Genomic DNA, 144,179 nt, shown 5'->3' on the forward strand with positions numbered 1-144,179 from the left:
TATTATTCGTGGCTGTTTTGGGATGGTTTGTGCTTGGGATTTTAGGTTCTGGGTTTGTGCTCCCTCTATTGGTCCCTGGTGTTAGTGTTCCCCTGTCTCGTCAGGTTAATCAGGTCCAGCTGTTTCCCCCACCTGTGTGTGATTTTCCCAGTGTCTCTCTGTGTACTTATAGTGTGTGTTTTCCTCTGCTCCTCGTCGCGTCGTCTGTGTTCATACCCTGTGAAATTCCCTGCGTGCTCTCCCTGCTGTTTCTCACTTCGATGTTCAGGTTTGCTACTCCTTGGCTTAGTTTCTCCCAGTTTAGTTCATCCTTAGTTCTGTTTGCCATCTCCACTTTATGTTTGGTATTGTTAATAAATCACCCTCACGTCTGAATAAGTGCTGCATTTGAGTCCTCCTTTTCACCCTTCACACGGCCGCTGCCCCGGACCGTGACAGTACGACGCGACCACAAGATGGACCCAGCAGCGCTTAATCTGTCCAGGGAGCTACGGGAGACGCTCATCGATGCCACACAGGAGCTGATCGACCTGTGGCTGGAAAGCCCGGGTGGCACGTCCCAGCGCGCAATAGAGAGGCGGCTACAGCGTCTGGTGACCAGTCTCCCATGGCTTCTGGACTCGCTCTGTTCGTGGGAGCGGGAGTTTCTCCTTTTGGACCTTGGACTTCACCCCCCGTCTGCATTTACTTTCGAGCAGCCCGAGGCGGTGAGTGAGCGGGATTGCATTGGCTTCCCCAGATTCCGGGACTTTGTTTTCTGGGGCTATTCAGAGCGGGATGGGAGACTGTACGGGTCGCTTACCCACCTTCGTGGTAACGGATCCTTCCCAAGTGGGCGTGTACAGACCCTCTGGAAAACTGACAGACTGTGTCTCTGCCGCTCCCTCCGAGCCAGGACTTTATCACCATTCTCCGGCTCAGTTCTGTGTCCAGCCACAAGCTTCCAGGTCTTTAGCTCAACCGTTAGCCTCCCTACGGACACAATTACCTGTTCCGCCGCTGCTCCAGTTAGCCACTCAGTCACCACCACCGCTAGCATCGCTTCAACCCATAGTTCAGTTAATGGCTGAGTCACAATAGGCAGGGAGATGAACTGTTTTACAACGGACCTGTTCCTCAAAAGCTGGCAACATTAGAGACTGTTGCTCACCCCGGGGCTTCCCCCAGAGGCTGGGTTACTGCCCTCAGCTTACTCTGGACCCCTGGAGGCCAAGCGGCCAGCTGTGAACTGCACCGGGCTGTCACTGCCTGAGCAGGGTCAGTGCTCTGCGCAGCTGCGGCCCTCCGTACATGCGCCAGAGGCCCACGTGCCTCCTGGTTTTGTTTCACGTGCGCCAGAGGCCCACGTGCCTCCTGGTTTTGTTTCACGTGCGCCAGAGGCCCACGTGCCTCCTGGTTTTGTTTCACGTGTGCCGGGGGCCCCGGTGCCCGCTGGTTCTGCGGCTGTTTTCGCTAGGGGGCCCGAGGAGCCCGTCCAGCCTCCTGCTTCGCCCGCTGGGGGGCCCGAGGAGCCCGTCCAGCCCCATGCCACACCGGCTGCCACGTCGGCTGGGGGGCCCGAGGAGCCCGTCCGGCCTTCTGTGGCTGCTTCTCCACCTGTGGCTGTTTCTCCACCCGTGGCTGCAGCGCCGCCTCCTGCAGTACCACCACCTGCAGCGCTACCACCTGCTACTGCCACGCCTCAGCCTGAGGACGCAGCCTCGCCTGGCCCGGTTTCATCCTCGCCCGGCTTCAGCTTCATCCTCGCCTGGCCCGGCTTCAGCTTCACTCTCGTCTGGTCCAGCCTTCGTGTCTGCATCCTCGTCTGGTCCAGCCTTCGTGCCCGCATCTTCGCCTGCTGCGGCTTCATCATCTTCGCCTGCTGCGGCCCCGGCTTTCGTGCCTTCAGCCTCGCCTGGCCCGGCCTCGTTTGGGTCTGGAGCTAAACGGCCGTTTTCTAGACCGCTGGCTAGGCTACTGGCCGGGCGCCGTCGCCTGACTGGCCGCCGTTGCCTTCCGCACGGCCGGCCCCCGGACCACCATAGCCTGAGCGGCCGCCGTTGCCTTCCGCACGGCCGGCCCCCGGACCGCCATCGCCTGAGCGGCCGCCGTTGCCTTCCGCACGGCCGGCCCCCGGACCCTCTTCGCCTGAGCGTCCGCCGTTGCCTTCCGCACGGCCGGCCCCCGGACCGCCGTTGCCTTCCGCACGGCCGGCCCCCGGACCGCCGTTGCCTTCCGCACGGCCGGCCTCCTGGACCTTTTGCGCGCCTCCACGGCCTTCTTTGTGGCCGGCCTCCTGAACTGTCCCATCCTGGCCTCCTGTGTTATCAGGCCCCAGGCCGGCCTCCTGAACTGTGTTTCGGACTCTGCTCCCCTGTGAGTTTTGTGTACCCCTTTTTTTTTTTTGGGACTCTGGGGCCTCTGTCTTTGGTCATGGCCCGGTCCCTCCGTCCTGGGCCCCCTGCCGCCCGCCCGGATCTGGTGGTGTGTTTCTGTGGCTGTCGGGGGCCAGCCCTTGAGGGGGGGGGGTACTGTCATGGTCCTGCGGCCATGACTCGGTGACTTTGTGTTTATGTTCTTTATTGTTATTACTTTCATTATTATTCGTGGCTGTTTTGGGATGGTTTGGGATTTTAGATACTGGGTTCTGGGTTTGTGCTCCCTCTATTGGTCCGTGGTGTTAGTGTTCCCCTGTCTCATCAGGTTAATCAGGTCCAGCTGTTTCCCCCACCTGTGTGTGATTTCCCAGTGTCTCTCTGTGTACTTATAGTGTGTGTTTTCCTCTGCTCCTCGTCGCGTCGTCTGTGTTCATACCCTGTGAAATTCCCTGCGTGCTCTCCCTGCTGTTTCTCACTTCGATGTTCAGGTTTGCTACTCCTTGGCTTAGTTTCTCCCAGTTTAGTTCATCCTTAGTTCTGTTTGCCATCTCCACTTTATGTTTGGTATTGTTAATAAATCACCCTCACGTCTGAATAAGTGCTGCATTTGAGTCCTCCTTTCCACCCTTCACACGGCCGCTGCCCCGGACCGTGACAGTCATACTGTTGTGATACTGGGGAGAAAAGGGTAAGGTTTGATAGAGTAAACCATTACACACAAAACTTTAAAAACCTAAAGAGTGTGTGAGACTGCTAGCTGTGTAGTTCAGCAATAAACTTATCTACAAATATGTTAGTAAAGAGTGACTTGTACTTCTGTCCCATTAAGCAACAGTTTAACAAATTTCACTGTAAAAGGAAGCTGGATTGAAATAGGACAGTAGTGATGGATTAAGTGCAGGAAACACTAGTATAAGGTGTCTATGGAACAAATCTCCTTCAGCGCTCAAATGACCAAAGTGAGGCCTGCAGGCGTTTCTCTCAGTTGGTTGTGTTCAGGGAAAAAAGCAGCTAAATACACTGAGACTGCGCCACATTGTTAGTGAGTTAACTCTGGATATCTGCAGGTTTGTCAAACTTGGAGTGAACAAAAGCAGAAAAACAGTAAAAGATGCAAACAGTGAAAGTCTGGTTTATTTCATGAACACAATGAAACATTTTACAGTCCACAGAGCAAAGTAGCATACATGATAAATAGATGCACATAACACGGCCGGTGAGAAGTAAAACTCGTCGTCTTACCACATGTTATATTCTGTAAACTTAAAATAACCACAGAAATTAGAGTTTAGTGTTTTAAAGTCATTATTAAAAACATGAGTCAACATTACTGAAGTGACACTTTAACGATGCTTCATATCACAGTCTTTATGATGATAAAACTTGTTCTCTCGTTGGTAGATGTCTGCGCTGACACTTGTCATGAAAATGTCCTGAGCCTGGGTTCAAGCTTCCTCTTCAATTACCTTTGATCATTAATAGGGTCACAAAAGATTTGTCACATTATCCCCATTAACAACATGCTTTTATAGAAATCATTGTGACACAAATATTTCAGATTCTTGTTTCACAACGTGCACAAACTCAAAATCTTTAGTCTCATATTTATAAAGAAACCCAAAGAATACATTTATACCATTGTATGAGCTGCACTTCTTGTAAAAAAACTGATTGGAAATGCGTTTGAGAAAAGCTCCTGCTGTGACCTTCCTTCTGTGAGGACACACACACACACACACACACACACACAGACACACAGAGCGAGAGAGAGAGAGAGAGAGAGAGGTTCAAGGTTCTTTATTTGTCACATGCATAGTTATACAAGTATAACACACAGTGAAATGTAGCCTGACACGCTCCTCGACATGTGCAAAAATTGGGGGGGGGGGGTGTGGAGGAAGAACATTACATACATACATACATACATACATACATACATACACTGGGTGAATGTGCAGTAGTAGCAGCAAGCAGGTGAATTCTGTACATTAATATGAATAGACATCTGACTATTTTACAGGATAGACAATATAAACATATTTAAAATTAAAGGAATTGAAATGTACATTGTGCCTTGGTTTAGAGTGTTTGGAAGAGAGTCCTGTCTCAGTCAATTATAGATGATGTGAGAGGGCGGGTGTGTGTGTTTAGGGCAGGGATGGCTTGGGGATAGAAGCTCCTCTTGAGTCTCTCTGTCCTTGCCCGGAAGATGCGGAACCTTCTACCAGATTGCAGAAGTTGGAACAGGTTGTTGCCAGGATGGGACGGGTCCTTCAGTATCTGCGCTGCTCTAGTCCGGCATCTCCTGGTGTAGGTGTCCTGAAGCGGGGGGAGAGCAATCCTGCAGCAGTGTTCTGCTGTACGGATCACTCTCTGGAGAGCTTTTGGTCCTTCACACAGCTGTTCCCAAACCACGATGTCATGTTCTGTGTGGGGATGCTCTCCACAGCACCTGTATAGAAAATCCTGAGGATCTTTGGAGAGACCCTGAACTTCCTCAGTTGTCGTAGGTGATACAGGCGCTGCCTAGCCTTTTTGGTCTGGACCTGAATGTGGGCAGCCCATGTCAGGTCTGAGGAGATGTGGACACCAAGATACTTGAAGGACTGCACCCTCTCCACTGGAGCTCCATTGATGATAATGGGCTTGTAGTCTCTGTGCTGACCCCTTCTGAAGTCCACCACCAGCTCCTTGGTCTTGCTGACGTTCAGCTGGAGGTGGTTGTCCTGGCACCACGATGCCAGATTCTTCACTTCATCCATGTAGGCCGCCTCATCATTGTTGGAGATGGCACCCAACACCACTGTGTCGTCGTCAGCAAACTTCACAATGGTGTTGGAGCCGTGGGTGGCCACACAGTCTGAAGTGTAGAGGGAGTAGAGCAGTGGCAAGAGGACACATCCCTGAGGTGCTCCTGTGTTGATGGTGATGCTGTTGGAGAAGCACCTGCCCACCCTCACCACCTGAGTTCTGCCAGTGAGGAAGTCTAACACCCATGCACACAGACGGCTGTTAAGTCCCAGATCCCTCAGCTTTGTGAACAGTCTGCAGGGCACTATTGTGTTAAACGCTGAGCTGTAATCAACAAACAGCATTCACACATAGTTACCCTGTTTCTTGTCCACGTGGCTGAGAGTGGTGTGTAGGACGTGGGCGATGGCATCCTCTGTGGATCTGTTGGATCTGTAGGCGAACTGCAGCGGATCTGTGGTGTCTGGGATGGAGGAGGAGATGATGTTCTTCAGCAGCCTCTCAAACACCTTCATTACTACCGAGGTCAGTGCAACTGGCCGGTAATCGTTCAGGGATGAGGGTTTGCTGTTCTTGGGCACAGGGATGATGGTGGATCTTTTGAAGCATGTGGGGACCACAGACTTCGCCAGGGACTCGTTGAAGATGTAAGTGAACACACCTGCTAGCTGGTCAGCACAGCAGCGCAGCAGACGGCCGGTGATGCCGTCTGGCCCCGCCGCTTTCCTTGTGTTCACTCTCCTCAGTGCCGCTCGGACGTCATGCTCGGTGATGCTGGTCACCGGTCTCTCGCTGATGACGTCACTATCCTCGGTAGTCAGGCGGTAGATAGCATTAGCCGCCTGGCTAACCTCGAAACAGGCGTAGAACCGATTCAGGTCGTTGGTGAATGCAGAGTCGGCGTTGATCAGCGCAGTGTCCCTGGCTTTGTAGTCCGTAATGGTGCGTAGTCCGTGCCACATACTCCGTGTGTCGCCCTGGTGGAAGCGGGACTCCACACGTTCCCGGTACCGGCGTTTGGCATCTCTCACCGCGCGCCGCACGCCGTATGAGGCCGCTTTGTAGGTGCTCATATCGCCAGTGGTGAGACCCGTGTTGTAGGAGGCGGTCCTGGCGTTTACTGCAGTGCGGATCGATCTATCCATCCATGGTTTCTGGTTTGGGAATGTGGTGACTCTCGCAGTGGGGATAATCTCCTCCGCTAGCATTTTGACGAAGCATACTGCTACTTCCGTAAACTCGTTGATGTCGACTGCGCATGCTCTGAACATGTCCCAGTCTACGTCGTTGAGTGCGTCCTGTAGCGTAGCTTCTGATTGGGCAGTCCACCGTTTTACCTCCCTCGTGGTTACTTCTTCCCTCCGTATGCTTTGTTTATAATGGGGAATGAGGAAGATGGCGTTGTGGTCAGACTTCCCAAAAGCCGGGTGTGAGACCGCTTTGTAGCCCTGCTTGTATGGCGTGTAGCAGTGATCCAAAATCCGATCCCCTCTCATTGGACACGAGACATGCTGGTAAAAGTTTGGCATGACTTGTCTGAGGTTCGCTTTGTTAAAGTCTCCTGCTACAATGAGGGCTGCGCCCGGGTCCTTGTTTTGAAGCGAGCTCAGCACATCATGTAATTCGGACAAAGCCATACCTGTGTCCGCTTGGGGTGGGATGTAGACCACCGTGGCGATGACTGAGGTGAACTCACAGGGCAGATAGAAAGGGCGGCACTTAATGCTCCGGAACTCCAGATGTGGCGAGCAGCCGCTGGAGAGAGTAGAAATGCTCCTGGCATCACACCACTTTCTGTTTATCATGAAACACACTCCTCCACCTTTGGTTTTGTTCGACTCTGCCGTTCTGTCCGCGCGGAGCACAAAGAATGAATCCGACGGAGTTACGGCCTGGTCCGGCACGGTGGGGGTCAGCCATGTCTCCGTGAAGCACAGAATGTTGCAGTCCCTCATGTCACGTTGGAAGGTGACCCTTGCTCTTAGGTCATCGAGCTTGTTCTCCATGGATTGTACATTGGCCAGTAGGATACTGGGCAGTGGTGCGCGATGCGCCTGCTGTCTCAGTCTGTTCCTAATACCAGCGCGTTTTCCCCGGCGCTTCTTTGTTCTGTGGGGATATCATTACAGTTTTTTTTACAGACGCTAGGACACATTTCTCAATACTTAGGACACTTTTGCAAAACTCCTCACACAGTGAGCACAACAGAAGTCTATGTGGGCTAAACTGAGGATCAGTTATCATTGTTTTGGCACAAAATGCATTCAATGACTACATCTCTCAAATTTCATGAATTATTTTCTCACTCAGAAACAACAACTGCCAAAAATCTTTGTACGTACAGGACATTTTGCATGTGCTTACATACTGTTTTCAAAACTGTTAAACTTATGGCCAAAACAATAACACAATGCAAAACTTAGTTTTTTCTGAATGCTTAAACCCTAACTGTGATTCCTGTAGCACAATCTCTAAAACTATTCAGACTTATAGCAAAACCACTCACTGAGTTTGCAAAACTAAAAGCACAAAAACTGCTTTGCACTCAGTTTGCAATTTTGTAACACACACTTTGCAAAACTGTAGGCACAATTCACTGCACAACACTCAATTACCAAATTTCCAACACACTCCTAGCAAAAGTATACACATGTATGACTATCATTACAGTTTTTTCTGATTGCTTAAGCACATGTTATGTAACTATTGGCTAATTTAGCAAAACTCTACACACAAATAAAACAACCTGTCACCCAATTATCCAAACATTTTAGTTCTCTTGCAAAAGCAAACACAGCTAGATTAACTCTTCACACCTTTGTAAAAATGGTGTTTCCGTATCAAACAGTACACACAAGCCATCATCTACTAAGCACACAATGCGCCAACTGCACACCGATGGTATGAATACAAAACACTTCTGGCTTTTGCTTTCTCTGTGCACAAGGTAGGCTATGTCAGTTTGAGCTCATACTTCTGTCATAGATCCATAAGCATGGAGGTATCCAAACTTCAAGTACTGGTGTTTAGTCAAACACATCAAAACAAACACAAGTGTTTATTTCCAAGTATAGGATTATTTGCAATCGCCATAATGACTATATGGGTTACGTGGTCTGCAGTGAACATGCTTCCTCTGCCCCCTCCTCGTCTTCCTCTTGCTCCTCCTTGTCCTTGTCGTCCTCTTCATCCTACTTCTTCACCTCCACGTCCTCTTCCTCGGCCTCCTCTACTTCTCACTCTTTCTGCTCCCACCATTGTACTCCGCACACACAGCTTACCTGTATTATAGTGCTTAGGCTGATTGCAAAGTGAACGAATTATCTAAGAAAGTTTTCACATGTGAAAGTGTGCCAGACAGTTGGCAAATTAGTGTTAATGATAGCCATACATGTGTATACTTTTGCTAGGAGTGTGTTGGAAATTTGGAAATTGAGTGTTGTGCAGTGAATTGTGCCTACAGTTTTGCAAAGTGTGTGTTACAAAATTGCAAACTGAGTGCAAAGCAGTTTTTGTGCTTTTAGTTTTGCACACTCAGTGAGTGGTTTTGCTATACGTCTGACTAGTTTTAGAAATTGTGCTACAGGAATCACAGTTAGTGTTTAGGCATTCGGTAAAAACTGTAACACTAATTTGCCAACTGTCTGGCATACTTTCACATGTGAAAACTTTTTTAGATAATTAGTTCACTTTGCAATCAGCCTAAGCACTATAATACAGGTAAGCTGTGTGTGCGGAGTACAATGGAGGGAGCAGAAAGAGTGAGAAGTAGAGGAGGCAGAGGAAGAGGACGTGGAGGTGAAGAAGTAGGATGAAGAGGACGACAAGGACAAGGAGGACCAAGAGGAGGACGAGGAGGGGGGAGAGGAGGATGAGGAGGGGGGAGAGGAAGGGTAAGAAGAGTAAGAAATAGAATTACTGATGACATCAGAGCTACAATAGTGGACCATGTAATCAACCGTGGAATGACCCTGAGGGTAGCTGGCCAACGGGTCCAGCCTAACTCGAGCCGCTACACTGTAGCAAGTACCATAAGGACATCTTGAAATGAGAATCGGTTAGTACAGTCACTTCGCACAAAGAGTTGTAGCACTGCCATATGCCAATGAGAAACACACCAACACCATTGATGTAAAAATACTGAAATTGTTACTTTACAGAATTGCTAGATGACCAGATGCTGGGGCAGAGGAAGCATGTTCACTGCAGACCAAGTAACCCATATAGTCATTATGGCGATTGCAAATAATCCTATACTTGGAAATAAACACTTGTGTTTGTTTTGATGTGTTTGAATAAACAGCAGTACTTGAAGTTTGGATCCCTCTATGCTTATGGATCTATGACAGAAGTATGAGCTCAAACTGACATAGCCTACCTTTTGCACAGAGAAAGCAAAAGCCAGATGTGTTTTGTATTCATACCATCAGTGTGCAGTTGGCGCATTGTGTGCTTAGTAGATGATGGCTTGTGTGTACTGTTTGATACGGAAACACCATTTTTACAAAGGTGTGAAGAGTTAATCTAGCTGTGTTTGCTTTTGCAAGAGAACTACAATGTTTTGATTATTGGGTGACAGGTTTTCTTATTTGTGTGAAGAGTTTTGCAAAATTAGCCAATAGTTACAAAAAATGTGCTTAAGCAATCAGAAAAAAAACTGTAACAGTTTTGAAAACAGTATGTAAGCACATGCAAAATGTCCTGTACATACAAAGATTTTTGGCAGTTGTTGTGTCTGAGTGAGAAAATAATTCATGAAATTTGAGAGATGTAGTCATTGAATGCATTTTGTGCCAAAACACTGATAACTGATCCTCAGTTTAGCCCACATAGACTTCTGTTGTGCTCACTGTGTGAGGAGTTTTGCAAACGTGACCTAAGTATTGAGAAATGTGTCCTAGTGTCTGTAAAAAACTAATGATAGCCATACATGTGTATACTTTTGCTAGGAGTGTGTTGGAAATTTGGTAATTGAGTGTTGTGCAGTGAATTGTGCCTACAGTTTTGCAAAGTGTGTGTTACAAAATTGCAAACTGAGTGCAAAGCAGTTTTGTGCTTTTAGTTTTGCAAACTCAGTGAGTGGTTTTGCTATAAGTCTGAATAGTTTTAGAGATTGTGCTACAGGAATCACAGTTAGGGTTTAAGCATTCAGAAAAACTGTAAATCTAAAAATGCAGTTTAACCAGCCACAGCTGATTCTCATTGTAGATGAACATCTACACAGGTGTTACTCCTTCAATTTCATTACAAAAGGAGACAACTGCTGAATAGGTTTGTTTTGTGATGTGAACATGGACCCAGCCAGAAATGGAGAAGTGGCTGAAAGATGAAGAAGAGTGGCTGGGAGGGGGCGAGGAATACGTATGCGTGGTGGAAGAAGAATAAGAGGAAGATCAAGAGCTGTAGTCTCAGATGAGATCAGAGCTACTGTAATTGATCATGTAGTAAATCATGGTCACTCAATGAGAGAGGCTGGTCAGAGAGTGCAGCCAAATCTGCAACGCTCTACAGTGGCATCTATTGTTAGACTTTTTCGGCAAACCAACAGGTAACTTGTATTCTGCAAGGGCATTTGCACATTTCAGAAGTAAATAAGTTTTTGTGTAATTGTTGTTGCATTTCTGCTTAGGACTCAACGGTTACCTCACACAGGAGGGAGAGGACGGATGTTCACTGATGTGCAGGAAACTGCCATTGTTGATATGGTCATCAGAAACAATGGGATAAAACTCACTGAAATTAGACACAGAGTCTTGGCAGACAACGTTACTTTCGCAAATATTCACAGTGTAAGCATAACAACAATTTCTAGTGTCCTGAAAAACATCAGGTCAGGATGAAACAGTTGCACACTGTGCCTTTTGAGAGGAACTCTGAACATGTCAAGCAACTCAGGAACCAGTATGTCCAGGTAAGATCACAATAAAATACAGATCTGTTTTTGAACAAAACCAAACACACAAAGACAATTTTTACAAATTTACTACTGTAACAGCTTATGTTGCCTTGTGGATTTATGTTAGAGAGTCATGGAGATTGAAGGCAGGCAAACACACCACATTTTCATCTTTGAGGATGAGGCAGGTTTCAACTTGGCCAAAGCACGGCGACGAGGGAGGAATGTGATTGGGAAGAGCGCCACAGTGAACATCCCGGGCCAGAGGGGTGCCAACATCACAATGTGCGCAGCAACATCCACTGATGGACTGCTGCTACACAGACCACTGATTGGGCCATACAACACGGAACGGCTCCTTGCGTTCCTGCATGACCTCTATGGAAGGGTTGTGCTAGGTGAGGAAAGGGATGCGGAGAGAAGGAATCAGCCAACATTTATAATTGTATGGGACAATGTGGCATTTCATCACTCCCGTGCAGTCACCGAGTGGTTTGCAGCCCATCCCAGAATGGAGTCTCTTTTCCTCCCACCTTACTCTCCATTCCTCAACCCCATAGAGGAATTCTTTTCCTCATGGTGGTGGAAGGTTTACGACCATCATCCACATGATCAGATGTCCCTCCTGGATGCAATGGATGCTGGATGCCTGGAGATATCAGCAGAAGATTGCCAGGGATGGATCAGGCATGCCAGAAGATTCTTTCCTAGGTGTATTGCCCTAGATGACATAAGATGTGATGTGGATGAGAACCTGTGGCCAAATAGAGAAGACAGAGTAGAATAGCATTACTATTGTATGTGTATCAGTGGATGGTGTGTATACAAATTCTTGTATTTTGGGATTACTTAGTGCAGAAAAATAAAAATACATAAACAAATATTAACGAATTCTGCATGATGTCTGATTCATTCCAGTAACATATATTGAAATTATAAACAGAGATGTGTCCTTGTTTTACACAAGAAAACACTGTGTAATGCTACATGTTGTTAGTGTTTTTTAGGTCATTGTTTTGTGGGTGACAAAGTGTGTTTGTCGGCTGTCAACCTTTGCTAGTGTTCTGGAAGAATGAGTTTATTTGAGACCTGAATGAAGTGTTTTGGTAGTTGTAGTGCATTTTGAAGGTGAAATGAACTGCTTTGCCAAGCTGAAGGTCAGTGAGGAGAATTGTGTGAAGAGTTTTGCAAAAGTGACCTAAGTATTGAGAAATGTGTCCTAGCGGCTATAAAAATAAAATAAATTAAAAAAAACTGTAATACAAAGGATTGGAGTCTGTTTTGGATTTTCACTTGTTGTTGGCTTTAATATGAACAGTCACATAAAATTCATTCAAATTTTTTTTGCCTTTGCTTCAATTAAGAAGTTTCTTTAAATCTACAACAGCTTCCTTTTCAAAAAGTTTACTGACATAGTAAGGTAGTAGCAAGGGAACTCAGTAAGTATGAGCAACAGTAGCTTAGGGACACTTTCTCCAATAAAGAGGATTTCATCATCTGCAGTTCGTAAAAAGTGCCGTATTAAAAACAATTCAGCAGACCCTCAGAGTGCGGATACAAACTGTTTTCAGCTGTAGAGGTAGAGGTACGCTTCATGTACTTATCAACATACAGTTCAGAGGCTTGCATTAGAGAGCATTGGTGCTTGGGCATTGTCAGAGATTTACAGTTAACAGTCAGGTGAATAAACAACAATGAGACACTTGTGTAGGTTAACGTGCTGCACGGGTGAAAAGCTCAGAGCAAATCACACCGAACTGCAGTATTCGTTTATTTTTATAGGTTACATCGTCAATATGCAAATATAATCACATTTCCTGTCACGCAGGTCCTGATGTCTGTCTGCATGCAAGCTGTGTGTGTGTGTGTGTGTGTCACAGAGTATGTGTGTTGCAGGTCAATTTCTAAGAATAATATAATGCAAGTCAACTTCTGCGGATATGTATTTCTGTGCTGGTCTCTTGTCAGTGTCACAGGGTCAGCTTCCTGTTTTAACAGAAAACTGTGTCTGGTGAAATATGTATAACATAACTTTTGAAGCATAAGCAAATAAAACAATAAAAACTCCCTGACAGGCATCTTTTATTTAGCATGGTTATACCATTGTGAATGTAGCTATATAAACATGCTCAAGAGTCTATCATATGTTTGACATGCAACTAAAAATTCGAAAATATGTTTTTAAATCATTAACTTTGCAAATTTAGAGGAATTGTTTTCGGACAACATGTGTGTCACATTTTAAACAGGGTTTGAATGATCAGCACTGACATATATGGAACGCCAGGACTGCCATAATGAATTAATTAAATACACCATTAAATAATTAATTAAATGTGGCAATAATTAATTAAAATTGGAATTAATTAATTAAATAAATAGTTATGACACATGTAATTAATTAATTATTGACACATTTAATTAATTATTTATGTATTTCACATTTTAATTAATTATTGACACATGTAATTAATTAATTATTGACACATTTAATTAATTATTTATGTATTTCACATTTTTAATTAATTATTGACACATTTAATTAATTATTGACACATTTAATTAATTATTTAATGATATATTTATTTATTTCATTTTGGCAGTCCTGACGCCTGGCTCTCATCATGAAATAATTTTATCTGTCAGCCTCACCCATCAAACTCAGGGGGCGGGGTTAACGCTGCCCATGCAGCTTCTCTAACATTTGATTGGTTGCCGTGCAAAGTAAGTCAAAACAGGTCGATCCTAGATAATCGATTGCTTGTGTAGACTTGGGGCAGCCAGTTATCCCAGAATGCAGATCAAATCACAGGCAGCAATGGTGGTGGTGTAGTTTTAAAATACCCCGTTTTTCTGTCACCAGCTACACTTTTAACAGTGTTTTAGCCGCGAATGTCGCGACGTATGTCTGGTCAGGTTGTCAACATAGAACATGTTTGCAAAAGTGCTCAGATGTTTTCAGAGATTTCACTAGCTCTGCTAACAGTTAGCATGCAGAGTGCACCGAGGGGGTTACGTTAACCGGTTTGTTTACATATTCCACTCTCCGTGTTCCACATGTTGCATTCGCAGATTCTCATTTTCACCGAACGATCGTCTCTTTCCGCCTGGTCTTGTGTCTCTGTGCTTCTGTAACATAAAGAACGAGCTGACATTTTTCTCACGAAACCAGCGATCAGCTCAACAGACCCTCAGTTTACCTGCATGCATCCTCCTCCTCATCTGTCAGCTGTTTAACACCTGCTGCTAATTCAAGAAACACGCCTAGTTACCTGGTGATAGTCACAGTTTAACTGGGCAGCCGGTGCTCGATATAACGCAATGTCAGCGCATTTTTCTGCACAAGATAAGTAAATATAGTGTTTTCCCCGAGCGCAGAGCTGCTGGAGCTCGTTTCCTTACAGAGCACTTTATAGGCGAACAGCTTTATCAGCGGCTGATGTCCAATCACCGGCACACAGCTTTCAAACCTCAGCTGAGTTTTAGCTCTCAGTGGTTAAACGCTGGACTTCATTCACTCAGGTTCTGTCTGTCGGGTCACGTTTACTTCGCTGTTTTATTTACAACTGAGCAAATCGGTTTGGCTGAGGTTAAAGTTACGTTTCATAACTGCATAGTTTCACAGACGTTTAATGGTTCACTGGCACGTGTGTTAGACTGAACTATCATCTAAATATCATCTGTTTTTTAATAGTTATTCAACTGTATTCTAAGCACCAGCTGTCTGTTAGAATGTGATTTTTTTTCTCTCTCTGTTGGCAGAGGTATAAAAATGCGCAGGAAAATCTGACATGCATGGCAAACTTCACCGACGATATTTAGGGAGGAATAAACACACATCAAACATAAATGAACCATTTGCCTGTCTCCATAATTGAGAGCATTTTCTCTTCTTATCTCAACACTCTCTCTCTCTCTCTCTCTCTCTCTCTCTCTCTCTCTTTTTTTTTTTCTTTTTTTTTGCTTTTTCGGTCATGTTATGTTTACCTGTCAAAGGCTTGTTACAAACTATGAAACACATTGTGCAGACTTCTGGATGTTAGAAGAAAACTAATACTGCTCATGAATGAGACTAAAGGCAGGAAGGTGTCCTTTAAAACTAAACATGTTAATAGGACCTCCCTGTTTATATCATAGTTTAAGATATAGCACGTGTATTTCAGTAATAGCCTGCTGAGGCCACTATACGTGCTGGCCTCATATCAAATGTGAAGGCAGACTGAGTCTATGTTTGACGTTTTTTATATCTAATCTTCCTTTTCAAACATTTAAACAGCAGCGAGTCTGCAGCTGAGGGAATACAAATTCAAATTGTCGGAACAGGTTTGCTCGTTTCTTGGATTCATTTGGTGATTCATTAAATGTATAACTGTTATTCTAATCTGCTGCTGAGTCTCTTACACTTTTCTTTATGCTGTATATTTTCACGTCTCTGGAATAGTTGGCAGTTAGATAGTCAGCTGGGAAACTTTGTGTTAACTCATGGAGCTGAGGATATCGTGGATATGCTGACCTCGCTGCGTGGTGTACAGAGCGAGGTCAGCATGATTAATATTCACAATAAAAATATTAGCCGAACATCATGAAGTCTGTATGTGTTTCATAGTGTCGAACAACCTTTGTACAGTTAAAGCCAGCAGTTACTACATGACGGAAACACCAACTTTATCTCTTTTATGTGTTTATACACAGGTCACGCTGATTACTGAACAAAAACCCAAAGATCAGATGTTAAACAGATTTATTTGCTCTCTCTCCTCCTTAAACATGTTTTTAATGTTAGTTATAATTCAGAATTGGCGACTGAAACACGTAGGACACATAAGAACATCAGGAAATAAAACATCGATAAATATAACCTCAGTAAAAGAAGTCAGCGGGGGTTACTACAGCTGTGTACCGGGGCCTGCGCTTTGTCGGTGGGATTGCTTGCGAGGCGAGCGGGTCTATCCCACGCTTTGCCGTGAGACTGGGACGACATCTCCGAAATCATCGAAACACTTTTGCAAAGAGGCTGTATCTTGACAAACCGACCAGACACATGAAGATTAAACCACTACATTCTCGGCTAAAAAAATATTAAAACGGTATTTGGTAACACACAAACAGGGTTTTTCAAAGCTCAGTTCTGTTAGCTTCCACATGCCGGTTGTTGTGTGCTAGAAACAATGGCCACCACTGTTCCAGTAAGAGCTGAGGAGAGTCCCAGATGAGGGCTCACTCAGCAGCCGCGGAGCAGAAGCCAGGGGGGGTTGCAGTGACGCGCCCGTGAGCTCCGCCGGCCCCCAGCTGCGCCTGAGTGACCGAGCCCTAGGCCGAGAGGCCGGGGGCACCCCACCTCCAAAGGGGCCCGAGCGAGCCCCAGGCCCCAGGCCCCGACAAGCGGCCGCCAAGGAGTGAGCCGGTGTGTACCCGGACGCCCACCCCCAGACACAAAGAACCACCAACACACCGACACCTGAGGGAGTCCGCCACCGGCAGGGGAAGTGGTGGTGGGTGGAGATAGGCCTCCAAACCTTGGAGGGCCTGAGGTGTCCCCAGAGAGGTGGCGTCTGATACCCAACCTGACATATAGACACAGACATACAGGCACACACAGACACAAACATCCATTCCCACCCTCATGCTCTCATATGCACTCACTCCACACTCAACCAACGTGGAGACAGACATAAAGAGACGCTGTACACACAATCACACTCCCCAAGCGTACTCTACAAACCGGGTCTAGGTACCCTTGCCCCTGGAGGGGGGAATTGCACCCAGACCCAGGTGGTGTTACCCTTTTCCCTGCGGTGGGGAGAGGCAGACCACCCCGACTCCGCAGCAGCAGGGAGGCCCCACACCCCAGACCGCAGTCGGACGGCCAACTCCTCCTACTAGCCCTCCCGCTCCAGCAGGCCGCAGAGAATGGGGGTGGGAGAAGACTCCAAACCTCCCTCCACCCGCTCATTGTAGTGTTGATGCATATGTGTTCTAAGGTGCATTTAAAACCCAGGAGGGCATGGAGCTACCTGCCAAGGAGCAGCAGGTAAGCGCATAGTCCCTCCTGCTAACCCTCAATGACTAAGTGTATTTAAAATTGAGAGGTGGGCAACGACGTCAGGGGTGAGGTATACACCCTGATGGTGATTTGGACTCCGTGATTGTGCCCACCCCCAAGATCCTATATGTATGTGTAATGAGAGTGTGAATAATGTGAATGTCTAAGTTGTGGGATAAAATTGAGGCAGAGGCAGCCAGAAGGGGACAGGGGGGGGGGTAGCCTCCTCTGCACCCTGGTGACATACCCCCACTCCAAGGCCCTGCATGTGTGGGTGGTTGTGGAGGAGCGGGAAGAGGGAGGCAGCTGGAGATGGGGAGGGAAGGAAGGGAGGGGCAGGTAACCCCTCCCTGGGGCCAGCTCCCCCGCTGACCCCAGTAGGCACTCCCACCCTCCGCGACCCGCCAGGGAAGGGGGGCCCAGGCCCATCAGACCGGGGCCCAGTGCAGTAGCGCCCCCCGGCTCCACAGAGCCCTGGACAGTCCACCCAACCCCACCACAGAGAAAACTGCACCCACCCCACCAACCACACATCTTCCAGACTACATAAGACGGTAAACGCCCAGGCTGAGATCTTCCTCCACCTCTCCTGTATCTCCCCCTCCTGCAGAGAGTTCCTGAGAGAAGAAAGCTCCTGCCAGATGTGATCATCCCCCCCACCAGTTGAAGAGCCCCCCAGGCGGCTCGATGCACCGGCGGCACCCTGCTCCAGGGCCGGGCCCCCATGCACCCACCCGCCCACAACCCCGGCAACACACCAACCAGGACCCGAGCCCCCGAGGCCCGGCCCGGGCCCCCGCCCAGAGACGGAGCACCCCCAGAACCTCACGCCCATCCCGGACCCACCCAGGGGCAGCCAGGTTGCCAGGTCAGTAGCCCACGTCCGTCAGCACAGACCCTCCCCTAGCCCCGCTGCACGCAGCCGCGAGGAAACAGTCACCTGAGAGCCAACAGAGCCCTCAACCGGACGTGACCGCTACCCCGGGTTGAGCCCCCCAAGGAAGATGCCTCCGGGGAACCCCCCGACGCCCTAAGCCTGTCCCTACCCCCTCACCAATCACAACAGTGAAGGCGGGACCAAACTATGACCCCCCACCCCCACTAGGTGATGGAGCTGATAAAAGGGGCCCAGAGCAATTGATCTGATGTGGTGGCAGAGGCTGTGTCAAGACTAATGTAATCTAATAGATAATTTCTATATTGGTTAGAATTAAGATTATTTTTATTTTTCCAGTTCATGAGGACTGTTTTCTTGGCTATGCATAGGGCAGTGAAGATCATATGGGCTATATTCTTTTCTGAAGTGACATTATCTAAGCTGCCCAACAAACACACTAAGGGGGAGGTTGGAATGTTACATTTCAGACATTTTGATAAGTCTTCACATATCTCGCGCCAAAACTTTTGCACTGGTGGACAGAACCAAAGAGCGTGGATGTAATTGTCTGGTGTATTGCCTTGACAGTGTGAGCAGTTGTTGGAAGATGTAAAGCCCATCTTGAACATCCGATGACCTGTATAGTGCACTCTATGAAGTATTTTGTATTGTATTAATTGCAGACTGGGATTTTTAATTAATTTAAAAGTTTTTAAGCAAATCTGAGACCAGAAGTTTTGGTCTAGGTTGACTGATAAATCTGCTTCCCACTTTGCAGTAGGAAGGGATATTGATTCATCTAATTTAGAAAGTGTTCTGTATATTTTAGATAATAATTTGGGGGATTTAAGAGTAAGAAAATGTGCCGCACTTAGTGGTGTTTGTAATTCAACTTGACTGAGGTTAAATTTCTTTTTTACTATGGATTTAATTTGTTGATATTCTAAAAACCTTGTCTTGTTGATCCCATATTGTTCAACTAGTCTGTCAAATGGAATAAATTCTGTTCCCTCTAATATATGTTCTAAGTATTTAATTCCTTTACAACTCCATTCTGGGAAATTAATCATATTATTGTTTTGTAATATGTCAGGGTTATTCCAGATAGGTGTACGTTTGCATGGGATTAATGAAGACTCCGTTATTTTTAGAAACTCCCACCATGCTGTTAGAGAAAAGCTGATGTTGATACTTTTAAAGCATTCATGTCTTTTGATGTTTGAGCTAATAAATGGTAGGTCTGAAATCTCTAGATCCTTGCATAGTGCCTGTTCAACATCTAGCCAGGGCTCAACTAAGAAGGTATGTTTTAACCATTCTGAGATGAACTGAAGCCTGTTGGCTAAGAAGTATTGGTGAAAATTAGGCAGATCTAATCCTCCTCTATCCTTGGTTCTTTGTAGCGTTTTTAAGCTAATACGCGGGGGTTTATCTTTCCAAAGGAATTTGGAAATATATGAATCCAGAGATCTGAACCAATCTTGTGATGGTTTGTTAGGGATCATCAAAAATAAGTAATTTATTTTTGGCAAGATCATCATTTTTATAGTGGCGACCCTTCCCATGAGTGATATGGGTAAAGATTTCCATCTAGTCAGATCGCCTTCTACTTTCTTTAGAAGTGGGATGTGGTTTAGTTTAGTTAAGTCTGAAAGCTTAGGAGAGATATTAATACCTAAATATTTAATATTTCCGGATTGCAGTGGGGCAGAGGAAGAATTATGGAAGGAGCAGTTAATGGGGAGAACTGTAGATTTTGGCCAGTTAATTGAATAATCTGAAACTCTTGAAAACCAGTTTATTAAAGTAATTACCTCAGAGAGGTTGGTTTGTGTGTTTTGCAGAAAAAGCAACACATCATCCGCATAGAGACTGATTTTATGTTCTATGTTCTTACATTTTATGCCCTTAATTGTTGTAGCCTGTCTAAATGCTGCTGCTAGAGGTTCGATAAAAATTGCAAAAAGTGAGGGGGAGAGTGGGCATCCCTGTCTGGTGCCCCTCAGGAGACAGAAGCTGGAGGATGTCTGGTCATTTGTTCTGATACGAGCCGTTGGGGAATTGTATAATATTCTTATCCAGTTTATGAAAGAGTTTCCAAAACCAAATTTGTGTAAAGTTGCGAATAAAAATTTCCAATTAACTCTGTCAAATGCTTTTTCTGCATCTAGAGATAATATTATGGCTTCGATGTTTTTATCGTATGAGTAGTCTATTAAATTAAGTAATCTACGAGTGTTTGTTGAGGAGTGCCGACCTTTTATGAAACCAGTTTGGTCAGGGTGAATTAAGAGGGGGGTCATTTTCTCTAATCTCTTTGAGAGAGCTTTGCAGATTATTTTAAGGTCTACATTTAAAAGAGAAATTGGACGATAGCTTGAGGGAAATAAAGGGTCTTTGCCTGGTTTTAGCAGGAGACTAATGTTGGCAGAATTCATATTTGGTGGTAGTCTGCCCTTTTCCTCGATTTCCTGCAACATGCTGTGGAATACTGGTGCCAAAATTGTCCAGAATTCTTTGTAGAATTCTGCAGGGAAGCCGTCTGGACCTGGAGCCTTATTATTGGGCATACTTATCAGGGCTTCCTGGAGTTCACTTGGCGTCAGTGGCGAATCCAATTCCATTGCTTGACTGTCTAGTAATTTTGGAAGAGTTACGTTGTCAAGAAACAGATCAATTTCATTTTTAGATGGGTTTATTTGTGGTGAGTATAAAGTTTCATAGAAATCCCTAAAAATGTTGTTTATTCTTCCAGGATCATATATTGTGTTCCCCGATAAATCTTTAGCAGCACATATAGTTGTTTTTTCTTTATTTATTTTTAGCTGGTTAGCTAGAAATCGACCTGATTTGTTACTGTGTTCAAAATTCTGCAAGCGAAGTCTTTGTATAAGGAACAGTGGCGCGGCTGCCCCTCTGTTGGTCTTCCATGGTCTCTTGTGTTCTGGGGGCCTCTGGATGTCTGGAGTTTTGATCTCCTCCATACCCGCTTCACACCCTGGAGGACGGGGCTGTGGCCCCCCCACACTCCCTAGCAGATCATTACATGGAGAAACCTTTGGAATGCAAGCATGCTGATCCACACAGGTATGCACACATGGGTATTCACAGACGCGGACTAAAGCTTTCTTGGCTGCTGCCTCAAAGCACACTGTGCGCTGTCTATCTTGCGTGCTGCACAATATCGTTTATTACTTAGTAAATACTGATATCTATGACTAGCTAGTTTATTGTGATGGTGCTTTGTTTTCTCTATTATTATGTTGCTCTTTGTTGTTTGCTGTCTCCTCTGTTTGTTTGTTTGTTTGTTTGTTTGTTTTTTCTCCATACAGGTGACCCAGGAGTTTTTTTTTTTTTTTTTTTTTTTGTCTCTCTTCCCCCCCCTTTCTCACCGTCTCTTCTCCCCTTGGGTTTTCTTTCTTTCTCTCCCCCTCTCTCTCTCATTCATTCCCCCTGTCCTATTTATTAAAAAAAAAAAAAAAAAAAAAAATGACAAAGGATGAACTGAAGCTCTGCCATCACGTAATGTCGCATACTGCTGTTTCTGATGTCATTTTAAAAAAAAAAAAAAAAAAAAAAAAAAAAAAAAAAAAAAGAAACAATGGCCACCAGGCCAAAGCAATGGTTTTGACTCGATCAGCGTTAACCCCGCCCCCTGAGTTTGATGGGTGAGGCTGACAGATAAAATTATTTCATGATGAGAGCCAGGCGTCAGGACTGCCAAAATGAAATAAATAAATATATCATTAAATAATTAATTAAATGTGTCAATAATTAATGAAATGTGTCAATAATTAATTAAAATGTGAAATACATAAATAATTAATTAAATGTGTCAATAATTAATTAATTAAATGTGTCAATAATTAATTAAAATGTGAAATACATAAATAATTAATTAAATGTGTCAATAATTAATTAATTACATGTGTCATAACTATTTATTTAATTAATTAATTCCAATTTTAATTAATTATTGCCACATTTAATTAATTATTTAATGGTGTATTTAATTAATTCATTATGGCAGTCCTGGCGTTCCATAGACATACAGACATTTATGCGCTGGGTATAACAGACATGCTTAGCAAGCAGCTGTGTTGCAGTTGACTGGGATGAGCTGTTTGACATCCGTAGCATGTTTCCTGTAGAAAGGCGTTTAGCGCCAACATCACCAGGTGGTTGGTTGCAAGCTTGATGTCGATAATAGTTTCCTCACACAGACCTGATCCTGTAGGATCCTGCACAACTGTGGGGGGGAGGGGGTGGGGGGAGGTGGTGGGGTCTGGATTGGCAACCATGGTGGTGGGGAGTCTGGCGAGTCTGAGAGGTCCCATGCTTGCATGTCTCCCTCTGAAAAATGAGAACAATAAAAAAAAGTACAGCTATATTACTACTGGCTTTCTATCCGGCTTAAAGTTTTTCCACACAGCTGTATGCTTTAATTCCAGAGTGGGTAACTAGATGACTCTGTAAGCTCTTACTGTGAGTAAAATCTCTGCCACACTGATCACATGTACGCTTTAACTGGTGTGTTTTTAAGTTTGAAGTCTGCGTAAAAGACTGACTTTCCCAAGCTTTGAGCGCTGACTTCTCGGTCCACGTTGGTCCTCCAGTGACAGAGATACAAACAGGCAGTCGTGAAATGCAGTCGTGGAACAAACTGAACCTTCGAACGTCCTCAATTAACACTAGTTGTAAACCCCAGGCTGGTGATGTGAAGTTCATGAACAAGTTTGCTCTACAAGCCGATTCTTTGTAGCGAACGAGACAAACTGGCTTCTGCCACAAGGAGATAAATAATCTGCCCTACCGCACCCACTTCAACACCTTCAGCCCCCACCACCTCCACCATGTAAACAGACTCTTTAACATACAGAATCCAACAAAGCAGCTGAACCAGACTCAGTGTCTCCATCATAAACCATACAGTGGATCACAACATGAAGCAGTTTAAGACGACTGTTGCTGTGAACTTTCACTATAGAAAGAAAACTGAACAGAACATCTGAATTCCCTCGATGGGCCTTTCAACAGTTTTAACCAGCTTTCCTTCCTGGCTTTGACTGCAGCTGTGTTTGACACAGGAAGACATTATTACATTCTTCATGATTATACTTTATTCTTTTTGGGGGAGGAGCAGCTTTAAACCTTCTCGTGATTCAAGTCAATCCAACAAATCAATCTGAACGATCACAGGTGAGAAAAACTTCTGTAGACAAAATAAAATAAAACCCAACATTCAATCCACAACATGATTAAAAACATGATTCTCCCAAATCACCAAGAGGTGCACATTAACCACCACAATATATCGTCTTGATGCATTCTCAATCATCCAGGAAAATAAATCTCCAAAAGTTGATTGTGTTCATCTGGACGTAGCGTTTTGTGGGAGAACGTCGTCACTCATCCAGGTGACTTCTTCAGTCTCAGCTGACTGCAGGTTTCAATCTTATAAACAGGACATTTGCATAATGACTGAAACCAGCCCACTGAAGGAACGATGGGCTGGGAGGTCAGTTCCTTAATCTTAATTATGGTCAAAGGAGCTTGCAAAGAAAAGCGTCTGGACTTCTTTAACTGAAGAAGTCCAGACGCTTTTCTTTGCAAGCTCCTTTGACTACGATGACCTGGATGACTGAGAACCTTCGCAGACAATCATAATTATGCAAATTCTCATGACCATTGATCAACAACCACTGACCAAAACCCACTTTGGGTTTGGGTTTTGGTCTTGGCTCCCCGAGAAGCCTGCAGTTAATCCAAAATGCTGCAATACTGACAGGGCTTAGTTGTTGTTCCTAGAGTATTTAAAAGTAGAATGGGAGGCAGAGCCTTGAGTTTTCAGGTCCCTCTTCTGTGGAACCAGTTTCCAGTGGGATTGGTGAGGCAGATACTCTCTACTCTACACTATCTCTACTTTGAAGATTAGGCTTCAAACTTTCCCTTTTACTAAAACATATAGTTAGGGCTGGACCAGGTGACCCTGAATTCTCCCTTATTTATGCTGCAATAGGTGTAGGCTGCTGGGGGATTCCCATGATGTGTTGAGTATTTCTTCCTCAGTCAGCTTTCTCACTCACTATGTGTTAACAGACCTCTCTGCATTCAATCATACTTGTTATTAATCTCTGTCTGTCTTCCACAGCATATCTTTATCCTGTTTTCCTTCTTTCACCCCAACCGTCTGTGGGGTGAAAGAAGAACCTGAACCTGGTTCTGTCGGAGATTTTTTGATTTCTTCCTGTTAAAAGCGAGATTTTCCTTCCCATTGTCACCAAAGGGATTGTTGGGTTTTGTATGTATTATTGCAGGGCAGGGGGTCCACTACCTCCATGATCCAATCTGGAGCCCCTAACCCTAAGGGTACATCTTTCACCATCTTACAATGCTGGGATTGCAGCCATTCCCCAACTCTCTGTGAAGGGTACTCGTTGAATTTGATCAATGGTCATGATTTGCATATTAATGATGAAGAAACTGACCTTACAGCCCATTGTTCATTCCGTGGGCTGTTTTCAGTGTGCAAATGTACTGTTTACTGAGAAGTCACTTGGAACACTGAAAACGCCAAAACGAATCAATTATTTTGGTACAAACAATTGACCACAAAAAAGACTCAATATTCAGGAAAACTCAGAAGTGCTTTAAACTGTGCAGTAAATATTTATGACAAACTCAAAACAATGTAACTTAAAACATACTGCAAAACAGTGCTGGCTCTCATTTCAGTGGGAGAAATTTTCATGGACATGTGCAGCTAGAATTTTACTTTGGAGGAAATGGGGTCAATGAAATTTTTAAGCATGTGCGCAAATGTCCGATGGATGGATGGACCTTTATTAATCCCTCGGCTCGGTTCCTCCGGGAAATTCAGTTTCCAGTAGCACAGCACCGACAGAAGTTGCATGTTACAGATACGCTAAGGGAAATGAGAGTAAGGATATAAGCACACAGCCCCACTCCACTGACGACCTGCTGCTGGCCAACACCCTCAACGACCTTTACTGCTGGTTTGATGAGACGTCAAGCAGCCTTGACACCTCCACCTTCCCCAACAATAGAGACACTTTGGTCCATCATCCCCCCCACCTCCCCACTCCCACCAGCACAGAGCCATCACCACCATCAAAGACTTCACCCACAGGAGCTCCCCCCTCACTCCACAGCTATGAGGATTTCACACCACCTTCTCCCACTACAACCCTTCATATTCATGAAGCAGATGTGAGGAAGCAGTTTAACCCTTTAGACCTACCACAGAACCAAGTCTGCCTGAGCTTATCGTTATATTTTTACATGTTGTAGTGCCATTTCTGGGAGTATTTCAAGTTGCTATACATCAATACAACCATTATATCCCAAATGTTTATTTTTACACAAATTTCTCGTTAAAGAAATTTCAGAGGTTCATCCCTCAAAATTGGAAATGTAAAAAAGTTGCATAAAACAGTTTCCAAATTAATTTTGAGTGTCTTCATAGTTTTATTTTTGAGATACACCAATTTGTATATACTGCAGCCACCAACTTTGAAATTCTCATTTACATGACTTATTTAAACATTCTCGTCTTGAATGCAAAATTCTTAAAAACATATTTTATCCTTTTAAGAGTAAATAAATCTGAAAGCTGTTCCATCCTAAAAGAGTACAACAATGTGTAGTTTAGCTTTTTGAATTTGTCACATGTGTGGAAAAGCATGAGTGAGTCTTTCTTTCTTTCTCTACAGGAACACAGAGAGAGTTATTCCCTGTACTGTAAGGACACATTCAGCATTGTGCAGTAACTCCAGATCAGCCCAGTTAAATGATTACATGGATGTGAGTGTGATCGTCAGAGCAGCACTGATCAGTGTCAGGTTATAATGACCAAGGTGTACACAAACACTAAGTTTGAGTGTGTGCAGTGAGACTTCAGTCAAAGCATTTAACTGAGGTGTGAAAAAATAAGCTGAACTCTACAGCTTGTTGTGGTCCCCTGTGGCTTGACACGCCTTCCATCTGTTCTCCAGCATTTTAAATTACAGTCATAAAATATCTCCACGTTGCTCCTCTTTCTCACTCTCTGCAGTCCAAATGCGTCTTCTGAGCGCATCTGAGTCACGTGACGGCACAGTAACAAATCCCAGCAGGGCAGGAAGAAGGGGGCGGAGCAAAGTGCGTCTGCCGCATAAGAAGAGGTGCTCACACAGACAGAGCTGCTTTTTCATCCACAGCGATTAAAGAAGTAAATCTACAGGAGAGAAACAAACTAACGTATCGATCAACAACCACTACCAACATCTGGATAAATATCTGCATCGATCCGCCCAACCTTGTCTCCTGGATCGTAGCTGAGATCCGCGTGAACCACGTGGGTCTCTGCTCCCTGATCTGTTTCCTGTGTTTGGAAAGAGTTCCAGCTTCATCACGGAGTTTCTCTCGGTTTGTGGGCTCATCTAAAGGTAAGCACCGAGCTAACTTCAACACTTGATTTACTAACCCTGCGCAAATTTGCAGAAATCCCCTGAACCCAACACCTACTAGAATTTCTGACTTTTTTATTTTCTGGTGAAAGTCCCGAGGTGTTAATCACCCCTGCTGAGATTTGTACAGGTCATATGCTCGATTCACATCCTGCTTTTGTTGTGCAAAGCACCCATTGTCTTTGAGGCCTGGCAGATTTCCTTTTGCACACACATACAAACTGTCACGGCTGGCGGAGGGAGCCGTGTGGTGTGGAGGAAAAGGAGGACCCAAGATGCAGCAAACTGATGATATGAGTGACGTTTATTCACAGAGGTGGAACGAAACACCATAGAACGCAGATGAATGCAGAGATACAGAGGAATGCAGAGATACACGGAGGACCGCAGATAACGCAGTGATACATGGATGAACGCAGACGAGCCGACAACAAACACAGACCGACACCCACTATATATACACACACACGGTAATCGGGTGATCGCACACAGGAGGGAAGAACAGCTGATCTGAATACACATAATGACTGGAGGACACAAGCTGAACACAATGACACAGATACAGACCTTCAGAATGGAACAGGAAATCCAGAACACGAGCCTTCAAAGTAAAACAGGAAACACAGACTGATTTACAACACTACACGGGGACATGAACAGAGCACCAAGGACAGACACAGGTAGGGCTGACAATACACCAAACTTCAGGTTAACCCCTAAACAAATCAGAATAAACACAAAACGCTGGGTCAACGACCCAGGACCATGACACAAACGCTGCAAATCTGTGTTTATTTGACAGTGTAAGACAAAAGCAGCAAAAATAAAAACTGTTCCAAGAGTACAGTCTTAAAGGCTCACTATACAAACAATCTGGAGACATAAATATGGACACGTGTATTGAAAAATATTGATATATATATATTAGGGCTGCCACGATTAGTCAACTAGTCACGATTACGTCAACAATCAAAACTAATTTAATAGTCGATACGTCGTTTGAAGCTATTTAAGATCCCAAAAGACGCAGGAATAAGCAGTAGGTTTAAAGATTGTAATAACGGACTGAAACAGAAGATGGCAGCACTGCATGTACAAGGATGCCAGCTGCCATAAAACCCATAAGAAGAAGAAGCAGCTTGCTGTACCTAGCTGTGTCCAAGTTCAGCAACCGCATCTTCCTGTGCCCGCATAAAAAAAAGTGTACATGTATGTATGTATGTATGTGTGTGTATATATGTGTGTGTGTGTGTGTGTGTGTGTGTATATATATATATACACACACACACACACACACACACAAATGCATGTAGATATGTTGAAACGGGTGGGGTAAGGGGGGGTTATTTATCTTCTCGTGACAGAAGCCAGTTTGTCTCGTTCACTACAAAGAATGGACTCTTAGAGCAAACTTGTTCATGAACTTCACATCACTACCAGCCTCGGGTTTACAACTAGTGTTAATGGAGGGAGTTTGAAGGTTCAGTTTGTTTCACGACTGCATTTCACACTGTCCCGATCCTTTTATTTGAGTTCGAGAAAAAACAACCAACACTCCAGAGAAGTCCAGTCAAACAATGATTTATTGATTACACGTACGCGGGAGAGGTCTGCAGCGTCACTCACTTACAGAGGTCTTAACTAGGAAGCACACATCACACTACTTTTGTATATTAAAGTCCAGCGTCACAATACGTAAGCAGACATAATATGCGTCAGTTACAGTTAGAAACAGTTAGACACATTTCCTTTTTTAACTCTCTTGACTTGTATAACACTTCCTCACCGTCTCACACTATAGATGTGTCACAAAACGTCGGCTGCATCCTCCGGAGGCCGCATTTGAAGGCCGATTACGTCACAGCCAGGCGACGAAGGCTGTCCCAATTCGTCGACTCCTTCAAATGCGGCCGACAAATGCGTCCTTCATTTCCCCGAATTTGAAGGATGTGTCGGGTGTGTCCTTCGTGGCCCACCATATCCCAGAATTCATAGCGCGGGACAGCCAAATTTCAGCTGCCAACAATGGCGGCCGCTGCTAAGTTTTAAAATTAGTCTTATTACTCTTATTACTCAACTTTTAACATATTTTCAGGCGAGATTGTAGCTGTGTAAAATACAAATATCTGCTCGGTTTATCAAGACATCGCATATTTGCAAAAATGTGCCAACGTTTTTGGAGACGTCTGTTACCCACCAGCTCGATAGCAAGCCGGGGGTTCAATGGTCACTTCAGCCGGCGAGAGCAGCGGACTCCTGGCTTCATCGTTTTCAGACCCCCGCTTTTTCGCTACTCAAGTTAAACATGATATATAAGTCACTTGGACAACTTAAAAATGTAATTGTTTGCCTTTTTTCATTGTTTTATTTGTTCCAGAGTAAATCGGTTTGGCTGAAATCAAAGTTATTAGATTATTAGAGTAAATAAAACTTTATTAATCCATCGGGTGGGTTCCTCCGGGATTTTCACACAGCTGAATAAACGTTAAACAGAAAACTGATTAAACAGAAGTGTGAGACGGTCGAGAATTTATGCCAGTGTCCTGTTATATTTTAGATAGCAAGGAGCAGACGGCCGAGTTTATTAAACTCCACCAAGACAGCGGTGACGCAAATTTGAAGGCTAGACTATCCCATTTCGCAACCTCGCACTTCCCGCCTTCTCGGTCTTTGAAGGACCCGGCCCACGTAGACCGCGAAGGCCGGGGTCCTCCGAAGGATGCAGCCGACGTTTTGGGACACAGCTTCTGTGTTTCCTGCTTTTTTTTCTCCTGTGACATCCTGTGCTAATCTCACTGAGCAGGCGTACAGGCACTTTGCAGGCCAAATGTCTCTCACCTTTGCCCTAGAAACAAGTCTATTATTTATCTGTGTCTGTAAGTGTGTTTGCATTGACCCTCAAAAGACTGAATGCCAACTCTCATGAGCACATTTGCAATGTGTGTATGAAAATAAGTGTAACTACTTATTTAATAAAAGGTCACAAAATACCACTAATAAAAGGCCGGTTAGAATAATGTATTTCCCACAACTCACTGCCTCTGTTTGTATCTCTGTCACTGCAGGACCAACGTGGATCGAGAAGTCAGCGCTCTCAGGAGCCCGACAAATTCGTTGAAGAAAGAAGTGGAAGAAAAAAATACAACTGTGACAAGTTTGGGAAAGATTTTACTGTGAAAGCTTCCCTAAAAATGCATCAGGTCATCCACACTGGAGAGAGACCGTTCAGCTGTGACGAGTGTGGAAAGTCTTTTACCCAATCTGGACACTTAAAAAGACACCAACTGATCCACACTGGAGAGAGACCGTTCAGCTGTGGAGACTGTGGAAAGTCTTTTACCCACTCTGGAAGCTTAAAAACACACCAACTGATCCACACTGGAGAGAGACCGTTCAGCTGTGGAGACTGTGGAAAGTCTTTTACCCACTCTGGAAACTTAAAAAAACACCAACTGATCCACACTGGAGAGAGACCATTCAGCTGTGATGAGTGTGGAAAGTCTTTTACCCAGTCTGGAAGCTTAAAAACACACCAACTGATCCACGGTGGAGTTAAAGCGTACAGCTGTGAAGAGTGTGGGAAGGATTTTCTTAAGAAGGATTCACTACAAATCCATCAGGTCATCCACACTGGAGAGAGACCGTTCAGCTGTGACTTGTGTGGAAAGTCTTTTTCCTGGAAGAAAGCCCTAAAAAGTCACCATCTCATTCACAGTGGACTTAAAGCGTACAGCTGTGATCAGTGTGGCAGAGCTTTTACTCGCAGTAGCAGCTTACGGAGTCATCTAGTTACCCACTCTGGAATTAAGGCATACAGCTGTGACTTTTGTGGAAAAACTTTCAGCCATGTAGGGTACAGAAATATTCACCTACGCATTCACACCAGACATGATGTGTACTGCTGTGAGCAGTGTGGCAAACAGTTTGCTACAAACAGAAAGTTACGATGTCACATGTTTACCCACTCTGAGGAGAGACCTTATAAATGTGACCTGTGTGAGAAGACTTTTAAATCTCCACATTCTCTGAAAGCACACCAACAGATCCACAGTGGAGAGAGACTGTTCAGCTGTGATGAGTGTGGAAAGTCTTTCACCTTATCTGGAAGCTTAAAAAAACACCAACTGATCCACACTGGAGCGAGACCATTCAGCTGTGATGAGTGTGGAAAGTCTTTTACCCACTCTGGAAACTTAAAAACACACCAACTGATCCACACTGGAGAGAGACCGTTCAGCTGTGACGACTGTGGAAAGTCTTTTACCAAATCTGAAAGCTTAAAAACACACCAACTGATCCACACTGGAGAGAGACCATTCAGCTGTGATGAGTGTGGAAAGTCTTTTACCCAATCTGGAAGCTTAAAAACACACCAACTGATCCACACTGGAGAGAGACCGTTCAGCTGTGATGAGTGTGGAAAGTCTTTTACCCAGTCTGGAAGCTTAAAAACACACCAACTCATCCACACTGGAGAGAGACCGTTCAGCTGTGATGAGTGTGGAAAGTCTTTTACCAAGTCTGGAAGCTTAAAAACACACCAACTGATCCACAGTGGAGAGAAACCATTCAGCTGTGACGAGTGTGGAAAGTCTTTTACCCAACCTGGAAACTTAAAAACACACCAACTCATCCACAGTGGACTTAAAGCGTACAGCTGTGATCAGTGTGGCAGAGCTTTTACTCACAGTAGCAGCTTACGGAGTCATCTAGTTACCCACTCTGGAATTAAGGCATACAGCTGTGACATTTGTGGAAAAACTTTCAGCCGGATAGGGAGGCGAAATACACACCTACGCATTCACACCAGACATGATGTGTACAGTTGTGATCAGTGTGGCAAACCCTTTGCTACAAACAGAGAGTTACGATGTCACATGTTTACCCACTCTGAGGAGAGCCCTTATAAATGTGACCTGTGTGAGAAGACTTTTAAATCTCCACATTCTCTGAGACGACACCAACAGATCCACACCAGAAAGACTCTACAAGTGCAGTTACTGTGAGGTATGTATTTTTATGTTTATCTTGTCAGCCCGACTGTTTGAAACAACTCTGCTCATCAAATTGTGTTAGCATGTTAGCAATTCTACTGCATGGAAAGGCAGCTCTGAATGATTATTCAGACTCTGATCACAGGTTTTTAGGGATAGTGTTTGAGAATTGTATTACTGTTATTGTAGCATTAAACTAGTATTGATTTAATGTTTTTACTCTTATCGTTTTTATAGCACATTAAATTGAGCTGAGTGTGATAATGTAAGCAGTAAAATGTAATTGGACTTTGGCAGAGATGCTCTTTATTTCAGGCGACGTTCAGGATAAAAATGTTGACGGACTGACTTACACTGTCTTTGTGTCTTTGTTTAGAAGCAGAGCAACACAGATGGATCAAGTTCTCAACCCTGTCATCGCTGTGGGAAAGACTTTTGTTGTGACCTTTGTGGAAAAACATGAAGTCATTGAAGGACTCTGAAAATACATCAACGTAGACACACTGGAGACGAAATGAACTACTGTAAACAATGCAGGAGAGGCTTCACCACTTCAAAACACTTCAAACAATATGAACTCATTCACAGTGGGGTTAAAAAGCATGTCTGCGATCAGTGTGGGTCATCCTTCATCAGTGCACGTCAGCTTGAAAAGCATAAACGAATCCACACTTGAGAGAAACCATACAAGTGCAGACACTGTGACAAAACCTTTTCCCAATCATGTGATCATACTAAGCATGAACGCAGACACATGAAAGAGAACTTCATCTGTGAAAGAGTTTGAGTAATCTCAGTTCATACTCCACTCACAAACGATTCCATGTTACAAATAAACTGTTACGTCTTGATTCCCGCTTTTAAGTTAATCTTGTAAACAGTACATTTGCATAACGAATGAAACCGGCCCAATGAGTGAACAATGGGCTGTGAGGTCAGTTTCTTCATCATTAATATGCAAATTCTTATGACCATTGATCAACAACCACTGGTCAATGGCCATGAGTACCATTCACAGAGTAAAAATTTGCATAATGATTATGAAGGAACTGTTTTACTGTTACCAATGTTCAAAAACATTTACTAAATTATCTCCTCTGTGCAAACATCAGCGTGATGCAGGACTGAAATCATTACCATCTCTGGATCACAGTGAATCTGCATACTGGGTCAGTGACCTCCTGACCCAGTATGAACCTTCCAGATCCCTCAGGTCATCTGGATCCGGTCTTTTATCAGTTCCCAGAGTCAGAACCAGACACGGAGAAGCTGCATTCAGCTTTTATGCTCCTTATATCTGGAACAAACTCCCAGAAAGCCTCAGATCAGCTGAAACACTCAGTTTATTTAAATCCAGGTTGAAGACTCACCTGTTCTCAGCTGCATTTGAATAAAGCACCAAATCCACACTTTTAAGCTTAAATTTCAAAACTTACACTAACTACTGATCTTATCTATTTCTGATTTTATCTGTTTTGATTTTATATACTGTTTTGTTTGTTTTGTTTGTTTGTTAAGTGGGTTTAGAGCTCTGGGTAGCTCCCCAACTGGGTCTAGACTGGGTCTAGAGAGTATTTTAAATTCAGGGAATTTAAAATAGAAAGTAGCTCGTCCACAGAAGGACTGGTAGCTCCCCTTACGATAAGGGTTCAGATCGCGCGAACAGGTGTGAAATGTGTGTGTTTACTTAGTTTGTTTGTTTGCTTGTTTTAATCCATTTTAAATCATGCTTTTTATTTGTTTTTGTTTCTAATGTCTCTGTAAAGCACTTTGAATCACCTTGTTGTTGAATTGTGCTATACAAATAAATTTGCCTTGCCTTGCCTTGCCTTGCAGAGACAGAAAGATCCTCTTCTGGTTTCAGGGTCAGACTTAAATCTTTGAGATCAGGCTCCACAGAGTTCAGGTGGAGTCTTCTGTAAAGATCTGATTAGGCACCTATGAAAATGTGCCTCTCGTTACATTTTAAGCTTTCTAAACTGTTCTACTGTAGTGTTTGTGTTGAGTGGTTAGCTTTGTTCCAGCAGTTTGATTAAGAAATCTGTTTCCTGTTATATTTTTATTGAATGCATTGATCCATGTGTTCTGCAGTTTTTTTTTCAGCTTGTTTGTGTAATGAAATCTTGCAACAGTTAAACCAAAATTTTACATGTTAAATAAAGAAATGGTTTACTGACAAAGAGTTTGAGCCGTGATGTCATTTCCTGTATATCAGAGCAACACCTGAAGTGACCAGTGTTTAAAGTCAGAGTCAAATTTTGTGTCAGCTTGACCTTGTGAAAACTGCTTGGCGATGATTCACTATGTTATCTGCTAACTGTTGGGGCGTAGAAGGACGAAACTCCCAGGGTGACCAGTGCCAGGAGCTTCCTGATGCAGAGAGTTGAGTGTGGGGGATATAAAAGAGAAGCTCCTGCATTTCAGTGGAGACTGTTTGTAAGATGGGAAGCTGGCTAAAATGAAAGCCATTTTTATTTTCAGCCATTTTCCATCATGAAGGTGTCATGGAATTTTTCATAAAGTCTGCAAGACTTCCCCTTTCACATCCAAGGCCAGAGCTATTGCTACACTCATATGGAAAACGACTCCATTTACATTTGGGTCTGCGGTCCCCCCTACACTTTGCTTTAGCTATGGAGCCACTAGCCGTTGCAATTAGTAACTGTGAAACCCATCATAACTTTATATGCAGATCATGTGGTACTAACATTGTCAGATGCCAGCCGTTCATTGCCTGCCCTGCTTCACCCCATCGACAAATTTGGGCATCACTAACCCCTCATATGGAAGCGAATAAGAGATGTGAGATGAACAAAATACAAGAAAAACTCATCCAAATGACTTCATTCTCAGTTAATGGCATGTGAAGAACAAACACATACAGTGGTTCCTTTCCTTCTTACTAGGATGGATGCAGAATTATATTATACAGCTGACACCACCTCAGCATTAAATACTGTTATTTTGTATTTTTTCACAGCCCAGTTAAAGGCTTTGGCTGAATTTACACTTCACACATTTTAATATCAAACTTAGTGTTTGTGTACACCTTGGTCATTATAACCTGACACTGATCAGTGCTGCTCTGACGATCACACTCACATCCATGTAATCATTTAACTCGGTGATCTGGGCCCCGTTTCAGGAAGCCGGTTTGGAAAACTCAGAGTGAAAAACGACACTCACGGTTGAGTAACCCCGAACTGTCCAACTCGGAATATTCCGTTTCAGAAAGGCTGATAACAATTAGTTCAGTCAACGCGGAGTTGCTTTAACCCCAAGTGAAGCGCGCGGACGAGGATACATAAAGCCCTGATAAGCGGAGCACAGATTAAGCGAGTCACCATGGAGACGGAGGGAAAGAAGGTGCGGTCAATGTATTTCACAGCGCTTGAGGCCGAAATTCTGATGGCAGCATATGCCGATAACATGCAAATTCCGCGGAAAAAAGTAACACAGCCACAGCTGCAAAAGCATGCATGGCAAAACAAAGCCGACAGAGTCAATGCGTGAGTGTTAATTTAAACATTGATCTAGGGATTTCCACCCATTTAACACGTTATTTTATCATATGTTATTTTATTTGTTATTTTATACATTTTATTTTGTGATGTGATGTGAGCGCAGGTGCAACCCAACAGGCCCCAAACGTTCCTGGCAGCAAGTAAAAATGAAATATAAAAATATAGTCCAAACAGGTAAGGTGTAATTGTATTATGAGCCATAGTGCTTGGTCTGTTTGTCCTATGTAAATCAATTGCAGTTAGAGGCTACATTAATTTTCTTTCTGTAAGCACTTATTGAAATTATCTGAGCACATTACAAGTACATATTTGCTTACTCTGTATGCTCAAATGTGGCCCATTATAGCCAACAGAAAAAAAGCGGAGGCCCGAAAAACAGGTGGGGGTCCTCCACCACCACCACTCACAGAGGCTGAGCAGTTGGCCCTCAGCCAAAACAGTGGGCGCCCTGTGGCCGAAGGCATCTCTGCGGGGACATTCTCTGAGTCAATAACCCCGCAAGACACAAGTGCCTACATAGGGGGTAACTTCAAAATAATACATGATGTGCATACATCCTTTCTTCACAGTCACCTTTGCAGTGCTACTCATTCATTTGATAAACTCTTTACCATAATGAATTATTTTGTAGTGAAGTTATTTTCCTACTGATTTTGCCTTCCCTCAGTCTTGGTTGTCTTTGAGAGCATAATGACAATGAAGTGTAAGGTGATTGGTATGTTTGTTAATTGCCATTTGGTCCCTTGTAAGTTATAAGTGACCTGTATAAACCTCATATTCTATCAGTTGATGGTGATGGTGTACTGCATCTGGTGCAGCCTCCTGTTGAGCCAGACCAACATGCAGTTGTGAGTAATACTCCACAGATTATATGAGTTTACAGTAGAACAGCAATGTTGTCTATTTCTTTACTACAGGAAAATAATGAAGAAACATTGACAGCTGTTACAGAGGAGGAAGCAACAGAGACACTTTATGAGGTTTACATCTTTTAATACTTTGTGTACAGGAAACACAGGCGACCAATAAAGCCAGTTGAACAAAAAATCTGTTTATTCTTCTTTCAACATGTTGAGGTGATGGGTCAAAAGAAATGATTGTGACATATGGTGTCTCTGACTGCGCTTCCATCTTGTATGTCCGTGCGAGGGTCAGGATGTTCATGGTTTGGATCACTGCTGATGTTTGGTTCAGAAGAACAGTGTTCTCCTCTAATTGTGGCAATGTTGTGAAGAATCACACATGCCACAATAATGTCACATGCCCTTTCTGGGGTGACCCTGAGTCTTTGCAGGCACTGGAACCGGGCCTTAAGCATTCCGATAGTCATTTCAATTCTGGCTCTTGTCCTGCAATTAGCCAGATTATATCGCTGCTGTGGGCCCGGTTCAGGGTCAGGGTAAGGGGTAAGCAAATAGGGTAAACATGGATACCCCCTATCACCAAGCAAGTAGCCAGTGAACTCTCCTAAGACAGAAGGGTACACTTCAGTTCAAATGTCCCTGAAGCAATTGGTCTTTATATATTTTAAAGTATTCTCAACTCACCATGTCCAAATTTTGTGCTCAGTGTTCATTCACGGAATATTTGTGAGTCATGGACAGAGCCTGGCCACTTGGCTTCCACATTTGTGATAATGTTGGCAGCATCACATATGATCTTCACAGTGCAGAGAACACAAATTAGCATCCATTACTATAATGAAATAATTTGTTAGTTTGAAATGCTACAGGGAACTATGTACCTGTACATTAATGCTGTGGAAAGACTTCCTGTTCACATAGTCTCCTTCATTTACTGAAGGAGCAATGATTGGAATGTGAGTGCCATCTATACAGCCAATCACGCCTGGGAACCCTGAAAATAAATGTGCAATTTAAGTAGTAGTCCAAGTATCACCACATCATGAATTAAGTTTCGTTCATCCTGATACCTGCAATTTTGTGGCATCCCTCTTTGATAAATCTTGTGGGTCTGTGACCGGGGAACACCACAGACGAGTACAGGAGACGTTTCAGTGCAACTGTAACATTCCTGACTGCCCGACAGACGGTAGCCTTGGAAACGTGCTCAGCGTCACCAATATTATACAGAAAGCTCCCGTTTGCAAGAAACCGAAGTGCAATACAAATAATATGCAATGAACTGAGAGCATGTCCGCGATGTGTCACATGCGTAATATATGGCCTGAGGATGTTATCCAAATAAATTATAGATTGTGCTGAGAAACGGTAACGTTCGCACAGGAAATCATCAGGAAATGATAAAATGTCCAAACGCGCTCTGATCACTCTCTCCCGGCGGAGAGCTCTGCGGAGAATTTGGGCTTCACGATCTACTGGCTCTTCAAGGAAGTGGCACGCCATGTCCGACACTTCCTACTGTCAGGTTTCCGACAAAGAGGCGGAGACAGTCAGGGTTAGTTGTAGTAAACCTGCTAGGGGGCAGGTTAGCTTCACGGAGTGTGTCGTCATAGTGACTCACTCAGGCTGCAGCTGAACTCGCTTTGTGAAACCGAAAACCCAGAGTTTTCGTTAACTCAGGGTATACTTACTCAGTTTTTCCACTAAACCGGCTTCCTGAAACAGGGCCCTGGATTTACTGCACAATGCTGAATGTGTCCTTACAGTACAGGGAATAACTCTCTCTGTGTTCCTGTAGAGAAACTCTGGGTTTGTGTGCTGACGAGCATCACTCACAGTACGACACAAAGACTCACTCATACCTTTCCACACATGTGACAAATTCAAAAAGCTGCTGAAACCTTTAGAACATCATAAACTACACATTGCTGTACTCTTTTAGGATGGAAAAGCTTTCAGATTTATTTAGTCTTAAAAGGTATACGTTGTTTTGCATTTAGGAGAATGTTTAAATAAGTCATACACACAGGAATTACAAAGTCTGAGGCACACCATTAACCTCAAATTTCACTAAACCTAACACTGAAACAATCTTCTGTATGTTGATGTGTGATTGTTATTGCAGTGTCAACTCCTCACGCTGAGTGTTCAGAGGCGAGTCCTCTCATTGTTCCTCAGTAACACAGTTTTCATCAAACAGAGCAGAAATGAACAGACATGAGCGTCTCTTTTCTCGGCTCTGTGTGCACAGCGAGGGACTTCTCTCTGCTGAATTTGTGACAAAGTGTTAGTGTGTTTAGTTTTTCAGTTGGGTTTTATTTCAATCATAACAACAGTCTCCTTCAAGTACTTTACATGGTAAGGTAGACCCTACAACAGGGATCCCCAATCCCCTGACTCTGGTCCAAATCTGGACCCCAAGAGGGTTTTGTCTGGGCAGCCAAACATTTTTTCATTTAGTATGTAGTTGGAGATTTTATTCCTTCCTGTAGTCTTGTTTTCTAATTCAAACGTGCTTTTACCATTAAAGACCCCCCCCCCCCTTTTTTTAAACCCATGTGTATATTTATAGCATCCTCCTTATGCATTTCATGCATGTGTTATTTTCAGACATATGGGGGTTATGTGACCCCCCTCCTCCTCATCAGTAATGATCTAGTCCGGTATTTACTTGGGCGTGAGCCAATTAACCAATACCTACCTATTATATGTCAGCTGACCTATCTATGAAGTTTTGACTGGTTAATTTGAAATTTTTTTCTGTTTCCTGTCTTGTATTTAAGCAATTTTTACAATGTTTTACTATGACCCTGATGAAGGCCACAAGCCGAAACGCGTTGGTCAATTATTCAAGTTGTTCATCTTCCCTCAAGTGTTGCTGGAGTTCCTGCTTTGTGAATTCGTTCATCCTCTCCATGCACCTTGGAAACAGGTGAAGTTGTGCCAGAAAATTTTTGCGGAGATTTTATTCCTGCCATCTGTGGGCAACTCTTGAACAGGCGTGATGCAGCCTGTAAAATAAATAAATAAAAATAAACATTTAAAAAAGTGATAAGCAGATTGAAATATACATGAATGCAGGTGATGATCAGTGCATGGGACCGATGCAGTGAACACAGCGTAGGGTCATGTGTTAGTGGTGGGAACAGTCATACGGTCCAACAGCAGAGGGGAAGAAACTGTTCTTATGGCAAGAGGTTCTGGTGCGAATGGACCGGAGCCTCCTGCCTGAGGGGAGCAGGTCAAACAGACTGTGTCCAGGGTGAGAAAGGTCAGCTGAGATCCGAGCTGCATGCCCCAGTGCCTGGAGGTGTACAGGTCCTGCAGAGATGGGAGTCTGCAGCCAATCACCTTCTCAGCAGAGCGCACAAAACACTGCAGTCTCTGTTTGTAAGAGGTGGCGACTCCAGCGTACCACACGGTGATGGAGGAGGTGAGGATGGACTCGATGATTGCAGTGTAGAATTGCATCATCGTCCGTGTTGGCAGGTTGAATTTCTTCAGCTGCCTCAGGAAGTACATCCTCTGCTGGGCTTTCTTAATGACAGAGGTGATGGTGGGCTCCCACTTCAGATCCGGGTTGATGGTGGTATCCAGGAAGTGGAATGAGTCCACAGTGGTGATGAGGGTGTCAGTCAGGATGATGTGGGGGCTGTGTGCTTCCTGAAGTCCACAATAATTTCCACTGTCATTGTTTAGCACCAGGTTGTTGCGGCTGCACCAGGACACCAGACGTTCAACCTGCTGCTGGTTCAGTCAATTATGTTTGGAGAGTGACAAAACCTGCACCTTCAGAATCTAGCGCCAAAAAAGATGTAAACATAAGAGGCGGACCCGCCGACGCATCAGAATCAGTGAGCTGCCGGCTTTCAGCCCCGGCATCTTTGTTTACGTCTTTGTGCAGAATCCGTGTAACTGCTCTCATTTACTGTTTTAGCTGTTTGGTGGTTGTTGAAATTTTCTGAAGTTTAACCTGAGATTCTGGCGTTTCAGGCAAAATTTATTCATATTTAAAAATCGTTTCAGGATTTTAATGGATCAATATCACGTTATCCAACCTAGAATCGATTTTAATCAATAATCAAAACCCTCCCCCAGTGAAATGCAGTCGTGGAACAAACTGTCATTATTTTTCAACACAGTCTTCTTTGGTGACATCTGCTGGTCAAAATATGAAGCGCAGCTTGAATGGAAAACTATAATGAAGCGCTTCATTATGTTTAATATCATGTGACAGTTCTGTCTGATATCGGGCTGCTGTTGTGGTGCTTTGCACATGTATTTTTTGTGTGATTAAAAAAGTTTTGAAATTTGATGAATAAATAATTTTGATGAATATCCTTATGGTGGTAGACTTCCGCAGGCACAAGCATTCTCCACGGCAACCACTGAACATCCAAGGTATGGACATTGAGGCTGTGGACAGCTACAGGTACCTTGGTGTTCATCTGAACAACAGACTGGACTGGACTCATAACTCAGACGCCCTCTACAGGAAAGGGCAGAGCAGGCTGTACCTGCTGTGGAGACTCAGGTCATTTGGAGTGGAGGGCCCACTCCTGAAGACCTTCTATGACTCTGTGGTGGCCTCTGCTATCTTTTATGGTGTGGTCTGCTGGGGCGGCAGCATCTCTGCTGGGGACAGGAAGAGACTGAACAGGCTGATCTGAAGGGCCAGCTCTGTTCTAGGATGCCCCCTAGACCCAGTGGAGGTGGTGAGTGACAGTGGTGAGTGAGTGGCTAAGCTGTCATCCCTGTTGGACAACATCTCCCACCCCATGCAGGAGACTGTGACAGCACTGAGCAGCTCCTTCAGTGGGAGACTGCGGCACCCACGGTGTGGGACGGAGAGCTTTCGCAGGTCTTTCTTCCCCACTGCTGTCAGACTCCACAACAAAGACTTTAACTGATCAAACACACACATCCACTAATGTGCAATAACACTAATGTGCAATAATCCTTTCTGGCATCGTTGTATTTTTACTCAGTTGTATACAGCATTTGTATTCTATTTTTATCTTATTTTATATTTTATTCTATTTTATTCTACTGTATATAGTATTTTATTCTATTCTATTCTGTACAGTTGTGTACTGTATTTATTCTTATTGTATTCTAATTTTTGCTTCATAACTTTTGCACTGTCCACTTCCTGCTGCGACAAAACAAATTTCCCACGTGTGGGACTAATAAAGGTTATCTTATCTTATCTTATGTAAACATGTGCTATGGTGTGGTCTCCCTTTGCTTGTGACTTCTTGATGTTTGTAAACATAATAGATATAAAATAAAAACATAGCATACAATAAAATACAACACAGTCATATAACAGGTTGGGAGTATGAGAGTTTTAGACGTGACTGATTATTTGGTGAAACTGTGATATTTTCCTCACTGATAGGTTTATAGCTTGAACCCATCCGCTGGAACGTTGAGGACAATATAATTACACAGCAAAGCAAGACACGAGTAGGCAAAGTTCTTCATGTTACTCATGCATGAGGGAGTCCTGCCTGGAGCCAAGTGTCGTTCCACCACTTGACCTCCGTCAGACTCTCAGCCAGGTCCCCCATAGCACTCCTTTTATTGTGGTTACATGAATATGCATAGGGTCATTAACATATAACATCTTACATAGGTATACATGTGAACAAAGAATACTGTGTGTGTGTGTGTGTGTGTGTGTGTGTGTGGTGTTGTCTTCTCCCTCTCCTCCTCCTCCTTCGTTCTGGCCCCTCCCCTTGTCTCTCTCTGCCCCTGCCTTCTCCTTTAGGTCACACCTGCTGCTCATCTGCTCTCGTTACAACCAATTACCCTCAGGGGTGATATAAGCTGGAGTAGAGCAGTGTGGAGGAGGAGGGAGAGGTTTCTGGTGGATTTCCTCTGGGCTGGTCAGAGTGTGCTACTAGCCTAGGTGTGGACCAGCCTTCTGGGTGTGACCAGCCTTCTGGGTGTGACCAGCCTTCTGGGTGTGACCAGCCTTCTGGGTGTGACCAGCCTTCTGGGTGTGACCAGCCTTCTGGGTGTGACCAGCCTTCTGGTGTGTGGCTCTTTGTGAGTAGTGTTTAACTGAGCAGTGATTGCCCATGAGTGACGGCGGCCTTCATTAGTTTGTGTGGCCTGCCTGGATATTGTTTGCTAGCAGCGTTGCTGTCTCTTTCTGTTGAAGCCTTATTGTTGCTTTCTTTGTTGAAGTGGTCATTACCACTTTGGGTTGACCTCCCTGATTTCTCATTAAAGCAGCGGTGCTGTCTCCTTTTGTTGTTGCCATTTGTATGATTATTGAGGTGTTTGCCTACAATAAAGATCTATTTTATGTTAAATACCTCTGCCTAGCGTTCTTTTCATTCCACCTGGATCTAACTGTTACTGTCCCCCACCCTCATCGCCTAGACTTTTAAGTGGGGACGTAACAAAGTGGGGGCTCGTCCCGGAACGGAATGAAAGAAATTGGGTTGATTGCAAGTGTGAACAGGTGTTTGTGTGCTGTGTGAAGGTCATTTGGCTAGCTGCTGCTCTCCCCGGCTAGCACAGGGGAGTGTCTAGCTGAGCATTTGCTCTTCCTTCGGACACTCGTTTTTTGTTTTGCCTTTTTTATTTTCGGAGCAAACCCGGGTGGGGATTAATTCTCTGTTGGGGGTAGGCTTGTCGGTGCCTGTGGCGCTTGATGATTTGCCTTTAAAGTGGCCTCGAGCCTGGTACGCTCCAGAAGCTAGGACAGGCTAGAGTCTGAGGAGGCAGGACTGGGGGGAGTGTGAGTAGGATTTTTCTTTAATGGTTGACTTGACACAACACATTTCTCTTTCGCCTGTGTGTGTAGTTCTATAGTGAAGGCGTTGTGTGTAGCACTTTAGTGATTTGCTTGTGTTTTGCAGGCCGTTTTGAGTTTTCATGGCCACTTTTGATATTGCTGGGTTTACGGCAGAGCCGTCGCTTGCCCTGCTGGATGTTTGTAGGAAGAGGGATCTGCATGAGCTGGCTACATATTACGGGATCAGTGTCTCCACTGGTCTACGCAAAGCCGAGCTGAAAGCCGCTCTGGTGTCCGGGTTGTTGGAGGAGAGGGTGGTTGTACTGCAGGAACCCCTGAGCACACCCGGTCCGGCTGGACCAAGTGTGGCACCTCACGTTCCAGGCCAGGTTGTAGAACCATCAGTGTCTACACCTATGGACCAGGGGTTGCCCGAGGGGGGGCTAGTGACGCTGCTCCGTTTTGATCCACTCTCCATCCAGTCATCTGAGGGTTCTAAGCAGGATGCTAGGCTCAAAATCCGTCTGGCTCGTCTCCAGCTGGAGAAGGAGCAGCGTGAGAGAGAGTTCCAGCTGAAAAGGGAGCTAGAGCTTAGGCGTTTGGACGCGGAACTGGCTAGGGCTAGGGAGGTTGAGCTGATGAAGGTGGAGGCAGAGACGAAGGTCAAGCTGCGACAGCTAGAACTCCAGCAGGCCTCCTCCCCTCCTGTGGTGGCTTCGCTGTCACAGACAGACGTACAGTTTGATGTAGGACGGAATAGTCGTCTGGTCCCTGCATTTCGTGACACTGAGGTGGAGATTTATTTTGAATCGTTTGAGCAGATAGCAACAGCCTTGCGTTGGCCGCGGGATGCGTGGGCCATCCTGCTACAGTGCAAGCTGGTGGGCAAGGCACAGGAAGTTTGTTCCTCGTTGTCCGCTGAATGCAGCTTGGACTACGACAAACTGAAAAGTGCAATCCTGTTGGCCTATGAGCTAGTCCCCGAGGCTTACAGGCAGCGATTTCGGGGGCTGAAAAAGGTGCAGGGTCAATCCTTCCTGGATTTCGCAAGAGAAAAGAGTGTCCTCTTTGATTGGTGGTGTATGGCCTGTAAAGCTGCAGACCTAGCTTCGGTACGGGAATTAATTCTCATTGAGGAGTTCAAAAATTGCGTCACTGAGCGGATGGCGGTATACCTGAACGAGCAGAAGGTCTCTACGTTGCAGCAGACCGCGACCCTGGCTGACGAGTTTGCACTCGTCCATAAAACCAAATTAAATGGCTTCGGGGTTCCCATACGTTTGGATCGAGACCCCGGAGCTACCCAGAAATCGCAAGGAGGAGGGGTGTGTTTGTATATAAATCAGAAATGGTGTAAAAATGTGACCGTTCGTAGACAAGTGTGTCTGCCTGACATTGAGCTCCTCTCTGTGTCTTTGAGGCCGTTTTATCTGCCGAGGGAATTCCCACAGATCAACGTCACCGTCGTTTACTGTACATCCACCCCAAAGCGAATCCTAAGAATGCGACTGACACCATCTCCAATGCGATCCACTCTCTACAATCTCTCTCTCCTGAAGCCCCTAATATTGTTCTTGGGGACTTTAATCGCTGCGACTTGAAGAAAACACTGAGCAGTTTTTATCAGTATGTGCACTGTCCCACTCGCTTCAATAAGACTCTGGATTTATGTTATGGCTCCATAAAAGGTGCGTATACAACTGTGGCTGGCCCCGCCCTCGGATCCTCGGATCACAACACGGTGCATCTTCTGCCAGTCTATAAGACTGTACTGAGAAGAGAGAAAGTGAGGAAACACCGCATAAAGGTTTGGAGTGACGATGCCTCTTTAGCCCTGCAGGGCTGCTTTGACTGTACAGACTGGTCGGTGTTTACCGAATCATGTAGAGACATTAATGAACTCACTGACGTTGTCTGCGGATATATATCCTTTTGTAGAGACATGATTATTCCCTCAAAGGTTGTGAATTCTTTCCCTAATAACAAACCATGGTCCTCTAAAGTTCTTACGAGGCTGATTTACGAAAGGAATAAAGCTTTTACTGAAGGGAATACCTTGAAAGTCAGAGAAATTAGGAAGGAGATTAGATCAGAAATTAAAAAAGCTAAAATAAAATACAAGGATAAGGTAGAGGCGGAGATGGGTAGCAATAACTTAAGGGTGGCTTGGGCTGGCATGAAACACATGACTGGTCACTGTCTCAGTGACTGTAATAAGATAAGTCTCCCTGGTTTTAGTTCAGATTTTCAGTTAGCCAATGAGCTGAACAGATTTTATTCGAGATTTAATGATAACTATATTCCAAGGAATACACTTGATTCCTTAATAGAGAGCACCAGAGGCCCCCCAGTTTTGTTCTTTGATGAAAGAAGGGTGGGAAATCTTTTTAAAATGAGTAAGACTAATAAAAGTCCAGGTCCTGATAATATATGTGGCCAGGTGCTTAGAACATGCGCTGAGCAATTATGTGGTATTTTTTTTTTTTTTTTATCACATCTTTCTTTTATCTCTTCAGCAACAGAAGGTTCCAGAGGTATGGAAAAAATCAATTATTTCTCCAGTTGCTAAGACCACAAAACCTACATCATTAAATGATTTTAGGCCTGTTGCTCTTACATCTTTAGTGATGAAGTCCTTCGAAAAACTTGTCAGGAATGAGATCCTGCAGCAAGTAGAGAAGCTGATAGATCCACTACAATTTGCATACAGGCCTTGTAGAGGTGTTGATGATGCAGTGGTCACTCTGTTGAACTTCCTTTATCGCCATCTTGATGGCGCCAAAGCTCATGCTCGGCTTTTATTTATTGATTTTTCTTCTGCTTTTAATACTATCCAGCCACATCTTTTAGTGGACAAGCTTCTTAACCAATTTAAACTTAATTTTAATCTCGTTGGTTGGATCTTAGACTTCTTAACTGATGGATCACAGTGTGTGAGAATAAACGGCTGTTTTTCCAAACAGCTCAACTCTTCCACTGGCTCACCACAAGGTTGTTGTCTCTCTCCTCTTTTGTATATTTTGTACACTAATGACTGTCGCAGCACACAGGCCAATAGGCATTTCATCAAATACGCAAATGACACAGTCATTGTAAGCCTCCTTCATGGTGAAGAGGATTCCCATGGGCCTGTTGTGGAGGAGTTTGTTTCATGGTGTGATCAGTCCTTCTTAATGATTAACACCTTGAAAACCAAGGACATGGTTATAGATTTCAGGAAGTCATCCCCTCATCCTGCGCTTACAGTGGTAAATGGTGCAGCCATTGAAATGGTGGATAGTTACAAGTACTTGGGGGTTGTTCTTGATAAGACCCTGTCCTTTGAGTCACATCTTGCTGCTACAGTGAAAAAGGCCCAACAAAGACTGTACTTTTTAAGGAGGTTGAGAGGTTTTAATGTTTCATCTGAAATGATGACTCTCTTTTATAAAAGTTTTATTGAATCTGTTTTAACTTTCTGTATCATTGCTTGGTACGGTAGTATGTCCATGGATAATAAGACCAGACTTAACAATCTGGTTAAAGTGGCGGGCAAGATTTCAGGGAGGTCTCAGGTCCAGCTTGTGGACTTTTATAACAGGCAGGTGCTGAGGAAGGCCACCTCTCTCCTGTTGTGTTCAGATCATCCTCTCTTTAACGATTTTCAACTGCTTCCATCAGGTCGTCGTTATAAAATGACTGCAGTGAAGACAAAGCGACACAAATTGTCGTTTGTACCTAGTGCTATTATCTTAATTAACAACACTAAATTGTAAGTGTTGTTGCCATTGCACATTGCACTTTTTTCGATGGAATATCTAGGTTGTTTTATCAGGCTTATATTATATTATAGTATTTTTTTAATGAGTGTACGTGATGTGTTGGTTGTATGTTTGTTGTTTGTTTTGACATACTGCGAATCAATTTCCCATCAGGGACAATAAAGTGACCATTGAGTGTTGTTAAGCATGAGCGACGCGACATACTAGCAAACGCTAGCGGTGCTAGTGGTGAGCAAGACACAAGGAGAGAGGTGCCTGTGCCTCGTCCCAGGTCAGACCAGAAATGTTTCTACTGTTTTAAATCCGGCCATTTAATAGCCGACTGCGAGGCCTACAGGCGGAGACAGCCAGTTTCAACACCACATAAACCAAAAGGGATAGGGCTGATTAAAAACGCTTCTCCTGGTAGCAGACCACTTAGCACTGAAACGCCTGACGAATGTTTTAAACCTTTCATTTTCAAAGGAGCGGTGTCACTCTCTGGTAAGCCTGGAGATGGGCGTACTGTGACCATTCTACGCGACACAGGTGGTTCACAGTCCCTCATACTGGCTAGTGCACTTGCCTTTGATGAAAAGACCGCCAGCGGCACTGATGTTATTGTTAGGGGCGTTGGAATGACTTATGTGCCAGCCCCCCTCCATCAAATTTGGGTGCAGAGTGACCTAGTAAGTGGCATTTTTCCTGTAGCTGTGTGTCCTTGTTTCCCGATTGATGGTGTGGACTTCATAATGGGCAATGACATTGCAGGCGGGAAGGTTTATCCTGCCCCAGTGGTCACAAAGACCCCTGACCCAAGCCCCTTGCCAGATGTTTTAAACCGGCAGCACCCGGATGTATTTCCCGTAGGTGTTCTTACCCGGTCACAGGCCCATCGGCAGGGAGAAGTGGTTGACTTGTCAGGGTCAGTGGTCGGCTCTATGCTGGGGATGGATGTGATGCCCTCTGAGGAGGGGGAGGTGGGTCCTGATGCCAAGGAACTCGCTCAAGAAGTGGCTGAGCCTGCTCCTGAACCCGCAGCCCCCCCTCTCCTCACACGGGAGGCCATTATTATCGCTCAGAAAGCAGACCCATCGTTAACCAAATGTTTTGCTGCCGTGATGAGAGTGATCATCTGACAGGAGACAGGAAGCAGACATTTGTTGTATGTGATGGATTGCTAATGCGCAGGTGGACTTCAAAGCCAGGGGAGGACTGGAGTGTAGTCCAACAGATAGTGGTCCTGGCTAGTTTGCGTCAGCACGTGCTACAATTAGCCCATGACCATTCATGGTCAGGACATTTGTGGATAACTAAAACATATGACCGTATTCTGCAGCACTTCTTCTGGCCGGCGATGAAGGCAGATGTTGCGAAGTATTGTAATACTTGTCATACGTGTCAACTGGTGGGCAAACCAAATCAAACTGTGCCCCCCGCCCCACTATGTCCAATACCTGCTGTTGGTGAGCCATTCGAGCATGTTTTGGTCGATTGTGTTGGTCCGTTGCCAAGAACACGAGCAGGCAATCAGTTTTTGTTGACCATAATGTGTTTGTCCACGCGGTTCCCTGAAGCAATTCCTCTGCGGAGGGTCACCACTGCAAACATCACTAAGGCGCTAATCAAGTTTTTCACCACCTTTGTTCTTCCAAAAACAGTGCAAACAGACCAGGGAACTAATTTCTTATCTCGAGCATTTAAACAGACTTTAGCTTCCCTGGGCATCTCTCATTCTGTGTCTAGTGCTTATCACCCAGAGTCGCAGGGTGCACTTGAGCGTTGGCACCAAACACTTAAGGCCATGCTAAAAAAGTACTGCCATGACATGGGCAGAAGCTGGGATGAGGGTGTCCCCTTTGTACTGTTCGCAATACGCAATGTTAAGCAGGAGTCCTTAGGGTTCAGCCCAGCTACACTTGTGTTTGGCCGCGAGGTGCGGGGCCCGCTAAAGATGTTGAAAGAGAGGTTCCTTAGTGGGGGTGTTCCAAAAACTAACGTGGCAGATTTTGTGAAGACATGTAAGGATTGTTGGCAACGTGCTACCTCATTAGCGAAAGAGGCCCTGTGTACTGCCCAGGCATGCATGAAGACGTGGCATGACAGAAAGGCTGTGAAAAGGCATTTTCAGGCTGGGGACAAGGTTTTAGTGTTGCTACCGGTGCCTGGTTCTGCTCTTACGGCCCGTTTTGCGGGACCGTACGTCATAGTGAGGAAAGTGTCTGAGACGGATTATGTTCTCAGTACCCCAGAGCGCAGGAGGAAAACACGCCTGTGCCACATCAACATGTTAAAACCCTACCATGATAGGGAAACCCATGAGACTGTTGCCAGTGTGGCAACCTCCAGCTCTGTCTCTGCCACCGTGCTGAGTGTAGAGGCCAGTGCTGACGACGGTCTGCATATACTTTCTGAGGGACAACAGTGTAGACGGTTGGCGAATTCAGCTTACTTAGCCGAAGTAACGGCCCACTTGTCTCATCTGTCCCCTTCACAATGCGAAGATGTGCTTAATCTACTGCACTCCTACCCCTTTCTCTTTGGTGATGTGCCCTCGCGTACTAATGTTTGTGAACATGATATCGATGTTGGGGACGCAACCCCAATCAAACGGCACGCGTACCGCTGCCCTATGGGAAAGCGCGAGGTGATGAGGAAGGAGGTCAGTTATCTAGCAGAGAATGGTTTGGTGAGACAGAGTCACAGCCCTTGGAGCTCTCCATGTTTACTTACGCCCCAATCTGGTGGCTGATGCACTCTCACGCAGTGCATAGTGATGAGTTTCTTCTGTGTTTTGTGTAGTGTGGATATAGGGTGGGGGGAATGTTACATCCTGGGAGGCTGTGGGAGTGTGTGGGCGTGGTGTTGTCTTCTCCCTCTCCTCCTCCTCCTTCGTTCTGGCCACTCCCCTTGTCTCTCTCTGCCCCTGCCTTCTCCTTTAGGTCACACCTGCTGCTCATCTGCTCTCGTTACAACCAATTACCCTCAGGGGTGATATAAGCTGGAGTAGAGCAGTGTGGAGGAGGAGGGAGAGGTTTCTGGTGGATTTCCTCTGGGCTGGTCAGAGTGTGCTACTAGCCTAGGTGTGGAACAGCCTGCTGCGTGTGACCAGCCTTCTGGTGTGTGGCTCTTTGAGTAGTGTTTAACTGAGCAGTGATTGCCCATGAGTGACGGCGGCCTTCATTAGTTTGTGTGGCCTGCCTGGATATTGTTTGCTAGCAGCGTTGCTGTCTCTTTCTGTTGAAGCCTTATTGTTGCTTTCTTTGTTGAAGTGGTCATTACCACTTTGGGTTGACCTCCCTGATTTCTCATTAAAGCAGCGGTGCTGTCTCCTTTTGTTGTTGCCATTTGTATGATTATTGAGGTGTTTGCCTACAATAAAGATCTATTTTATGTTAAATACCTCTGCCTGGCGTTCTTTTCATTCCACCTGGATCTAACTGTTACTGTCCCCCACCCTCATCGCCTAGACTTTTAAGTGGGGACGTAACACCACGTCAACGCGATAAAGCGGGCTAACCCGTGTTAGGATTTACTCGGTGTTAAAGCATTATTTGTGGCTTAAACGTGTTAATGCCGACATCGCGACTAACGCGATTAACAATTAAACCAGCGCAGTCTGAGTCAAAATCCCTGATGTTGCTGTTAGCTAATTTTGGGCAATTTGTCCAATGTCTGTCCATTCTGCTGACAGCCCTAAAATAAAAGCAAGGGGTATAAGTGTATTTAGTCGTGTATTTATTTATATGCCTGAAGAAAAAACTTCTTACAGTTTTGATGCCCAAGCTTTCTCAGTACTTGTATCACTCTCTGCAGTCGCCATTACAGAAATGTCACATGTCGTCATTTTGAGTACTAGGCCTTTAACATTTTAAAAGAAGGCATAAATTAGGACTATGAATAAGTCAGCTGTGTTTATGCTGTAAACTACACTACTGCTAGTTCTGCTGCTACTGATGATGATGACAATGATGACGATAATCGTAATACTGTATATGCTTTGGTAATACAGCCAATCAAAACGTACAGGAGAACATGCGAAGGAGACGCATTCCTCCACGGGAGGATGCAGTCTGTCATGTTTCTGCTGGAAGGGACAAACTGGGACTTGATATCCACTACATAAATGCCTTCAAAGGTAAGTTGGTCTTTAGTTTGGATTAGATTTGGAGTTTGTCACTTTGTCTTTTGTCACTCACTTGGTATGCCTATGCAATTCAGGTCGGGGCATTTTCACGACTGTTCCATTCCAAAAAGGAGACTTCCTTTTGGAATACAGAGGTAAACTCATAACAAAAGAAGAATGTGAGCGGAGACACAGAGTTTATCATGACAGCCTGAAGGTGTTCATGTTTGAATTCAAGTTAGATGGAAAACTCTGGTGGTGCGTATTATATCAGTGTAGTTTGATTAAGATTAAATTACACATTGCTTTTGATTTATGAAAAAAAAGCTTCCTAACAAAAACTAGTTAAGCTAATACTTTTTTGCCTAACCCCACAGTGTGGATGTATCTCAAGAAGATGGGTCATTAGGCAGACTTGTCAACGACAACCACATCAGTCCAAGTGCTAAGATGAAAATATTAAATATCAATGGAAAGCCCCATCTATGCTTATTTGCAAGCAGAGACATAAGTCCAGGCGAAGAAATAGACTATAATTATGGTGACTCGGATTGGCTCTGGAGATGCAAGGTATTTCTACAATTGTACTTTTTGGAACTGATAAATTGCATACCGTAAGCCATTTTTACATTTGTACCTACTCAAATTGGCTTAATGTGACTTAGGGCATCTAGTTTTTCACTGAAATTGAGTATCACCTACTGTGCCTGGGGTCCCTATAGCAATGCAGCCGAGCATCCAGCGATATAAATGCCACAGCAAGCATGGACGTCAAGGTGACAAAATCCCTGCTGCTCAGTCTATACTTTAGTGTTCAATTCAGGGATCACGCTGTTAATTTTGGTCGCTATTTCAAACATTTCAGAGTTTCAAAAATGATGGCTTGGATTTTCACGAAGGAGGCGCACTCATAACTTATCGAGTGACACCATTGACCAGCCACCTGGTGGCATTCAGTCTGTCTATGTCAAATTTTCTGATCACTTTGGATCACTTGGAACCTTGGTGCAGTAGTTACTGAAAAACTACATGGTACTATAACCTACTGGAAAAACAGGGGTAGGTACTAATGGAAAACAGGCAATTGTGATGGCTGCCACATCAAAGCCCTCTAAAAGCACTAAAAAAATATCAGCAGGTATGCAGAAATAAAAAAATGGCTTTCGGTTTCTAAATTTTAACAGTGATTGATGTTTAATGTGATTCTACACAGCAAAATCTCCAGTGTTAAATTAACACTGGAGAGTGTCTATAAGGGTCCACACCTCTGAGTGTTAAATACAACACTGTTGAGTGTTAAATTAACACTTTTGACAGTGTTATATGTTTAAAAGTAACCTAGTCCGTTTTGAAGATTAACAATGGCTAACACTGCACAGTGCTGATTTTCTAACACTGGAAAATAACTCAAAATGTTAGAAATATTCCAGTGTTAGAAAATCAGCACTGCTGACTAGGTTACTTTTAAACATTTAACACTGTCAAAAGTGTTAATTTAACACTCAACAGTGTTGTGTGGACCCATATAGACACTCTCTAGTGTTAATTTAACACTGGAGATTTTGCTGTGTAGCCTCTTTAGTTAGATTCATTTTAAATTTTGGCCCTCGAAGATAAATGGGCCCTAGTGACAGTTCGTTGCTGCTACAGGTGATTGTTTTACTCCTTTAGCAATGGCTTAAAAAATAAAGAAATCACACTGACTATTTGTCTCTTAATCATAGGGCCTTAAATTCTCTATACATGACAGTGAATATTTTAAAGACATTAGCTTGAAACTTATCTTTCTCATACAGTTTATTTAATGTTTCAAAAGCCTCTTCAAAAATGCACTGTATTTTCATTTTCTATCTGTTACACACGAAGACTGAGACCAGCCAGATTCAGAAGACTGTGAGCTGCCTAAAGCCGCAACCAAACAGCTTTCCAAACAATGATCTGGACCTGAAACATCCAGAGCCTGAAAGGGTAAATATAATCCAGTGTACCACTTAATGAACTAATAATTTAATCTATCATCATTCTTTATGGATGCTGTGTGTGTGTGTTTGGCAGTCACCTGGGTGTGATGTGATTTACATGGACCGTGGCTTGTAGGTCCTTTTCATTGTTTCAAAGTGCAAGTCTGTATAACATCTGAGTGTGTGTGTGTGTGTGTGTGTTAACCACCCAAATGTGACTTAGGAGGACCACACTGTTATTGGGGGACTCCGTCAAAGTTTGCTTCATGGTGACATCACTCTGGTTTTAGGAGGGGTCTTCTCGTATTTCTTGACAGTTTGACCTACAGCATGTAGAACTGACTGCATGTGCTTTGTTTCTATGTTGAAATTTTTTGAAACTCAGGCTTGAACATTAAGATAGTACTATACAACTTCTTAACTTGTTTTAGGCACTTTTTACTGCTGTAGTGCATGGGTTCTCTCTGGCTGTGTACTCTGGCTTCTTCCCACAGTCCAAAGATGTAGCTTATGGGGTTAGGTTAACTGGTGATTCAAAACTGCCCTTTGGTGTGAATGCAAATGCTTGTCCTTCCATGTTAGACTGGTGATCTGTCCAGGTTGTACTGCCCTATGGTAGCTGGTATAGGCCCCAAACCTGCTACCCCACAATCCTGATAAGGATAAGTGGAAGAGGATGGATGATTGCAAAGGAATCAGTTGTTAATTATTGTAGCCAGTATTTTTTTGAGTGGAAAGCCCCCCCCCCCCACACACACACACACATGCAAATTAAAAACAGAAGCACAGGCCTGCCCAGTACAGTTGCAAGAAGAGCACTTGGTCTAATCTTTGTGCCATCTTTTCTTTGTTGCAGGATCTTGATGAAGAAATGCCTCAGCAAGGCTCAGAAGCCATGCATTCTTCTTCAGTGCAAGATTTTGAAGAGGTAACATTGACCTAGGACAGATTTTAATGAATGTTTCTCATGCACGATGTGTACCTTACGCTATTTGCCGATAGTGAAATGGTTTATTCATCCTCTTGAGTGATGCATTTTTAGTAACTGTCAGATTACTGTTCTTTTGTCTTCATTTTCTATCTGTTACACACGAAGACTGAGACCAGCCAGATTCAGAAGACTGTGAGCTGCCTAAAGCCGCAGCCAAACAGCTTTCCAAACAATGATCTGGACCTGAAACATCCAGAGCCTGAAAGGGTAAATATAATCCAGTGTACCACTTAATGAACTAATAATTTAATCTATCATCATTCTTTATGGATGCTGTGTGTGTGTGTGTTTGGCAGTCACCTGGGTGTGATGTGATTTACATGGACGAAGTTTATTAGTTGATATCTGCAACTGAATTGAAAACACCTCACCTTTCCAACTGTCCAAAACAAATAAATGTTGCAATATTTTGCTAACAGTTTCACAATCATCGTCTGGTGTGCACAACAATATCATCTTTGGACAAGTGCATTCAGTGTGTGGGACCGGTTTCCTCCCTCAAGTGGCTTGGCTATAAGTGCAAAGGTGAGACATTTAGTGAATAGGTACAGTGTATAGTAAAAAGCATTAATAGAGTTCAACAAGTTAAGACTAGCTGAAATGAACACTGCTCCCTTTTTAATTAATGGGTGGTCACGTCTAATTAAAGAAATGTAGTATTACCTCATTGGTGCAGGACCTTGTAAAAATGGTATACTTGGGATTGTCCTCAATTCCCCATTCCATAACATAAACTGCTCAAAATAATAAAGGGAACACTTAAACAATGCGATGTTACTCCAAGTCAGTCACACTCCTTTGAAATCAAACTGTTCACTTAGGAAGTAACACTGACAACCAGTTTCACATGCTGTTTTGCAAATAGAGTAGACAACAAGTGGAAATTATAGTCAATTCACCATAATAAAGGACTGGTTCTGCAGGTGGTGATCACAGACCACTTCTCAGCACCTATGCTTTCTGGCTGATGTTATGGTCACTTTTGAATGGTGGCGGTGATTTCATTTTAGTGGTAGCATGAGACGGTCTACAACCCACACAAGTGGCTCAGGTAGTGCAGCTCATCTAGCGTAGCACATCAATGTGAGCTGTGGCAAGAAGGTTTGCTGTGTCTGTTAGTGTAGTGTCCAGAGCATGGAGGTGCTACCTGGATGTGGAGTAGGCCATAAGAGGACAACAATCCAGCAGCAGGACCGCTACCTCCACCTTTGTGCAAGGAGGAACAAGAGGAGCCCTGCAAAATGACCTCAAACAGGCCACAAATGGTCAGAAACTGACTTCATGAGGGTGGCTTGAGGGTCCAGCGTCCACAGGTGGGGATTGAGCTTGCAGCCCAACACCATGCAGGATGCTTGGCATTTGCCAGAAAACACAAAGTTTGGCAACTTCGGCACGGGCACCCTATGCTCCTCACAGCTGAAAGGAGGTTCAAACTGAGCACGTGACAGTCTGGAGATGTCGTCGTGGGGAACGTTCTGCTGCCTGCAACATCCTCCAGCATGATCATATTGGCAGTGGGTCAGTAATGGTGAGGGGTGGCATTTCTGTACCTGCCAGAGAGCCTGACTGTCATTGGGTAACAAGATGAGGTCCTCGGACCCTTTGTGAGACCACATGCTGGTGCGTTTGGCCCTGGGGTCCACCTAATGCGAGACGACACTGGACCTCATGTGGCTGGAGTATGTCAGCAGTTCCTCCATGACAAAGGCATTGATGCTATGGACTGGCCCGCCTGTTCCCCAGACCTGAATCCAATTGAGCACATCTGGGACATCATGTCTCACTCCATCCACCACAAACTGTCCAGGGGTTGGCAGATGCTTTAGTCCAGGTCTTGGAGGAGATCCTTCAGGAGACCATCCGCCACCTCATCCCGAGCATGCCCAGGCATTGTAGGGAAGTCATACAGGCATCTGGAGGCCACACACATTCAACTACACACTTTCATGCCATTCAACTACCTAAAGAACAAAGTATTTAATAAGAATAATTCCTTCATTCACATCTGGGATGTCCTTTTTTTTTGGGGGGGGGGGGGGATTAGCAGTGTATGTGTAGTCATTAAAATATCCTTAAGTGTGAACAGTTTGGGGTTTTTTTTTTCAGCATCTGACATTACTGCAATGCTTTGACAAAAAACTACTTCACTTAAATAGAACTGCAAAGCTAAATTAAGTCTATCAAAATGTGTTTCAGTTTGTTTAGGGGTCTGGCACAAATCTTGCCTTGCAAAATTGGCAAATCAGAATTGCCACCAGTCAACACAGGTGTGTATCCCATTCATATTTGGCTTGACTTTGTTTTTCAGTTTATTTTTTTACCTGTCTAAAGTATTGATCAATTAAAATAACTTTTGTTCTTACATTCCAGAAAGAAGAAATTTCTGAATATTCAGGGGAGGATGGATTGCCACATTCAGTTCTGGATCAAATATCAAGCGATGATGATGGCAACCACAGCATATCAAAAGAAGAATATGTGCCAGATTCAGAGTCATATGATGAAGATTCAGATGACGACATCTCATTATTGCCAAGCACATCAAAAGGTCTGCTATGCCAAAATGACATCTCCAGAGCGCATGAACAATCAGATTCAACGAATTTAATCCACAACTTGACAAAGGACAAGCCACAAGATAAAAGTGAGCTTTGCAAAACTGAATCAGAAAAAATGACTTTAAGTAAAAGAAATTACTGCTATTTTTGTGGCAAACCACAAGCTAAAATTTCCCGCCACCTGAAAACACACAAAACGGCTCCTGATGTTGTGCATGCATTTTCCCTGCCTAGAGACTCAAACGAGCGTAAAAGTCTGTTAGAGAAATTGAGAAATAAGGGAAATTTTAAGCATAATGCTGCAGTTTTGCATGGTGGAGTGGGACCACTGAAAGTGAAGAGAAGACCCAAGATTAAAGCAGTAGAGGGAAAGTTCGCTCATTGCTTTTATTGTCAAGGGATGTATGTTCGCAAGGATCTTTGGAGACATGTCCGCAGATGTCCGAACAAACGAAAAGATGACACGGATAAAGAACCTGGAAGAACCAAAGTACTCGGCCTGGCTTTAACTCTGGAGTCTCAGTGTTATCCGCAGGTGTCAAGTGGAGTCTGGAAGGTTCTTGCTGTTATGAAACAAGATGAGATTGCCTCAGCTGTGCGAAATGACTTTACTGTTATTCAGTTTGCCCAGTCCCTCTACAATAAACATGGACAAGACCCTACAAAGTATGATTATATACGACAGAAGCTTCGTGAAGCGGGACGTTTGTTGTTGTGTCTGCGCACAGAATTCTCAGTGCATAACATGGAAGAAGCTATTAAGCCTGCTAATTTCCAGAGAGTTGTGCAAGCAGTAAAGAAAGTTTCAGGTTTTGATGAAGAGACACTGTGATACAAAACTCCAAGCCTTGCGCTGAAACTGGGACATACACTGCATAAAATGTCTGACATTATCCATAATCGTGCCCTCATGACAGAGGATGAAGCCCTAATCAAGTCCACTGATGCGTTCAAGAAGTTGTATGTCTCCAAATGGTCCGAGATGGTGTCTCACCGTGCCTTGAACACATTGAGTGAGGCAAAGTTTAACAAGCCATCAACATTGCCCTTTACAGAAGATGTTCGGATTCTCCATCACTACCTTCAAAAATCTGCAGAAAGTGCCTTTTGCAGCTTGGAGAACGAAGCCACAGCTTAGAATTATGCCCAACTTGCACAAGTTACACTCTCACAAATCATTGTGTTCAACCGAAGACGTTCTGGAGAGGTTTCAAAGATGCGCCTCAAAAGTTTTCTTGAAAGAGACAAAACAGCACTCCACACAGATGTTGCCATGGGGCTCTCAGAAATGGAACAGAGACTCTGTAACTATTTCTGTAGAATAGAAATAATGGGAAAAAGGGACAGAAATGTTCCAGTTCTGCTAACACCAAGCATGCTGGATGCTCTGTCACTACTGGTTAGTAGGAGGCCTGACTGTGGTATTTGTGCCACTAATATCTACCTCTTTGCAAGACCCCGTTCAATGAGTCATTACAGAGGAATGGACTCCTTGCGTGTTCATGCACACCAGTGTGGAGCAAAGCAGCCTGAGTATCTAAGATCGACACAGCTCAGAAAACATGTTGACACACTCTCACAAGTCCTTAATTTGAAAAACAACGAACTTGATCAGGTTGCAGATTTCCTGGGTCATAATATACGCGTTCACTGCGAATTCTACAGATTACCAGTTCCCACAACACAGCTGGCCAAGATTTCCAAACTGCTTTTAACACTGGAAAAAGGACATCTTTCCCAGATCCAGGGGAAATCACTGGATGAGCTCAAAATAGAAGGTTTGTATTGAAAGGAGCAAATATTAGGGCAGTAGTTGAATATTATGCTTTATCAACAGAATTAAAACCTAAAAGCACAGACCATTCTGTTAAATGTCCATGATTTAAGGTTCTTGAAGTCTATTGTTTCATCACTTTGCAACATATGGCAAACTGCAGAGTGGTGGCAAAAAGTCACTTGGATGAGTGACAAAATGTTTCTCCCACTGAAAATGCTACGTCCAGATTAACAGAATCAACGTTTTGGGATTTACTTACCTGGATGATTGAGCATGCATCAAGAGACTTTTATTCAACTTTTTATTCAGTCTTTTATTCACAGCGGAACACTAAATGTCTCATTTTAGAAATTTGATAAATTTTCAAAGAGAATTTTTGCTCGTTTTGATATTGATGGTAGCAACACATTTCAGAAGTTAGTACAGGGTAGCATCCATTCTTTTAGCAAGCAAATGTTTTTTGTTTTTTTTGTTTGGTTTTTTGTTTGTTTTAACTACTACTACTTTATATATCTTCCAGAGAAAAATGCTGCTCAATCCCACAATTCCCGAAGAGCTCCCAAAAACATGTGGTCCAAGGCTGAGGTTGCTGCAGTGATGAGGCATTTTAAAGACCACATAAACGAAGGGAAACTAGCCACCAAAAATGAATGCAGTCATTGCAAATTGGTAGAAGATCCGGTGTTGGCAGGAAGAACAGTTCAAAACATAAGAGATTTCTTAAGAAACAGAGGATTAACTGCAAAAAGGCAGGAAAAAAATGAACTAAAATAACTGTTTAGCCAGATGTGGTTTTACATCTTGGTCAGATTGCCAATTGTTGTTAACACTGATGTTCTGTTTAAAGAAAAAAAAAGTTCTTGTTAATTACAGAAGTAGTTTGTATTTCATAATTTTTACATTTAATTTATTTAGGTTTTTTTTTTTGACAGGTTATATTTAAAATAAAAAATTATAAATGCATATTTTCTCCCCTTAATATTTACCTTTAAACTATTAAAATTCATTTTAAATGTTTTTAATTTTTCTGTTTTCTATATTTTTATATTTCTGTGGGAAGCGTGGGCATTTTTGTCCATAGATTTCTTTTTTTTATTTATGGTTAAAATTAATGTTCAGATCCAAGAACACTAATAAAATGATGTTCCAGTAATCCTGTGTCCTGTCAGATGTGTATTCATGGTAATGATGAGCTATTTAAATATTACATCATTGTCCCTTTAAAGACCCAATATTGGTTTTTTTGGACCTCATAAAACACATTGTTGTCAAGTGGACAATGTCTCCAGAAAACACAATAGAGTCTGGTTGATGTATATCAGTGTATCTAGACTTCTATAGGGAGTGTATGAGGTCTGAAGTGACCCAAATTTTTTTCAGATTTTTTCGAACACTTTAACCTCGCTCCCTTGGCTCTAAGTCCTTTGAAAAGGGTAGTCCACTTAAACCACCACCGGGCGGATTGACGTAGGATAGTCCCTCCATACCACATAGACCCGTGTGTGTGTGTGTGTGTGTGTATGTGTGTGTGTGTGTGATTTGTGTGAGGTCAAGATGTGACCCTGTGAAGACTCCCCAAAGGCTGGTGCCAGGAGTCTAGGGCTCCATCTGAACAAAAGGCTCTTATACTTAAAGAAATATACGTGTGTTTGCTAAACCATATATCAGCAAGAGAAGATACGACCTCTCCTAGGAGGTGTGTGATCTTATGCTACAGAGACTTGTTACAGGATGAGACATTCTTTCAATCTACAAATGATTATATACTTCTAAGCATATATGAGTAAATATTTCTAAGCATAAATGGCAATGAACAATACAAAACCTAACACTCACCTCCTGTGTTGAGCTCATTGTTTCCTCTGTAGTGACTCAGCTGAGTCCAGATGGCTGAAAATGTTCCTCTGCTCTTCTCCTCCTGTTGATCAGCTGGGACACAAAACAGATCTTTGTTACCTCCACACTGCACCGAAGAGTCAAAGTGTCTCATATGGTCATCTGACAACACAAAGTACAAATTTCACTCTGATTGGTTGTAGAAATCTTGTGAGACGTGTTGTGCTGCAAAGTGAGGAAACTCTCTCACTCACTTATACTTCAGGAGGAACTTTGTGACATTGGCTCTAATATTCTAAGCAGCCCTTTACTATGACAGGGCCAGAAAGTCCTATTTGAAGGTTTGGGAGAAGGACCATGTTAAAGGTGGATTGGGGTTTATACACTTTGTTGTGATACAGGTAAGGCTGTAAGAGCCTGAGAAGGTGTCCTGAGTGAACCTCTAAAACCAGGTTTCAGCTAACGACTCTGCTTCAGTCTGGAAAACAGCAACTACAAGTTTAAAGACTCCATCAACAATTCACACCCAGCAACAGCCTGAACAGCTCCTCCTGTGGTTTCCACAAACAGGGACAGACCTGTTACTCCCCCACCCCACACTTTCAACTCCTTCAGCCCCCCACCATTCATAATAACAGGGGCCCATACCTGATCACCACTTCACAAGTCTCTCCAGCCCCCATGATGCCTCTCTCCAAACTCCACCATCCCCCAAAGTTTGATTCTGTTCATCTGGACGTTTTCAGTGGGAGAAATGTTCATCACTCATCCAGGTGACTTCTTCAGTCTCAGCTGACTCCAACCTTATAAACACTACATTTATATAATGACTGAAACTAGCACCACTGAAGGAACAATGGGCTGGGAGGTCAGTTCCTTCATCATTAATATGCAAATTCTCATGACCATTGATCAACAACCAGCTATTTGACAAATGCTGTGATTGCAGCCATTCCCCAAACTGTTCGTGAAAGGTACTGATGGTCATTGATCAATGAGCTTTTATCAGTGAAAAGACTTTTCTGCTCCAACTTCTCCCAGCATGCTGAGCTAATGATTAGTTGGTGTTTTTCTCCAAACACTCTCTCACTCTTCTCTCAACGTGTTCACAATAAACTGTGAACAGACACCGAGGAGAGCAGCAGAAGACCTCATTCATACGGTGTACATTTTAGGACATCGTCAGGTCTCAAGAAAAAATTTGTCAGGTATCAGACAAAAAAACTGTCAGGTCTCAGTTCTCAAGAAAAAAGTTGTGTTACACTCAAAACATGAAGAAGGAACTGATGAAAGTGCAAGAAGAACTTGCAGAAGAGAAAATTGAGGTGAAGGCATTCAAGAAAGACATGACTGGCTCTGTGGTGACCAAGAAAGACTGCAAAGACGCACTTAAAGAAATACGAAAGCACAAAAAGGAAGCTAAAGAGCTCCTCAAACACAAAGTGAAACTGGCCAAACAGCAGCTGAAAGAAAAATTTAAAGATGCCGAGGAGCAGCTCAACAAAACCTTAAAAGAACTGAAGGCAAAAGAAAAGCAAGCCGAGGACAGGAGGGGATTCTGGAGCAGACTGCTGAGAAAGAACTGACCCAGCAGCATCTCGATAGTTTCTTCCTCCTCTCTCCACCTTTCTTTCTCCCCATCCTTCTTCTTGGGATGGTTGTTTGTTTTTTAAAAACTCTAAATACATGTACTGAAATACACAAATAAAATTGCCATTACTTGACCTCATGTTGCCTGCTTCTTTTCTTGTGTGTCTGTGGATGTAAAACAGTAACACACTTTCTGCTCTGTGTCTTTAATTTTAAATAAATGCAATATGTTTTCATTTTAAAATGCAGTGCAAAAAACTTCTGCTCTAAATCTTTTTTTTAGCAAAAAGCTTTTTTTTGCCTGTTGTGGAAGTTTTCCATTAAATAAAGCCTGCAGACGAGCGGTGAGCGGTAGCTAACATTCTTTAATCAAACACACAAAGAACAGACAACCAAGCTTGATGAAAATTCAAATTCAAATTTTATTTGTCACGTACACAGTCATACACAGTACGATATGCAGTGAAATGCTTAGACAACTGCTCGTGACCTAAAGAAAACAAAAAAGGAAAAGGCTATGAATAAGATAGGAAATAAATATGAAAAATTAAAAAGGGTAAATTTAACCAGGAAGGAATAAAATATAAATTAAGGTTAAAAATGAAATAACTGTACAACACAAATTAGAATGAAGGGTAAATTTAACTCGGAGAATAAGATAAAATATATAAATTAAAGTTGAAAATAAAATAACTGTACAACAAAATACACAATATAGAACTATATAAGAATGTATGAAGAAATATAAATAAATATATACACAATAACAGCAGCGTGATTTAAGTGATGAAGTGAAAACAAAGTCAAGAATGTCCAGTGTGTGTGTAAGAACTATATGTGTGGGTCAGTACTGTGTGGTGGTGTGATTGAGAGACCGTATCGCCTGCGGGAAGAAGCTCCTCCTCAGTCTCTCTGTGTTGGTCTTCAGGGAGCGGAATCGCTTTCCTGACCTCAACAGAGAGAACAGTCTGTTGTTGGGATGGCTGAGGTCCTTCACCATCTTCCTGGCCTTGGTCCAGCACCGCCTGCTGTAGATTGAGTGCAGGTCAGGGAGCTCGGAGCGGATGGTGCGCTCAGCTGATCGCACAACCCTCTGTAGAGCTCGTCTGTCCTGCATGGTGCTGTTCCCGAACCAGGTTAAGATGTTTCCCGTCAGGATGCTCTCTATGGTGCACGAGTAAAAGTTCCTGAGCACCTTGGAGGGCAGTTGGAAGTCTCTCAAGCGTCTGAGGTGGTAGAGACGCTGACGGGCCTTTTTCACCACGGTGTTGATGTGACAGGACCATGACAGGTCCTGCGTGATGTGAACTCCGAGGTATTTGAAGCTGTCCACTCTCTCCACTGGGCACTCGTTGATGACGGGGGTCTGGTAGTTCCTCTCCTGCTTAGTGCTGAAGTCCACTATCAGCTCCTTTGTCTTACTGACGTTTAGAAGGAGGTTGTTCCTCTGGCACCAGTTTTCCAGATTCCTAATCTCCTTCAGGTAGGCCCTCTCGTCGTTATCAGAGATCAGGCCCACCACGACGGTGTCATCAGCAAACTTGATGATGGTGGTGGAGCTGGTAGTGGCCACGCAGTCATATGTGTACAGAGAGTACAGCAGGGGGCTCAGAACACACCCCTGGGGGGCTCCAGTGCTGAGAGTGGTGGAGGCTGAGACATGTCTGCCCATCCTTACTGCCTGTGGTCTGCCAGTTAGGAAGTTGGAGATCCACTGACACATAGATGAGCTGAGTCCCAGATGCTCCAGCTTGGTGGTGAGTGTGGAGGGAATTATGGTGTTAAATGCAGAGCTGTAGTCTATGAAGAGCATTTTAACATAATTCCCCCTTCTAGTGTCCAAGTGAGTGAGTGATGTGTGGAGGAGATGAGAGATGGCATCGTCTGTGGAACGATTTGGACGGTAAGCGAACTGTAGTGGGTCCAGTGTGTCTGGTAGTGAAGAAATGATGAAGTCTCTGACCAGGCGTTCAAAGCACTTCATCACTACTGAGGTGAGGGCTACAGGGCGATAGTCATTGAGAGAAGCAGGGTGGGGTTTCTTCGGGACAGGGACAATGATGGACTCTTTGAAGCATGTGGGGATCACCGACTGAGATAAAGAGATGTTGAATATCTCAGTGAACACAGGAGCTAGCTGGTATGCGCAGTCTCTTAGGATACGACCTGGGATGCCGTCTGGCCCTGCTGCTTTCCTGGTGTTCACTCTCTTGAAGGCTCTCCTTACTTCATGCTCGGAGATGACGAGCACGTTTCCGGTGCTGGCAGTATCTTCCTGTCTGCAGCCGTTAGCGCCGCTAGCATTAGCATCGTTGGAGTCCTTAGCTGCAGCCTCGAAGCGAGCATAGAAAGTGTTCAGCTCGTCTGCCAGAGTCACGGCCACGTTCGTCATACCGGTTGTTGGTGCTTTATAGTCCGTTATTGTCCTTAGTCCCCGCCACAGGCTCCTAGAGTCACTCTGTTGGAGTTGTGACTCTAGTTTCCTGCTTCGCCTCTTTCACCGCCCTCAGCACGTTATATGACGCGGCTTTGTACGGGTCCATGTCCCCCGTCGTGAGTCCCGTGTTGTAGGCAGCGGTGCGGGATCTCAGAGCGTCGCGGATGGTTTTATCCACCCACGGCTTCTGGTTGGGAAACGTTGTGATAGTCTTTGTCTCCACGGTATCATCCACTAGTTTCCCGATGAATCCCACAACCGCTTCCGTAAACACGTTGACATCATCATCGGAGCTGTTTCTGAACATGCCCCAGTCTGCGTCATCGAGTGCGTCCTGTAACGCGGCCACCAATTGATCCGTCCAGCGCGCGACCTTCCTCTGAACCGGAACTTCCTGTTTCAGCCTTTGTTTGTATTTTGGGATGAGGAAGATGGCGGCGTGATCAGATTTGCCAAAAGGAGGGCGGGATTGTGCCTTGTAGCCGTCCTTGACCGCAGTGTAGCAGTGGTCCAGTGTCCTTTCACCTCTGGTGGGGCAGGTGATGTGTTGATAAAAGTTCGGCGCTGCGCGTTTGAGGTTGGCGCTATTATAGTCCCCCGTCACAATAAGCGCAGCGTCCCGGTGTTGTGTCTGGTGCTGTGTGAGTGCCTCATGCAGCTCGCATAAGGTGGTGACCGTGTCCGCTTGTGGTGGAATATAAATGGCACTTACAATGACCGATGTAAATTCCCGAAGTAGATAAAAAGGACGACACATGATGGACAGTAGTTCCAGATTTGGTGTGCAGGAGCGTGTGAGAGGAACAACGTTCACACTGTTGCACCAGTTGTTGTTCACCATTAAACACACGCCGCCTCCCCTTGACTTCCCCGAGTCCCGTGTCCTGTCCATACGGTGAACCGAGAAGAACTCGGCCGGCTGGATGGCGTGGTCCGGCACCGCTGGGTTCAGCCATGTTTCTGTGAAGCAGAGGAGATTGCAGTCCCGAATGTCTCTCTGGAACTTTATCCTGGCCCTGAGGTCGTCAAGCTTGTTCTCCAGTGACTGGACGTTGGCGAGCAGGATGCTAGGCAGAGGTGTGCGGTGTGCACGAGCTCTCAGCCTGTTCCTGACGCCGGCTCGCTTCCCTCTAGGCCGCCGCCGCTTTCCTTTGTTCTCCCTCAAGATCTCACTCGGCCAGCTCGGATCCGGAGTTAAAAACTTCGAATTGTGAGTACATTGTATACCAATAGAAACAAGAGTGTCACTGTCATACCTAATGTACCCAGTGGTGATGATTTTGCCGATTTAGAAATGCTGAAAACTAACTTAAAAAACAAAGACAAAGAAAAAGTGGTCGGAACAGTCATGACGGCAGCCGACCTCACCGGTGCCATCTTTTCAGATCTTTTCAGAAGTCCCTGCATGACCGCGGGACAGACAGTCAGCAGAGTCTCCCTGAGCCTAGCATGGCTCTCAGTTAAATACCTTCTCCAGGAACAAAAGGCAGTACACAGCTGTTTCACAATTTAAGGTTAACACTAACTCCGCCATGGACGGTCCCAAGCCCGGCTGTGAAAGGAGGGTGGTCGCCCTGCCAAGGCGACCAGAACCGATTAATTGGGGAAACTTGGCTTGAAACCAATGGAATCTCAACGATCAGCTTTATCAACCAATGCTACCGCATCCGGGGCAGCCGATGCGCCAGCGCTGGGGACCCAGGGCACTGGTGGGACTACTGGCCATCAATTCCATCGTCTCACGCCCAAGACGCCGATCAACATTGCAGCATGAAATGTCAGAACTGGTCACCATGTTGGGCAGAAGGAGATCATCGCCCGTGAACTTTCAAAACTCAACGTCTCGATAACGGCCCTATCGGAACTTCGGCTGACTGGAACTGGTACTGTCTCCGTCGAAGTGCCGGCCATGGACAAAAAGATGATGTTGTATTACTCGGGCGGCGACAAAAGAGAAGCCGGAGTCAGCTTCATGGTACACCATCGGTTCTCTGTGAGCGTCGTGGCCTTCCAACCTATATCTGACCGTATCGCTGTCCTAACTGTCAACGGTACAATCAAGCTACATATCATCGCGGTCTATGCAGCGACCGAAATGAACTCCGACGCAACTAAAGATGATTTCTATGATTGCCTGCAAGACGTCATGGACTCCCTACCTCAAACCGGCATGATCATGATCGCCGGCGACATAAACGCCCACATCGGAGAAGGCCGCACTGGCTGGGAATCGACGATGGGAAAGTTCAGCCATGCAAAAATGAACGACAATGGGCTACGATTGCTGTCATTCGCCGCCACCAACAAACTGGTCCTCGGGAACACGCTATTCCAACACTCGCTCAAGCACCGTCTGACATGGCGCAACCCAAGAGGAAACGACTTAGCGCTACTCGACTATGTGCTCAACACCCAGTTCCGATCATCCTTGCAAGATGTCCGGGCGATGCGCGGACCCGACTGCGGCTCTGATCACTATCTTGTCCAAGCCAGAGTGCGCCTGAAGCTCCAACGAGCGAAGAGGCCGACACCCAAGCCGCCCAGGCTGGGCTGGCATCACCTCAACAACAATGACCGCCGTCAAGAATTCCAGATCGCATTATCGAACCACTTCGCCCTACTCCCCCTGAGCGACGATGCCAACAAAGAAGAGCAAACAATATCGAAAGCCATCTTGGACTGCGCCAAGCCGCTGTGCCCACCCGCCCAGCGTCGCACACAACCGTGGATCTCGGACGAGTGCCTTGACTTGGTCTTTGAACGCAAGAAGGCCAAGCTAACCAACTTTGAAAAGTATCATCGGCTAAACCGTGAGGTGAAGTCAAACTCGCAATACATTCGCTAAAGAACAACAAGGCCGCTGGCCCTGATCATGTGGCAGCAGAAGCCCTCAAAGCTGGAGGAGAAGTCCTCGTCATACGTCTACACTCATTATTCAAACTGATCTGGACATCAAATGTGATACCAGCAAATTGGAAGAAGGCGGCTGTCATTCCTATCCTAAAGAAAGGCGACAACCGAGAATGTAAAAACTACCGCGGCATCAGCTTACTGTCCATCGTCGGCAAGGTCCTTATGAAAACAATTCAATCACGCCTTCAAAAGCACTGTGAGATGACCAGCCGGGAAGAACAGGCCGGGTTCTGACCCGGACGAGGCTGCAGCAACCCAATCTTCACCCTACGTCGACTCATGGAGGAACGGATCAGATGCGGACGTCGAACAGTCATCATCTTCATTGATTTCAAGTCTGCGTTTGATTGCATCGACCGGCCAGCCTTGTGGAGGGCTTTGGCAGCCGAACACATACCCGTGAAGATCATCGAGCTACTACAAACCGCCTACGATGGCTCGACCAGCCAGGTACGTATTCATGACGAAGTGTCCGATGAATTCCCCATCATGACAGGGGTCCGGCAGGGCGATGTGGTGTCACCGCTGTTGTTCAACATCGTCATCGATGTGATAATGCGCAAAGCATTCGAGGGCCGCCACAGAGTCCAAGCCTCGACCGATCGATTTATCACCGATCTAATGTTCGCTGACGATAGCGCCATTTTTGCCGAAGATGACACCGAGGCAACTCACATCCTCTATGACATCGCCCGGCACTCCAAACTGTACGGTCTCAATGTTAACGCCGAGAAGACCAAAGTCCTGACTCTGCGCTGGTGCGTCTGGAAGAAGAAGAACATCTCATTAGCGACAAAGATCCGCCTTTACCGAACCCTGATCCTGCTCATTCTATGATAGGTTTGTAGCTTGAACCCATCCGCTGGAACGTTGAAGACAATATAATTACACTGCAAAGCAAGACACAAGTAGGCAAGCTTCTTCATGTTTCTCGTGCACGGGAGAGAACCGGACAGTCGCTTGACTCCAGTTGGTCTCGTCCGTTCTCCCGTACCACTGTTCTTTTATTGAGGTTACATGAATATGCATAAGTTCATTAACATATGACGTCTACATACACACAAAGAGTACCTTGCCTGTGTGTGTGTGTGTGTGTGTGTGTGTGTGTGTGTGTGTGTGTGTGTGTGTGTGTGTGTGTGGACTGCTGATCAAAGGGTCAAACATCCTTGGTCAGGAAGAGGGTAGACTAGACCCCCCCGGTAAGGAAGTCCAGCAGGTCATCTAAACAGAAAAGCACTTAGACTAGAACAGACGCAACTACGTTAATCCTACCATAAAACAATAAAACACGGTATGACCTCTCATGCTCCCAAAGTGCTGTCCAATACACACAAAGTTTGCAGACTATCAAGGATCAAAACCTCTACCAATCTACAACTAATTACAAAACTCTAAGCATATATAAGTAAATATTTCTAAGCATAAATGACAATCAACAATACAAATCTAACATTCTACTTTACAGTGCAGGGACGTGGACAATGCTCAAACACGACCCGAGCAAGCTCAAAGCTTTCCAAATGCGTTGCCTTAGATGCATGCTCGGCGTTTCCCTTCGCGACCGTCATTCGAATGACACCATCCTCACCAGCTGCGGCAGCCAACCGACGATCGGCGACCTAATCCAGCGCCGTCGACTCCGTTGGTTTGGCCACATTTGTCAAATGGACCCGAGCCGCTACCCCCATGGCCTACTCTGGTTGACCCGCCCCACCGATTGGAGGGTGCATCGAAATGCACCAAAGAAGACAAGGATGAAACAAATCCAGGATGATTTGAAGGCTCTTCGACTTGACCTCGAGCAGGCAAGAACCATCGCCTTAGATCAAAAAGCGTGGAAGATAATCGTTGGTCAAGCAAAAGAACCTGCGGCACCTACAGCAGCGTACTGGTTGCGCGGCAGACCACCGCCGGTGGTCGCCCGCTAAGGACAAGAAGAAGGTTCACACTCCCTTGCTACCCCCCAGAGTCCACAAAGAGACAAAAGACTCTTCCTGTGGAGCTGTCTGCTTCCCCCAACTTCCTTACTAGACCCCCACCATTTGTCTTACTGTATGAGTGTGAGACATGTTAAAATCCAGTGGCACCAAGGTATCATACAATAAAATAATGTGATTAATACATAAGTAAAAGAAATCCCTATACATGCCCCTTCCTGATTTCTTATGTTTTAACATGTTTGTTACACTTACATGTTTCCAATTTCAAATGTTAACACAGATGTTCAGAGTAAATACAGATTGTAGTTTTTTAAATGATTTCATTTAGTTTGGGGAAACAGCTCCAACTTTACCTCATGTAGAAAAAGTCATTTCCTTCTAAAACTAATAAGTGGTTTTGTCATGTAGCAAGAACTGCAATCAAGCATTTGCAATAACTAATAAACAAAAGCACTTGGGACAATTGTGTTGGTGATAGCTTTTGTTATAATATCAATAATATTTATATGAATATGGGATACTGTTACATGTTTGCATAGACTTTTGTGAAATATGGAGACACTCCTGGCATTATATGAGCAAAGTGAGACTCATTTTTTAGGGTTGGTGGAGATGAGTGTGAAGATCCAAACAATCCCTGTCAGTGATGGAGAAGCTTTGATGAAAATATTTGGTAAAAAGTTCACCAGCATGAAGGAAATGAAGTTTCAAACTTTCCTTAGGAGGAGCCCAGCACGCCTGCTTAAAGAAAAGTGAGTGTGGCAATGTGGATGCTTGCAGCGACTGCTGTATAGAGGCCATCCTGCTACACATGAAACACATCAGAGTCATAATTGTTATTTTAGTCACGTGTTTGTTTATTATCCTTATTGTTTTATCTGGGACTGTTTGCAGACATCTCAGAGAGAGGAGACACCAGCATCTGAACAGAGACTCAAACCAGCAACCCGCAGCTCCCTGCTTGGCTGCTCCAGTTTTCTCCTCACTCATGTTGCCCACCAGTGATTTCTAGCTGCCCACCCACACAGCAGGCTAGAATATGCGCTGAGCCTCAGCACCCAATACTTGGACATGTTTTCTTTATTAAACAATGAACCAGACCCCAAAAAGTAAACAGCTGTTATTGCTAGGCAACGGGAGCAGCATTTGGTGATGCAGCACCTGACATTCCCGACCATGTGGGCGGAGCATGCATGGAATGGAATGTTTAGTAGAACTGTGCAACACAAGCACTTAGTTACAGCATGTTTCATTGTATCCAGACACAGCTAGAGACACATCTACAGCAGCATCTCTGTGCAGGACAAACGACAGTTGACGAAGAAACATCGAAAACTTCACTTCACTCCTCTACAATACGTTGGCTCCTTTGTTTAAAAGGCCAAATTGAATCGAGGGAGAACGAGAAGAGGATCGGCGAGTGATTCACCATACAATACAGTACAGCTGATTAACCTGCAAGAAGAATTTCAAATGATACAGGCTGAAAATGTCAAATTAAAAGAAGAGGCAGAAGAATCAAGAGGAGAAGCTAAAAATTTACAGTTTGAAACTGAAGTTTCAGCCTCCCTGGGAAAGTCTATGCCAGGGTGCTGGAAAGGAGAGTTCGTCCGCTAGTCGAACCTCGGATACAGGAGGAACAATGCGGTTTTCGTCTTGGTCGCGGAACACTGGACCAGCTCTTTATCCTCTCGAGGATACTTGAGGGTGCATTGGAGTTTGCCCAACCAGTCTACATGTGTTTTGTGGACTTGGAGAAGGCATTCGACCGTGTCCCTCGGGGTGTCCTGTGGGAGGTGTGGGGTGTCTGGCCCATTCGATCCCTATACAACCGTTGCAAGAGCTTGTTTCGCATTGCCGGCAATAAGTCTGACTCATTCCCGGTGGGTGATGGGCTTCGCCAGGGATGCCCTTTGTCTCCGGTTCTGTTCATAATTTTTATGGATAGGATTTCTAGGTGCAGCCGAGTAGCAGAGGGCTTTCGCTTTGGTGGCCTCAGAATCTCATCTCTGATTTTTGCGGATGATGTGGTTCTGTTGGCTTCATCGGGTGAGGGCCTCCAGCTCGCACTGGAACGGTTCGCAGCCGAGTGTGAAGCAGCAGGAATGAGGATCAGCACCTCCAAATCTGAGGCCATGGTTCCCAGCCGGAAAAGGGTGGAGTGCCCACTCCGGGTCGGGGATGAGTTCCTGCCCCAAGTGGAGGAGTTCAAGTATCTCGGGGTCTTGTTCGCGAGTGATGGGAGAAGGGAGCCGGAGATCGACGGACGGATTGGGGCTGCAGCTGCAGTAATGCGGACGCTGCACCGGTCCGTCGTGGTGAAGAGGGAGCTGAGTGTAAAAGCGAAGCTCTCAATTTACCGGTCGATCTACGTCCCTACCCTCACCTATGGCCACAAGCTGTGGGTAGTGACCGAAAGAACGAGATCGCGGATACAAGCGGCAGAAATGAGCTTCCTCCGAAGGGTGGCTGGCCTCTCCCTTAGAGATAGGGTGAGAAGTTCGGCCATCCGGGAGGGGCTCAGAGTAGAGCACCTGCTGCTCCACATCAAAAGGAGCCAGCTGAGGTGGTTCGGGCATCTGACAAGGATGCCCCCTGGGCGCCTCCTGGGTGAGGTGTTCCAGGCATGTCCCACCGGGAGGAGGCCCCGGGGCAGACCCAGGACACGCTGGAGAGATTATATCTCTCAGCTGGCCTGGGAACGCCTGGTATTCCCCCGGATAAGCTGGAGGAGGTGGCTGGGGAGAGGGAGGTCTGGGCCTCTTTGCTTAGGCTGCTGCCCCCGCGACCTGGCCTCGGATAAAGCGGATGAAGATGGATGGATGGATGGATGAAACTGAAGTAGTATTCCAGGAATTACTGCATGTGGGTCTCAAACTTAAAGGAGAGAAAATGGGAAAACAACAGTGTCATGATTCGAATTTGAGGAAGAGACAAACGACTGCATGGTCCTCAGTAGATGTCAAAATAGTGGTTTTTTTATTATACATATGTACATATGGGGAAGGTGAGCATCACAAGCCTTTTAGAGCTGATCTCCCCCGAACAACCCTATCACAAGGCTTTTATTGCAATGATGACGTCAAGACACATGATAAGTATCAGTCAGTTCTCAGAACTCAGGAAGTTCCCCTTATATGGCCTCCAGATGTTTCCACTCAGTCCAGCACTCAGAGAAAACCAGGGTGTGTGGTGTGTATATCTATTCGTGTCGATTGTGAGTGTGTGTGTGTGTCAAACAGGGAGCATGTCCTGAGACGCCCTCACAGTTCTCCATAAGTGTGTTTGTGAACGTGCGTGTTTTACATAACTACGTGCATGTTGTTATTCGCCTGAATATGTCCAAGTGACTGGAACAGGCCCTGCTGGACCCACCAGATCGAGAGGTGTAAATACACTAATGGACAACAGCTTAAGCAGATAGAAAGAATAATACAGACCAACAATAGACTGAATTAAAGTGATGATAATCTATATACATTAATATCTTGCTCAGATTAACAAGGACATAATTAAACCTGGAATGCAGGATTCTTCTATAACCATAAATGATAAACCATAAGTGATGCAAAAGCAATAATACTAAGTGTGAATAACACCACAGAGACACTGAAATAATATTCCACCTGATAATCCCTCCTCTTGGCCTTGAAAAAGGCCAACATTCTCCAGGTGTGTCTCATCAATATACCTATAAGAGTAACAAAAGGAAACATGGCAGACATAAACACCCTTCCATTGCCCAAAAACAGACGTCATCCAATCCTCCAGCGCCGTGTTCACACCTGAATGTACATGCATTGTTAAAGTGTTTTTCATCACGTCCGTCGCAAATTCAAGACGTGTAAATATTTCGTTTAGGCGTGGATCGACGTGTTTACGTACGTTTGTCAATTTGCGGATATAAACCTGATAAGGTGGTGCAGTTACCTGTGTCCACAGCCTCTCTAGTTAATTTCAAAATGCACTGATAACCCCAGTCATCCTCTGGATACAGAGCCGCAGGCTCAGTAAACAGACGAGGCCTGAGAATAGCACAAGCAACACAATCATCTACTTGCTCTCCCTTAGCAATTTGAGCCATCCCATCCGGCGACTCAATCAATTTGGACTCTCGAGCGGGTAGACCTCTGCGTCTGGGCAATTCACCCGTCTGTCAAAAAACAAACAAACATGTAATAACACTCATACATGTCAACACCCCCTTTATTTTCCAATTTCCCCACAACCCAGCTGTCCTTTTAGCTTCAGACTCGAGTTTCAGCCTGTCACGCTTCAGGCCTCCTTGCCACCTCCTCTTGGAGTGAAGAAACGCCCTCAGATTCTTCTTTCTTCAACTCGCCCAGGTGGACTACTGAGTGAGCCAGCCACGTTGCAGAGGATTATCCTGCCTCTGTTTACCACCCGTGTTGTGACTTGGAATGCGCCTTTCCCTGAGCTCCCCTCTGCTCATTCACCTTGAGACCACTGGAAGCAGAGCTATTACTTCCGGAGCTTGGCACGCTCCCTCCATCCTTCCGGTTTTCACGTTCCAATGCTGCTGAAGGTTTGAGGCAGAGCAGGTTACTCCTCTCCATCCCCTGGAAGCTCAGTAGCACAGCTCTCGGTGCCATTTCCGCTCACGTCTCATCCACGCACTCCTCGAGACCTCATTGTTCTGGTGTCTACTCCTTTCTCTGCAAGAGACAGAAGCCAACCCATCTCCCTCGCTGGCTCTCCTAACCTAATGTTGTTGACTTTATGTATTCCAATCCTATGCTATGCCTATGTGTGTAAGAGTGCATGCATTTAACCCTCTGCACTTGAAGTCAATACCTCCAATATATCAATCCGATCCGTTGTCGGATGAAGCTTTTGACCTTGAGAGACTAAGTGCCAGCTCCTTATAAGCACATTTGCAGTGTGTGTGTATAAAAGTGAACAACAGACATCAAAACAAATTGGGCATTCTTAATTCTAACTTCCATTTAAATGTAGTACTCAGTTTCTGATCATCTAATTATGCTTCTCACTGGTTCTCTAAATTGTCTAGAAACCTTTAATTTTGCCATACCTAAATTATTAAAACACAAACGAAATCATAGACCCTTTATATAGCTTGTTGCCTTTATGAGCACAATTCTATAATGAGCAACAACCTGCAATCTGTACCAAAAATCTTCATGGTTACCCCTGCAATTAAAGATCAGATGCATTTTATATCCGTTTTAATTCTTCCTTATCTAAAACCTCCTCAGTTTCAGGTTAGTTTTGATTAGTCTCAATTAATAGTTCTAGTTGTATTTGCAATCTCCCCACTGAAAACTGCACAAGAACATTACACATCCCCTCTAAAACACTCTCCCGCCAACCTGTAACCCTGTGTAAAAAACATTAGTCAGCAGTTACATGTTAAGCTCCTTTAACTCCCAATTCACCTAAAAAGCAAATCTGTTAAATCAAACAGCTTATTTACAACCACCTGTACATCATAGAGTAATAAAAGATTCAGCACAACAGACAAGTATCATGTTCAGGTTTTCTCCGATCATTAAATCACTATTATTGCCGCAATTTGTTTTATTCACACTTGGGCAATGTTACTCCACTTGTTTATCACTAAGAGCCCCCTAATGGCCAGTTAGTGAGCTCTACGTCAAACTGTCCCCAAATTTGTTATTTGTTATTATTACTTGTTTTATTATTATTCTTTGTTTTCATGTCACTTGTCGGTTTTCTACTGCACCCTCCTCACGCGTCCTTACCAAAGCAAAGCAAACATTAGCAGCACACTGACCGCAGTCAGCCATCCACATTCCAGAGGTGCTATAAAAAGAAAACATTAAGAACTGTAACGCTGTAGAGAAGAAAATGTAAATGCTAACACTGCGCAGTTACCTCTGTAAGCAACACACGACACAAAAATGGCAATTAAAAGTTCACTCATCCTCGAATATTTTGTCATCCTTCTACTCCTGTAAAAAGAAACACACATAAATTCATCCACCCTCTTGTTCTATCTAGGTGGAGGTTAACCTTGAGTCGTAGTCAAGTCTTGTCATCCTTTACCAGTCAGTCCGTTTGTTTTTATTTCCAGTCTTTCATCCATTCATTCATTCATTCTTTTCTTTGCTGATAGTGGAAACCATCGCCGCATTTAGATTTCCGCCCTCAGCAAGATGACATCATCTCAAAAAGAAAAACAAGAACTTGAGATCGGATTACCTCGCTGAATCCTTTTTTAGGCAGGGACTCTCATTTCTAATTGTCCCCATAAGTGTTTCCTCCAGAGCCAATTTCAATGCGGAGAAACTCACTTACAACAATCTTCTCGCCGACGTGTAATGCTTGTAATTTCCGATGTGCAGATCTGCTTAAAGAAAAGATTCAGAAACAAAAATCAGTGCACTGTTCAAAATATAGAACAAAATAAAATGAAAGATAACAAAAACAAAAATGCAGACGCCCGGGTCTTAGGACTTGTCACTGAATATTCCTCCTATCAATAAAAAGCCAAACCTAAACCTACACAGAGTCAAATCAACACCACCTCAACCTTTTCATATTCATAAACCTAGATATTTTGCGTTCGTGAAACAAAATTGAACCGTTTCCATATTAAGTAATTTGAGCTCTTGAAATGTTTTAGTTCTCTTAATTCTGCCAGTTTATCTCAACACTTATTCAATAACTTTTATTCAACTGCTACTTGGTCACTCAAATCTTACCTGTTCAAATTGCCTAGGGTTCACCAAAGTCTAGATCCCAGTTATCATGAAACTTGAACGGGTCTACAATGATTTACTTACAATAATATAGAATCATCACTCAACCTAGCTCTACTACTGGCACTGCGTGACTTTTCTCACACTGGAAACCAGAATTTAGTACATATCTTTAATACCTCAGGCAATCGTGGTCAAAGGCTGCCCCCCCCTTTCTCTTCTTCTTTGTCCGTGTGTTCCTCCTTTTATTAAATCTCCATCACAATGATGTGGCGCTCTGAAATAAGACTCACACTGTTAATTCATCTTTTTCACTCTGCACCACTGCTCAGGCTGTTTTCTTTTCTTCTTTTTTAGTGTACAGCAAACAATTAAGTTGAGGCCTTAAGCCCCAGATATCTCACACAGGCATCGTTTTCATACCCAAACCGCTCCTGAGTCTGCTCCCCAGACCACACAAATGCCCTCTGGGCTTATTATTGTAGCAGATTCTGTATTTGAATTTGTTGTGTGCAGCATTAAGCCTTTGTCAGTAAAGCATTCTTCATTGCAGCAGCTGGAGCATTGTGTGTCACTTCTTAGTGAATTTAATCAACATTTTGATTTTGGTGCATGGGTGTGTATCAGTTTTCACTCACTCAACGAGTGCATAAGTGTTCATGTGTGTGTTTCTCTTCATTCTAAGTTGGCGCATGCAGAAGTGTGTGTTTGTGTGTTGGTGTATGTTTGTGTTCATCACCTTCCTGTTCTGTTGTTTAGGTAAACCAGCGGCCTGAAGCCTGCCCTGGGGTCCTGCCCTCCTCTTTGGGTCTGTTTGCATCCGTTGTTGCAGCTGCCTGCATCTTCTCCTTGTAACTTGACCCTTTTGCTTCTGTAGCTCCTTCAGGGCTTGCTCCTGCTGTTGGAGCTTTGCGTCAGGTCTGGCGACCTCCTGCTCTAGCAAGCTTCCGCCTGATTTCAAGTCCTGTACGTGAAACTCCAAGTCTGACTGATGAGTTCAATTAGCAGCCAGCTCCTCCGGAGCCATGCTCAATTTCTGTTCTGATGCCTTGAGCTCTTACTGAGGGCAAAAACCTCAGAGTCTTTTCCTTCCACGTCAGATTGGAGTCTATTGATGTTGTCCTTACTTTGGTCCACGGCCTTCTGCAGCTCTGCTGTTCGGCTCTTCTCAGAGGTCAGCATTCTTTTGCTCACCCTCCCTTTTCCTCCGGGCTTAATGCGCGTCTCGTCACAGCTCTGTCAGCTGAAGCTTTAGCATTCTCCGCTGCATGAGATTGCTTTCTGCAGCACTGTTGACATCCTCAAGTTGTTGTTGTGAGTCCAGCTGCTGTGGCCTTCAGGGGTCAAAGGGTCAAAGATGGTAGCGGAGAGGGCAACGATGGTAGAGGGGAGGGTAGGAGTCCAGGTCAGCTTCGGCTTTCAGAAAAAACAAAAACAAAACAACCACAGGCGAACAGGAAAATGATGTTGTGTTGTAAAACAATGATGATGTTGGCTGTGTTATCCAGAGAGGGGAGAAACAACGGGGCCTCCTCACCCCCCCTTTTTGTTTTTTCTCACCATATAATCAACTCATAACCCCCCAAGTTGGCAGGACAACACAGGTACGTGTTAAAATTCTTACAATCATGCCTAAAAACCTAAAAAGGAATTTTCTGTCATTCAGTAATCATTTGTCTTAAGCAATCAACAAAAACATATCACAATTTGACTCCTTTAACCACTAAATTTGTCATGTCATCACTGGATGGTCAGACCAGTGTCTTTTCTTTCGAAGTTAAGCTGTTGTCCTGCAACCCAGAGAGTTAATTTGTCAGTAGTGGATAAACTATATCATTTAAAAACAGGTGTATGTTAAGTGTCGCTACTTTAACCTTGCTTGTACGTGCACATGTATGTAAGCTGTTTCTTCATTGCATGTGTGGGTGCGTCTGTATGTGGGTTAATTTAACTTTTTCTCAAACGAGGCATTTCTCTAACACGCACCTGTGTCTGTTCCACACACTTCTCATACCTTTATCTGGTTGTGTGTGGTTTTATTTGTTTCAGTCATTTACCAGGAACATCTTTTCCTTTTCTCCATGTCTTCCGCCAGAGGTTAACACTGGTGAGATCCAGGAACACAGCACCAGGAGCAGTTCAGCGAGAAAAACTTGCCTAAAACTTCATTCTCTCTTTTTCCCGGGTGGGGTGGGGACAACTCTGGTGTCCAGCCGTGAATTTTTGAGCCAAAGCTTGGCTTGTCTCCTGCTGCCATACTCAGGTTTCCAGGTTAAGAAAAAACCACCTGTATGAAGACACTAAACATACATTTAGTATTTGTATAAACATAACTGCCTATATTATTGAACTGAACCAAGGGTCAGTTGAAGACCTTATAAATCCTGCTTCATTTCCTTTTTTTTTTTTTTTTTTTTTTTTGGCCTGTCCCGTTTGGCTCTTTTGCCATCAGAATTGTTGTCTAAAGGCAAAGAAAGATGCCCAACGGATTTACTTTACCAAACTGACCATCCCAGCCTTGCCGTAATGGTCCATTTGATTCACCTTTTATTGTTTATTTTATTTTCACTTACTGAATACGGGACAGACTTGACTGGGGGAAAGAAGGGGAGAAAGAAAGAGGGAAAGAGAAACAGCTGAGAAGAGGGACGGGGGAGAAGGGCAAAAGACAAAAACCAACAGAATGGGCAGAGAAAAAAAATGCATATATCAATCACCTGGATGCTGAGAAAGAAAAAAGAAAGCAAGCAGAAGAGAACAAGAGTAATAGAATAAACAACATCACAATGATATATGGGAATATGACAGTAAATACTAAATGTTAAACATTATTGTGCAGCACATAAGATCAACAGAACACAGTGTGCTTTGAGGTAGGAGCCAAAAAGGGTGTAGTTTGTGGGTGTGATCACCCGTGTGTACACCTGTGAGCATGGACGCGCTTGTTTTTTGTTTTTTAAAAGGTTCCTTCATGTAATAATCTGCTAGAGGGTGTGGGGGGGCCACAGCCCCGTCCTCCAGGGCGTGAAGCAGGTGTGGAGGAGATCAAAACTCCAGACATCCAGAGGCCCCCAGAACACAAGAGACCAAGGAAGACCAACAGAGGGGCAGCTGCGCCACTGTCCCGGAAAGAGCTGAGGAGAGTCCCAGATGAGGGCTCACTCAGCAGCCGCGGAGCAGAAGCCAGGGGGAGTTGCAGTGACGCGCCCGTGAGCTCCGCCGGCAGCCAGCTGCGCCTGAGTGACCGAGCCCCAGGCCGAGAGGCTGGGGGCACCCCACCTCCGAAGTGGCCCGAGCGAGCCCCAGGCTCCAGGCCCCGATAAGCGGCCGCCAAGGAGTGAGCCGGTGTGTACCTGGACGCCCATCCCCGGACACAAAGAACCACCAACGCACCGATGTCTGAGGGGGTCCGCCACTGGCAGGGGAAGTGGTGGTAGGGGGAGATAGGCCTCCAAACCTTGGAGGGCCTGAGATGTCCCCAGAGAGGTGGCGCCTGACACCCAACCTGACATATAGACACAGACATACAGGCACACACAGATACAAACATCCATTCCCACCCTCATGCTCTCATATGCACTTACTCCACACTCAACCAACGTGGAGACAGACATAAAGAGACGTTGTACACACGATCACACTCCCCAAGCGTACTCTACAAACCGGGTCTAGGTGCCCCCGCCCCTGGAGGGGGGAACTGCACCCAGACCCAGGTGGTGTTTCCCTTTTCCCTGCGGTGGGGGGAGGCAGACCGCCCCGACTCCGCAGCAGCAGGAAGGCTCCACACTCCAGACCGCAGTCGGACGGCCAACTCCTCCTCCTAGTCCTAGCCCCCCTGCTCCAGCAGGTCGCAGAGAACGGGGGTGAGAGAAGACTCCGAACCTCCCTCCACCCGCTCATTGTAATGTTGATGCATGTGTGTTCTAAGGTGCATTTAAAACCCAGGAGGGCTTGGAGCTACCTGCCAGAGAGCAGCAGGTAAGCGCATGGTCCCTCCTGCTAGCCCTCAATGTCTACGTGTATTTAAAATTGAGAGGTGGGCAACGATGCCAGGGGTGGGGTGTACACCCTGATGGTACTTTGGACTCCGTGTATCGTGCCCACCCCCAAGATCCTATATGTATGTGTAATGAGAGTGTGAGTAATGTGAATGTCTAAGTTGTGGGATAAAATTGAGGCAGAGGCAGCCAGAAGGGGACAGAGGGGGGGGGGGGGGGTAGCCTCCTCTGCACCCTGGTGACATACCCCTACTCCAAGGCCCTGCATGTGTGGGTGGTTGTGGTGGAGCCGGAAGAGGGAGGCAGCTGGAGATGGGGAGGGAAGGAAGGGAGGGGCAAGTGACCCCTCCCTGGGGCCAGCTCCCCCGCTGACCCCAGTAGGCACCCCCATACTCCGCGACCCGCCAGGGAAAGGGGGCCCAGGCCCATCCAGAACGGGCCCAGTGCAGCAGCGCCGCCCGGCCCCACAGAGCCCGGGACAGTCCACCCAACCCCACCACAGAGAAAACTGCACCCACCCCACCATCCACTCATCTTCCAGACTACATAAGACAATAAACACCCAGGCTGAGATCTTCCTCCACCTCTCCTGTATCTCCCCCTCCTGCAGAGGCAGCTCCTGAGGAGAGGAAAGCTCCTGCAAGATGTGACAATCTCCCCCACCAGTTGAAGAGCCCCCCAGGTGGCTCGACGCACCGGCGGCACCCTGCTCCAGGGCTGGGCCCCCATGCACCCACCCGCCCACAACCCCGGCAACACACCAACCAGGACCCAAGCCCCCGAGGCCCGGTCCGGGTCCCAGCCCAGAGACGGAGCGCCCCCAGAACCTCACGCCCATCCCGGACCCACCCAGGGGCAGCCAGGCTACCAGGTCAGTAACCCACGTCCGTCAGCACAGACCCTCCCCTAGCCCCGCTGCACGCAGCCGCGAGGAAACAGTCACCAGAGAGCCAACAGAGCCCCTAACCGGACATGACCGCTACCCCGGGTTGAGCCCCCCAAGGAAGATGCCTCCGGGGAACCCCCCGACGCCCTAAGCCTGTCCCTACCCCCACACCAATCACAACAGTGAAGGCGGGACCAAACTATGACCCCCCACCCCCACTAGGTGATGGAGCTGATCAAAGGAGCCCAGAGCAATTGATCTGATGTGGTGGCAGAGGCTGTATCAAGACTAATGTAATCTAATAGATAATTTCTATATTGGTTAGAATTAAGATTATTTTTATTTTTCCAGTTCATGAGGACTGTTTTCTTGGCTATGCATAGGGCAGTGAAAACCATATGGGCGATATTCTTTTCTGAAGTGACATTATCTAAGCTGCCCAACAAACACACTAGGGGAAGTTGGAATGTTACATTTCAGACACTTCGATAAGTCTTCACATATCTCGCGCCAAAACTTCTGAACTGGTGGACAGAACCAAAGAGCGTGGATATAATTGTCCGGTGAATTGGTTTGGCAGTGTGAGCAGTTGTTGGTAGACGTAAAGCCCATCTTGAACATCCGATGACCTGTATAGTGCACTCTATGTAATATTTTGTATTGAATTAATTGAAGACTGGGATTTCTAATTAGATGAAAGGTTTTTAAGCAAATCTGAGACCAGAAGTTTAGGTCTAAGTTAACTGATAAATCCGCTTCCCATTTTGCAATAGGAAGTGATATTGATTCATCTGTTTTAGAAAGCATTCTGTATATTTTGGATAGTAATTTGTGGGGTTTAAGAGTAAGAAATTGAACCACACTTGGTGGTGTTTGTAGTTCAACTTGACCCGGTTTAAATTTCTTTTTTACTATGGATTTAATTTGTTGATATTCTAAAAATCTTTTCTTGTTGATCCCATATTGTGTAACTAGTCCGTCAAATGAAATAAATTCTGTTCCTTCTAGTATATGTTCTAAATATTTGATTCCTTTATCACTCCAATCTGAAAAGTTTATCATATTATTGTTTTGTAATATGTCAGGGTTGTTCCAGATAGGTGTACGTTTGCATGGGATTAATGAAGACGCCGTCAATTTTAGAAACTCCCACCATGCTGTCAGAGAAGAGCTGATGTTGATGCTTTTAAAGCATTCATGTCGTTGGATGTTTGAGCTGATAAATGGTAGGTCTGAGATCTCTAGATCCTGCTTCATTTCCCGTATTTATCACTCACTCCTACTCTTGAGGAGGGTTGATTTAACTCTTTACTAACTTTAAACCCCACAAGTAAAAATTTTATATGTTCTTGACTGCAAACACAAAAACTGCTTGATGTTGTTACTAATTATTTTCCTCCACAACACTCCAAATCATGTTTTCTCTTGTGTCCAGCAGGGGAAGAAGGTGACCTCCACTATCACTGCTCCCCTTCTTGGAGACAATTTCTCACTCACAAACTCCTATGCATCAATTCAAACATGGGAAGCCAGCAAAAATTCACACTCATACACCTACAGCAAAGCTTTAACATAACAATAATCCAACTCCTCCCTCAAACGGGAGAAATCACCCAACCAACTCCCTTCTATATACAACGTCAAACAAAGATAAACCACAGACATTTCTACACTTCTGTGTCTTCCACACTGCACAACAGGCAGAAAATCACCGATTAATCACAGTCTATTCAATTTATACTTAACATCACAACAAGAGAAAAACCTGCTCTTTTCACAGCTCTCACACCTAAAGTCACCAACTCCAAAACCACAGAAACCAATCAATATAGTCAAAACTCTTACACACAGCCTCTGAAATAATAAAAATCACCAAACACTCGGTTACTCTTTTCACCCGCTCTTTCTCACTCCCTTCTTCCTCATTCTTTCCCCATGCACGCTCGCTCCCGCGGACCCACTCGGCCCCCACCTTTTTTCTCTCACAGACAGAGAGAGAGACCCTTTTCCTTTTTTCTCCAGCACACATACACACACAGAATCCCTTCTGAGAGAAAGAGGGAGAGAAAAGAAAAGAGTTTGTAGAGAGGAAGTTCCAGGTTTAACAGGATGACAGTCTATAGAACTAATTTACACTTTAATTACACACCCACGTAATTTATATTCTATTTACACACGGGCCCGTATAAACGTAAGAAAACACCGTATGCCAGAACAGCTTATCTTCTTTATTTCTCTCTATTTCTATACCGGTATTCCTGACTTTTAGACCAATTTAAAAGCTCTAAGCCCAGGCCGCGCCTTGCTGGTCAATACCCCGCGTCGGGAACGCCCTCGCCGGCCGCGGTCAGATTTCTAAACACTAATTAATTTATACCTGCTCCCCGTCAGGAAACCAGGAGCTCCACCAGCCACGTGACATATCACAGATCACGCTTTTGGCTTTACTTAAAGTTCACAAGTCCCTGACGTTAACAGGGGCAGGCGAGTCTGACTCTGTCAATCAATCAATGCAGTATAAGGCAATCACCCATAGATTGCCTAGCCTGTTAACGAGGCGTCCCAAGTGCCCCACGGAAGGCCAACTCCGGGCTAAAACCTAACCACGCGTCCGCGATTAGGGGTCAGTGCCACCTGCTGAACGAAAACTGCATTCCTAGGGGCCGCGCCCCCGTCCTAAACAAATTTACTCTATATATTATAAGCATCACTGCGAGGTCTCCGCCCCCAGTTTAATTACCTGACGCCCGAAACCGCGTTTCTGCTGATCAATAAAACCAAATTCCCTACACTACCGATTTACTGTCTGGCATTAAACACTTTAAACCGTATTGTCTTAAACATATATAACCTCTTAGCTCAAAATTCACCCCCAAAATAAACAGCAATAAATTTAGACAGAGCAATATTCAATATTCCCTGTTTTTAACACTAATTACCAAGATCACCACGGACAGAACAGAAGCTCCACTGAGTGAACATTTAATTTATCTTAATTTCCAATTTAGCACCTTTGGACGTTAACAGGCGGTGCTTACCTCTCCTATTCCGGGGCCCATCACTCAGTCGACCTCCTGGCTGTCCGTCTGACACCACTAGAACGTCAGCCAAGCTCCATTAGTTTCCTCCTCAAACCGGTTTCGGCACCAAAAATGTCATGATTCGAATTTGAGGAAGAGACAAACGACTGCATGGTCCTCAGTAGATGTCAAAATAGTGGTTTTTTATTATACATATGTACATATGGGGAAGATGAGCATCACAAGCCTTTTAGAGCTGATCTCCCCCGAACAACCCTATCACAAGGCTTTTATTGCAATGATGACGTCAAGACACATGATAAGTATCAGTCAGTTCTCAGAACTCAGGAAGTTCCCCTTATATGGCCTCCAGATGTTTCCACTCAGTCCAGCACTCAGAGAAAACCAGGGTGTGTGGTGTGTATATCTATTCGTGTCGATTGTGAGTGTGTGTGTGTGTCAAACAGGGAGCATGTCCTGAGACGCCCTCACAGTTCTCCATAAGTGTGTTTGTGAACGTGCGTGTTTTACATAACTACGTGCATGTTGTTATTCGCCTGAATATGTCCAAGTGACTGGAACAGGCCCTGCTGGACCCACCAGATCGAGAGGTGTAAATACACTAATGGACAACAGCTTAAGCAGATAGAAAGAATAATACAGACCAACAATAGACTGAATTAAAGTGATGATAATCTATATACATTAATATCTTGCTCAGATTAACAAGGATATAATTAAACCTGGAATGCAGGATTCTTCTATAACCATAAATGATAAATGATAAACCATAAGTGATGCAAAAGCAATAATACTAAGTGTGAATAATACCACAGAGACACTGAAATAATATTCCACCTGATAACAGGCAGAAAACGAGAATGAAAACATGAAGAAAGAACTGTTGGAAGCTCAAAAAGCATTGGAGGAAGAGAAAAGCACAGCACAAGAAGCCAAAAATAAATATCAAACTGCAAAGAAGGAGGCAGAAAATGCGATGCAGGAATTACAGGAGGTGCAGGAAGCTTTTGAAGAGGAAAAAAAGAAAATGCAGTTGGCAACACAAGAAGCTGCAAATGTAATGGCTGAAGCTGAAATACTAAGGAAGAAATTACTGCATGTAAAGCAACAACTTGAAGAGGAGAAAAAACGTAAACACGAGGCAGTAAATGAGATTGAAAATTTGAAGAAAGAATTGTTGGAAGCTCAAAAAGTGTTGGAGGAAGAGAAAATTAAAATACAGGGAGCAAAGAAAGAAATGGAAGATACAAAGAGTTACACTCAAAACATGAAGAAGGAACTGATGAAAGTGCAAGAAGAACTTGCAGAAGAGAAAATTGAGGTGAAGGTATTGAAGAAAGAAATGACGGTGACCAAGAAAGGCTGCAAAGACGCACTGAAAGAAATACGCAAGCACAAAAAGGAAGCTAAAGAGCTCCTCAAACACAAAGGGAAACTGGCCAAACAGCAGCTGAAAGAAAAATTTAAAGATGCTGAGGAGCAGCTCAACAAAACCCTAAAAGAACTGAAGGTAAAAGAAGAGCAAGCCGAGGACAGGAGGGGATTCTGGAGCAGACTGCTGAGAAAGAAGTGACCCAACAGCATCGAGTTTGAGGACATCAATAGTTTCTTCCTCCTCTCTCCACCTTTCTTTCTCCCCATCCTTCTTCTTGGGACGTTTGTTTGTTTTTTAAAAACTCTAATCTAAATACATGTACTGAAATACACAAATAAAATTGCCATTACTTGACCTCATGTTGCCTGCTTCTTTTCTTGTGTGTCTGTGGATGTAAAACAGTAACACACTTCCTGCTCTGTGTCTTTAATTGTAAATAAATGCAATGTTTTCATTTTAAGATGCAGTGCAAAAATCTTCTGCTCTAAATCTTTTTTTTTTAGCAAAAAGCTTTTTTTTTGCCTGTTGTGGAAGTTTTGCATTTAAATAAAGCCTGCAGACGAGCGGTGAGCGGTAGCTAACATTCTTTAATCAAACACACAAAGAACAGACAACCAAGCTTGATGAAGTCCCTGCATGACCGCGGGACAGACGGTCAGCAGAGTCTCCCTGAGCCTAGCATGGCTCTCAGTTAAATACCTTCTCCAGGAACAAAAGGCAGTACACACAGGGCTGGACTGGGACAAAAAATCGGCCCGGGCATTTTGACTAGAGACCGGCCCACCAAAAATGTGACATCATTCAGGGGTAAAACCGCAAAGGATTCTGGGAACTTGTGGCAAGAGGTACTAGCGCATGCAGGCTTTCAATTGAGCTCAGTTACACAGTGATAAAACAACACGTTCTCACTCCCAACTCGGCCAACGTGTGACGCATGGTCAGGCTCCCTCTGCTTTACTTATGGACGCGCAGGGTACCCCCCTCGCGTCGGGAATTGACGTGAAGGGTCCTCCGATTGAAGAGATTGCCGCGGAAGTGCCTGTTGTCGGTATATTTAGACATTTTCCAAATCACATTGTAGTGACGTATACAGAACACAATAAATTATATAATGTAAGCAACTACCTGAGAAACAGCAGATACAGCAGATATATTAATTATAGGCTATTACTTTTGTATCGTTTATTGCATTTATGGAGGGAGTGGTGTATGCTGGGTAATGGCACAGCTAGCGACTGGGTGACTTTATTCACCCGCTTCGGCTGTTATTAGTCCATACAATGGGCGTTATTAGCACAAATCAGTCCCATAGATATAGGCCATCTCCTGCTAGATTGTTCAGAAGGTTGTTCTCATCCATCCAGATGGAGGATCACTAACAGGAGCGTGGAAGACTCCAGAATCCACTCTGGCTGGAATCCGGTGGATATGCAGTGTGTACAGGTAAGACCATTTAAACGGACAGCATTTATAGAATGACTATTAAAAGTCAGCTAGTGTCAATAATGTGGTTATCTTAGTAATACACAGAGTGCTAATATAACAGCTTTAAGATGCATTTGTAGATATTATTACGTGTTTTACCGTCTTTATGGTGCTAGCTTAAAGTTACGGTGTAAACGCTAGCTTATATTACTGGTGTCAAGCCAGCCTCCAATTCGAGACTTGCAGTCAAGCCAGCCTCCAGTTTGTTTTACGTTCCCTGTGTATTCAAAGTATTACGGGAATGGATGTGGAAACCGGATTTCAAAATAAAAGCCAACTTCGAGTGAATTAACAGATGTTTTTTTTTGTTTTTTTTTTCTTTTCTACTTTCTTTTCTTTCTATTTTTACTGCACTTTACATACGTCAACATGTCAAATTGTTTGCAATCTATCTAAAAAGAAACCAATTCAAAGCACGGGCATGGAGGACTTCCTGGAAAGTTAGCTGGGAATTTTTTGGCTTCAATTTCACACATATTTGAAGTGCTTTGAGGAAGTTGTGCATTTACTGTCTTTTAAGTAACTCACTCTTGGGATCCACTTGAATGTATGCTAGTTTCTTTCCTAATTAAATCATGTGAATGTCACCTTGTGGCTTGGTATTCTCAGCAAAACCATGAAGGTAGGTGTTGTGGAAAGGACAGAGAGGAGCAGCATTATAAACAGTAGGTGCTGTAATAGGTGGTGTTTGGCAGGTGAGTCAGTGGCTCCTAATATAGAGCCAAGTAGTAGTTGTGGGTGTTAAGTGTTGGAGGTGTGACTGGACTTTTTTTTTATTTCTTTTTTTTTTTTGCCTGTCCCGTTTGGCTCTTTTGCCATCAGAATTGTCTAAAGGCAAAGAAAGATGCCCAACGGATTTACTTTACCAAATTGACCATCCCAGCCTTGCCGTAATGGTCCATTTGATTCACCTTTTATTGTTTATTTTATTTTCACTTGCTGAAAACGGGACAGACTTGACTGGGGGAAAGAAGGGGAGAAAGAAAGAGGGAAAGAGAAACAGCTGAGAAGAGGGACGGGGAGAAGGGCAAAAAAAAAACCAACAGAATGAGCAGAAAGAAAAAAAAATGCATCTAATTAACAATTAACAGATATGTTAAGAACATAATAACATATAATTTAGGCTTTTTTATTTTATTTTACAAACTCTGTAATCTATATGACACAGCCTTGTACCCTAATTGTGCCCTGTCACTATCAAGGCCATCTTATTTTGGATTTCAAAGTAAAAGCCCTGTGAATCTTCATTTTTGAACTACTCTTTCAATGACTTCATAATGCTCTTAAAAGCAGAAGTCGTATTTCCAAATACTATTTGAACTTTGTATCAACACTTTCCAACCGCAGTCTTTTTCACAGTAATACCATATCAATATCAAGTCAGTCTGGTTTTGCCTTTCATAGTAATGGCCCTTTGAAATTGCCGATATTTGACTTGCTCTAAAATGAAAAATTCTTGTTTCCACAGGGTAATTCCACTTTAGATCAACAGTATACAACCCCACAGTGATACCATATCAATATCAAGTCATTCTGATTTTTCTTTCAAAAATAAAAGCCCTTTCAAATTGTCCATAATTGACCTAACTTTCAGTGATTTCAAAATGCTCTAAAATGGAAAATTCCTGTTTCCACAGGGTAATTCCACCTTAGATCAACAGTATACAGCCCCACGGTGATACCATATCAATATCAAGTCATTCTGATTTTGCTTTCAAAAATAAAAGCCCTTTCAAATTGTCCATAATTGACCTAACTTTCAGTGATTTCAAAATGCTCTAAAATGGAAAATTCCTGTTTCCACAGGGTAATTCCACCTTAGATCAACAGTATACAGCCCCACAGTGATACCATATCAATATCAAGTCATTCTGATTATGCCTTCCAAAATAAAAGACTTTTCAAATTGTCCATAATTGACCTACCTTTCAGTGATTTCGAAATGCTCCAAAATGGAAGATTCCTGTTTCCACAGGGTAATTCCACCTTAGATCAACAGTATACAGCCCCACAGTGATACCATATCAATATCAAGTCATTCTGATTTTGCTTTCAAAAATAAAAGCCCTTTCAAATTGTCCATAATTTACCTACCTTTCAGTGATTTCAAAATGCTCTAAAATGAAAAATTCCTGTTTCCACAGGGTAATTACACTTTAGACCAACAGTATACAGCCCCACAGTGATACCATATAAATATCAAGTCATTCTGATTTTATTTATTAAAATTTACTGAAGTGGATTTCTTGTCATTACATATTAATGACACAATCTTTTCTTTGTATTTGTAATGTTATGAAATATAACTATTTTCATAAAAGTAGCATAGGTAAATCTGTTTATCTTGGAAAACAAAACCCAGAAAACAGCTCAATACAAGGAGAGTAAATTGTAAATTCCAAAAGGTGCAGTCATGATAACATTAAAGGTGCTTTAAAGGTAAATGAAAACATCAGGGAAATGTGAATGAAATATGTATGAAAACATTTCACCGTATTATGTTGCTCAAATTATCACTTTGGTGGAGACAACAGAGTACGTCTTCAAATATTTTGACACAAGCATCCAATAAGTCTGTGGTTTAACAGCACAGGAGACAATTCCACGCTTCTTCCTTTGCTTTTTTAAAGTCATTGTTGGTCATGTCAAGGCACTGTTCATGGTACCATCTTTGACAGGCGTCACATTGTATCTATTTAAAATTAAACAGACAAAGCAAAAAAAAAAAAACCCATTTATACTCAAAGACTTTTACACATTTTTGAGAAATTCAAATACCCTCCAACTCACCCAGTTCATCATTGAAGGTCCTGATCCATGTGGCTTGGTCAGCGAACACATGGCACAGTTGCTGTTAGTGTCAAAAACTAAAATACAGGATCAAAACACATTAGATAGACATTTTTAATTGAAGGCCAATTCATGCATATGTTAAACTGTGTACTTAAAAATTTCTATCGATTAGACCACAGCATAAAGTGCCATTGTGCACTATAATAATACTACTAACAGAATAATACATTTCAATCTACACACACGCACATATATGTATATATACATTCAAATACATATATATACACACACACATTTTCTCTCTTATTCACCCCCAAACCAACCTGATGCTTGTAGTATCTCCACAGCCATCAATTTTCTTTACTCTGCCATTTTCTCTTTTGATGTTTTAAATTTCATGACGGGAAAATCTGGAAATACTTTCATCACTGCCCGTGCCATCTACCGAGAAATACTCAAAATTTTAATTGTGAAAAAAAAACACAATTCTGCTCAATATAAAATTTCTGATGTTTATAATCTTGCATAAACAGTATGAAAAACAAAGAGCAATAAATAGATTTAAGTCTTTATGAACACCAGGTAACTTCTAACACTCAGTTGTTGAAATGGACATCGTGGATGAATAACTATGTGATATACCTTGTAAACATAGAGAACAAAATGGACAGGGTTAAAAATAACACTCCACTCTACAGTAAGGGCCAGAGCCATGTATATTCTTTTAAGCTGATGAATAACTGAAATAGGGAACATCTCTAGTTACTAGTTATTAGATATAGTCTGCTTCCAATGTGTGGGCAGCTGACTTCTTTTAACATCTGTTGGGCAATACTCAGTACATTCTATAAAAATGTTGTGGAGAGTCGCAACCTGTGTTATGCTAGTGCCACAGAGACTCAATAAAGTGAGTCCACAGGGTGGCCCTACAGTCTCGTAAGGTTCTGTCAGAGATGTGGATGTTTTCCAAGTTAACCACAATGCTGGACAATACATACCACCTGCATCATGATGTGCTAGCCATTCACCAGAGGGTGCTCAGTGAGAGAATGAGATTACTGATAATGCACCATTATGACACAGGAAATAATTGCTTACGGTGACTTGCTCTCTTTAAAGTATAAGTACTATCTGCAATCGCTGTGCAGCCTTAATATTTGCAAATCCTAAAAAGAGTATGTCACAAAATCTGCATGACTTAGGGCACCAAAGTATTAACCATATACTTAATTTGTGCAGTATACTGTGAAATTTAGAATTAAGATGTATTCATATCTATTACAGCTACTGTTATGGATGTGGATATTCTTCTGACCATGGCATGATGGCATGGCAAACAAGTAAGAAATTATATACAAATGTATATTATCATCACTTACCATCACCACTAATACTCCACAGCTGAAGCCATCCTTCAGCACTGGATGGGTCAAGACACCTCCCTTCCATTTAATGTCGACCCATTCTGTTTTTGCGTGGCGGGTTCTCCTCATTTTTAAGTAATCACTGCACATTATTACAAAGCAGAATACAATTTGGTATATGTCATATTTCCTAATTTTAAAAAAAAAAGATATTTTACAGAATTAAAGAGAATTTTATTTATTTTTTATTTATTTATCTTTTGGCCTGTCTCGTTTGGCTCTTTTGCCATCAGAATTATTGTCTTAATAATTTGTTCACCTGATAATTTTTATTTAACCGTACTGATTTATTTTGCAAATGAGACCTGGCCAAGAGGATGCCAACAGAGAAACACGCATTGTGGGGCCAGGTACAAAAAGCTTCTACAAAAATGCAGTTGTAGTAAACTAACTTGTAAAGCCTATTTGCATATAACAAAATGTGTTGAAGCCTAAGTATCTGAATTTACGTGCAGCGAGTTTAGAGTCTTCCTCCTCTGATGAACTTGGGGCAGGATCAAGGAGATAAACAGTGTGATTCACTGCATTGATGAACTGTAGCAAAGATAAATCATTAAAACAATATTAATATATCGTCATTAAAAAAATACACAGGCTTTAAAGTTATAATCTTGTTGCTTACCAGAAACTTCCAGTGTACATTTTTAATGTTAACAAACGTGACAATGGCCTGCTACTGATCGAAGTTTACCTGTCAGAAAACATTTATGTATTTCTTACAGTTTGTGGAATTCTATTAGCATTCAATCAGTAATTCTTTCTAAATGTATTTGAACATAATTATATGGACATTGGACAGTCATCTTACGTTCCGCAAGCTTTGGCGAGAAAGCTGTGTCCGATCACCAAAGAAAATCAAGCCCGCTGTGTAATGGTTCATAATGTAGATCCCCTTTTGCTCCTTTTTTGCCAGACAATGAAAAAGCCTTTCAATTACGTACGTAAAGAATTTTCATAAACACAAAGCTATGTAATTTATATAATTTAAATTGTGTTAATGATAAATAATTACATGATAATGTCCTTTTAATTGAATTACATTACACAGTCGAATTATTGTGGTTATGAGTGCTTAAATTAATCATTGATATACCTCGCCTGTTAGCCACAGGTGTGGTCGAAGGGTTCGCAAATCACTGTGGCGTATAATTATGGACGTACCATGGTTTGTTGAGGGAAGCACAGAAACCACAACCTCTGTGTCTCTTTTCTTCCACAAAGACAGGACCTCCTCATTAAAGAAAAACACACTTAACATACGATCTTACCAGCTATTGAACATGATTTTGTTATTTCTAACAAAGGTTTATGGACTGTTATTAACAATATGTCTTTGGAAAATTAATTCAAAATGTATCACTCCAAGTCTTGAATGGTAAATGAACTGGTTCTTATAAAGCGCTTTTCTACTCTTCTGAGCACTCAAAGCGATTTACACAACTGTGCATTCACCCAAGCAGATTTTTCTAAGTGTGTTCTAAGTAACATTCACACACAATCAATGGATGCACTGGAGAGCAATTTATGGTTAGTATCTTGGATTTTTGGTATGCAGACTAGGAGAAGCCAGTAATCAAACCAGCAACCTTCAAATCAGTAGATGACCTGCTCTACCACCTGAGCTACAGCCACCCTTGAGCACTGGTAACTATATAAACTCAAAGCTGTAATGGCAACACTTGCAAAGTTAATTTTCCCATACTCTAACTATGTTCCCGAATGCTTTTTCCCATTCAGTTTCTACTGAGGAAAAAATATTTATTTATTTAGTTATTCCCAAAATTTACCAAATAATCACTGCATTCATTTTGAATTTTGGTGCCTCCCACTTAAGTTAAGGTTACAACTAGTCAACCAAAATCCTGGATATTCACATCGAATGAGTTGAACATGAATATCAACATGTAAATAAATAAGATTTGCCCTTCATACACGTGTCCATGACTGATTACTGTGTCATGGAAAGGATCTTCTATGGAAAAAGAAGGCATTACTATTACTTTGATGAATCCTTTATGTTAGCAGTTGTCAATCCTACCTGGAATTCTGGAGTTTCCAAGGTAACATCCTCAACTCTACCAGTCTGCACAGGGGAACTCGGGGCCATAGAGGAAGCAACCTATATAAATATTGTGTACAAGAAATACAAAAAATGTTATGCAAGATATTGGTCTTTATATATGAACGATAAATTTGCGCAACATTTTATACCATCTTTGAAGATCTCCTGAAAGGAAATGGCTTGCGTAGTACTGTTACATATCTCCCCTTCTTTTTTTTGGCGACGTCTTCGTCCACTCTAAATTTCTGAACCAAAAATATGAGTCATTGAACATTGTTTAGGAATTACAAGTGAAATGCTGTGACAACATTTTCCTTAATTTACAATAAACCAAAACACACAAAAATGTCCAGTAAGACACACAGGTGCAACCAAGCTATAACATCACAATGTGGGGCACCTCAATATCCCACCACATCAAGAAGACTTTTTTTTAATGTTCCATTTTGAAACGGCAAAGCATTGATGGACATCAGCCAGTCATTTTGCAAACCTTTCTTTGAAGCATTCTTTTTGAGTCTTCGTACTCCTTCAGCAGCGCTGTGTGACTGATTTGATACTGGACAACAAAGTCATCCAGCCTGGTGAGCCTTCCCGAATGTAGACGGATATGTTTCAGATCCCACTGGCTCTTCTCCATTATCCCCTGCGTTTTATTATTCTCAGTAATATTCTGAAAAATCAAATTAAGAAATCATTAAATGTGATTTTTTTTTAAAGATACACATTGTTGTTGTGTGCAATGTTGTATGATCTGCAATACAGATGACTCCTCTGGACCCGCCGTTTCTCAATCACACCACACAAATATGTATATATACTAAAAATCATGTGTCTTACTTGTCTCTTGATCTTTCTTAATAATAATAATAATAATGGATACTTTATTGATCCCCATGGGGAAATTACTTGTTTTTCTCTGCATTTGACCCATTCACTCAGTGAAGCAGTGGGCAGCCCACTAAGCAGGCGCCCGGGGAGCAGTGTGTAGGGACGGTACCTTGCTCAGGGGTACCTCAGGGTAGCCGTTAAGTGGATTCGAACCGCCGACCTTCCGATCATGGGGCGACCACTTTACCTACTGAGCTATCCCTGCCCCCAAAGCATTGTATTTGTTGTGGTACTGCTCATACATTTTCCCAGTGCCATGTCTTCCAAGGTCACCTTTGGATTTTGAAGATTAGAATAATATTGATGTGTGTAATTTCATTTTATAAACTAATTACTTGTCTACTTTAAAATGGCTTACCTAACATTATTGCAGACCATAATCCAGAAAAAGGAAGAAGATATTTGCTAATGTGCTCCATGAGCCCCTTGCTGTAGTAAGGGTTTGCCTCACCATCCATCTCCAATGATGTGTTGGAAATGAGCTTCTTAAAATGTCTCCCCAAGAGGTTGTTTCCCTTGACTCCCTAGCCAACAGACAAAACAGAATAATTATGTGATTTGAACATTGTGTGCACTCATCTTTCATATCTATAATCTAAAAACCCAACATTATGTTGTATAAAACATTTAAAATTACTTGTGACTTGTGATTATTATGCTATTCCAAAGTATTTAAAAAGATATATAAGAGGCAAAAGTTTAGCCTTTAGTTTTAATAAAAATTGACTTCAGTTTACCTTCAGGTCCTCATCAGCTTTTGAGTTTCTGTCATTGCCATCAACATCAACATTGGCTTTCTGCATCAACAACTGAAGGTTGTGAAAATGTTTTTCGACATTCTCACCACTACACGGACTCCCAAAAACAACTGCAGCACTTTGAACCATGTCAGTGAGGTCTTTTAAGGAAGTTGCAGTAGTGAAGACTCCAAAAGTGTGCATTGCAAGATGGTAGTTCTTTGGTGCACTGCAGTTAAAGAAAAAATTGTCTTTAAGTGTTTCCAAAACAGTAATAATGTTTTCCCAAATTGAAAAATGAAATGCCATGTCACATGTCACAATAAAAAAACAAACAAGTGAATACCGTATTAAAAGGACTACACTTACTACTTTTTACAGATCTCCTTGGCATTCTTCATAACATGACTAAGGCATCTGTGAAGAATTGGAACCTCGAAGTCTTCCTTGTTTCCTTTCCCCGAAGCGATGTTATAATAATCATTTATTGTGTCTATCCTAATGCATAGATCCATCACACATAAGCATTAAAGGTGAACGCATGGCTTTGCGCCCAAAGGCCTGTTAAGGTTCAAAAATTGAGGAAGGAGAGTACAAACCACCCATGGTCCAGAAGCTCTTGGTCAAACACTGATTTTAATGACTACACACGTGTGGGAAGACACTCTGTGCGCAGACAGCAAGTGGTCTTCGACTTCCTCAAAGCATACACAGATTTTATACCGTCAGGGCTTGATTTACTGACGCCCCTTCATGCGTCACAGACAGGATATATACATACGTCAATATCAAAACCACAACGACTTTTGACACAATTTAAAAGAACAATTGTCTTCTATCTTCATAACAGGTGCTTCCTGTCACTGCCGGATGCTCGCTTGTCATCTTGACACCTCAGCAGCAGTTCTGCTACAAACTGCTCTTTTTGCAACCCCAAGCAAAACATAATTAAACTTCCCCTATAAATGATTCTCTCTAACTGAGTGTGTGTGTGTCTGTGTGCTAACCACAATTGCACCCTGTTTCACCTCGCCGACTAGCTCCTGACCTCTAGACAGAAGCCACTCTGTAATAACCGAACTGAAACTATAGATATGTGTCATCTACTAAATAAATGTTTTAATCAAGAACCCCTACTAAAAGCTTAATACAAGAATATGAACATATAAAAGATATTAAAATGAACTGTTGTGTAAGCATGTATTGCAATTCCTTCTATGTTCTAGTTTTCCCTCAGCATGGATCATCTAGACACTCTCACTAGTGAAGCTTTGGACCCTTAATGAACCTGAACATCAACTCAAATAAGCACAGATATGCATTGTGTATAAAATAGTTATAACTGCACCTGGAATACAAAGTTAACATTATCATAAACATCTTAAGGCCATCTTAAAGCTATCTGTTACATTGTTAAAGCAATGATCGTCTTAGCCTGCTGCTCAAAATAACCTAAGACTGGTTTCACTTCTGCAAACTCTCTGCAAGCCTGTTTCCTGTCAGCCTGTGACTTAGTCTTTCTGAAAGACACACACTGTTCAACCTCTGAATCCAATATAAACTACAGATTATATTATTAATGCAATGGTGATGATGATTATTCTTTAACAATAGCAGTAAAATAATTTCCCTGCTCCACACTCCCTCTCTCGACCTCTGGAACACCAGAGGTCGCAATACATTGTGTCCTGGCTCAGCAAATCAGACAACCTCATGTCATCTAATTGGTCCAGTAATAAACACCAGCTCCCCTTCGAGAACACTCCATGTGTAAGCTTAGGTTTTCTCGGTCCCTCTCTGGTGGTTCATCAGGCCTCGGACCTCCCTGTGGTCGTCGAGATCTTCTGCAAAGGAAACAAAACACCTTTTCCTGCACCTCCCTAACTTATCCTATTTGGGACTCTTTAATCAAAAGCCTGATCCTAATTATCTTCTTAACTTATTGACTTGTATTTATATATTCTTCAACGTTACTCATCACTTTGAAACTCTTAAAGCGCTGCTTTCACGTCCGGTTGCTTGCTCTATTTTCCCTTATCTGATCATCAACATCCTGTACACACAAACTGTCGCTGCTGCAAGTGCCCCCACTCTAATCTTAAGTCACCTTTTTAACAAGAAAATCATTATAAGCGCCTATTCTACTAAAAGCTCCAAAAGAAAACAACCACTTTAATCAATTAAGTTTAAGCATATAAGCAATTACTCCTGTATACATTTCATCATAGCTAAATGCTGCCTAGAAACAACTCCTGTGTGTTAACACTAACTTCACTTTAACCTCACATTTCCTATGTTATAACCCGTTTTTGGTATAGCCTTTTTATTTCATTTGCTCCTTTTAATGTAACAATACCTTCCAATTCTAGTTTATCAGACTTAACCAAAATATATGCTTTCCTTCCTCTTTGGTCCTTCTTTAAGTTCAGTTAAAAGCTAAATGAATTTGAGGCCTTTTGCCTGGAATCAATACTGTTATGTGTGTTTCTGTGTAATATCTGTGTCTGTAAGTGTGTGCAATCCTTCAATAACTCATATCAAAAAATGCAATATGTATAAAAATCATTTCTATTTATAAGCTCTCCCCTTTATCAAAAGAAATCAAACCTGTTCTCCTCCTTCAACCCTCACTAATTTTTCCCCCTAAGATTTATTCACAGCTTTGAAAAACCGGCATTGTATCTTCTAAACAGGATTTAATCCTTTAACCTTAACATAAAAATAACAGTTTCAGTCTTACCATATCCAAATGACCAAAAACCCCAAAAAGTCCTAAAATAATCCTAAATTATTAAACTCTAAATTCCCCCTTTTATTTTTGACACATTTCATGTGTCAAAAATACTATACATCCACAATACTATACAAAACTTAAAATGCTCAGTTTTCCCCACTCATGCTCCAATCTATGTCATACAAATAAACTTAACACAGAACAATTATCAGTCATGTGTTTCTACAATTAATGGTAACTGAGTTATATCAAAAAATGTTTCCCCTTTAACATTTGGCATTCTCCCAACAATATACTATAATCCCATAATCTAACCCCAGTCAACAAAACAGAAATTTTCTCTGGTAAAAGCCAATTGTTTGTCCACATTTATTCATCCTCACCTTCATCCAGTCACACACATTCACTCACATGCAGTCACACCATATATTTGCTAATAGTGGAGCTTCAGATCAGATTCTCCACCCTCAGCAAAATGAGCTCATTTTTATTTTCCATAGGAAAATATTTCTTTATGCTTTTGGACTGGATTGACTTGCTACAATCATTTTTACAGGGATTTAGACCTGTTCACAGGTAGCTTTCTCCTTAGCCAGTTGTAATCTGGAAAGCCCCCCTTACATTTGCTCTTCCCGAAAATTTTCAGCGCCATTATTCACTGTTGCAGTCCTGCTTAAAACAAAAATGAGAAAAAATAGAGCTGATTATTAGCTCACAAAACACAAAACAAAATCGCCTGACAGGTTTTCTTTAAGTGCACTGTTACAAAATAATGGGCCCCTCAAACATGTCCATGTTTCCAAAACCCCTCTATTAAAAACAAAAACAACCCAAACCTAACTGACAAAATCAACCCATCACCCCAACAACCTTAAACACACAAGTTTTGCCACCACATAATGTCACCTCCTCAATACACCGAAAGTCTCGTTAAAACCACACAATTTGCACACAAAAATCACCCCCTTTATGCACTTCAACATACTTGGATTCAACATAAAACATAACCCCCCTTACAACAACATATCACTAAACTATAAATTTCCTACCCCAATCTGCACTTCTCTTCTCTGCTATGCTTCCTCTTCTGAAAGCCTCAGTCACACACACACACACACACACACACACAGGAAGTTCCTTCGTCACCACTCACTCCAGCTAATTTGCATACTGAGTCATATCTCAATGAGTTGCTGTAACAACAGAAACATATGTATAAACATTACCACCTTATTAAATTATTTTATTTCTTTCTACAGTGATCACTGGTTTTGATCACTCAGTACGAGAGAGCACTCCTAAGTCACTCTTTTAAAACTACTTTAATCACTTTTTTCACAACTCCCTTTGTCATATGGCTTCTTCTATTCCTCAATCACAAACTCAAATGTATTTTATTAACCATTCACACCATTCCACCACTCATACAAGTAGCAAGCTGATCTTCATTGCGTATCTTTGTGTTCTAAGCCAGGTTTAATCAGTGTCTATACATGAATCATCATGGGCTTGTCTTGTCTTTATAAGGTTAATGCATTTTCTGTTTGTGTATGTGAATTTGCATATGTTGCTTTTGCAGTATGTCAGACTCCTTCATAATTCTCCACTTAAGCCGTCAGTTTCTTTCCCAAATTTACTAACCCAAATTTTGATTTCCCACCTTGAATAACAGCATTCCTTGTCCTCAGCCAGAAGTTAGGGCTCCACTTGCCACTTACCCCCTCTGCCTCAGCCCAGCGGCTTTACCCGTGAGGTCCCGTCTTCTTCACTTCATCTCACCAGTGAGTCTGAGGTCACAGGAGGCCGAGTAATCGTGACTGTGCCTGCCTTAGGTTGTCCCAGGGTTTCGAGGTGGGATCTTACCCGTCATGGGCTATCCAGCCTTCCATACTCGCCTGATACGGGGGCCAAGTGGGCAGGGGTGCTATGAGCATAGGGAACACACTGGCTCTGGAAATTAAAGGAGTATAAGCTGCTTCCTTCATTGCATCTTATATTAAACTATCTCACTTCTGATTCTTTCCTCGAATAATTTCACATATGACACTTTGTGTATGTGTGTTTTCTATTCATTAATGTAATTGTCAGTTATTTTCTCTCTTCATTTTACCTTCTTTTGTTTGTTTGTGACGTTCTACTTTAGTTCTACTAAACCTTGATGTAAAAACAATACTCCCTTATTTCACGCACACACTCTGCATTTTGCCTACGCACACACTTCTCTCTCAGACTTCCTCTGTTCACACACCGCCTTGCACTCACTCTACTATCAACTTTCATAGTGTTATTATTATTTAGTATTTTGTACACCTCACACCCAATCCCTCAAAGCCTCCTACTCACAGCATTCACCCTTAAACTGTGACAGGAGTTCAGGAATATACTCAAAATACGCTTTCCTAAGAGTATTTTAGACATGCTTGTCATAATCAGAAAGAGCAAGTCAACAACAAACACACGAAAAATTGAAACCTCCATTAATTCTCACCGCGCACACAAGAAATTGAAAAAATAAAACACACCAGCAACTATTGCTGGAAAGAAGTTGCTACTTAAAGTAATATGTTAATCTTAAGTATATACAATGCGCTCAATATGTTTATATATCTACATCCAAACTCAGTCAATTACTATACATCCACTACGGCAACTCAAAACTTTATTTATAGTCCTCTAATAAACATAAATGGCATTTTAAACACACTCAACAATGTTTGCAGCAGTATTTGTAAAACCAACTGTGGCTTAAACAGTTCACTGCTTACTCATTTGCCTTTTCACTCACACACACACAGTCTAAAAATAGCTCCAGCCTTGCCTCAGACTCCTTTCACTTTATATTACAAAGACGTCTTATATTTACAACTACTGCCAGATCTGTCAGCTTTAGCGCCTACACAATTTCGACAAATTTAAGTTAACGGTCCCACCGAAAAAGTCCAACTTTTTTGTAATCAATTAACCAGTATCTGTCCAACAGTTTCTGGCCTCATCTCTAAAGTCCCTAACTCAATTTAAAAGCGTCAACCAACCCAAACTTTGCCTGAAGCTCTATTTTTTGGCGTTTCCCAGCCAAGGCTTACCCCGAAGTGTTAAGTTAAAGTTACACGCCCGAAGTCCAACTTCTGCTAACCAAAAAAGCGCAGATTACCGTTCCAAACGGTAGAGTGGTCCAACCACTAGCTATTTTGGAGGTTCCCAAGTTCTCCCCGGTTGCCAACCGTACTAACCCTATTCGCCGATAGGTCAGGGCCAAGCGTCCTTGGCCGGGAGGGAGCATTACCTCCGAGAACTGCACTTCCTACCAGTCCAACTGGCGTTCTTGAGTAATTTATAATACTTTGGAACAACAGTAAAACACCCAACAAAGTGTAAGACTGAAGCAGGTCCAACCTTATAACCAAAAAATAACCAAATTCCCTAACATACTAAAATCATTGAGCAGTCCAACTGCTTTCCACGGTCCAACCGTATTAAATCCTTTTAGCGGTCCAACCGCATTCAATCATTACCAGCAGTCCAACTGCTTTTTACGGTCCAACCGTATTAAATCATTTCCAGCAGTCCAACTGCTTTTAAATCCTCAGTACTGTAATGAGATTCTCATCAAAATCAAAGCAGACATTTACCGGCAACTTTTACTGAATAGACATTTAATTTTATCATCCAATTCAGCACACTTCGGATAAAATCAACAGGCCTGTGCCTACCTCTTTTTAAAGGCGCCTGTCCCCTCAGTTTGGTTGCCGGGTCACGCCTGCCTGTCTGACCACAACGGACCACCGAATTTCACCGTTTACACCTCCAATCCTCCCTCCTCAATTACCGGACGAAGCCCCCAAATGTTAAGGTTCAAAAATTGAGGAAGGAGAGTACAAACCACCCATGGTCCAGAAGCTCTTGGTCAAACAATGATTTTAATGACTACACACGTGTGGGAAGACACTCTGTGCGCAGACAGCAAGTGGTCTTCGACTTCCTCAAAGCATACACAGATTTTATACCGTCAGGTCTTGATTTACTGACGCCCCTTCATGCGTCACAGACAGGATATATACATACGTCAATATCAAAACCACAACGACTTTTGACACAATTTAAAAGAACAATTGTCTTCTATCTTCATAACAGGTGCTTCCTGTCACTGCCGGATGCTCGCTTGTCATCTTGACACCTCAGCAGCAGTTCTGCTACAAACTGCTCTTTTTGCAACCCCAAGCAAAACATAATTAAACTTCCCCTATAAATGATTCTCTCTAACTGAGTGTGTGTGTGTCTGTGTGCTAACCACAATTGCACCCTGTTTCACCTCGCCGACTAGCTCCTGACCTCTAGACAGAGAGACAGAAGCCACTCTGTAATAACCGAACTGAAACTATAGATATGTGTCATCTACTAAATAAATGTTTTAATCAAGAACCCCTACTAAAAGCTTAATACAAGAATATGAACATATAAAAGATATTAAAATGAACTGTTGTGTAAGCATGTATTGCAATTCCTTCTATGTTCTAGTTTTCCCTCAGCATGGATCATCTAGACACTCTCACTAGTGAAGCTTTGGACCCTTAATGAACCTGAACATCAACTCAAATAAGCACAGATATGCATTGTGTATAAAATAGTTATAACTGCACCTGGAATACAAAGTTAACATTATCATAAACATCTTAAGGCCATCTTAAAGCTATCTGTTACATTGTTAAAGCAATGATCGTCTTAGCCTGCTGCTCAAAATAACCTAAGACTGGTTTCACTTCTGCAAACTCTCTGCAAGCCTGTTTCCTGTCAGCCTGTGACTTAGTCTTTCTGAAAGACACACACTGTTCAACCTCTGAATCCAATATAAACTACAGATTATATTATTAATGCAATGGTGATGATGATTATTCTTTAACAATAGCAGTAAAATAATTTCCCTGCTCCACAGGCCCTTGCAACATCAGTCAGAAATGCTTCCAAAAAATATGTAACTGAGGCAGTGGTATGGTCACATGTTAAATATGTAGCCACTGGTAGGGGAGAGGATGTTTTCCGTGGATTTCTTACTACAAGTTCGTAAACATAGAAAGGAGGCGAACCCTTTCTTTTTTTCATGATACTTCCTGTAGCATCCAAATAAAGTATGTCCTCCCTGTCACGATCCTGGGTCTTAGGACCCAGTGTTTTGCGTTTTAGTTCATTTTGATGTTTATAGTATGTTTAGCTCATTAGGCCTCCTATGTTGATTTGCTTATTAGTTCCCCCTTGTGTTTCAACCCATGTTAAGTCTCCCCTGCCCTTCATGTCTCTCTGTGCCCCCTCTGTTCTGTTTATGGTGTGTCTTTGCATGTTTGAGTTTCTTGTTTTCTGTCACCCTGCATTGTGCATTATGTTCTCATGGTTGGTCTTTTGTTACTCCCTCTAGTCTAGTCTCTTGTGTTCAAAGCTGAGTATTTCCCTCTGTGTATTTTGGTTCTTAGACCTCTGCCTTATGGTTTGTCTCTGTTTCTTAGTTGCTGTCTCCACTGTGTCTAGTTCGCGTCTCTGTGTGATACTTCCTGTTTTACTTTGAAGGTCCATGCCTCATGTGAGTGTTTCTAGTTTTGCGTCTCTGTCTCGTCCAGTCCTGATTTCTCCCAGCTGTGCCCTCCTTCTGTGTCTCATTCCCTCGTTATCCCTCTGTGTATTTAAGCCCTGTGTTTCTCTTTGTCAGTGTCGTAGTCTCCATCATAGCTGTGTGATTTTTCCCTGTGCTTTAGTTTTCCCAGTTTAGTTTATTTTGTATTGTTTTTCGTGTCCCACGCCAGCAATAAAGCTGTGTTTTTTGAGTTTACCTTTTGTCTCTGTGAGTTTGCGTTTGGGTCCTCTCCTGCCTGCACACAGCCGTACTGTGACACTCCCGACAGCGGCTCTGGAAAATCTCAATGCTCCTGGAAGACCATAAAAAAAAAAACACCTTTTGGATGTAACATCACTTTCTGCAATACATCCTCTGGGTTGTTCTTCTTGTTTGCCACCATTAACTGGAGACTCATAATCTCATTATGATGAAGACGACTTTTCTTTCGGATTTCCAAGGCTATGTTTCTCAACACTTGAGGAGTTGGAACTTCATCTCTACACCCCGATTGCACAACATCATCATCCATTTTGCTCATTGTTTCCAGATACATGGCTCTAGGTAATTGCTTTTCCAATTCATGGCCAATTTTATCTCTCTTATGAGCTCTTACAGGTGTTACGAACTTGTATGTCCGTGTGTTTGTTTGTGCAGGTGCTGTGTTTTTTGTCTATGTTAATTTAGCTGTGCCAGGGCCCTGTTCCGATTGGTGCGTGGACTTACTGCCCCGGCGTGATTGGATCCAGCTGGAGGACCCGCCCAATAAAAGGAGGCTGGAGCGCTACAGTGGGAGAGGTCCTCGCATTTCACCTCATCACCCAGCAGTAGTCCTGTGGTAGCCGCTGGCTGCAGTATACGCTTGAAAGTTGTGGAAGTGGAGTGGGTAGGGGTGAGCTGCCATTTCTTTTGATCACCCGTTTTCTCCTGTTTTGAGTTAGTTAAGGAGGTCAGACTCTGTCTTTATTTTTGACTTTGTTTTGGTAAGGTCAGGGGTGCGGGATTTGTGTAGGTTTGTTTTGTTTATTGTTTTGGCCTTGGCTCACCCTGAAGTGTTGACACTCCCGTTTTGGTTCTCTTTATTCACCTTGTAAATAAATCACTTCACATCTAACGGATTGGTTTCGTGTGACTGCTTGGGTCTTGGGGAGGGAAGCGAGTGCCTCGCTCATGTTATGGCCTGGCCCTAGACGGGTCGTAACACAGGTCTTCTTCTTAGTTCATACTGGTTGTGCACACACTCGAGACCTTGAAAATTGACTTTTGCCTTTAGATCGTCTTCATTATCTACAGTGACAGTGACAGTGACTGGACAATCCTCAAAACTGCAGTAACCCAGACACCAGAAGAAAGGGCCCTTTCTTACTGAGTCCAAAGCCTTGACTCTGTGCCTTTTGAAGGCAAAGGAACAATATGGAAACACTGTCCGTATTCCGTCTGAAATCAGATTTGTCCACTGTAGTCCCTTGTATCCTCTTTGGGATCTCTTATTTTTTATATTAGTCCATTCTTTCCTTTTCAGGAAAAAAAAATTTGTTGCAAGTGGGACCCTGATTCTTATGAATCCATCATCAGATGAGTTGCTGTTAGGCTAAAAAAGAGGAAAAATTTATTTTGTGAGAAAACATTTTGTCCATGTTACATAACTACCGTAATATCAGTAAATATACTTGAAATACTTGTGTATTTTAAGTATATTAACAACCAGTGTTTCTAATGTCAGAATATATAGCAAAAATTCATGTTGAGAAGTGTCATGAAATATAAATTTCATTCTATGTTACAACATTTGATAAAATTCTTTATTTAATTGTATATTGTGTTTTTAAAAATATTTTTTATGTAATATAAAGTGGTCATTTAAACAATGATCCTAGTGCCAATCATAACTTATGTGAAAGCATTTTTAATGACTGACCTGCTCAGGAGACAGCTGTCCATCCTCCTGCAAGGAGATGTCCGGTGACAGAGAAGCGGCAGCTGATAGTTCTTCTGGTTGCTATTACATGAGTTGAGAGGTGTAACTTTAGTGTAATTACATGGAAGTGTTAAGAAGACATTATGATAGTACAGACAGACTGACCTGCGCAGGAGACAGCTGTCCATCCTCCTGCGAGGAGATGTCCGGTGACAGAGAAGCGGCAGCTGATAGTTCTTCCTGTTGAAAATGACATTACCCGTAACAATATTAATTTGAGGGATAATTTCAACAGTAACACATTGACTAAAATTTGGTATACCAACATATTTGATATCAAACACATAGAATTTTATTTATGGAACCTGCTCTGGTGGCTTTTGTCCATTATCTGAATCCCCTTTGACTGGTATAGACAAGTTCTGTAGAGAACAGGCATACATTTTTAATAAATTTGATTTTAACTAAATAATTTAATACAATATATATTTTTTAAAAATAAGTGAAAAGAACTAACCTGACGAAATGCATCACAAATTCTGTAGCGGTTATTTTGATTATTCTGAATACCAAGTGTCAGGCAAACTTGACCCCAGGGGCCTTCTTTATGAAGTGCATGGTCCTCCAGTTGGATGCCATGTTTTTTCAGCTGTTCCACAGTTTCAATAATTTCATTGATTGTAATCGTTTTATTTTTGTTCTAAAACAGAAGATATAGCATTTTCAGTTTTATTTTTCGTGGAAAATGTATATGAAAGAAAAGAAGAAAAAAATACATACCCCAAATAAGCAGAAGCGGTAGACTCTAAGTGTAAAAAAAGAAATCATTACATTGTCATTTATATCATTGAAATCATAACATTTTATAAAGAATATGTATAATATTCTCAATGAATTGAGAACAATTTTAAATCGGTGCCACTAATTACAAAACTATCAACTTTGTTTCTATTCAAGTACTATTTGAACATGTTTTTGTGAAATGCAATGCCCCTGAAGAAAATGTGCAGCACTTGATGTTAAAAAGCCATTGCCTGTTAGCAACAGATGTGCCTGTTATAGAACACGTGTTAATTAATTTCTGCCGTATGCTACAACTTTGCCTGAGTCCTGTGCGCAAATCTTTTTTTGTTTTTGCTCATAGCGAAGCCTGTTATCGAAAAAAACCCCAGTAATAATATGGTGCAGGGCTCTAGAGTGCGACCAATTTGGTCGCAAATGCGACCAAATTTTTCAGTGGTGCGACTAAAAATAAATATTTGGTCGCACAGGTGCGACCAACTGTTCCGGTAACGAAAAAAAAAAATCTCTGCAACTCTCCGTGTGGTCAACAACAGACACACATTATGCCCCTATCGTGGACTAAACCAATCAGAGATAGTCAGGGGCGGGACTTCTCTGATTGGCCGTGGTCCAGTTGAAAGTGCAGGTGGAAGAGAGAGGTGAGTAGCTTGAATAAAGCGATATCAATTCATTAACGGATTCCACACAAAGACCTAAACACGGAGCGGACCTGACACATCAGAATCAGCTTCGTCTTTCTCGTCTTTCTCACCCGACGGCCCGAACACGGACACGCTGTCGGAGCTTAGCGATTCTTCGGGTCCGCGCTGTGTTTACGTCTTTTTGCGCTGATTCTGAGCTGCAGGTTTTGTCTCTCTCCAACCAAAATTCACCGAGCCTGCAGCAAAAGAAGCAGCAAACTGCGCTTCACATTTGATCAATGTCGTCATGAATTCCCTCTGACGTTTGCTGTTTTGCTTCCACCACGATAAAAATCACACTTCCTGCACAGCTCTCTCTCTCTCTGTACTCCAGGAACAGTTTCCCGTCTCAAATCTGTTTTCTGCATTATTCATTCGCTTATTACCCACCAGTCTAGCGTTGTTTACAGCGCTTTTTCTTTTTTCACTTAAATGACCTCGGACAAGAAAGCCTAATTTCTGCTGTTCAATACTGAAGAAATGTAAATTTCTTAAAATTATGCAAAATTGCAGAATATTTTTAAGGTTATCTGCTATAAAAAGCCAGACCAGGAAAATCTCCTTCATGTTTTCCTGTGTTTTATTCTCAGTTACTTTCACACAAAGGCATCTGCTGTGATTTTCACAATTCTGATGAAGTCTCATGTGTATCAGTACTGATAAATGATCAGAATTATAATATTTCTGACTGTCTGAGGCTAAATTGAATCAAATCAGGACTTTGAGAACCGGAATTGAATGGATTATAGAAATCAGTGATGATACTCAGCCCTAGTGAGCAGCCTAGGCCTGAGAGAAGTGGATGTAGCTGTGGGTAATAAGAAAAGATGAAAAGAACTATTGATAACTTTTTTGTTAAGTTAAGGCCTGATCTGTCTGAAATTCATAGCCAGTGCTCTGACACGGTGCCATCAATATTTGAATGCTGAAAAAGCACAGTGTATCCAGAAAACACATTATATGCTGCAATAAATGCACTGCCCAAGTGTCCCCTCTCCCCACGGCCTTTCAGCAGCAGACAGCAGCAAACAGGTCGTCAGAGGAGGCCAAGATGATGATTAAGTTTAACATTTTCTACAATATTGACAAAGCACTTTAAGCACAAGTTTGTTAGTTAATAATTTAGAAATTAATATTGTCTGTATGGACTCCCCCCCCCAAAGAAAGTGCACATGTAAAACTGCGGTGTTAAGCGATGCGGTTGAAAAATTTGAGTGCGCCTAACTTTTGTGCCGGTACGCCTAAATTTTTAAAGTTAGGCGTACCGGTGCGCCCATGTCAAAAAGTTAGTCTAGAGCCCTGTGGTGAAATAAATGTAATTTTAAGTGTTACACATAAGAAAAATGACATTTTTACAATCAGAAATAAACTAGCTAATATCTTAGGCTAGGCTACAAGTAGGGATGGGTATCGTTTAGGTTTTATCCGATACCGGTGCCAAATCGGTACTTTTGAAACGGTGCCGGTGCTCAAACGGTGCTCAAACCGGTGCTTAAAGAATGGAGAACACAAAATTGGTCCAAAAACCTCTCATGTTCAGCTGTTTCCCTCTTTTTCTTTGGTCATTTTAGCCTTTTTGGCCAGGGTGAAGGGAGTATCTGCCATCAAACAAGAAGACAGCCGCATGTAACTACGACGGTGTTTGCTAGTTCACCTTACATGCATTAATGTAATAACGTGCATCATCATCCTTTGCTACACTGGCAGGGCTAGGGGCCAGGACTCTCCTCTTCGGGTTTTTGGGGATGTTGCTAAATCCGGGTCTGATAACAGGCACCACACCCGCAGTAGATGTGCACGGTGTGAGGTCTCGCAGCCAGACTTTTGACCGCTTCGTCTTGGGCATTTTTAATCTGTAGCTCTGCTCTAAAAGAACGTACGTACCTGGACCCGCCTACTGTCCTCGGGAACATAAAATGATTGGCTAGAAGTGTATCACAGCTCAGGAAAAAAAAGCACCGAAATGTGCGCTGCTTTTCGGTCTGGTTACTACCGTTTATGTCAGAACTGGCACCGGACACCGGTACCCATCCCTAGCTACAAGACTTGATTACTCAGTTACATGTAATTGGAGATGAACTACTTTGTTAGCAAATTTTAAAAGTTAATATTTAAAGTTTATACTTAAAAAACGAACTCACCCCTTCTCCTTCTTCGGCATTTTTTCTGCACAAGACTTTTATGTTCAAAATGACATGTTTTCACCTCTAGTTTTTGGAATGTCGACAGAGTCAGACACTCAAAGCTCGCATGTCCAGTAGTGGGTGGTATAGGCTCTCCAACAGATTTTGTTTTTTTCAAGTGGACAATTATGGCTTTGCAATATTGCTCCACTTGATTAAAATTTTAAAATATCTCTATTTATTCAATCGTTTTATTGTAAAATTTAAATTTGCAGTTATTATCAAAGGAATACACATAAGTGGTTGATAGGAAATATTAAGACTTAGACAAGAGACGTTCAAAAGATGGGAAAAAACAGAGGGGATGTGGGACGGTGACACAAGACAGTAAATTCCATTGGATACCTACTGGAAGAAAAAAACAGAAAAGAAAACAAGCAAAAATATAACACAGTACACAACAGCAAGTATCACATCCACAACCTAGATAAGTATAAGTAACAGTAGATAATAAATATTGGTGTCAGCACGGCCCCTGCCAAGAAACATTACCATCTACATTGTTGAAATCTCCCAATTCTTTGAATCTTTGGGCTGAAGGAAGGACAATACTTGGTGTATTTATGCTCAATCATTTATTTCCATACAATTCAACACTTAAGAGCATAAGGACCATCATGATGGGGAGACATGCCTGAAGAGGGTCACAGCAGTCTCAAAATGGTGACGGATTACACAGCCTTTTATAGCTCCTAGCGGCCCCCGCCTAGTCGTAAAAGCCTAAACATCACATTCTTTCTCTGTTACAGCGCCTAAGTTATGACCTCGGCAGTTGTTTCTCTGCTTTCTGTAAGGTGGGGGTATGGAATGTAGTTTATCTCTTCTGCCCTAGACTCAGAGTCTCCTCTCTCTTCATGATTCAGCAATAAAACATGTCAAGAATCACAGTGTGAGACATTCACAGCAGATCACGGATACAGAGTGATGCACACTTATCTAATAAACTAATAAGTGAATATGTTCTTTTAACTCAAAAGTATAATAACAACTAAACTACATACACAGCACCATCTAAATTAAAGGATAATAAGTGTCCTACAGCAGTTAACATAATTCAACTACTTTGACTACATATATAAGGTAACATATAATAACAGAATAATCTAATAACATGTATTTAAAATTGAGACGTGGGCACCGGCAACTTAGGAGAGGTTGAATACACAGACCATCCCTTGGACGGCATTCAGCATGCCCAGCACAAGTGATGTTGATGTATAGATTGTGGAATAAAATTGAGGTACAGGTGGTCGGAAGGGGACACAGCAGGAATGTCTCACACCCACCTCAGTGAAACAACTGTACGCCAAAGCCCTGCATGTGTGGCGGTGTGATGGAGTGGGGATGAGGAGGGGAGGGAAGTGAAGGCAAAGTACTCTCTCGTGGGGCCAAGTCCCCCGCTGACCCAAGTAGGCACCCCTGGAAGCCACAAAGGCCCATCCGGACGGGGGCCTACATTAGCACCACCACCAAGCCCCACGGAGCCTTGGGTGGTGGGCGCACATCGTAACCCACCACAGAGGAAAATACACTCAACAAAAATATAAACGCAACACCTTTGTTACTGCTCCCATTCCCCATGGGATGGACGTAGAGACCTAAAATTCATTCCAGATACACAATATAACCATCCCTCCCAAACAGTGGTCACAAATCAGTCCAAATGTGTGGTAGTGGGCACATCTGCCATATTGAGATAATCCATCCCACCTCACAGGTGTGCCACATCAGGATGCTGATCTGACATCATGAGTAGTGCACAGGTGTACCCCAGACTGCCCACAACAAAAGGCCACCCTGGAATGTGCAGTTTTTTGCGCTATTGGGGGTCTGGGGACCCAGAACCGGTCAGTATCTGGTGTGACCACCATTTGCCTCATGCAGTGCAACACATCGTCGCATGCAGTCTATCAGATTGTCAATTGTGGCCTGTGGAATGTTGGTCCACTCCACTTCAATGGCTGTGCGAGGTTGTTGGATATTCGTGGGAACTGGTACACGCTGTCGTATACGCCGGTCAAGCACATCCCGAACATGCTCAATGGGTGACATGTCCGGTGAGTATGCTGGCCATGCAAGAACTGGGACATTCTCAGCTGCCATCTGCCCTGAACAATGTGAACCATGATTCATCCGTGAAGCGCACACCTCTCCAACGTGCCAGACGCCATCGAATGTGAGCATTTGCCCACACAAGTCTGTTACGGCGATGAGCTGGAGTTAGGTCAAGACCCCGATGAGGACGACGGGCATGCAGTTGAGCGTCCCTGAGACGGTTTCTGACAGTTTGTGCAGAAATTGTTTGGTTGTGCAAACCAATTGTTCCAGCAGCTGTCTGGGTGGCTGGTCTCAGACGATCTTGGAGGTGAACCTGCTGGATGTGGAGGTCCTGGGCTGGTGTGGTTACACGAGGTCTGCGGTTGTGAGGCCGGTTGGATGTGCTGCCATATTCTCTGAAACGCCTGTGGAGACGGCTTATGGTTGAGAAATGAACATTCAATGCACGGGCGACAGATCTGGTTGACATTCCTGCTGTCAGCATGCCAATTGCACGCTCCCTCATTGCTTGTGGCATCTGTGGCATTTTGCTGTGAGACAAAACTGCACATTCCAGGGTGGCCTTTTGTTGTGGGCAGTCTGAGGTACACCTGTGCACTACTCATGATGTCAGATCAGCATCCTGATGTGGCACACCTGTGAGGTGGGATGGATTATCTCAATATAGCAGATGTGCCCACTACCACACATTTGGACTGATTTGTGACCACTGTTTGGGAGGGATGGTTATATTGTGTATCTGGAATGAATTTTAGGTCTCTACGTCCATCCCATGGGGAATGGGAGCAGTAACAAAGGTGTTGCGTTTATATTTTTGTTGAGTGTACATCCACCCAAACATTCAATAATCTCTCTGACTGCATAAGACAAAAGACACCACGGCTGAGTTTATTGTCCACCTCTGTACTAATTTTAAAGTTAACTATTGTCTTTTTTTTGTGGGTTTTAAATGTGGTGAATACTTGACAAACAAAGTAAAAAGAAAAAACCAAAAAGACAATTATAAATTAAAGGGCCTTGGAGATGTCATTCAAACTAACACCACTGCACATCAAAACATAAATGTGAGTAACAGAAAGAATAAAAAAAACATTTCAGAATAATTCTAAAGTAGAATCACCCTGTGGAAACAGGAATTTTCCATTTTAGAGCATTTTGAAATCACTGAAAGTTAGGTCAATTATGGACAATTTGAAAGGGCTTTTATTTTTGAAAGCAAAATCAGAATGACTTGATATTGATATGGTATCACTGTGGGGTTGTATACTGTTGATCTAACGTGGAATTACCCTGTGGAACCAGGAATTTTCCATTTTAGAGCATTTTGAAATCACTGAAAGGTAGGTCAATTATGGACAATTTGAAAGGGCTTTTATTTTTGAAAGCAAAATCAGAATTACTTGATATTGATATGGTATCACTGTGGGGTTGTATACTGTTGATCTAAAGTGGAATTACCCTGTGGAACCAGGAATTTTCCATTTTAGAGCATTTTGAAATCACTGAAAGTTAGGTCAATTATGGACAATTTGAAAGGGCTTTTATTTTTGAAAGCAAAATCAGAATGACTTGATATTGATATGGTATCACTGTGGGGTTGTATACTGTTGATCTAAAGTAGAATTACCCTGTGGAAACAGGAATTTTTCATTTTAGAGCATTTTGAATCGTTAGAAGATTAAGTCAAATATCGGCAATTTCAAAGGGCCATTACTATGAAAGGCAAAACCAGACTGACTTGATATTGATATGGTATTACTGTGAAAAAGACTGCGGTTGGAAAGTGTTGATACAAAGTTCAAATAGTATTTGGAAATACGACTTTTGCTTTTAAGAGCATTATGAAGTCATTGAAAGAGTAGTTCAAAAATGAAGATTCACAGGGCTTTTACTTTGAAATCCAAAATAAGATGGCCTTGATAGTGACAGGGCACAATTAGGGTACAAGGCTGTGTCATATAGATTGTTCATTAGAGTTTGTAAAATAAAATAAAAAAGCCTAAATTATATGTTATTATGTTCTTAACATACCTGTTAATTGTTAATTAGATGAATTTTTTTTCTTTCTGCTCATTCTGTTGGTTTTTGTTTTTTTGCCCTTCTCCCCGTCCCTCTTCTCAGCTGTTTCTCTTTCCCTCTTTCTTTCTCCCCTTCTTTCCCCCAGTCAAGTCTGTCCCGTATTCAGCAAGTAAAAATAAAATAAACAATAAAAGGTGAATCAAATGGACCATTACGGCAAGGCTGGGATGGTCAATTTGGTAAAGTAAATCCGTTGGGCATCTTTCTTTGCCTTTAGACAATTCTGATGGCAAAAGAGCCAAATGGGACAGGCAAAAAAAAAAAAAAAAAAAAAAAAAAAAAAAAAAAGTCCAGTCACACCTCCAACACTTAACACCCACAACTACTACTTGGCTCTATATTAGGAGCCACTGACTCACCTGCCAAACACCACCTATTACAGCACCTACTGTTTATAATGCTGCTCCTCTCTGTCCTTTCCACAACACCTACCTTCATGGTTTTGCTGAGAATACCAAGCCACAAGGTGACATTCACATGATTTAATTAGGAAAGAAACTAGCATACATTCAAGCGGATCCCAAGAGTGAGTTACTTAAAAGACAGTAAATGCACAACTTCCTCAAAGCACTTCAAATATGTGTGAAATTGAAGCCAAAAAATTCCCAGCTAACTTTCCAGGAAGTCCTCCATGCCCGTGCTTTGAATTGGTTTCTTTTTAGATAGATTGCAAACAATTTGACATGTTGACGTATGTAAAGTGCAGTAAAAATAGAAAGAAAAGAAAGTAGAAAAGAAAAAAAAAACAAAAAAAAACATCTGTTAATTCACTCGAAGTTGGCTTTTATTTTGAAATCCGGTTTCCACATCCATTCCCGTAATACTTTGAATACACAGGGAACGTAAAACAAACTGGAGGCTGGCTTGACTGCAAGTCTCGAATTGGAGGCTGGCTTGATACCAGTAATATAAGCTAGCGTTTACACCGTAACTTTAAGCTAGCACCATAAAGACGGTAAAACACGTAATAATATCTACAAATGCATCTTAAAGCTGTTATATTAGCACTCTGTGTATTACTGAGATAACCACATTATTGACACTAGCTGACTTTTAATAGTCATTCTATAAATGCTGTCCGTTTAAATGGTCTTACCTGTACACACTGCATATCCACCAGATTCCAGCCAGAGTGGATTCTGGAGTCTTCCACGCTCCTGTTAGTGATCCTCCATCTGGATGGATGAGAACAACCTTCTGAACAATCTAGCAGGAGATGGCCTATATCTATGGGACTGATTTGTGCTAATAACGCCCATTGTATGGACTAATAACAGCCGAAGCGGGTGAATAAAGTCACCCAGTCGCTAGCTGTGCCATTACCCAGCATACACCACTCCCTCCATAAATGCAATAAACGATACAAAAGTAATAGCCTATAATTAATATATCTGCTGTATCTGCTGTTTCTCAGGTAGTTGCTTACATTATATAATTTATTGTGTTCTGTATACGTCACTACAATGTGATTTGGAAAATGTCTAAATATACCGACAACAGGCACTTCCGCAGCAATCTCTTCAATCGGAGGACCCTTCACGTCAATTCCCGACGCAAGGGGGGTACCCTGCACGTCCATAAGTAAAGCAGAGGGAGCCTGACCATGCGTCACACGTTTGACGAGTTGGGAGTGAGAACGTGTTGGATAAAAAGAAACACAAAAAATGGCAAGAAGCTGTTGTATTATTAACTGCAATAGCCGGTGTTGTGCCAAAAAGTGATTGTCTGCCAAAAACTGATTTCCGGTATTTGCCAAAAACTGATTGCTGGTATTTAAATTGCTATAAGTAACTTGTTGGGCTATAATATGTGAAACATATGTCAAATGCATCCCTCATGGATGACATAAAGTCATATTGAGCTATAAACAACATTAGTGTAACAAGGTAGAAGCCGCAATCAGTCTTTGGCAGTGACTTTTATATAACCGTTATTTATGCCGTTAAAAAAATCTAATTAACATTAAAAATGTCTTTTGTAATAAGTAGTTGGACAGCAGAAATGGCTCAAATATTACAATAGTTCTGTAAAAATATTTAAAGTGGGGATAAAGGACCGGATTGGTTATAATGTAAGTACAATAACACAGAGTTGTAAAGATACTTGAAAAAACATAATTTTTTAAATTCCATATATAGTCCCTTTGTAAACGCTGTTCACTAAAGTCTATTTACCAACACACGTAAAGATATTACACATAAAAAATACAAGCAAACATTGGAAATCAGTTTTTGGCAGGCAATCACTTTTTGGCACAACACCTGTTGCATGAGAGCCACGGGAAGCCGACAGGTAAAGAGATCGGTTGTTATCGGATTACGTCGTGGAAGAGAAATTTTTTAAGCCATGTTTCCGAAGTAACAAAGAGGCGACGGATTGCCTGGATATACCAAATATAACGTCCCAGAACACTCCAGCTCACAGGTTAGTCTGCTCCAAGCATTTACACGAAGGTCAGTGTTTTTTAGTAGTTAATACGTCATTTTCATAACATAATTGGTGATATAGGTTACAAGCAAGTCTGGCGCTGAACAGAAATTGTCGCGCTATGCTCCTTTGTTTATTGTGCATAAATAGTGAATTGTCCTGACACAATATTGCGTTTCGCTTCTGTTATTATGGTACACTGACAAAAACATATACTTTTATTCACAGGATAAAACAGGTTTTTTGTATCACTAATTGCCCAGTACGATTACAGCATACAGTATTATTGTCACTGCTACATTTCTGTAATGCGAACCAGAAATTATTTCCACTACTAATTAATTACCGTTGAGCTCAAAGGTCCTATTAATAAACGGTTAACGAATGTGTATTTATGAAGACGATTTGTGAGACTGGTAAACTTACCTTTGTTCGTACGATGGTCTTTCGATCTGCACGGTGCATTTCAAGGTCCTGCACCCATCCGTTGGCAAACTGTACCTGGGCTTGTTGCAGTGACCTGAAGTTACTAAACTTCATGAGTGTATGCACTCACTCCAAGAACCGTATAATTATAAATCTGAGCGTGGTGAAAGTTGGGCAGCACGCTAACGTCTTTTGTCCACTCTGTGTGCTCGTAAGGGTCTAACCCTTTCACTCCTTTGGTTTTTCCTCGTATCTTTTCTTTGCCTTTTCGTCGAGTCTGTCTTTGTACGGACCGGCATTGTTCTCCTTCGTTTTGTACATTCCTTTTTTGGGGGGCAAAGAAAAACCAAGAAGGTATTGGAACCGGAGAATGAACGTTTTGCGGTGCTGCAAATGCTTGCATTTGATGCGGTACTTGGATTGTTTTGCCACGAGTTCCCGGCATGCAATGCGCAAAAGTCACGTGGTCTGTCAATTGCTATAGGAAAAACCATAAAGCCTTTGCATGAAAACAACTGCTTTGGTGTACACTGCCTTGTTGGTATATATGTATCAATCTAATAAACTTAAACCTGTCATGGTTCTGGGTCAGTTTGACCCAGTATTTTGAGTTATGCTTTTGGTGTGTTTTGCATTTTGGATTCTTTTCTTATTATGATGATAATGATGATTATGACTCTATGTTTCGGTTATTCTTGTTTAGGGATTAGCTCGTAGGTTTTTGTGTTCTCATGTTTATTGCAGGTTTAGTTCAGTGTCTAGTCTATCTCTCTGTGTCGTGTCTGCGTGTTTGTTTAGTGGTGTCTTGTTTCCTGTTTTACTCTGAAGGCTCATGTTCCCGTCTTATGTCAGTGTTTCTAGCTTTGTTCCTTCTGTCTTATCAGGTCTTATTCCTCCCAGCTGTGTTCCCCTTCTGTCTCTAATTTCTTGATGACTGCCTCAGTGTATTTAAGCCCAGTGTGTCTTTGTGTCAGTGTCAGATCGTCTGTTATCCTCACCTCGTATTTTCCCTTATTGTGACACTGTGTTCATAGCCTGCTTAGTTACTCTGTGTTTATAGTTTTTTCCATAGTTCCTTCACAGAGTGCCTTAGCCTTCTTAGTTTACACAGTGTTCTCTGTCTTCTTAGTTTTCCCAGTTTCAGTGTCCCCTAGTGTTTTTGTTATGCCTGCAGCCACAATAAAGGCTTGCCTTATTTTGGAAACCTAGTTCTGTCTCCACCGTGTCTGCTCTTGGGTCTACCTCATTCCTCACGCCGGCGCGCCCCGCCGTGACAAAACCTACACCATTCTCCCTATTCTGGATTTTAAACAGTACATAGCGGAAACAAAAAGACTGCTTGGTAGAGTTAACCTCCTGAACTATCTACAACACATGGTGGAAACCTGAAATTAAGACCAAGAACACAAGAGGTGAGACATGATCATTAATTAATATTAAAATTAATAAATGACAGATTTAGGGATATTTTCACAAAGTATTTATTTACCAAAACAATACAAAACAGCATGGTAGCACAATATATTTTTTAACACAGCAACCTGTGTGAAAGGTGAGAAAGAAGAATAAGAATAACACTTAATTGAGTTTTTGATGGCATTTTACACACAGTACTAATACAGTATCTAGAAAATATGGGAAAATACTGGCATCATATTCAGTACTTACTTCTGTGTTCCAACTACAGGGGGATCACACTCCTCAGCCTCCCTGGGAAAGTCTATGCCAGGGTGCTGGAAAGGAGAGTTCGTCCGTTAGTCGAACCTCGGACACAGGAGGAACAATGCGGTTTTCGTCCTGGTCGCGGAACACTGGACCAGCTCTTTATCCTCTCCAGGATACTTGAGGGTGCATGGGAGTTTGCCCAACCAGTCTACATGTGTTTTGTGGACTTGGAGAAGGCATTCGACCGTGTCCCTCGGGGTGTCCTGTGGGAGGTGTTGCGGGAATATGGGGTGTCTGGCCCATTGCTACAGGCCATTCGATCCCTATATAACCGTTGCAAGAGCTTGGTTTGCATTGCCGGCAATAAGTCGGACTCGTTCCCGGTGGGTGATGGGCTCCGCCAGGGCTGCCCTTTGTCTCCGGTTCTGTTCATAATTTTTATGGACAGGATTTCTAGGCGCAGCCAAGTGGCGGAGGGCTTTCGCTTTGGTGGCCTCAGAATCTCATCTCTGATTTTTGCAGATGATGTGGTTCTGTTGGCTTCATCGGGTGAGGGCCTCCAGCTCGCACTGGAACGGTTCGCAGCCGAGTGTCAAGCAGCGGGAATGAGGATCAGCACCTCCAAATCTGAGGCCATGGTTCTCAGCCGGAAAAGGGTGGAGTGCCCACTCCGGGTCGGGGATGAGTTCCTGCCCCAAGTGGAGGAGTTCAAGTGTCATGATCCAAGCAGCCAGGAACACACAGGCACAAATGTAATCTTCAAAAAATGGGTTTTATTATACCCCCAAAAAGGACAAGATGATTACAAAAATTCAAGATATCAACAATAAAGTTTTTAAGAACCAAGTGGGCCCGTAAAAGAGGTTAACATAACATAACGCTACTCAAAAGTCACTTAACAAAAACATAACTCAACAAACTGACCTGCTCAAATGAGAAACAGCTGCAGTTATATAGCAAATGAATAAACCATTATATACACCAAAGGTGAAAACTAAAGAGATAACAGCCAACCATCATTCAAGAAGAACCCCATTCCCCCTGCATGATCACAATAGATGGTTCAGTCCACTTTATTGGCTTCTGCATTTAAACCAGCTCCACCCTCAGCCTCCTCTTTCAGCCAAACCAGGAAGGACTGGAGCGGAAGTCAGGTAACTCAGAAAGAGCAGAAATATAATCAATATAACATATACCTATATAAAATAACAAACAATGCAAAGCAAAGTTTATGCCACCATTTGGGCTATAGCTAGTGCTGTCATGCATTACAGGTAACTCAAAATATCAAATTAGTTAACTTATGATCACAGAAGCTTTAGAGCATAACGTAAACATAATACAAAAGACCACATGAATATTACCTAAGTATCTCAGTTGTGTGGTTGCATGCATCCATCACATCAAGTATCTCGGGGTCTTGTTCTCGAGTGATGGGAGAAGGGAGCCGGAGATCGACAGACGGATTGGGGCTGCAGCTGCAGTAATGCGGACGCTGCACCGGTCCGTCGTGGTGAAGAGGGAGCTGAGTGTAAAAGCGAAGCTCTCAATTTACCGGTCGATCTACGTCCCTACCCTCACCTATGGCCACGAGCTGTGGGTAGTGACCGAAAGAAGGAGATCGCGGATACAAGCGGCAGAAATGAGCTTCCTCCGAAGGGTGGCTGGCCTCTCCCTTAGAGATAGGGTGAGGAGTTCGGCCATCCGGGAGGGGCTCAGAGTAGAGCAGCTGTTGCTCCACATCGAAAGGAGCCAGCTGAGGTGGTTCGGGCATCTGACAAGGATGCCCCCTGGGCGCCTCCTGGGTGAGGTGTTCCAGGCATGTCCCACCGGGAGGAGGCCCCGAGGCAGACCCAGAACACGCTGGAGAGATTATATCTCTCGGCTGGCCTGGGAACGCCTTGGTATTCCCCCGGATAAGCTGGAGGAGGTGGCTGGGGAGAGGGAGGTCTGGGCCTCTTTGCTTAGGCTGCTGCCCCCGCGACCCGGCCCCGGACAAAGCGGATGAAGATGGATGGATGGATGGACTTCTGAAGAAATTATATGGGACCCTGAAAAAGAGGACACAAGTGAAAGGACAAAGAACTGTGAATGGCAATTGATGGACTTGCTCAGATGATCACAGTACTGGCATCTTTATTCCACAAAGGAATTAGAGGAATCATATACACTAGTACTTACGTTGATGAACTTAAAAAGTTGAAAGGTCTCGAACCTCTTAAACAAACAAACAAACAAACAAACAAACAAACAAACAAACAATGTATGATCAGACCCTGACAAACAGGACAGAAAGGAATAAAGATTAGATGAATATTAAAATCTATAAAGGACAGATTATGATTGAATTGTATCACCAAAGACTATTCACTCATCAATAAAAGGTCACCTACAACACTTCCACAGCAGCAACACTGAACATATCTTAAGACATGGAAACCTTTAAGAAGTGAAAGGACAGACAGTGAAGGTTGAGAAAGAATTGTACTTAATAGATTTTTTCAGAGGATGACAGCACTGGTATGCTTACTCTAGAAAAATGGTTGAATCATATTCCATATAGTACTTACTTAAAATGAACACACTTCAGTCCTCCTAAAATGACTGACAGCATCTGAAATGAAACAATGACAGATTAAGACTGTAAGAATATATGTTTATAAATGCCTAATACTCCAATCTCATATTTATTCTATCTATTAAGATGGACAAATTCTAAGCATTTACCAATCACTTGACTTGTTTGAAGTGAAGGTAGATACTAAACGTATTCATTTAGGCAATAACAATAAAGCTGAATTTAATATTAACAATAGATAATTAGGAATGTTTTGCTCATTTTTATTTCACCTCACCAGGTTACAAAAGGAGCTTTCTCAGCAGGTCACTCTTCTCAGCTACCCTGTCAATGACCATGTCAGAGTCCAATGACATGAGAATGTCCTTTTCAGTGGCCATCAGCATAAACATCTCCAGCTTGTTTGCAGGCAGGCTGCTTCGGAGTCTGCTTTTAATGAACTTGAGTGTAGAGAATGTTCTTTCACAGGCAACCTGAGTGAGGGAGAGGGTCAGCAGGTACTTGTATGCCAGCCCAAGGAGACGATAGGCATCAGACAGCATGTTGAACCGCCTGAGTATTTGATAGCAGCACAGTGGGCAATTTTTGCAAGAACCACAGCTTTTGGTCACAATTTCACTTTCTTCGTCCCATTCTTCAGATCTGTCCTTTGCTGTTCTGGTCGTGTACTCATCTACATGTGATGTCTTAAGCCTTTCCCACTGTTCAGCAAAACGTTTGTGTTCTGACTGAAGGTTATTAACTGTAGCCCTGCTGTCAAATTTAAGTAGACAGGCGCTGAGGTTCTGAAATGCATTACTTGGAAGAGAAACTGTTCTGACCTGGCTAAACTTCCTGGGGTCCAACCATGCCAAATCGGCAAGAAGAGGGCCATGTATAACAAATCGTATGTGGATTGCTTAAATAACTGTGTCCAGGATGATGTTGTGCAGTTTCACCTCATATGATTTCTCTGCATTGATTTGCAACTCATCTTCAGGCATCTCTCCGGCCATGCCTTTTCTCTTTTTGGCTCTCTTTTTAGGTAGTTCAGCCTCCACTTCCATGTCTGTATTGTTCTCCCTCTCCTCTAGTTTTTGATTTGTCTGTTTCACAAATGTGTCTGCAGCTGTCTTCACAGTTGGAAAGTTCCTGGCGATACTTTTGAGGCCATCTTGTGTGGCAGTCACCATATGATGGGCAGAGAGAATGTCCATCCCCTTTGACTGGAGGTACTTCGACAGAGGAGTTGTTTGCTCAAACACTCTAAGAAATATCTGTCCTGTTAACACAGTTTCATGCTTCAAGAGACACTCTTTAAAGCCTCGTGCTTTGGCACGAACAGCTGGCTTTTCTTTTTCCCTCTTTTCAATGGCTTCCATCGTCAGCACTACATCAACGAAGAGGCCATCATCTGGTTTTCCAAAATATCCAAAGATTTTTTGGAGGGCATCATGCTTGGCCCACCACCGTGTCTCACCCATTGGACTGAGGCATCTGTGTCTTGTCTTTTCGGTTTGTTTCTCCCACAGATTAACCCATCTCTAAAATGATGACAGAGGTCATCATTTTAGTGATGACCTCTGTGACAGAGGTCATCATTTTAGTGGGGGAACTTGCACAATCGGTGGCTGACTAAATACTTTTTTGCCCCACTGTATATGAGTGCCTATGTATAAATACACAAACAATACACACATGCTTTCAATTGTGTAATTTAAGTGATGTAGGTAGCTCTGCTTTGGAAGTTCAGTTCATGCTAGAAATGTGTTTTGGAGTTTGTACGTGTTTTGTCTCTAGGGGCCACCGCATATATTTATATATAAACATATATAAATAAAACCACCTTTTTTTTTTTACATTAGTAATTACTTTTGTGCATAATTTTATATTGTTGTTAATAATAAATTAATTAAAGCAACAAAACAACCTGAAGAGCCGGTTCGGAGCCGAAAGAGCCGGCTCTTTTTAGTGAGCCGAACCGAAAGAGCCGGATCTCTAAAAAGAGCCGGAAATCCCATCACTACACCAGACTCACCAGCTGGTTTGACGCTGCTGCCTGCAGGGACCCTCCTACATTCTCAGATCCCGACTCCTGTACTTCCAGAGAAGGTGGATATTTATGTGCTTTTATCGTCATCTTCCAACTTAAGCAAGAAACCCTGAAGAAAATTGACGACACGCATCTCTCAGTGTCTTCTGATTGGGGTTTCCTTACTGAAGGGAGGTAACAAGGCAAACACAAGGAAGTCTGCATCCACCTGGAAAAAAGAAACACATCAAATAATTATACAAAATGCTTTTATGATAAAAGTAACAATGCACATAACCAAAGTTGCTGATGCAGTAATCTTTGCACACTGCAAATTTGTGTCTATGGCTTATTGCATATCTACAAAAAGTGGGGTTCTTTCGTCCACAAGAAACAGATACCATAACTAAAAATATATATATTTTTAGAACGAGTGTGAGCCTCTTTTACAACTTTACTTACATCCTTTGTAAGAGCTGCTGGCACATCTGGTGAGGGGGTGCCCACACCTCATCTAAACCACAGAGCTTTAGTCCCTCTCCTACTTGGTTGAGTATAGCGATTGACAGACCACGTGACTTTTGCGCATTGCATGCTGGGAACTCGTGGCAAAACAATCCAAGCGCCGCATCAAATGTAAGCATTTGCAGCACCACAAAATGTTCATTCTCCGGTTCCAATACCTTCTTGGTTTTTCTTTGCTCCCCAAAAAAGGTAGGTACAAAACGAAGGAGAACAATGTCGGTCCGTACAAAGACAGACTCGACGAAAAGGCAAAGAAAAGATACGAGAAAAAAAAAAAATCAAAGGAGTGAAAGGGTTAGACCCTTACGAGCACACAGAGTGGACAAAAGACGTTAGCGTGCTGCCCAACTTTCACCACGCTCAGATTTATAATTATACGGTTCTTGGAGTGAGTGCATAATATTATATGCTGTAATTGTACAGGGCAATTAGTGATACAAAAATCTGTCATATATCCTGTGAATAAAAGTATATGTTTTTGTCAATGTACCATGGTAATAACAGAAGCGAAACGCAATATTGTGTCAGGACAATTCACAATTTATGCCAAGCCTAATATTTACTGTACATTCTGTCCTCACAAACACGTTTTTCTGCACTGACTGTTTCAGGTAAATCACTCCATGCACCTCAAACAGAAGCCTCTTCAGCAATCTAATGGGGATGTTGAAAGTGCACATTGCACATGCATGGGAAGTGTGGCAGAGAAGTGTGTGCATGTGGCGGCTCTCCTTTACAAAGTTGACACAACTGTGCGTCTACGAGGGAATATCACGCCAACAGATGTCCAAGCTTACTGGATAATGCCCTCCAACATCAAGAGAGGGCAAGGAGTACCTGGACACACAATTGACTACACCACCAGTGCAGCAAGAAAAAGGGCACTCGACCAATCCTTCAGTGCTGGACAAAGTGACTGTTCTCCAAATCCCAAAATCCGGACTCGCACTGGTGGCAGTTCGCTACAAGTGCGTACACTGGCCGATTTAAAGCCTCTCACAGATCTCATGCATGTCAGCTATCTGTCCTTCTGCAGCACTGCGATCGTCTGAAGCACTGTGTTGTTGTCTCAAAGGCAGAGGCACTGGAAGAGAAAACCAGGGAGCAGCACAAATGTGACCTTTGGCACACAGCACGAGCAGGAAGAATCACTGCGTCAAACATACATGCAGTTGTGTCCACCTCCATTGCCACTCCTGCATTGTCAACTGTTAAGAAAGTGTGCTACCCACAAAAACTGTCACATCAGCTCTCCGACCACGAACCGCAACAATTCAAGTGGGGAAGAGACAGTGAAAACACAGCACGAGAGTGGTACACAGGTGCGGCATAGAGAACTTAAAGTGGATAAGTGTGGTTTCATAATCAACCCCTCATTCCCAGAATTGGGTGCCACCCCTGATGCGCTCGTAAAATGTGAATGTTGTGGTAAAGGATGTGTGGAAATTAAGTGCCCGTATAAACACCGCAACAACAACCTCCTGCAGGCCTGTGAAGATGACAGGATCAGCCGCACCAGTGGATCCAGTGTGATGCCACTAATAGACATGGAATTCATACCCGAATTCATTCTGAATTAAGAGGTCACACCACATATTTTCGACAGACATTTTAGTAATGACTACACATACTTTATGATTGTTTTGGTTTTTTTCTGTAGTTGGGTGGCGCTGTCATTTGGTGTTCGCTCTCTCTGCAGTTGAGTGTCACTTCCTGTTTCTTGTTCCAACACACAGTGGTGTTTCTGTGTAGCTTATCTGCATAGCAATTTAATGAAAAAGTTGTACATATCTTCTTATGTCATAGTGTAATCTTCACTTGCACACTCTGTGTACTCACACGCTAATTTATAACCAAAGTATTAACTCACCGTGTCTTTACTGTCTCACTAGCTTAGTTTAGCTAATCTCGTAGCCGACTCGCTAGCCGTATGGCCTCTTCCCCTGTCCCCCGGTGTTTGCTTGGGGCGGTGGCGTGTGAGGCTGTGTAGCTGTCGCGCTAGCTTCCGCTTCTTCGTCAGACATCTTATTGTTGTAGAGCAACTCAAACTGGTACTTTCAAAATCCCCGCTAGTGACGCGCGAATCATGAACGAATCGTTCAATACTCGAGAATCACTTTACCGACTCATGATTCACAAGCCCAACTGACTCACTGACTCATCCCTGTTGCTGTTAGCAGCAATGATCTAGCTTATAATTAAAATTGTGGAGAAAAACACAACATCCAGTATCGTAACAAAAAAAAAAAAAAATTCTGCTCTGAACTGGAAGAAAAAACCCTGAGTAGAAGCTCACATCAAGAAAATAGCTCCTCGGTTCACAGTAGCATCGCTCTGCTAACATGCTAACAGCACATTTGAGCTACTCAGCCCCTCCCTCCTGTGCTGAATCATAGAGCGAACGAATCACTCAGGACTCACTAACCCCCTCCCTCCTGTGCTGATTTGTAAGCGTGTGCGAATCACTCAGGACTCGCTCACCCCCTCCCTCCTGTGCTGAATCATAGAACGAACGAATCACTCACTCGCTCGCTCACCCCCTCCCTCCTGGCTCACAGCTTCTTCTTCTTCTTGGTTGGCAACCAATGTTAAGGCGCATTACCGCCCCCTGGCTCACAGCTCAGTGGACATTTAGATGAGAAAATGTATATTTAACACATTTAAGGAAAATACTAATAAAATAAATAAATAAAAATATATTAAAATAAAATTTTGATAGAAAATTGCTTAATTTTATAAATGTTTTTGCTCTTTTTTTTCTCTATAAAATAGTTGTTTTCTTTTAGAATCATTCATCTTAGCAGTAGGATTTACATGAAAAGAGAAACAAATTAAGTTTGAGTGAAAATGTAAATTTTTTGCACACTCTGGTCGACTGACTCAGTGAATCAAATGACTCAAAAAACCCGATTCACTTTGGTGAGTGACTCTTTAAAACTCGATTCAGTAAAAAGAATCAAATTTACCATCACTAATCCCCACGAACTATTTCTCTCTTTAGCTGCCGCTTCACCCGACGTTCACTTCGTGTTAAACCTTTCACAATAAAACTTATTACGCCACACGACTAGCTATACTAATGTAACCAGTTAACATTCTCAATAAGCTAACTAGCCAGACTAATCATTTTGATATATTGAAGTTGCCTGTCAAGATATCCTTATGCTTTGCTTATGATATCCTGTCAGGATTTCATAAGCCCATAACTTCACGCCACATGGCTCCACCTTGTGGAATAACAGGACCATTACAATTAATAGGAAGTCATTATTCATTAAAGAGTCGAATGGAAAAAAAAAAAAAAAAAAAAGATCTTTATAACAGATTTACTTTACTGTCCAGTTTAATATTCAGTGTTCCCGTAGAGAATATAATAAAGTTTTTAATGCAATCCCTTTATCTCTGTTGAGTTTGATACAAAATCATTTAAATCACTCTAAAGGACAAACCAGTTTACCCTCTTTACAGTTAAATAAGATTCATTAAACTAAAGTGTGGTTATAAAATCATAAATAAAATGTTTGAAAATATATTTTACAGTTTTAACAATAACACAATATAAAAATGGAGTAATATTAAAATAACAAACAAATAAACACATTTTTGAAACCTATCCTATCCCCCCCCCCCCCCCCCAAAGTTAAAGAAATGTCATTTAAAATAATCAATGGATATTACCCAGCAGCAGAAAGGCTTAAAGAAAGGTTTGGGTTTGAGGTGGACCCATTTTGTTTACAAGAAGAAGAAAGTATTGACCAGGTGTTTTTTTCCTTTTCAGTAATGACTAGCTTCCTGCAGGATTTGGTAAACTGGATGAGCGTAAGAATAGTTGGGATGACCCCACTGACTCTAAGGAACTTGTCATGCTTTACAACGTTCTAATAATTATGGGCAAATAGCACATCCATAAGTGTAAATGGCTTGAGGAACCATCTTTTTCCTCATCTTTAGAACTACTGAATGCTTCATGTAAAGATGCTGCTTTGTTATGTGAAAATGTGACCCAGTTTCTATCCTTTTATGAATGTGTTTTGTTTTTTTTGTACCAAGCAAGCCTCATGTATGTTAAAGTGTTGCCAGAAAAGAAAATGAAAAAAGGCATTAGAATGGCCTTCACATATTTATATTGTAAATGGGTTTTTTTTCTCCAGATGTTATTGCACCAATGTTATCTCCCATTGAGAGTCTTTACATTTGTGCAAAGACTACATTTAAAAAATAAATAAATAACAAAAAATAAATAAAAAAAACTAGCCAGACTAACCTGGCTTCATGCTAGCTTCCATCTATCCATACAGACAATTTCTTTAACTTATCCAATCCCAGCTACCACAGGGCGTTCCTGTTGATCAGTCTTCCACTCATTTTACTCACTCAATCACTGTTTTCATTCAGCTACTACTCTTGCTGTCCTGGAGAAACTCTTAGGAATCTTAAATACTTTCACTTAGGAGAGTAGGTGTAACAGGTCATCCTTGTGCTCATTCCAAACGTGTTCCTATCCAACAAAGGCTTTATTTTAAATTACTTGATCTCAACAAGTAAGAAAATTTGTCTCCTCAACATAGACACGGGTCAGAAATTGTAATTTCAGTCTTTTTTTCCAGAGAAATGCTCCTTCACCTATAGATGTTTTGAGCTCCATCAAAATAGTGACTTTTAGGCAATCTCATGTTATCTTCCTGTGTTGTCTCTTGCCACCTGTAGGGGCGCTACTTTAGGAAACACTCATGTTTAAGAACAAGAAGGAACCTTTGCTTGTTATTAGTCTCCACCAGATGGCGCTGATAGAACGTCATCAGTTGTGGTCAATACAGAAATAAATTAAATCGTGAACAAATATATAAACAAATAAAACAATAAAACGTGTCACAAAGTAGGTTAAGCTTCAAGTGTTTTAGCCGACTAAAAAAAAAAAAAAAGCAAAGTAAACTTTTACAAATTTATCAGTTGCTTCTCAACATGTCAGCAGGTCTGTGTTCAGGACTGAAAAGTGAATAAATAACGATTTTTTAATTAACTACCCATCATCTCAAATAAATAAAATAAGTTTTTCTCTTAAATAAACCTGCATAGGGGATATAAGCTGTTACTGTTTATTTGCTATGCTTACAGCTGCACTGACAACAGTCTAAATGTTCTACTTTACTTGGTAAGTCAAGTAATTTCTAACATTTAATGATTTACTTAAAATAAATGTCAGAGTGGAAATAAAATGTTGGAACCATTGTCTCCACCTTGTGAGTAAAGTACATTTCAGTCCTGCTCCATCTAAACGCTTTTAAAGAACCAATTATTATAAAGTTGGACCCTCATCAGACATCTCTGCAGCTTTGTTCATAAAAACTGTGGAAATATTTCTGTAGGATATACAGTATAGCTTTATTTTTACCGTTAAACAGCATAAGTTACAGTGTATAAACACACAGATCAGGTGTGACACTGCAAAGCTGATCAAAGGTTATGTTTGATTGCTGCCTGGTTATGTCAGACCAGTGAGAATCAGTGACTCCATCATAATGAACTGCTTTTCTCTAATATGCAGTTTAATAGAGCTGAGGCTAAATGTCAATGTTGGTCTGAAAATGGAAGCAAATATTTAAAATGCAAAATAAATTCATGCTTAAAAATCTGGTTATAATTGTTTCAGGAAAACAGCTTCAGCACAACAAGAGTGTTCACAAACCAACAGAAGCAAATCAACTCATTTACTTCACTTCAGAGACAGACTGTGATACTCAAAGAAACAAATTCAAAAGGTAGAATCTGTTTTGATTTGCTGAAACACTGAGAACGAAATCTAAATAAACTAAAACCTGATTATGAAACATCAGAAGATCCAGAAACCGTTCAAAATATAAGATCCAGCAGCAGCTGATTAAAGTTAAAGATGACAAAGGAACATTTTTAATCCAATCAGGTGTAGCTACACTGATATGTGATTGAAATGAATATGCTGCTTTTTCTGTTTAAACAGGTTTAACCTGCTGATGTGATTCAGTTTCAGAACTTTAGAGTTAATTTCTTTGAACCGACATGTTACTATAAAATGTGGTTTGACTTAAAACGCTGATAATCAGGATATCTGACATGTTTTCTTTGTAAAGTCGGGGATTGTTGATGTGATACAAGTTCACAAGCAGCCAGTGTGTTTGAGGCACGGACCAAAAAATCAGCCACGCGAGAAACAAACTACAGTTTAAAAAGCGAGTCGTTTATTTAGGCTGATGAAAAACAGAAAAGCAAGGAGAGTCGAAACAAGTTGAAAGTAAACTGGGAAACAACAAGAGAGTAGAAGATGAAACTATGAAGTAAACCAAACAAGGATCTGAACAGTAAGAGCAAAAACTCTGTGACGTGGAAACAAACAGACGTAAGAGACAGAGGACTTAAACACACAAGAGGGTAACGAGGGAAGTGGAAACACCTGGGGAGACACAGCTGACACAAATGAACATGATGGTGCCACAGGGCAAAAATAAAACTAAGCTCACTGAACATAGAAACACAAGACTTTCACAATAAAACAGGAAACATGGGGAGACGTAGACGTGACAAGCTTGACAACATGAAACACGCAGACAGGAAACACATGACAGATTGACACAGAAGACAAGAAACGACATTTAAACCAGGAATCATACAAGAAACAAAACTAGAATGAAACTCAACTAAATCCAAAATAATAATAGCAACACAAGAACTGAGCATATTTTCACATAATATGAAATGAAAAATACAAAGTGAACTCAAAATGCTGGGTCCCAGAGTCCTGACGATGGAAAAGCTGCTGTGGTTTTATCACGAGTCTCATAAAATACTGAAACAAAGTAAAAACCAAATAATGGAATCAGAAAGTTTGATTAATGATTTCCCTTCACAACAAACCAGCTCAGTTGCTGCTGTCCCATCATATCATCACACACACACACACACACACACACACACACACACACACACACACACACACAGTTAAAATAATCACTTTACTGTGAAATCTCAGTGTGACAGACTTTGGAATCAGAGGTTTTGCGTTTCCAGTATAAACTATGGGAAGAGTTTCTCAGTGAAAGTGTCGCTGTGAGTGTAGAGTCATGTCCTCAGAGGTCATGGAAGGACGCCTCCACCTGTCACAGCTGGACTCTGGCCCTCTGGAGACTCTTCTTCACCGTCACAGTCTGACCATCAGCTTTGCAAACATGATCGACTGTTTCCAAAGTCGTGTCTTGTACACTCTCAGAGCCCTGTATGCTTGCAGAGACCACTACAGTAGGGAAACATGCAAATGAATATCCAAACCATTGTAATTTAGGTTTATTTATGTCTTACAGCATCCCAACTCTGTAGCTAACTTAATAACTTTAGCTAAAGTGAATAGTTAGTCTAATTCATTAAGTGCAGCATTACTGGATCACCCCTGTTTGAAATGATATGATATACGACTGTCAGTGAAACAGCAAACTTTGTGAAAAAAACCCAACACTTCACATTCTCTAAATGTTTGGCCACAGCTGTAGATGACACTATCAGTGCTCGTTCACTCTTGTCAATAATTACATTTCTGTGGAGGATCCAAGATGGCAGAGTGACTAGCAACCTTACTACAGGGGTCCAAACGTTTTTGGTTTTCTTTTGTCCTGAAACTGTGAAATTATAAAAAGCAATAACAGTTTTTTGTGCACGTCAACCAACTACGGAAGAACTAACAGGACACCAACTCTACCATAATTATTCCATATTTGTTTTTGATAACTGTCCTGTGAGTATGTGCATCCGCTTCAAGGAAGGCTTCTCTGAAAAGATCTCCAAGGAGACCCATTTGGCAGAGGCAGACTCAAAGTTGTGTAAAACACAGTGGGGTGAATCTGTTTTCTTTAGTAATGGTACGTCTCAGCTGGAGTGAGGATTTTATTTAATAGGTTTCCAGGAAATGTCATAGACTGTGAAAGTGATTCTGATGGTCACTGGCTGATGGTAGTGTCAGAGATTAATGGTTCTAACTACATTTTGTTGTGCGTGTATGGTTATACTAATAGAGCTCAGAACAAGAAACTTTTAACCTTCCTCTGTGAAAACGGGAGCAATGGAAGATAAGCTAATTTTGTTGACAAGGTTATTGTGGGAGGGGACTGTAGCTCCCGATCCCGCTTTAGACAGTTTTCCATCTAGGACTTCATGTCTCAGTTTTGATGAAAGTATTCTTAATTTGGTCAACAGTCAGTCTGTGTGATTATTGGAGGCTGAATAATCCTTTTGTGTCTCTGTATACTTGGTTTCATTCATCTAACAATGGTTCCAGAATTGGTTACTGGTTAATCTCTGACAGTTTGATCAACGACATCTCCAAGTGGGAAATCTTAGCTTCCTCCCTAACTGATCACTGTTTGATTTCCTTGTCCATCTCATTAACCAAGGTGGAACATCCTTATTTGGAAATTTAACAACAGCCTTCTGTATAATGACAACTTCTGCCTTGAAGTGAGAAATCTAATGGCCCAAATCGACAAATTAGATGTCACATGTGAGCAAATGGGAATGGTTTAAATTCCAAGTTGAACAGATGGCAATTCAAATGAGCAAATCCACTGCTAAAGAGAAAGGACAGGAGCAACAAACCATTGAGAGAATTAACAGGTTATGCTGCAAACAGGATTTATCACTGGACAAACAAATACATCTAAACAAGTTTCAAACTCAAGTGGGCAAACTGTTCTTAGAGAAAGCTAATGGCGCCTATGTTCGTTCAAGAGCCTGATGGGTTGAAGAGGGTGAGAAAAACTCTTCCTGCTTCTTTAATTTAGAGAAACACAGACAAGCAAAAACGAAGATTCAATCACTGAATATCAAAGGGGTCTGACTGAGGACTAAGACAAAGTAAATGAGGAAATAGTTCAATTTTACAGTAACATTTACAAGTCAAACTATTCAGCAGAGAATGTGTTTCTGGAAAGTCTTAGAGCCGGGGTGTCGAATTCAAGGCCTCAAGGGCCGTGTCCTGCAGGTTTTAGATCTCACCCTGGGTCAACACACCTGAATCACATGATTAGTTCATTACCAGGCCTCTGGAGAACTTCAAGACATGTTGAGGAGATAAATTAGCCATTTAAATCAGCTGTGTTGGATCAAGGACACATTTAAACCTGCAGGACCCCGGCCCTCAAGGCCTGGAGTTTGACACCTGTGTCTTAGAGGCTTTATTGGAACATTGGACAAAGGTGTGAAGGATCGTATGGAGGGTAAACTTGTAATTGAACAAATGCCCAGGGGTAAATCACCAGGAATTGATGGGCTAACGGTGTATTTACTATTTACATACTTAGAATGTATCTCATCAGCGAAACAAGGTCTCATCAGTTTAATCCCAAAACCCAACAAAGACAAACTTCTTTTGGATATTTGGAGACCCATAACCCTGTGCAATGATTATAAATTATTGGCTCACGTTTATGCGAACTGTTTAAATGAATGTTTAACACACTTAGATGACGAGTGTCAGTCGGCTTTTATAAAAAGAAGAGAGACACACAGTGACATTAGATTGATTTTTATGAATGTGAATTTTTATCTAGACCCCCCTCCCCCCCTTATATCCTTGCTGTTATTTTTGTTGTAATTTTATCCTGTACGAGAGTTCATTTTGTATTGTATTGTATTCTTGATGGTAATGGTTAATTGCTAATAACAATAAAAAAAAAATTCCATTTCTAAACTAGTGCAGTTGCAGGTAAACTATATCTAATATTCTATCTAAATGACTGCTTTGTCTTTGAAACGGTGAAGAGCCTGAGGCCGGTGACGGGCCAGTTCTACTCTAAGTACATCCTTACGGTGGCTCACAGGACAAGGCCACATTCCTGTCCTGCCAGAAGAGAAACTTCAGTCTTCATGCAGTTCAACCACACCTGTCATATTGTGTTCATGCTGTCTGGAGTAAACAAAGAACTAAAGCAGACACGTGTTACTTCATCTTTTATCTTTATTATTCTTATTTTACATGTTTCATTGTTAGGCATTAGGTTTATTTGTAGTAGTCCTTGCCAACTTCTCTCCCTCCTCCATGTTACTGTGTCAGCATCTATTTAGGATTGGGAATGCAACAGAAAGTAAGGAAATCCAAAGTACCATTAAAACCAAGAGAGGATCTTATATAGCAGAAGAAGGGATTATTAAAAATAATTCAAAAGAAATGATGCTATACATGATTTAGGAACCCTAGAGAGCACTTTGCAAAATAACACATTTTGCACACTTAATTTCACCCTCTGATGGGCCAAGCTACGACTGTCAGGGATGGTGATGTAGGCACAGAGCATGTAAGAGTGTGGTCAAATGAATGTCTCCAAAACTAGATGAAGGCACAAGGAGATCAATGCAAGGCGTAGAGATTCACCAGCTTCAGTCTTCAGTGGACATTTCATTTCTGGCACAAATATACCTGTAAAAGTTTTTAGATTTAGGAGGTTTTTGGTGACAAAACAAAGATATACAATTTCAATTTGATAATATTTAAAATATAATGAAATAAAACAAGCTACAATGCTGGCAATATGCTTGTTTGTTGTGCAGCAGTGTCCAGTATGTTGGCTGATATACTTTTTTGCATTTGAAAATAAAAGTTGGATTTTAATTCCATTACAGGAAGTGATGTTAATTCTTTTTGAATCATACTTAATGTTTATATTAAGTGTTGTACGAGAAATATAAGAAACATAATGTGATTGAGTTGCATTTCTTTTTTTCTTTTTTTTTTTTTATTAATTTAGTAGCACCTGATGTTTAGCAGGTAAACAGTTAGTATTGTGCACTGAGAAAAACCTGCCCCTCTCTTCTTTTGAATATACACTGCTCCAAAAAAATAAAGGGAACAGTATAACAACACAACGTAACTATGAGTCAATCACACTTCTGTGAAATCAAACTGTCCACTTAGGAAGCAACACTGGCTGACAGTTTCACCTGCTGTTGTGCAAATTGAATCGACAACAGATGGAAATTAGCGAGACATCTCCAATAATAAAGGAGTGGTTCAGCAGCTGGTCACCACAGATCACTTCCCAGGATCTGTGCCACTGGTTCCCAATCTTTTTTTTGCTGGGCCCCCCTTCGTTTTACAAGAAAATCTCCTCCCACAATCCCATCCTTCAGCCAACCATTTATTGCTTTCAACCCCCTTTGCAGTTTATTTCACACCTCAAACCTTTTTTAAACAATTAAATAAAAGTAAACTGTAATCAATTAGAGGAAGCAATAAAGTAATCTAACTCTTTTACACTCATTCCACACACACCTACACGGGTATTTTAGAAAACGCAGCTTTTCTATGCATTTGGGCCTTTCATCCACACGTAAACGGCGTTTTGGGTCGCTGTTCTTGACTTTTCATAAATACCCGTGTGGACGTAGCCTTAAATAACAGAAAAACAAACCATCTTTATGACGTCATTATTTTACGTGTAGTTGGGTTTTTTTCTCCTGTGTAATAATATTCAACATTAAAAAGAAAAATCTGTCTGTGCAAAGCGGGTTTAAAACCACAAACAGTTGTGGGATGCTGTTTGTCCGTAATTTGGTAGGAGGAACAAACTGCGCCAGGATCAGCCTGATGTTATTTGTATCCCACTGTAACGTTACTGTATAAAGAGCAAACATCTCCAAAATTTAATGAGTAGTTAGTTTTGTGTGTGTGTGTGAACTAAAACTCAAGAATGTAGGATCCTGTTTGTCCATGATTTGAACAGCCCAGCACTGCTACCGACACAGAGGAAACTAATTCTGTCGGGGAGACCTACCTCGGCACTTGTGCAGGTGAAGCCAAAGGGAAGATTTGCTTCATCATATTTTCTAGTCTTTGGCTTGGAGGGAAGTTGGTTTGGAAACATATTTGGCGATGTTTCATTTTCTGCTTTGCGTTTGTGTGGGAGCCCCGTCAAAAACCTGTCCATGATGCTAGCAGTGTCTGTTTCCCTCTCTGCTCCTCGTCTCTCGTCTCATGTCTCCAGAATTCTTAAAGTTTAGGTTCAAGTTTTGGTTTGTTTTTGCAGGTTTATTGTTTATGGAGCTTTGTCCTGTAACTGCAATAAAAAAGCAACCTCTTTGAGTTTACTTCTCCGTCTGAGTGTCCTGCAGTGCTTGCCTGCCACAGCCACTTTAATGGCTGCAAATATTTTATTCTGTCTTCAAATGTTGTTGGTGCATAGGACCCTTCGACGGCCGGGTAGGACGAAACTGAGCAGCTGTGAAATTGGACAGCTTTCTAGCTTCAAGTCCACCCTTCCGTTTTTGTCCGCTCACTAACGCCAAAGCGCAAAAACTGAAAAATGGACTGAGAAATGTTGCTCCGTGTGTTGTGTGCTGTTTTAATTTCAGAGAAGATACTAAACCGGATCAACATGTTTGGTACGTTAAGCTCATCAGAGCCAGTCATATGCAGGTAAAATAATCTACCCTAAACTACACACATTTAGGAATTACTTAGCTAATTTAACGGATAATGTCACTGACTGAATGATTGCTGGTCATTCGTACACATTCACCATATTATATAAAATAAACTAAAGGTCCTTGAAACTGAGAGGAGAGCATGTTCTATTTATTTCTTATCATTCATTGGATCCTGTAACATATTTGTGTGCATAGAACAGCAGTAAAAATGCTGAAGCTGAAACGGGTAACACAACAAGCTTAGTTACACAGATGAAGTGTGTAAAATATAAGTCACAGCGCATTAGTGTATTTTACTTAAGCCTAAAAATCAGAATAATGCTTGGATCCCTTAAAATAAATGAAATCATGCTCTTCCACTGTTTATGTTGTTCTCCACCTTTTCCTTAAGCAGACGAGATGCTGATACTGCAGGATTAACCTGAGTGTCCCAGTCCTGGACCGTTTTTTTTCAACCCAGAGGATCCCAGGCCTTCATCTGCCTCAGTACAGCCAGAGACTTCATGTAAGCTCCTGAAGCTTTTTATAGCTACTTAGTTTTAATATTACTCTTGTTATTCTTTCTGTGTCACAAAATAAATGTTTAACATATTTCAGGCAAGAATGTAGCTGTGTAAACCTCAAATATCTGCTCAGTTTATCAAGACACCACATATTTTCAAAAGCGCTCCGACGTTTTCGGAGACGTCTGTTACCCACTAGCTCGATAGCTAGCTGGGAGGTCAAGGGTCACCAGAGCCCGTGAGAACACCGGACTCCCAGCAAATCGTTTTCAAACCCACCGCAGTCTTTCACTACTCAGGTTAAACATGATATATGAGTCACTTAGATAACTTAAAAATGTTATTGTTTGGCTTTTTTTAGTATTTTATTTGTTCCTGAGTAAATCGGTTTGGCTGAGATTAAAGTTATAGTTTTTACACAGCTGAATAAACGTCAAGCAGACAGCTGATTATGAGAAGTGTGAGATGCTCGAGAATTTACTCCGGTGTCCTGTTATATTTTAGATAGCAAGGAGTTTATTAAACTTCACCGAAACAATCTGCAAATTTCATTAAAATTTAATACACTATCATCTTGTCTTTATTTTTAGTTAGCACATACCTTAAATACTTAAAGCTGTAAGCTAATGATAGTTATATAAGAGCAGACGCTGCTGGTGCAATAAGCTGTACGTTTTACGTCCAATGGATGATGTTCTGATTAGTCGACTGTCAAAATAATCGTTTGTGGCAGCCCTAGTGCAGGAACAGGTCACTCAGCTTAATCCTGTGTGTCTGGTGACTCCATGTTTATGTTTTGTGTTTGTTAATGTTTTTGAGTTTTCTGGGTTTTTTAAAATTATTTTTCTTTTTTGTCATGTTTATGTTTGTCATTTTACTTTGGCGGTCCCTTGTGTCAGGTCTGTGTCTCTGGCCTTGTCTCCCCTTAGTCTTGTCATGTGTGATCAGTGCCAGCTGTGCTCTCCTCCTGTGTCCCATCCCCTCGTTATCCCTCAGTGTTTTTGAGCGCTGTGTTTCTCTCTGTCAGTATCGTGTTGTCCCCTCGTGCTGTCTGTTTCCCTTCTCTGCTCCTCGGTCCCAGAATTCTTAAAGTTTAGTTTCAAGTTTTGGTTTGTTTTTGCAAGGTCATTGTTTATGGAGCTTTGTCCTGTAACTGCAGTAAAGCAGCCTCTTTGAGTTTACTGAGTGTCCTGAACCATATGAAAAACGAATAGAAAAAACTTATAGAAGATTTGCATCAGATGTGGCCTACTAAATACAGTGAATCATATAAGGCTTATGATTTACTCATGGAAGTGGCCACTTTCATATATTGTTTTAGGAAGTATCCAAAACATACAAGTTTCATTTATGTAATTTTTCAAGGGATCTTATATCTGTTTTCACTCTTGTATGCTTTGCATACAAGTTTCACACAAGACGGATACAAACTTTATAAGATTTATATATATCTTTTCCGAATGGGGCACTTCCTGCCTGCCACAGCCGCTTCATGACAGAAATGGCTGCAAATATTTTATTCTGTCTTCAAATGTTGTTGGTGCATTAGAAATATTCTTATTTTATTGTTACTGATATGTACTGAATCTCATTTTCCATTCACCCAGAGTTAGCATTGTGTTCATACATGTTAATAAAATGGGTTCAGTGATAATTACTGTTCGTTTCAATCAATTTATTGAGACCACAAGACTCTTAACTTACAATACAAATATCACAATGCAACGAAAAGATTCGAAGGAAAGCATCTCTCATTTACAGACTAAACGTCCCACAATGGGGGAGGAGTCAGTCCATCCGCTCCCGGCTCTCCTCGGCCTCCCTTTGATGCTGCATATCCTCTTTGAGATTGAGCAGCTCGTCGTCCCGATCCCTTCTCTTCCTCCCTGCTGTGGGTGGCCGACCCTCTTCCTCATCAGTGTCCGATTCCCTTTCATTTTGGTCACCCACTGGCCCTGGAGTGTCCACAGGGAGAGAGGAAATTAGGACATGAGGCCTAATGGAAGGCCTTTGGACACAGCCATTAACCTCCAGCAGGCCACAAATGTAGCACAGCTGGGAGCAATCGCACATAATGAGGTGTGGAAGAAGCACACAAGACTATCAAAGTGAAAGGGACGGACAAGGACACGCTGCAGACAGGGAGACAGAGACAAGAGTAACTAACAGTGACGGGGAGACACAGGAGACAAGCCGACATGGACCGACACAGAAAACACAGAGACGGACGACACACAGGCTAAGATGAAACACCGAGGGAGGGAGAACTACGATCAATAAGAGCTTAAATGAAAACATTCAAAGAATATTAAACCAAAGACACAAACACTGGGTCATCACACCCAGCACAGTGACTAAAGAGCTATTCTATTCTAGTTACTGGGGACATTTTCATTCTTGCATGTACCAACTTCCTGTTTCTCCCTCACAGTAAAATAAAAATGCACAATTTATTGTCAGCACTTGTGCCATCACAGGTTCACACAGAGCCCTCTGACTCTGTATCCTGTTGTCACCAAATGACCAAGGAATAAGCTCAACACGGCCATATCCAGCTCAACAATGTTTAAAGTGCTAACATTAATTACTTTCCTCTGTCGCAACACACACAGCCCTGAGACAGCAGGGATCATTTTTTCTGTTTGTTTAGCATGCACAACATTTGTAGTCTCCTTCTGTACAGGGGAAGTCCACGCACAGTGTGTGTGGTACCACTTTCTGCAGAAGGTGCATTCAATCTGCAAGGAAAAATGAGATTGTCACAGTCATTCATCTAAAGTCAGGCTGTTGAGCGAAGCAAAGGCATGCAGATTACCTGAACTATAATTTTTCTGCTACCACTTTGATTTGGTTATCTTAGTCAGTCATCGGTTTCTGCACCAGAACTTCTCTCACCACAGGCACAGCATAGCTGGGAAAGCTCATCTGAAAATCTATGCCACAATGAGGATATACACAAATATATTAAATGGAGACCCAAAGGCCATTTCTCGAGTATACCTGAGTGTTGGAACACGGGGAGCTATGTCCAGTCTGAGCCTGGCAACCCCCTCCTCATCAACAGGGTAGCGTCTCGTTGTCCCCGATAGAATTTGTTCTGCAAGCTGACCATTTTCTATTCATTAGAATCTGTTCATTCAGGTACAAACACCATGAGCATTTTACCTACCCTGCATACAAAGACACAACAGGATGTAATGTCCTGTTGTTTAGGCTGGGTGACCATTGAGCATGTCCATTTACCAATGGCTGGACATTTCCTCCTAACCAGAGCTCTGTACAAAACAGGTACTACAGTTACTGATCGTCACTCATTACAACAGCCTCATGTTAATAGAAATGACTGTGGTTAACATTAACCCTTTTTGCTCACCTTGTTACGTCCCTGCACTTTTCCATTTGTGTTTGTTGCCCCAAGGACAACCCGCACCTCCTTTTAGATACACGATCTTCTAAAACAAATGAAAATCGTGTTACACCTAGTAATTTCATTTAAGTCTCATGGTTGTACGATTTCTTACAGTGTCTGTCTGTTGTCACTGACTGCCCCAGCTCACATCATACTTTAGCAGATCCAGCTACAAAGTGAAGATCTTGAAATTAAATTATGAATAGTCTTAAATGAGAAAGTTTCAAAGCCAACTCGCCTTTCTGAAACCTTTTTGTGGACCAAACTGATGTTATCAATCGATAATTAATGCAGCATTTTTCCGCCCCACCAGTGTCAACGAGGCATTTATTATCTAGAAGAACATTACAGTCATTTCCTTCCAATAAGGTGACCACTTATTTGGAAAACGTTTACATTCCTCACTTTCCAACTCTATTCCAGCGGCCAAGTCTGCAATGTTTTTGGAAAATAACTTGTATGGCCCAGTTTTTGACCACAGCACCTTTTCGCTTTTTTCCAGCCCAGATTTTTGTTATTACTGTGAAGTAGTGATGGGATTTCTGGCTCTTTTGGAGAACCGGCTCCGAACCAGCTCTTCAGGTTGTTTTTGTTGCTTTAATTTATTATTAACAACAATATAAAATTATGCACAAAAGGAATTACTAATGTGTGGTTTTGGGTTTTTTTTTTTTTTTTTGTGTTTTTGTTTTTTTTTTTACCAAATAATAACTGTGCATCCTGGAGCACTTCCGGTGTTTTGTACGTGCTTTGTCTCTAGGGGCCACCGTAAATATACTTTTATTTATTCTCTCCACATAAAATGTAATAAATTAATCATATAATACAAAAACCAACTATTTACGGTTCAACTTTTAACTGTTTAAACTTTCAGCTTTTTCCTTTTAAACAAATTTCAAGTGTAACAACACAAACACTGCAAACCACAACACAATTAAATATAAATAAATATATAAATATGTGCTGACCCATTTTTGAATGTCCCCCTCCAGGCCAGTAAGAGCGTGCCATGACAGCACTGTGGGTCTTCTCCCATCAGTGTCCACCAAAGTGGCTGGAATGAAATTCCTCAAATGTCTCTTGCTTCTTTGGCAGAGCAGACCACTTTCACCAAGTGCTCACTTTTGTTTTTCTTCCACCTGCATATATAAAAACAGGTCTCCATCTACATGAAGCATGTAAGGCCAAAAAACAAATGATCACATGAAAGCACAATACTACACTCTGATAGTTTACATGACATTATCCTTTGTACTCACCATTTATCCTGAAGCTCTCAGCTCTTCTCTTGATTGTAAATCTTTCTCTGCTGGTTGACCCCTCAGGATGGCGATTGTGGAGTTTGAACTCCAGGAGCTCACTCACAATTTTGGTCCATTTCCCTCACCTACACACTGAAAAAAATAATCAGTGGGATAAACATAAAAAAATTATTGTAATCTGTTGCACGAAATTAAGTTATGTTTGGTTAACCTTAGTTTTTTTTTTTTCGTTATCCCTGCACACATTTTTCTGGTAACACGAACATGACTTTGTTATGTTATGTTTTTCATTCCGGTCAAATATTTATAGAAACCACTTGTTTATCAGACATGAACTTTTTGTGTTAATTGTATTGGACTACTATGTGTTATATTGACAAGATTATTTTATGGTAAGCTTATTTTATTTTATAACAACTTTCTAATATATAATCTAATATATAATTGAGTGTTCAATAAATAAAACTAAATTAAGGCTGATCTTACTGTATGTACTGTACACTTTCTCTTCAATCAAAGAAATAAGCAAAACATTTTTGAACAATGACCTGTATTTTTGAAAATGCTACACAGTTGTAACAATGGACTTTCAATTCAGGCTTCCAAAATATACATGAGTCATATTTGTACAATGCATCTCTTGAAAAACATTCCACAACATTCCTCAAAGTTATCTGCTGGAACCTGAATTCAACATTGTGGGGCCTTATGACATCGCGCTTATGTAAAAAAAAAAAAAAAAAAAATAGTTTTTTAAATGTAAGAGCCATGAGGTAATATGGCAACAGGGGTGTAATTATTAAAATGACACAAAGAAGAGACTTAAAATAACATTATAACCCACAGGCACAAAACCAAGAGACCTAAACTGATTAGTATACAGCAAATCCAGCATGTCCAAATTAACACTGTCGGATTTGATTTCAACACTATTAAAGTGTCTATATGGGTCCACACCAGAGAGTGTTAATTTAACTCTTTTTGGAGAGTTGGTACGTTTGGTACGTTAACTCTGATTTAGTGTTAAACACCAAATCTGTCTGGAGTTGATAATTTAACACTTGGTGTTAAGAGTTTATATATTAACTCTCAAAGAGTATTTTAGTTTAACTACGTAAGAGTTATCTTCTAATTCATTCTAAAAAGCGGGAATTTTACTGTTCTGAACTTCTAGAAATTTCTTTTGGAAATAAACATTTACTAAAAAGATGAAATGGTTTTTGAAAAACATTTATTCTGAACTGTGCACCACAATTTCAAAACATTTTCTGAAAGATGTAACAGTATACATGTTCTCACTTTCATTAGAATTTTGTTTATCAAAAGGTCTGACATGGTAAATGCAAATAACAGCATTCTCATCACTTATTTCTTCAATACAATATGCATGTCCTTCATTCATCCCTTTGTGGAACTTCAACGCACTTCTGCTCTCCCCCATATTCCATCTTCACAAGCATATCCTGTGTGGAGATCGAATAAAAATTAGTTGACACTAATTAATGGCACAAATAATCCAGTAAACAATTGCAGCACAGTAAAAAAAAAAAAAAAAAGGAATCCTCTTTGAGCCATTACTTGTGTAAAGTATTTTCCCAAAAGACAAGGACACAGGCAACAGGTAATACTGAACTAAATGTAAAACCTCAACCTTTTTCATTTTTACCTAAACCGTGTGGAGGGATCTAAATGCTACCGTAGAATCCAGTCAGGACGTCTGCTACTGCTGTTTTGCGTGTGTGTGTGTGTGTGTGTGTGTGTGTGTGTGTGTGTGTGTGTGTGTGTGTGTGTGGGTTTTTTTTTTTTTTTTTTTTTTTTTTTTTTTTTTTTTTTTTTTTAAATGGGCGATCATTTTCAGGCTTCAAGTAGCACCATTATACCAACATTTCACATTCTAGACATTGTTTTAGGTGTATTTGACCAAAAGTTTGACTGAAAATTCACATGCAAGCTTTTTTTTCAAGGCTGTGGTATTTGCCCGCAAACAATACCTTTCAGCTAGCTAAAACAGAATGTTATGCTATCAGCGAGCAACATGGCTAATGCCTTTCACACAGCTTTGTCTCAACTCCAAAGAGCCACAGAAGTAAAAGCTAATAACAATTGAAACAATCTTTGAAAAAATGACTTACCAAGCAGGGCAAACAACTCAAATATGTAGAGCAAAATGTTCCGAAACGGCTTCACTTCGGCTTCGATTGGAGCCGTGCTGGGGGCGGAGTCTGTGAATTTACTCTGTTGGTGTCATAGCCCCTCTAGGAGTTCAGAGTTAAGAGGTCAAGAGTTAATGTTTCCATTTTAACACCTCCAGATTTGACAGAGAAACACTCATTTTTAACACTCGATTTTAACTACTATCATTTTACACCTCAGAGTTACGTTAAAAGAATGTGACTCTGCTTAGAGTAAAATTAACTCTACTTTTGCAAGAAGACTATTAACACCAAAACATTTAACACTTTTGAATTTGCTGTGTATTGGCTTGCTTCTATCATTAAACATCACAATCTCTAATACTAGACGATGCAATCTGTTTGTAGTGGTGCACCTTGGGGAAAAAAATTGCAAACTGGTGAAATTGGTGCAAGGCACCATTTCCATTGAGAAAAATGGACATTCAAAGTTTGGATTTTTTTTTTTTTTTTTTTTTAAAGAGCCATGGCTTGAAAAGTGAAAACTGCAGTAATAAAGGCCCCAAGTTGAAAAGTGCCAGAAAAATAAGTTTCACTATGTACTGCAACTTTACCAGTGCTGGCTTAAAAGAAAGGATAGTACATATTCGAAGAGGTAAACGTGTTGTTCCCACATCATAACTGGAAAACTGTTCAATCGTACAAAACCTGGGCCTTCTTTGAAAGGCTGTTCCTTTTGAGCTCCATAACCAGTTTCTATAATACCTCGAAGGTATACTTTTCCAGTGGGTAGGTGAGGTTCAAAGTGTACATTAGTCCAAACAGCATTGCAGCTGCTAGGGTATAGTTATCCAAATCCTGACTCTCTGGCCTTCAAGGACTATCCCGATGTCCTCAGGGCTGCCATTGGCATCTCTTGACTTTATGATGTAAATTCCCATGGTTGTTTCCTTATTAAATCGTTGGATAATGGCTTCATCTGTGGCCTAGAAAATGCAGAATTCCAAAATTTAATTAAACAGAACACTGGTTAAAGAACATTATACCAAATCTTATTTTAATCTGTGTCACTATTCCAAAAAATGTTAACATTAAAACATTAGGTGAACAAAAATGGATTCATTACAGCATGTGACTTGAGTCCTCAGAATGCATGAAGTGAAAGGTAATGCATGAAGTGAAATCTCCATGCAAAGAAGCAGAATACTGTCAGAGCATAGAGGTGTTCAACTATGAACTCCACACATAGCTCTAATGCAGGTTAAAAAAAACAACAAAAAAAACCGCACCCATGGTAAATTGTGAAAATCCCAGGTGATTTTCAACATACTCCTGGCATAGAGTGACAAGCAGCATTTTGTTAAAATTATTATTTTCCCTAAAGTGTATACACAAATTAATTTTTTTCTTACCTGGGCTGTGGGCTCCAGAATGTTCTGAAGTCTTCTTCCTATTTGTCCTCCTCGCCTTTTGAACACCTTTATTAGTTTGTCAGATAGCACATCTATCTGCGAGAGTAATATGGACTGCAGTGGCATGGTGGTAATGCGCTTAAACTCTGCATTTATCTAAAAAGAGAAGTTGTCACATAAAAATGCTGTCAAAATCTCAAATCTCACAAGGTTACATCCACACAAAGTTGTTATTTTTTGTCATGTTACTATTTATTAGCTATGGGTCCCATGTTGCTGAGCAGTTCCATAGTTGCCCTTGCTTCCATACCACCCAAAGCCTGTTTGCAACCACAGCAGTTGCCTCCTTCTGGCCATTTTGCAGTTCTGCAAAATGACCCAGAAACTACATCTATTATAGTCATAAATACATCAAGGTCCTTCATTAATACTTAGTTAAATTATTTAATTTGACCTTTCCAGAAAATTTACCTTACAGAATGAGAGATAACATAAGCAAATCTTCACTAGTAAATAAAATAATGTTATTAAAACCTTAACTGTAACACCTCTACGTAACAGCGCTAGAGAATTGTTCTGAAGCAACACCAATCTGCCCTTCAGCAGGGATAAGCACCATATATCGATACAGAAAAAATTAATTTAACATGTTTATATTGTCATTATTTTTCTCTTTAAGCCCTCCTCTCAGTCTCTCTATAAATCAGTTAAAATAATTTGTTGGGTTTTTGTGTGTCTTTAACATGTTATCAGTACATTACATTCACTGCCCCAGAACATGAAATAAAGCCCCACGTCATGCAGTTCCTCTCCTAATGAGTACTGCATAGGTGTCATGCCCTAAATAAACCGACTTTAGTGAAGACACCCCCCCCCCCCCCCCAACACACACACACACACACACACACACACACACACACACACACACACACACACACACACACACACACACACACACACACACACAGAGCACACCCCATGGCAAACTAGCTTATTTAACTGTTTAACTAAAACATTTTAGGTACAACCAGTTAACTAAATGGACACAAGTTTGTTAGTCTGTATTCACTGAGAAAAAACAAGCGGATGTGACTGGGCACACACTGGAAAAAAAAGCTAATGCACATAATATTGTCCCGCAGCTTAAGCTAGCATTATCGTTAGTTAACTTAAGGAATGACTTGTTTTTTTTTCCATTATGTTGCTCAACAGCAATTCATGAGAAAAACTTCCCCATCTAATGGATGTTTTCTTCGTTTCTTCTCAAACATGTAGTTTTCAGTTTACCTCAACAAAGTAAAGCTCAGCACCAAACGTAAACGAAGCAACGACAAAAAAATGGCGGACCGCCACAGTGAATTTTCCCTCGCAGAACACACCCTGGGGGGTGGAGTTTCAACAGAAAACATAACTATTTTCTGTTATTTTGATATGACTGGTTTTAAAAGACTGAACATCCTTCTAAAACAAGTGAAAGGCGTGAGACTTAATTATGTTTAGACCAAAAATATAAATGATTCATGTTGGATATATTTACTGTATTT

At 42.4% G+C, this 144,179-nt stretch overlaps 1 protein-coding gene, 3 long non-coding RNA genes and 1 pseudogene across 5 annotated transcripts in view; 2 read left to right on the plus strand and 3 right to left on the minus strand.

Annotated features, from left to right (window-relative positions):
* Positions 1–26,305: 26,305 nt before the first annotated feature.
* LOC146701118 (uncharacterized) lies at positions 26,306–33,195 on the plus strand. The gene is made up of 3 exons (XM_085467436.1): positions 26,306–26,371; positions 29,458–31,399; positions 31,763–33,195. The coding sequence occupies exon 2, from the start codon at positions 29,584–29,586 to the stop codon at positions 31,396–31,398; it is 1,815 nt and encodes a 604-aa protein (XP_085323562.1). The 5' UTR covers positions 26,306–26,371; positions 29,458–29,583; the 3' UTR covers position 31,399; positions 31,763–33,195.
* Positions 33,196–52,260: 19,065 nt separating this feature from the next.
* Positions 52,261–53,544, plus strand: LOC146701119 (uncharacterized). The gene is made up of 3 exons (XR_014922346.1): positions 52,261–52,358; positions 53,208–53,279; positions 53,448–53,544. It is a non-coding gene; the product is annotated as an uncharacterized LOC146701119 (long non-coding RNA).
* Positions 53,545–68,305: 14,761 nt separating this feature from the next.
* On the minus strand, positions 68,306–102,684 carry LOC146701120 (uncharacterized; annotated as a pseudogene).
* A 34,522-nt stretch (positions 102,685–137,206) lies between these two features.
* LOC146701121 (uncharacterized) lies at positions 137,207–139,217 on the minus strand. 2 transcript variants are annotated; one of them, XR_014922348.1, is made up of 4 exons: positions 139,089–139,217; positions 138,798–138,968; positions 137,794–137,869; positions 137,207–137,695 (listed from the first exon to the last, which is right to left on the minus strand). It is a non-coding gene; the product is annotated as an uncharacterized LOC146701121 (long non-coding RNA). The 2 variants fall into 2 exon arrangements; XR_014922347.1 differs by having other exon boundaries at positions 137,794–137,872.
* Positions 139,218–141,911: 2,694 nt separating this feature from the next.
* Positions 141,912–144,179, minus strand: part of LOC146701122 (uncharacterized) — a 2,956-nt gene continuing 688 nt past the window's right edge. The window contains exons 2-3 of the long non-coding RNA XR_014922349.1: positions 142,636–142,791; positions 141,912–142,209 (exon numbers count right to left, since the gene is read on the minus strand). This is a non-coding gene — a long non-coding RNA (uncharacterized LOC146701122). The remainder of the gene's footprint in view (positions 142,210–142,635; positions 142,792–144,179) is intronic.

This window comes from Copadichromis virginalis, linkage group LG9 (assembly GCF_057382275.1).
Source record: "Copadichromis virginalis isolate Kocher_CV1m ecotype Utaka linkage group LG9, C_Virginalis_male_GT1.1, whole genome shotgun sequence".
NCBI classification, from domain to species: Eukaryota; Metazoa; Chordata; class Actinopteri; order Cichliformes; family Cichlidae; genus Copadichromis; species Copadichromis virginalis.

Excerpts from the sequence above, each read along its gene's own strand:
- LOC146701118 (XM_085467436.1), top strand. The coding sequence starts at position 29,584 with ATGCATCAGGTCATCCACACTGGAGAGAGACCGTTCAGCTGTGACGAG.